This window comes from Lichenostomus cassidix, chromosome 11 (assembly GCF_008360975.1).
Source record: "Lichenostomus cassidix isolate B80296 chromosome 11, HeHo_3.0, whole genome shotgun sequence".
In the NCBI taxonomy this organism is placed as follows: Eukaryota; Metazoa; Chordata; class Aves; order Passeriformes; family Meliphagidae; genus Lichenostomus; species Lichenostomus cassidix.
Genome location: NC_139492.1, coordinates 20,330,217 through 20,474,395, shown reverse-complemented (window position 1 = coordinate 20,474,395; position 144,179 = coordinate 20,330,217). Strand labels below are relative to the sequence as shown.

The following is a 144,179-nucleotide window of genomic DNA, read 5'->3' as shown; positions in this document are numbered from 1 at the left end:
TACATATTTCACAAGAAATGAAATTTGATGGGGTAACCCATAGGGAAAGCTATTTTGCCTAACACAATGGAATTAAACTGTGTTATATTCTCCCCATTACTACAGTATCTAAGCACCTTCAGAAGCAAAGTGGCAGTAGTAGTAGTAGCAGTAGTAGCAGTAGTCCTTTTGGGATCTAATAAAATTTCTTTCCCTAACAAACAGCAACTAAAAGACGGTGGAGTTTGTTTGTTTTTTTAAACCAAATTAGTGTTCTTTTTCCAGAATTCATCAAGACATTCTTAATAACAAGTCGGTTGTTAACTTTTTCAGAGAGTTCTACAGGGAGAGAGTAAACCAGTTAAAGGCTGTTAAACTGTAACTGTTAAGGCTAATAAAGATTCCTTACCATCCATCATATGCCCAGAGTCCATTATAAAATGCCAAACTGATAGAGCTAACAGAAATTTTACTGTCCTTGAAAGAATCTTTGAAGTTTTCAGTTTTTCCTGTAAATAAGAAGAAGGTTACTGATCAGTGTTGAAACTAATCCTTGTAATTCCCACCAGCTGAAAAAACATTTCCATATATGTCTCAGGTTTTGAAACTTTTCACTGATAAAATTAAATAATACCCTTTTGTATTGTAGTGTTGTATTTCCTACCTATCTCCCTTTTCTAAAAGAAAATACTGTAGTTCCTAAGGGATTCAGAACTAAAACCTTGAATGAAGAGATTCAGGGTTGTGCCTTATTATGTGTCACTTCTGTCAGTGGGGGATTTTTAAATAATCATAGCAAAAGCTAAAATAATTTTTTCAAATAACATATATTTTATTACCTTGTGCAAGGAGAACAATTCCACTTACAATAATGATTGTGACAATGATCATTTTAGCAGCTGTGAGAAAATTCTGGAGGTAGCTTCCCAGCTTCACACTCAGTGAATTCACAATTGTAATTACCACTAGAAGAAATCAAATTATAAATGTTTGTATTGTTTGTCAGAATTTAAAAAAAAGTTGCTCCTCCCCTTATTTACTGTACTGCTTTTTCCACACACTTTTTATCTATATTATATACAATTTTTATTTACTATGTTCGGATAACTTTTAAAATACTGAGTAAAAAGAGATTTATGAATTAGATCTTGATAGGACCTTTAACAAAAAATATTTTGAAGTTGAACAGCATTCTGATAAATGAAAAAATAATATTTCCACACTTATTTTTGCTTCCTTTTTTGCTAGAGACAAACATTCATTATACAGATGTGTCTATCATAATGAAGAATAAAAAAACCCTTGGACTAGGAACAAACAATTTTTTAAACCTATCTTTTTAATATTGTTGTATTAGTTATTGTGGGAAGGACTCACTGGACTGTGTCTTAAAGATTTCTGGTGTCTTTGTGGAGATGACCCTAAGGAATATTCAGGGTAGTGAAGTGCACTTATTGATGGGGCCAGATACAAGTCACTATGCAATTTTGGATCTGGTCTGTCTTAATAAGTGTGGATCTTACCAATAGCTGCTGCTGCAAGACACTTGATGACAACTTGGGGCGGATCACAACCTGGATAAAAAGGAGCTGATGCATATTCCGCAAAGCTGAGACAAATGATTGCAAATGAACTGGGTTTTGTAACCAGTAAGCTTGTCCAAGAAAACAAAAATGCTGGAATTGGGCCAAATGCCTCCATAAGGTACGGATATTCTCCCCCAGACTTTGTGATCATTGTACCAAGCTCAGCAAAACAAAGTGCACCTGAATAACAAGAAAAGCAGGTTTAGGTTCATACACTTTTGAACCTGTTTGAACAGGTGATCATTTTTTAATAGGTAGAAAAGTTAAGGGAATTGATATATACACAACATCATTACTCTCTTTGTGTTTCTGTATATTTTACTGCATATGCAAAATAAAATTTTAATTACTTGTGAGCAATTGAAAAACATACCCTGATATTATTAAGATACAGTCTAAAAATTACTACTATTGATGTTTAAGACTTCACCAAAACCACTACAAACAAACATTGTGATTTCATTGGATTTCTGTTTAAGAAATGAACACTATAAGAAGCATTTAAATGAGAAATGCACTGGCTGACACACCTTTTGGAAACTTGAAAAAACAGACTTGCTGCACAATTTTGAAATAAAATGTCTGCTAAGCTCAACATTAAAGTACAGTCATACTTCCAGGTCTACTGCTGTATGAGACATCTTGAATTAAGGTTTTTCTGTATGCTGTCCCCCTTGATAAAATGCTCAAAAATTCCTTTGTTTTACTTCTTGAAATATTTTGAGGTGATCAGTGTTAAATTTTCAGATTATAGACTTAGAATTACAGACGTAGAAAGCTAGCAGAAAGTACCTATCTCACTACCAGTAAATTTCATATATTGCCAGTTACTTACCTAAAAGAGTATTCTCTTTATTACAATCAGTGGATGAAGCAGGCAAAACTAAAGCTTTCTTTCAAAATGAATTGAGAGTGTAATTTACAATTTTAAAAACTTCATTTGTCTCCTATATATGGCCCATTTAAAATTTATGGTTGAATACTGCTATGCATATATACAGTAGGATTGAATTGATTTTGGTCTATGTGCTATTAGGTAATATGTGAAATGAGAGTAGTACGCAGAAACCGTAGATACAAATATTTAAGGCAAAGATTCAGATTCTTTGTTGTCTCCTTTACCTAATGTTGCCAGAACTCCACAGGCTGCCCAGATGGTTAAACAAGGACCCACAGCTTCAACATTGGCAAGCACTGATTTTGGAGAAACGAAGATACCTGAGCCAATAATTGTACCAACAATCATACAGATTCCACTAACAAGGCCCACCTTGAAATAAAATGAGATATTTTTGTAAGCAATTTCTAGTAATTCAGCAATTACTTTTCAGTATCATAGAACTACAGTAATAGTCATTAATTACTTATTTTTATCTGCTTTTGATATAAAGATTCTATAAAGAAATATATTGAACTATTTTGCAAAGTTTCACTCTTCTTTCCAAGATCCATATGTACCCTGTGGCATACTACAGCTGTTTTCAAAAGCACATCTATTTACATTTTGCCTGCCTGTGTATTTACTTTATTAACCTGTCTTTTGGATTATGTGAGCCTCAAATATAACCTTGTGTGGTGAACTTGCCCTTTCCTCTCTGATTAAACAATGACTTTTTTTTCTTATGAGCACTTGATGGTTTCTGAATTTTCTAAGATTCAGAAATTGTCTTTTGTGGATTGAGTCCTCTTTTTTTTGTGTTGAGCAGCTTTTTTCCTCTCCTTGCTTTAAATATTTGTGCATTGGAATTGTGTTGATACTGCTAAATGGTGATAAGATCATGTTCTCCTAACTTTTTAGTGACCTACAATGTTACATGAAACCACTAAAATGGAGGCATGTGTTGCTAAAACAAGTGGCATGGGCTACTTAATATTTTCTGATAGTTATGGCTACTCTAATAGCATCAGTATTTTTCCAGTCTTGACACCAAACTAAAATCACGTAGAGAATGTTTTTTCAGGCTACTTAATTTAAAGAGAAATTACACTCCCTCCTGAGAGGAAGTGACCACAACTGTTTTCTAAAGCATGTTTTCTGTAATTTTCTGGAGGAGACAGAATTTCACTTGTCTTCAAGTGCCAGTGCCTATTTCATGGCTATAAACACTAACAAACTTTCAGAAACAATGAGCTGGACAACCCACTACAACCTCTGAAAACTACGCGTGGAAAAAAAAGTAAAGTTTATGAAATGTGTCCGCTGATAAACTTAGATAGAAGAAGTCTTTGAATTAGTTTTATATCTGATAACTTCAACAACATATCCTTGGGGTTTTATTCTGCTTATATCACAGCTATTTAACTATAGCAATTAGCAGTTTCTGAAAAGGTAAACCAACCACACTCTTGAGATTTTAGCATATTTTTGCTAAATTGGGACACAGTGGTAGTTTTTGTATGCTGATGCATATGCACAAACATCCCCTTCTGCTTCCCTCTGCCAACTCCTCAAACATGGACCAAAGCACGAAAAGAAAAAGTTTTGCCTGCTTTTGTAGGTTTGTCGTTTGGGGTTCATGACTCTGAATAGATTGTCTGTCCTCTCTTCCTTTGTCCTCTCCTTTTCTTTTCTTCAAGCTCTCTTCACCCATTTGTTTCTCTTGTTGAAATCTCTAAGGAAATAAAAGCAAAATCTCACTCTAGCATATTAATGTTGCTTGACTTTTGCTTATACATGTGGGTCCAAAATAGTGTAGATAAATATTACCAAAAAACAAACACAGGCACACACTCACTCAAAGGTAAATTACTTCCATCGAACTACCTAGTCAGAGAAGAAAGTGATGAGAAGTCAACTTCACCTAAATTTTCCTCATACCCACCTGGCAAGTGTATATCTGTGTCTTCTATCGCAGATTACATTCAGTTTTGAGGATGTCCTTAGTGGAACGATCAAGCTTTTATAGCCAGTCCTTCCTTTGAATTCTTCCAAAGGGCCAGACAAATTTTATCTTTCTCCCCAAAGCTAGTCTCTTTTCTTCTTATCTAGAGACCTTCTTTCTGTTCTTCATTAAATCAGGCCTTGTCTCAGTTCACTGGAGATGGAAGCATCTGCTAAACAGAGTATGAGCTACTATAATTATCTAATTAGCTGCTCTTTGCCTCAGAAAGAGTCACCAGTCTTCTCCGTGTTGATTCAGGGTGAATGTCTTCCTCCACTCAATGCTTTGTCCTGTTTAGAACTGGAATGCAAACAGTTTCTTTGCAAAATTTAGACTTACGATTTTTTTTTTCCGTGAGGATTTTGCTTGTTTGTCTTAGTATTGGCCTAAAATCTGAGACAGCGAAGGAAATTGATCCTGTTAGGCCTTGAGTCTCTAAAGTGGATTCAGTCAAGTCTTCTCTCCTAAGACTCTGCAACTATATTTACTTGAATTTGAATGCTGAAGATCACTATGCTTTTATACAGATAGTAACTCTGGAAGGCATCATGTTTGGCAACTTAAGTTGGGTTTTATTGTAAATTAAGTAGTAACTGGCTACTGAAGTATTTTAAAAATTGTAGTATTTTAAATTGACAGAACAACTTTCTCAGTATTGTCTTCAGAAATATTTGAGTTTTAAATACATCAAGTTTATCTTTGGAATTAAGGATTTTTTAAAGAATCATAATGAATCCAACTTTTAATATTAAACGTATAATAGAAAATTGCACACATAAGGAATGCAGGGCTTGGGTCATTGTAGCTTTGTACCCAACTTCTCTCTTTGAAAGTCATGTATTTAGACTGCTTCAATCGTCACCTGTCACAATTCTTGCTTTCACTTACCTTATTTATTTTTATTTTTTGGTGTTAATCAGGTCCAGGAATCTTTGTCAAGTATATTTCTCCTCTTTGTCAAGTAGATTTCCCAGCCAGTTACAAGCAAGGCATGTCCATGTCTGAAACCAGAATATGCAGAAGGAGCAGCAACTTAACAACAGTGGTTATAAAAGGTAATCATTAAACCCATTCTTTGCCAAGAAGTTTTGAGTTAGGAACCACAGGTAAACCGATAGTCCCATTGGTTTATCTTTAAATAAAGAAAACCGTCTTCGTTCCACTAGTGAGAATGTTTGTCCAGTGCCTAAGTAGTGTATTACCTGGTGAGAGTGAACCATAATTTGGAGAGTCTATTTTAATGATCTTTCTAGCAAACAATTGCTAATTTAGAAATGCTTTGAAAAGATAAGCTTGAAGCAATTGTCATATTATGGGTACATTAAAATCATCTGTCCAGATGTTAGTTGAATCCTATAAAAATAGTTGCTGTTTTTATCTTGAGATGGTAGAGTGAAGAGAACTGTTTCCTTTGTTTTTCATTAACCTGAGGCAGCTAAGTGAGCAGCTTGTGCTCCCTTTGCTTGCAGTTACAAATATTTTCCATATTTGAAAATATTTTTAAATCTTGCTTCAGTGAAAAATGCCATTCTCTATTTTGATGCAGTTGTCTATGCAGGAGAAAAAGGTATTACTCTCCGGAATTCTGTAATAAGGTAACTGCTTTCATTTGAGCTAGTCATTCTTAAAACATTTGCAAAAAAACCCTTAATCATGTTAACAACTTAATTGTTTTTAGCAAAGCAGCTATATATTCTCATTTTCTGTATGACATTCAAATCAATAAATCCCCATTAAACCCCTCTAAATGCAGCTGAATTTTTCTATAAATATCTACTGTAAAAAGTTAAAAAATGTTCAAGTAGTGGTTTCTGATGTTAATATTTAACATTTGTTGCCTGCTTGAGATAATGCCTCATAAACAGGCAGCAGAGGGCTGAAAATAAGACCAAATTATTGGTGCTGAGTATCATCAAAACTGTCCTAAACATGATTTGCAGTTGTTTTCCTCACTTTTTTAAAAAACTTTTTAAGCATGCAGGATTGATCAACAGGGATTCTCTCTGCAATGATGATGTAAATCTGTGACTAAAAATGAACTCTAAGAACATGTGAAACACTTGTTAGTTTATATTTGCCATGTTTTGTGATGGTTGAGCCAGACTGTGCTGGTAATGTTTTTCTCCAAGACTGAGGTTGCTAAGTAATATCGGTACAGAAAATAAAATCAAAGCTGTATTTTTTTAGTCACTGGCTTTTCCCTCTCTTTGTTTTTCTTGTTGAATTCTCAGAGAAACAGGGTTAAGATACAAGAGAAGCCCTTCCATCTTAAATAACTTCTTATTGAAAAATTATCACATTAAATATGGCCAGACAAATGTTCTTTTTTTTTTTGGCCTACAGATAAAGAGAATAAAACATGCTAAAACTATAGTTTTACTACAACCATATGAAAAGGCATCTATGAATGATTTGTTCCTTTTTCCGCAAGTGTTACAAGGACTTCTAAAATATTTTTCATGGTAATTGTGATGTATGCCTCATTTGGGATCCGATATTATGTAATGTACTTCTGTCTTCCTTATAGCTGATAATTTTGAAATGAAGATTTATAATCTTATCATTCCTGTGTCATTCCTGAAGTGCCACAGAGACTATTGAAATAGCTAATGTGAAAAGAAAAAAAGAAAGGAGGGATCATATTATGGGGCTCACGTTGTCCCCTGAAATGAATCAGGCACACCTTTCACATCATGTCTACCCTGGAACTTCCAGACCAACAAAGAAAGGGAAAAAACATATAATTTTGATGAAAAGATAATGGTGTATGTAATTTTTAATGCACTGTGAAGTAAAGATTTGCTCAGGAATTCTTCTTAGATTTAGTGCAGGTAATCTCTGATTTTTTGGTGCAGATGTATGTTTCAGTTGTCTTTTCTTTCTTCTTCAGATCTGTACTCCATCTTGTTTCTTCAGATCCAATAAAAGCAACATTGAAAATATGTTGTTTGAGTCTTTGTCTAAGCAACTGTTTTTTTTAGTCAACCTGGAGTGTGCATCTGGAGCGTTCCCACCTGTTCAATAGGTGTCTTAAATCTCTGCAGTGATTTGACCTTTAACTAGGCTGTGTCTCTTTATAAAAATAGAAAAGTATCTTTGTTTATTGTCTAGTTTTGTTTTAGGACTTGCTCTTCATGGCATGCTGTAAACCTCTTAAAGAATTTGCAATTTTACCAGCAATCCTCCTTTTCCTCAGCCACTGTAGGAAAAAATAAACATCGATTTCAAGGATTCTAATGTTATTTTCTTCATGGTCAAGAGAAATGACATTTTACAGCTGTGGGGAAAGACTCCTTCCCTCTCAAATAGGTACACAGATGAAAAGATGAAGGAGTTAAAATTCCAAGGGACTACAGAGGCAAACAGTTTGAGGGCTGGTCCTATTTATACATTGTAGTTTGAACCTTTTCAAATGCTGTTTACCAATTAAATTGTAAAAAGTCAACTTTAATTCAGGAAATAGCAAGGCCACAGTGTATGAATACACCCTTTATTATCATTAGTTGCCAATAACAAAGGTTAATATTTGTTAGGGTTGGTATTTATTGCTTGCAGTAATGCATGTTCTGCTTTGACCAATACTAAAGCAAATGATAAGGATCATCTTAACTTGCAACTTTTATTTGTAGCTTAGCTGTATCTCAGAGTGCATACTTTCCATTCTAACCTTCCTGCCTACAGGTTACTTAATTTTAAGGAGAGGAACAATGTGTTTCCTTGCATTTGGTCTTCTTTGAGTCTGACCATTAATAGATGTGTTCTAAGATACGATCTCACTACTGTCATCCTTTAAAGCATTTTTTTTTTCTGAGTAATTGTAGGTATGCTGCAAGTCAAATATAAGGAAATGGTCTTATTTAATAGCTACAGTGATGCCGGGTTATGCTACTGGATTGCAAGATCTTTGCAGCTTGTGGAAGTCAATAGGGAATATCAGGTGACTGGTTCTTCACAGAACTACTGAATACACTATAGTTCTTAATGGAATATATGGGGTTTAAATACTCATAATTTTTCCCTACTTAGTTCTTGGTTACACTATAATTGGTTTTTCTTCCGTGACAAATAAAGCTTTTGAAAAGATATTCAGGTTTGCTAAAGGTTTTGTACTAGACCTGCTTGAATAGTGCACAGTCTTTAGTCTAAGGAGAAATTTCTTTTCGTATTGTATTTTTTAAACACAGCTGTTCAGACACTCTTAACAAACTCATAAATGCTGGGCATATTGTTCTATCCAAAAAGTCACCAAAAAATATCTCTTCATAAGAATGCTCTGAAGAAATTTTGATGGTCTCTGAAGTAAATTAGCTTGAGTATGTCACACTAGTTTCTTTTTCAAAGATTTCAAAGTTTTTTACAGTGTTTCAAGGCCTGATTGAAATAAATTATTTTTCTGATAAACAACTGGCTCCTCAAGTTTTCCTCTTTTAAAAACAAGGCCTGTCTTTGATCTCCTTTTTGAGTCCAAAACTCAGGTTGCATTCCACTGGCCTTTCACCACGGAGGGATTACAAGATAACATTGGCTTTGGAAGACACATCTTTCTTGTGCCCGTCTCTAGCTGAGGAAGGAAGTGGTGAATACTGAAGCACTCCACTGAAGTTATGATGTTCTGTGCAACTTTTGAAGTCTTGTTTTAATTTTATATTTACCAAAACCAAATATTTGAGGTATAAAACAATTCTAATTGCTACAATATATATCTTTCTATATTTCATACCTGAACATGTGCTTATATAAGTATACAGAAATAAATTTAGTACAGAAAAAAGAAGTTCAAGGCTAAAAACAAATCCAGAGAGCTCAGTCCATGAGCAAACACATTTTTAAACATGAAGCCTTCAAAGCGCATCTGCTTTTCTAGATTCAAGCTGATTGACACCATAAAAACTGTGGAGTTTTTACCATACTTATTTACATTAGATTTGCAGAGGATGAGTGCTTAAAGTTCTCCTAAGTGGAAAAGCCATGCCTGGCCAACAAAGGGTTTGTAGTCCCAGGGGAAAACCTCTTAGAACTCCTGATGCAATAGGCCAGGATAGTGCCATGAATTTATCATGGTGAAAAAGTCTTAGGAGGTTCACTCTCCTGAGCTGTTGAAAGGCGATCTTCTGTCCTGAAAAATAACAGCATGTTTCTAGCTTGAAAATAGAGGTAGAGGAAAGAAAACTGCTGGGTTTAAATGACTTCCTAATTGTCAGGGGAAAATTTTCTAGAAAGTGGGAAAAAAAGATAAATATACTCCAACGCTCTGTCAGTTCACAGGATATTGGCACATACTTACCTTAATGTGACTGCTGAGTGTCAGACACTCCCTGGTTTGTCAGACACACCCTGGTATTTACACAACCAAAACAAAGGTTTTGAAATGCTGTGTTCTGACAATGGAGTCAGAAGCAATGCTACTATTTTAGCAGTAGTTGGCAAATGTACTCTGAACATGTACTCTGAACTCTCCTGTGGTTTTGGTTTTGGAAAAGTGACAGCAATGTTTGTTTTTTGAATATGTAATCACATTATTTTATCCAAATTATGGCAAAATTATGTTCACTTATTATGGACAGAATATGCCTTGTAAATTCATCAATGAAACTTGAATGTGACTACAGTTCCACAAATCCTGAATTGTTTTCTCTGTTTCTTGGTAGGAATGGAAAAATGGTTTTATGATATCTTCTGAAAGGCAGCTGAAACTACTTCATGGATTCAATTTACCAGCTGGAAGATCTGGAAAATACTGTAACTGGAAGGCAGGTGCAATATAATGGAGTCAGGATGCTCTGTCAGTTGTGGTCGAGGGAAAATAGCAAGTTGCCATTGCCAGGTGGGTAACAGAAAAAGGATAAATTGGCATGGGTAGAGTTCTTGTTGTAGAATAAAACAGTCAAAGAATTTCTTTAGTGTTGTATCATCTAAATTTAGCGTGGTATCTATGAAACAAGGCAAAGTTACAATTTAAAACTTCTCATCAAGTTCTGGGGTTTTAAGGTACAGTTCTCTTCAATGCCTGTGTACTAATCAAGCAAAATTCCAACACGTTCACACTTGAATGTCTTTGGAACTTGTTTCTAATTACAAGGTGCTGATTTACTCAGAACAGAGTAGTTAATTCTTCATTGCAGCACTTCAAAGTTTTATCAAAATAGTTACATGGACAAATAGGAAGAGTATCCTGCTGTTTGTTTCTTTGTAATACTGCACTGCCTGGCAGTAATAGCTTTGGCACTGGACTAGAGAGGAATGAGTTGCAGCAAGTAAGAATTTATCAATAATTCTGTCAAAATAAATTTGTCTTATTTCTTTAAGTAATAAGTTCAGAAGGAAGAAACAGTAAAATATATAACAATTTTGGAACAGCTTTTGTTCATGATGTTTTATCTTGTCATCAATGAATTGACGTGGCAAGGACTAAATAAATTTTTTTTTTTAAAACTGCACTAGAGTAGACCTATTGACACTCTTGGTCAGAAAGCAGCATTTGCTCACATCAGGCTGGAAAAAGATTTGTTCTGCAGGAGCATGTCCTGAATCTGTTCTCCTCTGTGATTGTGTTTATGTTGCAGCTGTAAGAGACTGAATATACAAATTTGTGAACAGTACAGAATAGGGAACGTGTTCTAATAGCGTGGGCTAGTGAAGGACTCAGACATATTTCCCAAAGAAGTTAGAAGGATTCTCTGTTACACACCTTTAATGAAACATCATCTGGCAGTAGTGGCCCAGTAAATCCACCTATATAGACATTTTTTAGTCATCCGGGATTTTCTGCAGAGTGCTGAAAACTACACCAATCGTGGAAAAGGTATGAGAGCAAGTGTGCCACCTTCATGAGATACGACAGCTAGAATCATGAAAAGCTTTTTTATCTCTTCAGTTATCATGTATAGAAGACATCCAGAAAGCTTTGAATTCAGGCTTTGAATCCTGCTTGAGAACATCAAGCAGGATTCCAGTATGTGTGCTCTGGTATGTGTGAAGTGATTTCTATGCAAATCATGCCAACTGGAGAGAAGAGTGCCAACCTTTGTTTGGCTGATTGCTACAGCAGGTACAAGCTTTAAAGGTTTACAATATCCAAATAATGTCCACAGACTACACTGGAGTTTAGGTAGCAAGTTCTTCATGAACGTTTGTGACAGAAGCTCTTCAGCCTCTGCTGGTTTCAGCATTTTGAGTTTCTTAGGCAGTTGCACAGGTCAGATTGTGCCTTTGATGTTATTTTCTTCTTTGAACTTGATCCCATTACTTAGTGTGGTTCAAAGGTTACTAAAAGTAATTTCTGTCCATTCTTGATGTTAACAGAAAAATGAAGAATGATTAAAAGTTTTTTCTTCCTTATTTTGCCCACAGTAGTTGGAAGTCTAAAACTTTGTGTTTCCCAGAGGTTCCCTCCAAAGATGACCCTACAGTAAGTGTTATCAGATTATTAGCTTGCTTATCCTTTAGCAGTATGGCAGTTTTATATGTAATAGCAAGGAGTAGAGAAAATTAAACTGGTCAATGGCTAGTACAGGGCAACACTAGAGCTAAGAAATTTAAAGAACAATAGTAGCAGAGGAAGTTCCATCACTAGTCAGAGTTCAACAGGGGCTCTTCAACATCTTCATAAACAATTTGGATGCAGAACTTGAAGGGATATTAAGCAAGTTTGTGATTGATACTAAATTGGGAAGAGCTGTTGACTCCCTTGAAAGCAGACCCTGGACAAATTAGAGGGCTGAGCAATCACCAACTGTATGAAGTTTAACATGGACAAGTCCTGTATTCTCCACTTGGGATGGGGCAAACCTGGATGTACGGACTGGCTGGGGAACGAGAGGCTGGAAAGCAGCATCCCAATAAGGGACCTGGGGGTCCTGGTCAATAGCAAGTTGGATCTGAGTCAGCAGTGCCCTGGCAGCCAGGAGGGACATCCCTGTCCTGGGGGCATCAGGCCCAGCATTGCCAGCTGGGCCAGGGAGGGCACTGTCCTGCTCTGCTCTGCATTGGGGCAGCCTCACCACAATATAACATATAAAGCTATGAAAGAGTGTCCAAAGGAGGCTATGGAGATGGTGAAGGGTCTGGAGGGGAAGTTGTACAAGGAGTGGCTGAGGGCATTTGGTTTGTTTAGCCTGGATAACAGGAGACTGAGGGAAGACCTCATTGAGGTCTCCAACATCTTCATGAAGGGCAGTGGAGGGGCAGGTAGCATTCTCTGCTCTCTGTGACCAGTGATAGGACCCGAGGGAACAGCAAGACACTGTATCAAGGGAGGTTTAGGTTGAGTATTAGGATAAAGTTCTTCCCCTAGAAGGCTCCCCAGGGCAGTGGTCATGGCCCCGAGGCTGACAGAGCTCAAGGTGCATTTGGACAATGCTCTCAGGCACAGGTTGGGATTGTTGGGGTCTACATGCAAGGCCAGGAATTGGACTCAATGATCCTTGTGTGTTTCTTCCAACTCAGGATATTCTGTGATTCTGTAAGTCATCTTTCACTGTGTGGAGAAAAGATAAGTAGTTAAAAGATTCAAGTAGTTAATTCGGGTTCAGCTGCAGCTGTATCTAATACCATACGAGATAATACATTTAGATTTCTTAATTCTAAAAGAATTTGCTATAGTAAAATGCACGATATTGTTTACTCTTTATTATTTCACATTGTTTGCTTTCATTATTTCTTTCTCAACTGAAGCCAGGTGGATGGAGCTGTCTGTCGCATCACTACCGATCATCTGAATAGCTTTTTGCAAGAAATGGCAGAAGGGATTTACTGACCGTCAGTTGGCATTGGATCAATGTAAATGCAAAAGCAGCAGCCAGCAGAGGCAGGATAACATCGTGAGCACTCTTTAATCTAAGTAAAAGCAAAACATCCCTTGCAATCAAAAAAAAGTCAAAGATTTACAAAGGTGTTGAGAACACAGGAGAACAGCTATGATTTTGATATTGTAGCCCTTTGATTTCACGTGCATGTTCCTGCTCTCATTTTTTATAGCAGTACTCAGTTTAGATGATGTTTGTATCTTCTAAGTGTATCCTGCTCTAAACAGCTCAGTGTTCTGCATGCTGATGGCTTTAGTCTTAAGACCATTTAATGGTTTATGACACTGTCATAAATCTTATTGAGTGCCATCATGTGGCACATACAGGACAACCAAGGGATCAGGCCCAGCCACCATGGATTTAGGAAAGACAGGTCCTTCTTGACAAACCTGATCTCCTTTTATGACCAGATGACCTATTAGATGATGGAAAGGCTGTGGATGTGTCTACCAAGACTTCAGCAAGGCCTTTGAATTTTGTCTCTCACAACACTCTCCTGGAGAAGCTGCCAGCTCATGGTTTGGACAGGTGCATCTTCACTTGGTTAAAAACTGGGTTGATGGCTGGGCCAAAGGAGTGGCAGTGAATGGAGTTAAATCCAGTTGGCTGCTGGTCACTAGGGGGGTTCTCCAAGGTTCAGAATTGGGGCCAGTCCTGTTTAATATAGTCATCAGTGGACTGGGAACTTCAGATAAGATTTATTAGAGAAGCTTCCACTGAGTCAGGAGGTGCAGAAAGGACCTCCTGACTCAGTTGCTCCTCAGGTGCTCAGGTGCTCCTCAGAGAGGAGCCTAGGGGCAACTGGATCCAATCTTAGTCCCAAACTGTCAGCAGTTAAAGTCTAAGGAATTATAGAGGCATGGCTGAATCTTTGTACAACTTTGTCCTGCAGAATTAAGGATGGCAAATTGGATATATTTATATAAAAGTAATTATTTATTATGATAAATTATTAAACAAAGATCTTAATCAGAATTAATTACTATGCAGTATACAATCTGTAACTACTAGTTTAGCATAGCTTAGGATAGTGCACTATATCAAAGCAATCATATTAAAGCTATTGTATCAAAGCTACCAAAAAACTGAATTATTAAGTAGGTATTGATATAAATCACCCATACAAGGCTTTAGGCGAATCTTGTTCACTCAGTCTCACGGAGTAATTTTAAGGGGTGTCCCCACCCAATGGAGGAATCTCCAAGAAGGGATATATTAGAAGAACCTGCCATTTGGAAGTGGGACTGGACTTGTATAGTGTAAAGTGATTGAGTGCCAGTCATATTTATGCAGGTAGCTTTGGAGCTTATCTGCCAAATCTTTGCCTCACTGTCAGGATATTAATTTGGGGTTGATATCTAATGCTGGTTTTCACTTAATTCAACACCAAAAGCAGCACATGAGCTCCTCTCAGTCTACTAGTGATAGCCTTGTAAATAGGCATTGTCCGAGTTTCTTGACCACAGTCCAGGGCACAACATCCTGCTACAAGCATCCTTTATGTGGAGGAGAGGATCCATTATACCCTCAGTCAGCTCGAAGGCACCACCAAGTTGGGTGGGAGTGATCTGCTGAAGGATTGCAGATGGATCTGGACAGGTTGGATAAATGGGCTGAGGTTCAACAAAGTGAAGCACCAGGTCCTATGTTGGGGTCACAATCCCATGCAGTGCTGCATGCTGGGGGAAGAGTGGCTGGGATGCTGGTCAACAGCAGCTGAACCTGAACTCAGGAGTGTCCAGATGGCCCAAGTGGCCAATGGCACCTGGTTTCTATCAAAAGCAGTGTAGCTGGACCAGGACAGTGATTGCCCCTCTGTGCTGGGCACTGCTGAGGCCACACCTCAAGTGCTAGGCCCTTCACTGGAAGAGAGCCATTTTGGTTCTGGACTGTGTCCAGAGAAGGGCAGCAAAACTGTGACAGGGTCTAAGAGAAGTCCTATGAGGAGCAGGTGAGGGAGCTGTAGGCACTCATCCTGGAGAAAAGGAAGCTCAGGGAGGACCTTCTGGCTCTCCATTGATAGGAGGGTGGTGCCAGGGGATTTGGACCCTGCTCCCAGGGAACAAGGGAGAGGACAAGAGGAAATGGCCTCAAGCTGTGCCAGGGGATATTCAGGCTGGACATCAGGAGGCATTCCTTCACTGAAAAGACTGTCAGACATTAGATGGGTCTGCCCAGGGACATGGTGGAGTCCCCATCCCTGGAGGTGCAGAAGGAACTGGACATGGCATTCAGTGCTCTGGTCTGGTTGACAAGGTAATGTTTGGTCAAAGGTTGGCTCTTGGAGGTCTTTTCCAGCCTGAATGATTCTGGGATTCTGTACTCTCTGTTCATATGGATCACAGCCTTTGTGAGGTCGACTTCTCTGGAAATTAAAGCTATGCAGTTTGAAAAAGAGCTATTATTTCTGAGAATGTTTGTGGTTATAATTCGTGAATCTTAAAGCAGGGTGATTGCAATCCCTAACAGTAAAGTTCTGTTGTTTATGCACTGTACAGCTACATCAAAGCCATCAAATAGAGTTTTCTCCTCATTTGGTATCTTATCACCCAAGGAGTTCAACATAATAAAAATACCTGTTTCCACATGCAGGTTTAGTTCTAATGGAGTTTGTATGGCTGCTTTTAGTTAACTTTTCTATTAAAAAAGAAGTATTTGCAGTAATGGTAAAAAAGTTGCATCTTTTTCCTAGCAAATGTGTGGAATAAATTTTTTCTTTGCTGAAGCTTTCTCTGGCAAATGTGTTTTTTAAGTTAGTCTTTTGAAATACCTTCTGTAACCTGAACATTTGGATATGCTAACACAGAATTGTTTATTCTGGCTAATTACAAGGAATCTCTGGTTCATGCCTCTGTACTATCCCCTCTACATTGCTAAAATGCAGGGTACAAGAATTAATTTTCAATTACTTTTTGGTGTGTCATGATTCCACATCATTTTGACTTGCATTATATTAGACTGTATAGGTTAAGATTATTTTCATACTGAAATTTGAAAAGTGCTAGGAATTCTGCTTGGAATTGCAAGTTGATTAAAATAATGTGACCAGTGAGGAGGAGAACTAATAGGTATTAAGCAGTCTTCAGAATGTGGTGGTTTTTTGGGGTTTTTTGTGTTTTGTTGTGTTTGGTGTTTTGGGTGTGTTGGGGTGGGTGGTGGTGGGGGGTTTGTGTTGGGTGTTTTGGTTTTGTGTGTTGGTTTTTTTGTGGGATGCATTCATTACTCTGCTAGCTGCTCAACAGCGACATCCAGAACTTGCGCACATGTGTGTAAGCAAAATGCTTATTACCACAGTGAATGGTAAAAGGGAAAAATTCACAGATCCATCCTTGTATTGAAAGTGCTGACTTTTTTTTCACTTTTGATCTTCAGATCATAATTAATCCCTAATTAAATATTCAGTTGACTTAGATTGGATAAGTCCTATCCTAACTTGTTCACTTTGCTTCTAACTCTTGTTGCACCTCTTTCCTGCCTTCCTGCTGAATCCTGCAGCACAGCAAGAGTATGATGGTGGAGAGGAATTGCTGTGCACAAGGAAGCAACATGTTTGATTTGGGATTTTAATAGTTACAAAAGGAGAAGGTAAGGAAGGCTGGTGTCTAACACCTGAAATGTAATACTGTCTTGCCTCATCACTTCTCACAAATCCTTGGTGTCTGTAACCAAGAACCACTGATCACTCTATTCTTTAACTAGTGTTTCATACTGTGATGAGATACATCTTTGTCTTCAGACCTGTCTGCCTGATACCCCTTTATTTAAGCTATTTTTCCTGTTCCTCTGATAAAGTGAGTTTCAGAAACACTGTTCCTTGTGACATTTGGTTATCAAATAATGCTATTAAACTCTCCTTAAGTGCAACTCCTAGAATTATCCTCAGTTTTTGATATTCTGAAGCTGAAAAGATTAACTTTCAACATACACGAAATGTGCATAATTAGATTGGTTTCTTGTGGCTCCTCTTTTTTCTATCAGTGCTAAAAGAGTATTTTCTTCTTATTTTTAACTATTTCTTAAGTGCAGAAGAGATGGAGATACATCAAATTCTTCCTTCTAGCTAGCTTTTGAGACACTGGATTTTGGTTTGATCAAAATACCAGGTAGTGGTATTGCCTGCTAGGCAATTTAGCTCCTAAAATTATCAACTTTGTTAGTTGTTAGGACTTTTCTGTTGTTTTTTTAGCTTTTCCTTTAAGTGTTGCATGTTTTAATACAAACATATTTTCTTTTTATTTTAAAGAATATTTATATGTGTAATGCTAGTCATTTTACGTTTTTTCTAGTCCTAATATCAATGCTCAGCAATAAGCATTATTCTGTGTAATTTCTGTACATAGAAGTATACTAAAACCAAGCGGTTTAATGCAAGATGAAAAACATAGAGCTGTATTGGGTCTGACTGAGGTAAAGCTTGCATCCCTCCCAGTGTTGTTCTTTGCATTAGTAGCTGGAAGGGTGCTGATAGCAGAGCAGTGTTTTGTCTACTGCTGAGCAGCACTGTCCCTCTGACATTCCTTCCCCCATCAAAGGGATGGGAGTGGGCAAGATCCTGGGAGGATACACAGCCAGGCCAGCTGATCCAAATCAACCAAAGGGATATTCCATACCATATGATGACAGCACAGATATATAAGCTAAGAGAGAGAGGAGGAAGCAGGGCCATTCATGAGCTTTCAATATTTGCCTTCCGGACCAACAGTTACGTGTGCTGAGGTCCTGCTTCCCAGGAAGTGCCCGAACATCGCTGCTAATGGGAAGAAGTGATTGACTTTTTTTGCCTTTAGCTTTTGTGCATGCAATCTCTGCTTATTCCTTTTCTTTTACTATAATAAAACTGCTTTATCTCACCCTGCTGGCTGTTCTCCATCTTACTCTCTCCACTGTCCCAAAGGGAAAGGGAGCAATAGAACTACTTAGTGGGCATCCAGCACCCAGCCAGGGTCAACCCACTACAAGAGTGTAAGACTTATGTTTCATCTGAAAGAGATCTACAGGAAAATCAATTGTTTTAGCTGTTAATAAAAGAAAGATCAATTTCTTTCTTGTCGGAACTGGAGGGAAGTACCTGTCTCATCATCAGTTCTATTCAATTCAATCAACACTTGGCACACTTGCAAATGTGTTTACTTTTGCTGATCCAAAACCATTCCAGTATTTTAGTGTCCAAGTATGTCAAATGGGTGATATGTTCATATGTATTTAAAATATCCTATAACAGGATTTTTTGTTATACCAAAAACATGGTCCTAAGCCACAAAAGGACTTGTTCATCCACGGGACATAATTTTTTTCTGTTTTCTTCCTGTGGAAACTGAGTATGGAGAATCGCCCAGGGATTTGATTAAATGTAAGCTCATTTAAAGTTTAACATAATATTTTAATGATATGCAAATGATGAAGCAAGTTTAGCATTTCTGAACATAAAGTCTTAAGAATTTCACTGCCCTTTGAACCATGTATTAAAACCTACTCTAAAACAAGAGCTGTGAAAATGGGCAGCAGGTGTGGCAAAAGTACAATTCAAAGACATTCCCAGATCACTTCAGTGGAAGAACAGTTAAGCCAATATTGAGAGTTTTGAAAATCTTGCTTCCGTTTCTAAGGAAGTACCAATACGTTTTTCCTTGTGAAGCTGCTTATTTTTACATACTCTTTTACAAACTCTTGAAACAATCTTTACAAACTCTTGAAACATATTCCCCAGGGCAATTAAAAGCAGATAAGGATAATATTGTAAATATTAAATCAGTTCTGAGATTGTATTTGCATATTCAGAGATGCTTATATTAAAAAAATATGACATGAGAGGCTTCTTTTTCTAAACTTGCCTCCAAAAATGTGAAAAGCTGTGGGTATAGCTATGTTCGATGCTCTTCAAGGGTCTGCATACCTGCAGATTGGAGCTTGCATGGAAATGAGAGGAGTGTGCATACCTGTCGAACTTACCTGAGAAGGTATTTCAGATGTGACATTTCAAATTAGTTTTTTTTTTCAAATTCAAGGAAGATGGGAGACAGGACTGGTTTTGCAATAAACTACCTCCATGAAAATTTCACATATTAATGAAGTTATTTAAGACTGTGCTTAAAAATAGTTCCTGGTTGTTACTTAGAGGCATGGAGCCCTAAAATAATCAAGTTGAAAAAGCCAGGAGAATTAAAGGATTTGAAGGTGTAGCTCTTGTTAAGTCTCTGGGCAGAGACCAAAAGATAGAGATGCTGTTAGAAAGTAGTTCTGTTAATCAGTGTCTTAATGGCATGATGAAGTTGTATCTTGATGACCTGCTAAGGTTGTTGCACTCATTTTATTCCTCTTAAGGGGAGGTAATTAAAGTCCATCTTAAAATCCTGCTGGCATATATACAATTTAGCTACCTGGGTGGTTCCTCTAATCAGGGTAGTATCTGAGTGCACAGATTCTGCCCGTGCTTTGCAAGTCTCTAGATTCTTTAACTTTGCACTGTACTGCAGAACCTGGCTTTGAAAGCTTTGAAATCTACCTGTCCCATGGTGCGATAGGAGGTGCTCTCCCCACCCTTTCCTGAATAAAGCCATTCTGCTGAGTCATGGCCTTGCCCTGAAGGAAAATGCTGCAGGAACCTTTCTAGACACAAACAGTATCTATTTATTCAGGTATTTTAACTTGGCTTTCTGCTTTTTTTGTTAACTGTGATCAAAGCAAATGAAATTCTTCATTACTTCTAATACTACACAACTGTAATAGACAAAGGTTTTTTCTATCATTATAGTTTTCTGGTACCATTTATATTTTGTTATGAAAATGAAGCAAAACCAAAAAGCAGATCCAGCAAGTTATATGTAAGTCCAAAATAAGGTCACATCATAGTAATACATACTACTACAAAGATAATGTGCAAAATTGTGGAAAAGCAACAATTCTGAAAGCTAAGACAAATACACGTCAATAATCTAAAGGCATAAACAATAAGCACTGCTTGACCGTTAGTGGAGTGAAGAGATGAGTCCTTTCAGAGTGCTAAAAGAACTACTTTATTAAATAATTAACAGATTTATATACACATCAGAAGGCTGTTCAGACTGGGCCAACAGTCATCCTCCCCCTGGGATTGATTGGCTCAGGTGTTTGACCACCTGTATCCAAAAGGCCGTTTCAATAACATGAAACTATTTATAAAACATAGAAGAAGAAGAGAAAAATTCCTGTGGGAAAGGTTTCTGTGCTGCCACACTGCTTCAGAGAATACCTTGGGAAAAAGTGACTTTTGAAGCCACTGAATCTGAAGCAGCATGAACAAAACAATCTAGAGGAGAGCTGCATCCCATGCTGGCAGCTTGTCCCCTTGGCAAAACCATGGTCGGAGCTTTCCAACACCTACAGTTGTGGCATATCAGCACAAAAAGTACGGTCCCCAAACAGTGATAAGATCAAGAACATTTATTAGAAGAGCATAGTTTTTATAATATATTTTTACCACCAGATTAAAACAGCACCCCTCTGAACAGGCAATAATAGAGCATGAGAATAGTTCATTCCAAACAAGCACTTTTGTTACAGCTTTTACAGACTCCAGTGGTTTTATCTGTTACCTTTTAGAAACTTTGTTACATCTTCTTCCTAGCTCAGCAGAATAAGCTTCCTTTGTTTAACCAAGCGGTCTTTGTTCTCCCTTTACTAAACTTCCTTTGTTTTCTTGCCCTACATCTCTCCCTTTTTTAATTATTAACTTCCGCAAAGCCATTACAGTGTGTGTATGCATTAACATTACTTGCTTTATGATTTGATTGATAAGGCATTACATTCCGGAAAAGACACATGGCAAACACAGCATGATCATCAAAAGTGCTATAAACCAATTATTGCTATGGCAGCTACATATTTAACCCAATGTCCAAAATTGAAACTTCCCAGCCAAGAAAACAAGCTGAAAGGATCCCATCCCTGGTTTTGCTGCAGTTCTCCTGACAGCTCCTTCAATTCCTGGATACTTCTGTGAATGGATTCAGAATGGTCACTCAGGTTCGTTACGCACATTGCAGTGAAGTCTTCACATCTGTGTCCCTGGGCTAACAATAAAAAGTCTATCGCTGCTCTGTTTTGCAGTGTTGCATGATGCACAAAACTGAAATCTGTTAACAATCCTGTTAAAGCATTACTAGTAGTGTTACTCTCCTTTGCAAGCCAACAGCCTAGTTTATTAATTGTGTTCAAGGTACACACAGTACCAACAGAGACAACTGAAGAACTAAAAAATCTTTCAGTAGGATTCCAGAATTTGGCCTCAGAGTTACAGTCAAGGCCAAATGACTCAGCATTACATTTGTTTTGCTTGTGTCGTAGTGTCCAATTAGTTAGCGTTTGGAAACTGGGATGAAACATGTTTAAATGACCAAAGGTGCATGGACCTCCCACTGCTTTACCTGGAATGCCTTTCCATGCTCTGTTACCACATATTAGAAATATGTTATCAGACAGATTTATTGCATTGATTTTTGTGGTGAATTGTGAGGGAGTAGTATTACACCAGGCAGAGGCATTATGGTAAATGCCAGTGCCACTTATATTGACTCCTGTGTTGCCTGTGTTTGGACTGTTAGTATAATTGAGATAAAAATATACAGGAGCTTTTATAGAGCCTAGCACATTCAGCTCTTGAGATTGCAGTGAGAGAGCAGGGAAGTCACTTACTTTTCTCATGCCTCCATTAGGACTGCCCACGTACCATCCCACAGATTGTTCAGCATTAATTTGCTGTGATCCCAAATGCCACGATGATCCTTGCTTACCTGAAGTTTTACAATCCCATGTAACTGTTTGATTGTATAACTTGTTCCATTCATCCTTCTTCAAAGGAACGTCAACCAGACATGTTTGAAATGGATCACAAGCACTGGTGTGAGCCGAACATTGGTCTTTGGTTGTGGGACCCATGCGTGACTCACCATCCTCCAGAAACCGCTGAGGATGACAAAAAAGGCTACATATGTTGTGCCTAAACCCATTGTAACTGATTACCAAACTAAAACTGTGATGCCTTGAAATCTTCATTCCCTCTGCAGCAGGTTTGATGTTCTTCACAGGTAGCCAGTGAGCTCCTGTGGACAGAAAAACACAACCATCACCACGCCCCTGTGTTAGCCAAGTCACAGGGCCTAGCCATTGTCCACTCTGCAAATTTTTATAATAAATAAGTAGTTGAGAATCTGTTAAAGCATCATGAGAAAACCTTCTTTCACTTGCTGTTTTGCTATCAAATCTGGAAATATTTAAGAAATTTAATACAAATGTTGCTTAGTCCAATTGTTCCTGAGGTGTTATAACAAGGGGATTCACCTTTTTTTAAGAAGCATATTCTTTAAAAGGGCATGTGTGCATTCCACAATAGCTTGACCTGTTGAGCAATGAGGGATGCCATTTAAGTGATGTATACCCCAAGAGTGAAAAAAGGTTTTCATTGATCGTGAGACATATGCTGGACTGTTACCAGTTTTCACTACTTTAGAAACTCCTAAAGTAGCAATAGCTAGTAACATGTGCTTAATGACATCTCTTGCCTTTTCCCCTTTATGAGTGGAGGCAACAAAAGATTTAGAATATGTGTCAACAGATGCATGCATATATTTTAAGGTACCAAAAGAGGAAATGTGTGTAACATCCATCTGCCAAATTTCATTGACACCCAATCCTCTTGGATTTGGACCTACTGTAGTAGGTAAGGGTGTTAAGCATGCACAATCAGGGCAAGAATGTGACAAAGCGACGAGAGGGAACTCACAGTAGTCTCAATATGAGATATAGAGTAAGCTCCATTTTATTTCACCAAACGAGAAACTTATATACTGTTACAGATGTTACTAATTATAGTTACACACGTATTTGCAGTCTGTTCTCACATAAGCAGGGTTCTCTCCTGCATTCTTTGTTAATCACAAATTCACTCCCGTACATTCCTTACACAGCTGCATCTTCTTGATATTTTCTCACGAAGCGATCTCAGGGAAGCAAGCTATTGCAGCTTGTTAGGATTTTTACTGAGGCCTGAGTATGCTGAGGCTTTGTTCAGGTTTATTTAGTTAACGTAAGTTTTGCTGGAAAACTGTGTTTTCCAACAAGAATGAACAATTTGTCTTGAGAAAAAGATTAAATTGTTTACTTAATGCTTTTGCATTCTGATGATAAAATTCATGTGACAACTTTGCCTGTGTAATCTGATTTGGAATTGTTGCTGTCATGGTTAAAGGCATCCACAACTGCATTGCCTTCCATGAGAGGTCCAGGCAAAGATGAATGAGACCTAGGTTGCATAACATAAAAACAATGAGATCTGCATTGAACACAACCATACAAAGTAGATAACAGTATAAACAAATTTTTGTTGCATACTTCTTTTAGAAAGGAATGTTCAATTCAGTTTTAAATACCAAGTACATACAAGGAATCTGGTATTAAGTTGAAGGGCTCATATTTAAACAATAAAAAGAGGCCTTTACAGTGGGCTGCTAATTCGACTAGTTGTGCTGATCCTGGCTGAAAAATCAGTTTTCCCAATGCCCTGCTGAATTTTGCCATGCAACAAGTGCTTTCCGGGTTTTCCCAGAGCCATCAATGAAAACTGTCTTTGCTCCAGGCAGGAGCTGTGGCTGTAAAGGAAGATCTTTTAAACATTGCAGGAGTTTACTTTTAGGCAAAGAATTAACAATGTTTCCCAAGAAGTCTGTCAGGACAGCCTGTAAAGATAATGATTCTCGGAATATATCCTGAAAAGAGTAGGCAGACAAAGGAAAGTGAATGTGAGAAGGATCTTTCCCACTTAAGATTTGTAATCTTTTTCAACCTGTGGAAACAAGTCTAACAATCATGTTAAGTAATATAGTTACTCTTTTTGAAAATGTGTGAAGTAAAAATATCCTATCTAGCATCCACAATTGTTGCTTATTATCACACCACTGTGCTATTAATGTATATGGTTGAAATTCAGCCAAAATAATGAAAAGTCTCAGTGGCAACTCTGCTTGTCAACTGGATACAAAGGATGTTTGAATTTTATTTGTCACAATTTGCAATGCTTTATGGGCTTCCTGATTAAGTTCACAAGCAGATGTTCAATCTGTGTCCCCCTTAAGCAAATTAAATACGGGTGACAGTTCTTCAGTGGAGATACTAAGGGTAGGTCTGAGCCAATTAATAGTTCCTAACATTTTTTGCAAATCATTTAGTGTTTTGATAGAGGTCCACAGCACAATAGGCTGAGGAACAATTTAATGTTCAAATATTATAAACCCTAGGTATTTCCAAGGTGGCACAGTTTGAACCTTATCTGCTGCAACACAAAGACCAAATTTATCAAGAGAAAAACACAAAAAGGCAAAACAGTTTTGCAATACAACAGAGTCATCTGGTGCTAGCAGAATATCATCCATGTAATGACACAATAATACTGAAAACTGTTGCCGCCCTGGTTGTAAAGCACTTGCTACCACAAATCGGCATACTGTAGGACTGTTTTTCATCCCTTGCGGTAACACAACCCAATGGTATCTTTGCATAGGTTCACTATTGTTCAAGGATGGTAACGAAAAAGTAAAACATGGTGCATCATCAGGGTGTAATGTGATTGTGAAAAAACAATCTTTCAAGTCAATAATTAACAATTCCCATTTTTCAGGGATCATTGCTGGATTAGGAATTCCAGGTTGCTGGGCTCCCATTTGCGCCATTACGGCATTGATAGCTCTCAGATTTTGTAAGAGTCTCCATTTGCCAGCCTTTTTGGAATCACAAATATTGGGGTGTTCCATGGGCTAGTAGAAGCAACTATATTTCCCAGATTGAATTGTTCTTTGACCAATTTTTGTGCTTGCTGTAGCCTGTCTTTTTTAAGGGACCACCGAGGGACCCACACAGGAGTATGTGTGTTCCATGTGAGTTTATGTCTAGGCTGTATATCAGTGACCCCTTTTAAAAATTTGTGGTCAAAATCAGTCCCCACTGTGACAACAGATCTTTTCCCCACAGTGTACATGGAATAGGAAGTACATATGGTTTGAGCTGTGCTTGTTTCCCTTCTGGCCCATGTACTGTGAGTTCTTTATCTGACTGCTGTGGCATTTGCTGACCTCCAATGCCTGTGACAATCGCTGTTGGAGTTGTCATGGGCCATGTGGGTGGCCATTCACATTTGATGATGATGGTTATGTCTGTTCCAGTATCTATTAGTCCTGTAAGACTTGCCATCTGCAACACAGGTTAGAAAATGTTGCACTGACATAAGTTTAGACCAATAAATGTTAGGAGTACCTGTACTCCCAAAACCTCCAGTGCCCATGTTAGCATTGATAGATGGTATTGATTGTGTATCTGGCAATATAGGAAGTGGTATCAGTTGAGCAATGCATGATCCTGCTGGAATAGTACAAGGTGGGTTAGGAATCCATGCCATGATTTTTATTTCACCCTTAGAATCTGAGTCGATGATTCCTGGTAAAATAACCTACAGATGATGATCTCTCAAGTGGCATTGCATGACATTTAAAAGGAAGAGGTCCATTTAAACCTGTAGGTATAAGGTGAATGTAATATTGCTTCTGAATCACAAAAAGATCGTAGTGCAGAATAAACAATTCGCCATGTAATAAATTCATCAGGATTAACCTCATGGCTCTCTGATTGATGAATCTTTAAAGAATCACCCACTCACTTCCAGTTTTCAAGGTTACACAATTCCGTTACTTCATACCATGGACAATTAGTCTTTACCCACATAAGGAGTTGTATAAACCTTCTTTCTTGTATTTTATAACCTTGTTCCTTTGTGATATGTAATAAACAGTTTTTAAGAAGTTTCTAACTTACTTATATTGTTCCCCACCCTACATATATATTTTTGTTGTTGTTGTTCGTATATATATTTTGGGGGGGGGGGGCAGGGTCATCTTTTGTTTATCTATAAAAATATAATTTTTTTCCCCAAGGCTGACCTATAATCATGACTTAGCCCCCGACAAGAAGGATATCCTTGATGATTCTTGAAATCCACCGCTTCGGTTCAGCTGGGAATACACCGCTGGTCCAGAATCATCTTAAGAGATTTCACACCCCACATATGTGTGCCATTTGTGGCGTATCGGCACAAAAGGTACAGTCCCCAGACAGCGATAAGGCCAAGAACATTTATTAGAAGAGCGTACAGTTTTTTATAATATTTTTACGATCAGATTAAAACAAGACCCCTCTAAAAACTAGTAATAGAGCATGAGAGTATTTTTCAGAACAAGAGATTTTGTTACAGCTTTCGCAAACTCTGGAGGTTCTATCTGTTACATTTTAGAAACTTTGTTACATCTTCTTCCAGCTCAGCAGAATCAGCTTTTTTTATTTAACCAAGCGGTTTTTGTTCTCCTTTTACTAAACCCCCTTTGTTTTCTTGCCCTACATACAGTGCTCCTGTAAATCTATGCAGTGAACACTTGTGCATTCAGGCACCAGCAGTTGTCATGAGGATGCTTCAGTCTTATCTACTTCACAGTCAAATTTTTCTCTGTCCTTGAGATGACAAGATTTTAGGCACACAATCTAGTATAAGGACATCCTTGCATCTTAGGAAGTCAAGATGATTCATCATGAGAAAAAGTGCAAGCTACACTTTTTTTTTTCAGCTTGGATCATACTCCATGTGGCATTTTAGGGAGAATTTACTGAAACTTGTCCTTTTAATTATAATAAGCAGTGTCTTGCTGCTCACTTGTTTTGTGGCAAGGTCTGTGTCCAGGCTAAACACCAAGCTTACCAGCTGCTTATCTGTTAACTAGTTACTTGTCTTTACATGTTAATTTGAAGCTGTATCACATTTTGTCTTAAGAAGGAATAGGCTTTTCTTAAAATACCAAAATAATATTTTAGGCTAGACTTACCCTGTATTCACGGTACAAGTAGAGAATATGCTGTTGATGACCTTAAAAATGCAGTAATATTGAAGAGAGTAAACATTCAACTACATCTTGTGTTGCTGAAAAAGTCAAATTCAGGCACCAAGTTCTCCTTCCCAGGTGAGATGCAGATTCTTACCACGGAGATTCTTGCTGAATTTCATTTTTAGTAGGGGATGAAGTTTTCACATCACAATAGCTAAAATCATGTCTGTAAACTAGGTCCTTCTGAGAGCTTTCATCTAAGTGTAGTTCATGAACTGTGACAGCACTCCATATGTTGTTCTTCCTCAGGGATTTATGTAAGAGTTCTCTCATTCTCCTGTTTTCTCTGGCTGTGGATTCCCACATGATTTCAAGTTCCCCTTCCGTTTTCCTAGGAAAAAAAAATGAAGAGAAATCCTAATTTTAACAATGTTTCAGCAGTACAGAATTACAGTATGTGGATTAGCAAATTAGAAATGGCCCGTATTTAGTGCTTGAAATTGTCTGATTGAAATTCATTCCCATTTTGCTTCTGAAAAAGCTCATTAAAGGCTAATAATGAGTAATGCAAAATAGAATATGACCAGAAAATTACCTATGTAAAATGACTCATTATTGGACCCATATAACAAGTTGGATTAAGTCTGCAGAAAGAGTGGTGCATGTGACACCCAAATACTGTGACTACTGCGGTCCATTGACTCAGGCTCCCTCATGACCGCAGCTCTGCCTCCCAGATAACACTGCCCCTTCTGCGCAGAGCACTGCACTCTCCACTCCAAGGCCCAAAGGCTCTGTTGAGTGTCAGACTCTGTGCTCAGCTAATGCATCTTTGTGGCAGACAAACAAAAGGGGTATAGACTTAGAAGGCAGACAAAGCCTAAGAGCTTGGGTTTCCTTTAACTCCTGGTGTATGTCAAAATACAAAATAATAAGGAAATTAAGATCAATTGATGTAGAAAGTGTAGCTGTTGCATGGAAAATGAGTACACGTAATTTAATACTATAGACTTATAGAGCCCCCTTGAGGGCACTGCCTGAAGCACTGTATAGAGCTAGCCTTCAATACAAATTGTCCCCAATACAAGGCTCTAAAAATGAGAAACAAATCAATGCAGAACATAAATGTGTTGAGATTAAATGCTGTCAGTCTACATTGCAGGTAAAAGGTGTACACTAGAAAATATAGAATCAGTACATCTTACAGAATCCTTTGTGATTGGTAACACTGACAATGATGTGATGCAAAGTGGCCCAGTCATAGTACCAGCCCATTTTGTGTTTCACGTTATGACTGGATATATAGATGGAAGATTAAAAAAAGCTTATGGAGAAAGGCTTAAGATTATTCTTGTACATACTCCTTGGAATGAACTTTTAGTGGTGGAGAAGGTCAGTAACCATTGAGAACGGAATTAAGCAAAAGGTGGCAGGTGAAAACAGTACAGCTGGCTAATAGTCCAAGACTCTGCTGAAGAATGTGACAACCCACAGTTAATGAGCTAGACCTTTCCATTTCTGCCAAGTCACTACAAAGCCATTAAGAGGCACTCTCTCATTTTTGAAACACCAAAACTGTAAATGACTTCGTTGTCACAAAGTATATTTTCCTTGAGATGGCATAAGATTGTCTAATACTACCAGTGCTCAGAATATTCTTCAAAATGCTTTACGCAACAGCATTTATCATTATCCTCAGCCTACATTTGGGGGAGATGTGACGCATATGCATCACATGACTGAAGTCCCGCAAGTGGCAGTCCTCAGTTTCACTCATTGGTTGACCTTGGTCCTCTGTATTGTGATCTTGGAACGTTTTCAGCATCTGGTTTTTAAGTTATCTTTTATACCTTGATAGCGACATGCTCCTGTTTTCTGTTGTCCTTTGTCTCCAACTAGAGTCTTGAGGCACCATGCACAGCACTCTGTTTGACAATTAATACACAAGTGCCTAATCTGGTTTATTATTGTTATTGTAAATTACCTTTATTCCTGTGTAGTACGTAGTTTTGTCCTAAGTCTTATGTCTGTTATTTTCTATGTCTAATAAATGATAATCTATATCACACTAGACCTAATTGGCCATTACTAAAGAGCTTGCAAACGAAACCGGGTCTTGGGGTGCTGGCCACCCCAATAAGAGCTACTGCCTGCTGCCAAAGGCCTAGGCAAAAGCCAGAGATTTTTCTAAGCTCCTGTCTCCATTCGTAACAGAGGGTGTCTTCACTGTTGCTAGTCACAACCTCCCTTCCCTTAAGGAATTTGGATTACAGAGCAGCGTGGTTACTACAGCTGCTGATGGTCTGTACGTTTTTCTCAACACCAAAATTGCCTTGCCTCTACAGCTGCTTCACCTCTTAAAACACAAGTCTTTGCCACTTCGCATTTAAAACTAGATACATGCTCAATTTTTAGATAAATGTGCTGTTTCCAGATGTCTTTAGACAAAAGACATTTCAATTACTTCTTATTAATGTAGGCTGTTATTACTTAAATAAGTAAAAATAGAAATTCCATTCAACCCCTAACCTAGCCAAAATGTAAGATTTTATGTCTTGTTGAGAGTACGCAAAATGCCAGTGCCCCACTGATGTTTGAGGATGAAAAAATGAACAGAAGTAGGTTCTGAAAGCAGATTCTTCTTTACAAAAGACAGCTTAATTAATTCAGCCTTAATCTCAGAATCTTATTTGGGCTATCTCAAGAATTAGTTTTCATCTATCCTCTAACAGTTTATTTAAACATTCCTTATCACAGAGACCAACAGTTTTTATCATGGTTACATTTTCATATGTCATCTCACAGGTAAGACAGCTCCTCTCCCTTGCCTATGCATGTCTGCGAAGCTTCTCTGCTGTTGACCCTCTTCCAAGGACAGTTTAAGACACTTTCAAACCTGTGTTCTGCATGCAAAGCACAGCAGCTGTAAGTACCTTGCATGTAGCGTTTCTCTGCAGAAGTCTTACAGAAGTATTAAACTCTGACCTAGAAAACTCATAAAAGTAAGATTCCTGTCAAATAAGACTGGAAACATTTAGGAATCTGTTTTTTCACCCTAGCATCACATCATGAACTTTATTTATATCTCAAACATCTAATTTAAGGAAAGGTATGTGATATCGATACCTCTTAAGATTACTCAGTGACTAATAAAGATGTTACTATCAGCTGCCCAAATAACAAAATGCTACTGCCTTCTCATCAGTTGTTTAGGTGAAAGCTTGCTGTGAATTTGCAATATTGTCTAGCAAAGGCTGTAATTACTGAGAAGGCTCTATAGAGCAGCTTCCAGGAAGGTAAATCTGCATATCTTTAGAAACTTTAAAAGCTTTTATTTATCAGAAGTACAACTTGGATGCAATGGGTAAGAAGTGCAACTCCTGATTTTTGTCATGAGGTGAAAGAATGCAGGAGGGGAGAAAATTTCAAAGGCATGTAATCTCTCTTATGTTTGATGAAAGCCCCTGTCAGTTTGGATGTAGACTTGTGTATTGGTTTGAAAACAAACCAGTGGGAGATCACAAGTCAAGACTGAAAGTAAAAACAAGTGAAATAATACAAGGAAAAAAAAAAAAAAACCACTGACAAAGTCAGATACAACCTAACACCCTGTTAGGGTGGTGGTGGCAGTCCAACTGAAGTAGTCCAGTTGAAGCGGTGATCCTGTGAAGGTCTAGTCTCCAGCTGAAGATCCAGTGGTAGCTCTTGTCCTCTGGGAACCCAGTAGACAGGGCTAGCTCAGGCAGTTCCAAGGCCAGGTTATATCCAGGTGGGAACACCTGGCTCCTCCCTCCTCGGCAGAGCATCCCACAATGGGATGAGATAAGTCCATGAGTCACACGGTGGGTCCCTGATGGCCCATTGCCTGTCATGCGGGGTGGGTCATTAGCAGGTGATAACAGCTAACGGCCCACAGCTGGTGGTAATAGAATACTTAAATACATCTATATTGCAACCTAGGACAACTTGTTAAAAACAAAATGATGAGAGAAGCAGCACGTGAATATTGCCACTTTGTCTACACATATATTACTTTTGACCATGCTGTGACTGCAGCAACTCTGCCTCTGGGCACACAGGTGACCCACCACCACTCAGGTGTGCTGTACTCCTATTCAGATTAATAAGGAGGGGCTGCTTAATTCTGTGCAGAGTCTCACTGAAAGAACAGTGCTGTTTCCAGATCTGAAGTCAGATCTTCCTTTGCTTTACAAGAAAACTTACCAGCAACAATAGGTACAGTAGGCTTTTATGATAAAGAATTTCAGGGTGGGAGGTAAGTGAGACTTGCCCCAATTTCCTAACTCCATATTATCAAACTAAATGCAAGAGCAAAATAAATTACATTAAAAAGTTTTCTCTCTTCACCTGGTTACTCTCTTCACCTGCTTACAATGATTCATCATACCTTCAGCTAGATTTTAAAGTAAACTGGCTTTTCTGCTTAACATGTGGCATTGCTACTCTGATTTTCATTACCTATCAGTGAAATTAGAGAATAAAATATACAATATATTTATTGTATGCACTTATCTTAATGTCTATGTAGGCCTTTTGCATATAAACATTATCAGCTAGACTGTATTCCAGTCTAAAAATTTACTCTGTAAACACAGCTAGTAACAATAAATCTAAATGTTTGGTACTTTCCTAGCACTAGTGACTTTGGTTGCCAAGCTACAGATGGTCAGCAACATCTGAACTACAAATAAATGTCACATCCTTACTCCTGTGACTGTGTGGAGGGAAGGGAAAGAGAAAATAATAAGCCTTCTAAAATCAAAAATACACAAAGCTGACCAAAATACATGTTTAATTTCTGGCAGACAGGCATAAAAGAGTAGATATTGGGATTACCTTGGAAAACTATTTTAATAATTTCAAGTAGTACTTGAGAAGAATAATGGAATATGAAGAAATTATTTCATATGAACATTATCAGCCTTGGTGTTAGTTTGTTTTATTGATTTTGTTTTACAAGCATAAAAATTTATTATTTCTTATACAGGTGAAGAATTCAGTTCACTTCTCAGTGACATTTTTTTACTGGTTTTTTATATAGTTATCAAAGGAAAATAGTGAATCATAACGTTAACCAAAATACTACTTGAAAGATGACCATAAAAATTATTTTTAGAGTTGTATTCATTACGTGATATTCTGACAATCACTGTTAAGATTTAACTACCACCAGAAAAAAGCCCTCAGCAGTTACTCCATTCATTAATGTTGGAGACTACAGAAATGGGGTTCATCTTGGGCTTGTTTCCATAAGCTGCTTTTCTTCATCATCATACAGTTAAGTGGACCACAATGGTGTTGTTCCAGGTGCAGATGTTGTTTCTTAAAAGTTAGCTGCAAGTATTAATTGTGTGTGCTTACCGAAGAAAAAATGAATTAATTTAGACTGAAAAGGAAAAAGTGATTTAGTATACTGTATGGAAAGTGTAATTAATTATTTTACATATCTGTGTTACATCATCTAATTTACCTACTTTGGGGCTAGAAGGGTAAATTTTGAATGATCCATATTATGGGACTTCAAACTATGCTCTATCCTATGTTGAAAAAAATCCCCTCCTTATTTAATTGCTGTAAAACTTACGACTACAGTAAAAAATTGTAACATGAGCCCAGCAGTATGAAAGGCACTTAATTAGTTACAAATCCTAAATAACTATTTCCAGAGAAATGTTGATCAGTTCAATCTGGTTTTTAATGCAAATTTCAGAGATTAATGGAATGTTCATTGTACAACTCTGCTACTTACACCTGTTAAATTGCACTGTATAAAGTAACTGAGAGGAACTATGCTGATATAAGGTAGATGATACCAAGCCCTGTTTTTCTATTGTCTGTTAAAATTGATTTAAATCTATTATTTCACAATGGCAGTGATGACTTGAGAAATGACTGCTTACTACTTTTTTTCAGTTGTAAACAGTTTTTCCTTTATGCAGATAATGCGAATGTGCTATGAAGCTTTCCACTACCGGAGAGAAAAAATACACTTAAAGGACCCTATATTTCAAGAATATTTCAACACTGCAGTCATAATCTTATGTAAATCTGTTAAATTATATTTTCTTCTCTTTATTTTGCATGCAGCCAATCTAAGTCACTTATTAATAGATCTGTAAAATAGATCTTTTGTGTACTTATTAAATTCCTCTCATTTTCTACTATTCTGAAAACTGTCAAGGGGTGTGAATGGGAAAGTGTTCAGCCTTTAGCAGAAGGTGCTATTAAATAAATTGACATATATCTTGATTTATAGAATTTTCTCAAATTATCAAAGATTAGCTCAGATTGATATCCTTCTTAAAAAGCCTTAAGAACAGCAGTAGCCACCTACAATAAATTCTTCCTTCACAAGATCTTTCCTGGAGCTGTGAATTATGAGCAGGGTTCCAGCATTTTCAGTATAGCTAAAATGAGTGAGAAAAGCAACCTGGAACATATCACATGAGACTGCTGGAAAGCAAGCGCTGGTGGTGTGGGCAGGTGCTTTCCTTCATCCCTTTATCTGCCGGACCTACTTGGATTGCTCCTGACTGTGGCCCACTCACCTGTTCTGCTCCAGCACTTCATTGAGGGTTTCCTGTTTGTCCTGCAGCAGACGCTGCAGGTTCTTATTTTCTTGCTCATACTGAGCAGTCTTCCTGGCAAACACTTTCTCCTGCTCAGTCATCTTGAGACTGATATCTCCAAACTTCCCAGCTGCTTTCTTTTTATATACCTGCAAGGGTTAAAGATAATACAAAAAATGGGATTACAGGAGAAATAAGGACAAGTCACTACCAACAAAAGAAACTGCTAGAGATACTGATTTTTAGTTTAATCTTTACATCAATGCTGCCTTGCTTAAGTATGTCAGGTAGGTTGCATTATGGGATTTTTTAACCTCTTTGTTAATTTGAAGGTATTACACTTGATTTTTTTCTGCCTATAAAACTAGTATGTACAATGAATACCATACCATATGTCTGTTTTATAGCGAACAGAATTAGCTGCTAAGAATGGTTTGTTTTCCAAGATGCAATGCTACACTTTACAGTGTTACTTACATGTTACTTACAGTTAACTTACATGTTGCTTAACACTTGTCAAACAATCATACTTATCAGTACATACCAAGAAAAAGTGTTTCTGTCTTGTTAGTTGTTTAATCTTAGTAGTAAGAGGAAGAAAATAATAGCTTTGCTTGCTGCTTCACATAATAGTCCTTCTGTTCAGTGAAGTACAAGTGATTTTTTGTTTAATGGCTATAGTAACTAAATGATAACTAATGATTGGTCTCATGTCAAAAATAAGAAATAATTTTTGTACAAAGTAACTTCGCTTTCTGAAATAACATCCCCATTAAATTGCATAAGCGCACGAGAAACTAAGAACTATGGCTTGTGCATTGTCACACATTTCTAGATGCTGCTGCTCTTAACAATACCAAAATCCACTATTAACTTTTTTTCTCATGCTTACAAACAGAATGCTAAAACCATTATTTTCTCTGCAGACTGTGATGCTTCCTACAGGCTATAGGACAGAGTTTTGGGATGGAAATACCTCCTTTAATAAAACTGTAAACTAATTTAGTGAAGCTTTGAAAATACTGCCATTGCCATTGCTAATACAAAGCTTTATCTCAGGTGCTAATCACTAAGGTTTTATCTTCATCTGAATCAGGGGAGAAAGATTTAAGCTTGCCTTTTAGACGAATTTAAAAAAAAGGCATTTTTAGGCATGTACAATATATAAAGCCATATAATCCTTTCCACAAACTGTTTCCTTTTTAGCTCTTGTAAAATGTGCAATTGTGGAGTTTAATTTTCTAGAGGTAATAGGATAATAGATAATAATATTTACCTAGAATATTAATAATTCAATATTTAAGGGTGACTTATGGCAAGGAGCCAATTTAGTTTTCTCAACACTGATTATCAAAGGGATGTTGGGGGAGGGGTTGCACATGTAACACTTGCAGGAGTCAAGATGGGAGAAGGCCCTGTCTCTGGGGAGACTTTGCCTGGCAACCATTTCATGCCTCACATGGGACAGGCAGTCAACAGGAGAATACCAGTGGCACTGTACCCCTCAGAGATGTTCTCCAATCGGATGGCAGAAGGTTTGACTGAGCCAAGGGACTCCTGTCAGCAGGCAGACCTTGGGAGAGGCCAGGGGGTATAAAAAAAAAACTGCTCAGGAGCTTGGGGAGCTTTTTAAAACTGTGCTTTTTGCTTTTGAGGCTTTTTGAGTGGGGGGCTCGCTCACTGGCTCAGCTGGGACTCGCTCATGGGAGGCTTGCTCACTGAATCTCGTTCACTCACTGGCTCGCTCACAGGCTCACTTGGGGTTCGCTGATTCACTCTCTTCTTGCCCTGGCCCTGGCCTGTTTTGCCCTGGCTCCAGCCTGCCTTTTGGCCCTTCTGCCCTCGCTGGCTCTCGCTTGCCCTCGCAGTCTCTCGCTTGCCCTCGCGTACTCGTTCGCCCGACTCGGCCGCCACCTGTCTGAATCCCTGCCGTCCAACCCTGCTTGCCTCCGATCCAGCCCGCCACTGCGATCCCCACCGCGACGCTGCCCAGGGTCCCACAACCTGCCCGATCACCTCCCACTGCGTGTCCGGCTGCCCGTCGCCGCAGGAGCAGTGCCGGTGGAGCCTCGCCTCTCCAAGAAGGCTCCCCAGGCAGGCAGCGTGCACACCACACCCTCTGCTGGCCGACGGGACGTCGAGGGTACTCCCTGACTAACGGGTGGTAACGCCAACTTTTCCTCTCTGTCTCCTCTCTGTCTCTCCCCCCCATTCCTTTTTCATTTTCCTTCACTCTTTTCTGTCTTTCCTAGCTCTCTTAACCAGGGCAATTAGGTCTTTCTCTTTTGGTTTGTTACCAATAATCAGTTCTCAGATGCAAAGTTTGTCTCAGTTGACTTAATTTCGTTCCTGGCCATCTAATTCTAAAAGAACTCCTCCCAGTTCCCCTCAGTGGAACGTGACATTTACAGAGGGTTTTTATTCTAGCTTTTCCTCGACAGTTCTAATAGAAGAATAAGAAGTCTGCAACTTAACCATCACATCAGTCAAACTTTTAGATTCCCAGAGAAGTCTTTAAAATGCAGAAGGTTGCTCAGAGCCAGCCTAGAGAAAGTGCAGAGCATAGGGAAACAGCTGAATTTTCCCCTCTGTCGGTGAAAGCTCCAGCATTAGTCAGGTCCAGCTTGGGTGTGGGACCTGAAATGCCCTCTCTAGGTCAGATGCCCATAACAATTTCAAAGAACTAGAGAAAACTTCCTATCACAGAAAAGGCTGGTGAAGGGTAACATTGGTGAAACCCTGATTTTCATCAGGTGGTCACTGACCATCTACAGGGAGGTCTGTGTTTTAAGCCGAGGTTTGTGTTTTAATCTGCACTCTGCCTGAGATGCTTCAGGCCTCTGGCTCCTCCAATATCCCACAGCTGCCTCTGTTGCTCTGCACTCCTGCTCCACCTTTGCCAACTGAAGCTGAGTCCCATGTGCAAAATGGCTGTAAAATCAGTGGGGCACAAAGGGCAAAAGTGCACCTTTTTCTTACGGCCATATGATTATAGTCTGAAACTAGATATGAGTGACACATAGTTCTGATCTTGCCTTTATGGACAAATTATAATTAAGTCTGTGTAAAATGCAGCCTGGGCAGGTCAGGATGGTTCTGGGCACGTTGACAAAAGCAGCCGCTGGCACTTACAGATCCTTCAGAGGCTGCTACCTTTGAATTGTTCAAACTCAGATAACCAGTATGGCATCAAACTGGGGAGAACATTCTAGACTACAGACCATATACAGAACAAGGGCATGGGGACAGTGTGGGGCCAATGAAAGCTTACAGACGTGCATACTTAATTCCTCAACTGCAGGGGCTCATGGGCTGTCGCTCCGACATCACCATAACTGAAACAGTCCAGACACCCAACTGGTCTCTTCCTTGTCCACTGCCCCCTGCAGCTGGTCTCTCCACTCCAAATCCTGCAAAGCCACCGCAACATGTATGGGAATAGAATTTTTAAATATATGTTTTGAACTTATTGGTTGTCACCCCGTTTCTCCTCCCTATCTCCACCTACCAAATCTTCCCCGGTTGGCTCTTTGGAGCTAACCACTCCCCTTTTCCCTTCCCTTTTAAACCTCCACACGCCTTAGTTCGGTGCTCGCAGCCTTGGACTCACTGCCCCTTCGCTGCCCCTTGCTTCTCTGTCCCTCTTCAATGCCCTGGAACCGTTCCCTCTTAACCTCAATAAACTCCCTCGGAATCCCAGACTGTAAACCCCCATTTCTTTATTCCACGTGCCTCCTCGTCAGCTCTCATCCCCCGAGCCCCACTGCCTGCTGCAGTGCTTCATCTGCTCCAGAGCACCCGTGTGCCTTGGCTTGGCCGTCCACCCCTCTGTGTTGTGTGGGGTTGTCGGCCGTGAAAAGGGAGCAACGTGACACATACAGTACAGAACTTGCATAAATACAGGAGAAGCCCTGAGTTTCCTTTAATCTTTCCCATTTTCTGAAGCTGTAGGTTGAACTTGCAAAATTTTAAAAACATCCATAACCACGAAGGCTAGAAACTTCTGAGGAAAGTGGGATTTTCCCTGGTGATAGCAAGCTTTTGAGAGTTGATGAAGTATTGGGCAAAGCAAATCCATTTTTTGAGCAACGCAGCAAGTAACTTAGTTTTATGAATTTTATGAAACAGAGCATTGCTACAATAGGACAGATGATTAACTCATATACTGGCCTTACAGCATCATGGCAACTTTTAGAAAATATTTGCTTTTGTTACATTTCAGGTTTATCGTAAGAAGTTCCAAAGACTTAAACTTTTAAAAGGTACTTAAATGTGCTAATGCTAAATGTTTACTCATAATTCCACTGCTTCTGGCAGAGATCTTCTAGTCTGCTCTTCTTCCTCAAACTCTAATAATAAAGAAACTTATTAAACTTGATAAATGCAGTTTCTTCTGCCTCAAGGAGATACAAGTAGATCTCAGATGTGGTTTGGAAAAAAAATCCACTAAAAATACATACATTTAGTAATCTGCCATCATGTAGAGTCTCTTATTTTAGAGATAACACATTGATGGCAGCAACCAAATCCAATTTCTCTAGTTTTTATTACACAACTGAAGGGTTGTTTAAAAAACAAAACAAAACAAAACAAAAAACCCCCACCAATAATCCAAACACACACACAAACACAGTTACATTCCTGTTAGGAACTGTAATTATACAAAATTTTGCTGTAGGAAATGTGACTTTTTAGTTTGTTGTCGTGATAAATTTGAGGCTTTAACCTAACTTATCACTTGGGTATCTAATAACTAATTTGAAATTTTCTACATATTAAGGTGATTCTAGTTTCTCTGCAAACTCCCTGTTTTGGCTTCCATGGCTGGAACTCTCATGGGAAGTGGTCCAACCCCTCCTTGGCAAAGGCAGGCAGTTGCGGCAAAGCTACTGTGAAAACAGGGCCCAAGTATCTTCGGACTGCGACATGCAGCTCCATGGGCTTCAACTCAAGAGACCTGCCTGCGGCAAACCCCCTTGAGAGCCTGGAGAGAACGAGAGAGCTCCACATGTTTGTTCCCTATTTTTAAAGGCACCCAGCCACCCTCTCCTTTACCTGAACTGGGGTAAAACACACCCATTCTGCTTCCTGCCCTGGGTGGTAAAGAGACAGTAAAACAGACTGCAGACAACGCAGAGGAAATATGCATAGACCATTTTTTTGGGTCACCTACGACAACAGGGTAGACACTAAGCTGTCATTCTGGCTAGTCTCCTAAGAGGAACTTGGCTCCTGGGTCTGTTACAGAGATCATGGAAACAGATGACTTTGTTGCAATCATGGAAAGATAGGTTCCACTCAGCAGGTGGTTCAGAATGCCTCAGACAGCCAACCCTCCTGGCGTAATTAATCTCTTCTCTGATCTATGGCAGCCCTTTTGTGCGAGAGGCAGAGAGTGCAAGTCATCTTCTGAGTTCACAGTTGAGTGGAGAAGTGTGAGAGAACTGAAACAGTTTCAGACAAAAGTCAGCATAAATTTGGGTAAATTTCTCTCTTCTGGGCATGCAGATCAACTTATGAGTGTGAAACAGAATCTAACGTTTCCTTACCAGTAATATGAATGCATTTCCTTTCAATTTTGGTTACACTTTCTGTTTTCTGTGCAAACATGGTTAATTCTGGGAAATAAGCCTAGTGTAGCTACATAGTTATTTGTATCACAAAATAGTGATATACACCAGAATCATTTAGAGATTCTTTAGTATACATCAGCTAACATCAAAAAGTGTGAAAGATTTTGAACATATCCTGGAATGAAGGGAAAACAGGTGTTGCAACATTATATGCTGTACTACCTGGGCCCTTGTATTTCCTCACAGGTAACTTGGGATGAAAATAGGGGTGAATTCCTGCCCTGATAATTAAAAGATTTGGAAAAAAAGTAGTCCATCTTTAGGACTGACAAAACAATGGAAGTAGTTTCTTAAGTGGCTGCCTTTAAAAAACCAGCAATACTCCCATCAATTTTCAAGGGCCCCATACTGGAAAAATCTATAGTCTAATAAAGCAGAGTGAATACTCTTAACAAAAAAGCCCCGTATGTGGCAAGACTTAAATCAATCCATGTTCTCCTGATTTCAGACACAAAGAACATTTCAGTCATTATGTTAATGTCATATGTTAACATTTAACATATGTCTTATGTTAACATTAATCAGTCCAGATTAATGTTGACAGTAACATGGTAAAGGAACACTGGTGATAGGAACATTGTCTCCTTTAAATGTGCTGGCATGAGCAACTGGTTATACAGACAGGAAGCTGCGCAATGAGTAGCTGATGAACACGTAGTTCTGAAATACACAGCTCCTCAGTGATGAGGAAGTGTTGTGTTAGGAACAAATCTTTATTGCTTTCTCTTCACCAACGGTGATTTTGTACTCTAAATGCAATAGGTAGCAAGATGGCAGGAAAAAAATTAAGGCCAAATTACCAAAGTTGCATGAAAATGAGGCCAGTTACAGTAGGAGCTGCTACTAGGAGCTGAGATACCTTCAGCACAAAGGTTGTTTCTGTTTTTCCTAAAACCTTATGACTAACAAAATTATTATCAAACATTCAAAATGAATGAACTTGTTGCAATCTAAATTTTTTTAAACAGTGTGTGCATAATTTAAAGATGAATTACACGTGCAGTGAAGGAAAGGGAAAGGTGTCTAATGATGAACTGGAGTGCAAATTCTGTTATCAGAGATTTACTGTTCACGGTTCTAAGTCCAAAATCCTGGATTGTTTTCACAGAATTTGTACTAGATGCTTGACTAAAATACTCCATTAAAAAGATGGATTTTCCTAGCTCTGTTAGCTGTTCCTTTTGCATAAAGTTGAAGGACTCCCTGATGAGACAAACATTATATTTGTCTCATCAGCTCATATTAAAAGAGAAAAAGCTCATATTAAAAACCAGTGAAATTCTGACTGTAAAGAAGTACTTTTAATAGCAGAAAAATTGGCTTCCTCAAATTCTTGCCATGGATCATAAAACTGCTTGGTAATCGTAACTGGTAACTGCAAAGAGATTCCCCAGGGAACCCACCCAAAGCACTACCTTAGGTTACAAAGCTGACCATGGCACTGAGCCAGTATTTCTCGATTCACAGAATCACAGAATTAACTAAGTTGGGAAAGACCTCTGAGATCGTGAGGTCCAACCTAAGACCTAACACCCCTTTATCAACTAAACCATGGCACAAATTACCACATCCAGTCTTCTCTTAAATACCTCCAAAGACAGTTACTTCCACCACTTCCCTGGGAAGCCCATTCCAATCCCCAATCACTATTCCTGTGAAGAATTTTTTCCTAATGTCTAGCCTAAATCTCCCCATGTGCAGCTTAAGGCTGTGTCCTCTTGTCATGTCACTGATTGCCTGGGAGAAGAGACCAATGCCAACCTGACTACAACTTCCTGTCAACAAGGTGTAGAATGTGATACGGTCTCCCCTGAACCTCCTTTTTTCCAGGCTAAACCCCAGCTTCCTCAGGTGCTCTTCATAGGGCCTGTGTTCCAGACCCTTCACCAGCCTTGCTGCCCTTCTCTGGACACATTCAAGCATCTCCAATGTCCTTCCTAAATTGAGGGGCCTAGAACTGGACACAGCACTCAAGGTGTGGCCCAACCAGTGCCAAGTACTGGGGAAGAATGACTTCCCTAGTCCTGCTGGCCACACTACTCCTGATACAGACCAGGATGCTGTTGGTCTTCTTGGCCACGTGGGTACACTGCTGGCTCATGTTTGATTGGCTGTCAGCCAGTATCTCCAGGTCCCCTTCTGCTTGGCCACTGTCTGGCCACTCTACCCCCAGTCTCTAGCACTGCACGGAGTTGTTATAGCCAAAGTGCAGGACCTGGCACTTGACTTGTTAAACCTCCTATTGTTGGACACGGCCCATCTATCCAGCCCATCCAGGTCCCTCTGCAGAGCCCTCCTACCTTTCAATAGATGGACACTTGCACCCAGCTTGGTGTCATCTGTAAATCTGCTTATAGTGGACTCAATCCCCTCATCCAGATCATCCACAAAGATATTAAACAGGACTGGGCCAAACCGATCCCTGGGGGACACCGCTAGGGACTGGCTGCCAAGTGGATGCAGCACCATTCACAACCACACTCTGGGCTATGCCATCAGCCAGTTCTTAACCCAGCACCTGTCCAAGCCGTGGGCTGCCAGCTTTTCCAGGAGTATGCTGTGGGAGACAGTGTCAAAGGCTTTGCTGAAGTCCACATCAACAGCCTTCCTCACATCCACCAGGCAGGCCACCTGGTCATAAACGGAGATCAGGTTGGTCAGCCAGGACCCGCCCCTTCTAAAACTGTGCTGGTTGAGCCTGACCTGGGGTCTCCTGAAGGTGCTGTGTGATGGCACTGAAGATCATCTGTTCCATAACCTTGCCAGGCACTGAAGTCAGGCTGACAGGCCTGGAGTTTGCCAGATCCTTCTTATAGCCCTTCTTATGGATGCGGTCACATCGGCATCTCCAGTCCTCTGGGACCTCCTTAGTGAGCCAGGACTGATGGTAAATTATGGAGAGCGGCTTTATGAGCTCATCTGCTAGTTACCTCATCACTCTAGGATGGATATATCAGACCCCATAGACTTGTGAGCATCTAAATGGCTCAGCAGGTCTCTCACTGCTTCCTCCTGGACTACAGGGGGACTATTCTGCTCCCTGTCCCCATCTACCAGCTCAGGAGGCCAACTGTCCTAAGAAAGACCTGTCTTACTGTTGAAAATTGAGGCAAAGAAAGTGTTAAGTACCTCTGCCTTTTCCTCATCTTAAGTTACTATACCTCCCCATACATCCAATAAAGTATGATGGTTGTCCTTGCCGCTCCTTTTGCCAGTAATGCATTTACAAAACTATTTTTTATTATCCTTCACAGAAGTGGCCAGATTAAGTTCTAACTGAGACTTTGTCTCTCTAATTTTTTCCTACATGACCAAGCAACATACTTAAACATTTCCTGAGTTAACTGCCTCTCTTTCCAAACGGGATACACCCTCTTTTTTTCCTTTAGTTCCTTCAAAAGCTCCTTGCCCATCCAGGCTGACTGTCTTCCCCAATGGCTCCTCTTTTGGCACATAGGGACAGTCTGCTCCTGTGCCTTCACAATTTCTTTCTTGGAGCATGTCCATCCTTCCTGGACCCCTTTGTTTTTAAGGGCTGCTTCCTAAGGTACTCTCCAAATCAGTCTCTTGAATAGGCTGAAATCTGCCCTCTGAAAGTCCAGTAATGGGAGTTAGGTTGATGTTGTTTCACTGTATACTGAAAACTACTATTTCGTGGTCACTACCCCAGATGGCCCCCAATCATCACCTCTCCCACCAGCCCTTCTCTGTTTGTAAACAGCAGGTCTAGAAGGACCCCACCCCTGCTCAGCTTGCTCATTAGCTGTGACAAGAAGCCATCCTCCATACTCGTTAAGAACCTCCAAGACTGCCTCTTCTCCACTGTGTTGAGCTCCCAGCAGATACTTGGCAGGCTAAACTCTCCTACAAGAAAAAGGCCTGGCAGTCTTGAAACATTCTCCAGCTGCTTACATAATAACACATCCACCTCTTCATCCTGGTTAGGTGGTCCATAACAGACTCCGACCAGGATGTCAGCCTTGTTGGCCTTCTCCCTGTTTCTTACCCATAGGCACTCGACCATATAAACATTAATCTCAATTTCCACGGCATTGAGAGCCTCCCGAATATACAGAGCCTCTCCTCCACCTCTTTTCCCATGCCCATCTCTTCTGAAGCACTTGCAGCACTATAGTCATGCAAGTCATCCCACTACATTTCCATGACGGCGACTATGTCAGAGCTTTCTTGCTGTACCATGGCTTCCAGCTCCTGTTTGTTACTCATGCTGCATGCATTAGTGTACATGCACTCCAACTGGGCTGCTGACTTCATCCTGTACTCTGGCTTAGCACCCTTAGGCTTGTATCTGGAGAGCCTGATTTCATCCTCTCTCCTCTTTAAATCTAATTTAAAGCCCTCTGAATGAGCCCTACTAACTCATGGGCTGAAATCCTTTTGCCATTGTTCAACAGAATGGAGCCCATCTGACTCGAGCAGGTCTGGTGCCATAGAAGTTGCCCCATGATCAAAAATCGCAAAATTCTGCTGAATGCACCAGCCCCAAGGCATTCATTGATAATGTAGGTTTTCTGTTCCTTTCACCAATCATCCCTGCTTACTGAAGGAACTGGGCAGAACACTGCTGTGCTTCTGCCCCACCAACCAATCGAAAAATTGGTAAATGTAAGTACACTTGGTTATTTCTAGAAAATAGAAAAGATAAGTGCCTACAGTGTGAGTCTGTCAGTAACTCAAAGCTGTAGGATAGAAACTTTTCTCTCCTCAAAACCTGAGGACTCCATGCTCTACTTCATATGATATAATTTGTATTTCTTATCTTGTATCTTGTGGAAATAGCTGAAAATGGCTAAACGAAAAGGCAAAATAATATTTTCTAAGATAAGAAATAGCCTAACACATTATCAATAACTGTGTCAACCTTTCAGAAAACTGGAGACAGATTACACCTAAATACCTCATAAGAAGTTTATCCGGAAACTCAGTATATAGGGCAGTTACCCAAATTGTAATTTCCTGAAGCAGCAAAGAAATAAATTATACTAGCTTTTAGCCAAGCTCCATTAATACAATAACCAAAGAGCATATGGTATTTGTAGCTGTTGTGTGACTGTTTAAACCCTCTGCTTAACCGACAAAAATAAAGAATGAAAAAGCTTTGCAAGTAAATTAGTCTTACCTTTGCTAATTAGTACCAACTAGATTTAAGAACCTTATTTACAGACTTTTTCTAGTTTTCATTAAGAGTTGATGGCTTAAAGATTTTATTTGCTTTTGCACTTAAAATTCACTACATGTAAATGTTCTTAATTTTATGCCAAACTCTTCTCTATCTCTTACAATAGTCACACATCTGTTACATTGCAGAAAATCCGTATTTAACAAGAATACAATCCACATTCTTAGTAGGGGAGCTAGACATGAATGACAGTGAAAAAAGCTAAAAATGTTTTATGGCTGTATTAGTATAATTAGGTAAATCTTTGACAGTAGTGTTTCATGTATTCAGGTATTTTATGATGTGCTCCTTACAAATTCAAGCTATTCTTCCGCTTACTGCTCTCTCTTTACACTTACAATTTAATTGATTTTCTTTGCTGCTAATTCTATGCTGTGCTGATCCTTACAAGGAAAGTACAGAAGGAGCTGGTCTCCATTAACATAGCAGTGGGGCACATTTGTGTCATTTGCTGCAGGAATAGTAGTGGAGGTCTTGACTGGAAAGATGTAACATGGAGACTCTCTGCTTTAGGATAAACTGAACAAACTTGACTTAATACATAACAGCTTTTGAAAGTAATACATATATTACTTTCTAGATATAGAAACCAATATACCAGGTATCTTTCTCCTTTGTTTTTTTTAAGATTACAGTAAAAACAATCATGGTGGCACCAAAAATGTTGAAACGTTTTAAATTTATTTCACTGTTATATTGCAATTACATACTGTGCTTTTTATTAATTTTTGTAAAGATAACTTTAATGTATCTTCTAGCTAGGCTGGATTTTTTAACATCTGCTGAGTTTCTACACCTTCTACCTTATGATCACATTAAAGTACTTTATGGTAACAGAACACTTGAGACGTGCTTTTCATCCTTCCAAAGCTAATTTAATAGACTTCAAGTTGAAGAAGTGGTATGGCCTCAAAAAAGTAGAAGACAGAATACTTGGGTTACACTACAGAGCAAAAAATGAAATCCAAATAATCTTTAATTATTATTACAACTAGTCATAATTCTCCAGGTATTGATGTAAATACGATGGTCTGGCAGACATGCAATGCACAAATACAATGGAAGAAGACACTAGTGAAAATTATAATGATTATCTGTTTTGCTTTTAAAAAACTTTTTAAGATAATCTGTAAGTCTTTCATAAAAACATTGACACAGATTAACTACTTTTCCTCATTAGAAAAACCCAAACATTTCACAATGAATACTTAGCTTAGAAACACTGCTTACCTTAACTTTTTCTTCCAATCTTCCTAAGTGTAGACTGCCTTCTATAATTTTCTTGAGAACACCATGATTCTCATTTTCCAAACATCTGGCCTGCAACCACACAGTATACAAAGCCACATGTAATCCTTATGTTAGGGCAGACAAATTGCATTCACTAAGGGAGACACAGCAATTCCATTTTTGAACTCCAACATTCTGAAGAACCAACGTGGATAAAGAGTCTTGGGAAGTACTCTCATAATGGCTCATTAACAATTTGTCAACTGACTGTGAATACTATGAAACAGTATTATTCTGAAATGAAATTGATACTGTACACCCAACCAATTCTGTGTATTTCTCTAAAGATATATGTATGTATATGTAGGGATCCCATTTTTATGCATGAGACTCAGCCTTTGGGTCACATTTAGCAATCTCCTCTCAAACAAGCAGAGAAATTGGCAGGGGTTCAGGCAAGGATATTTCTAATATGGTACACCTATTATTTAAAAGTAGATATCCCAGAGAATGAGATCTAAGAATCAGCTCCCCCAGTTTGTAAGAGACATTTATTGTGCCCAATTTCACAATCCTGAAGTCCAGTTTGTAATGGACAATGATTTGAGTTGTGTCACCATAGGCCCTCTTTTAGAATTAGGAATTAACTGCTATATCTTTTTACCCAATGCTGATGACAACCTTTGTCTACTACCTGAACAACAGAAGTAAAAGAAGTTTTATTTTAACAAAGTTTTATGAAACTATTTCAGATTAATTTTGAAAACAAGAGTATGAATATGTAAAACTGAAATTGTGCCCAATGTCTTGTAAAAGAAAAAAAAAGGGCTTACAAAAGCCCAGAAATCTCCATGCCAGGCACTTCCACTAAACAGAAGTTGCTCCAAACCTCTCAATTAGCCTGTCAAAATGACTGCCAACCAATAAGGTGCAATAACATGCATATGCATCCACAGCAGAAAGTCCATACAGATCACTTCAAGGATAATAGCTTACCCTTAGACTCAGAAACAAGTATTAAAATTTTACGATTGTGTGCGATTTTTAAATACATGTAACTCAACATCAACCTCTAAAACTAGGCTAAAAAAGATCTTTTAAACTTGATACGTACCATTGCAGACCCTAATGCTCATGTGAATTAAAGCTTAATTATGTTACCTCCAGAAATAAGGGTAGTTGCTTTTAACCACTTTTCTAGAAAATAATCTATTGCTGCTTCCATTCTAATTGCTAAAGTCTACCTAAATAGAGCTAAATCCTTACACTGAAATTATAGCTTTATTTTTTTTATAATTCAGATTAACAGTAACTTGTGCTTGCAGCGTGATAATTGTGTGAAATACCAATTAAATAATACTAATTATTTAAAGGTAATTACCAAAAATACGAGATGATCACGTTCCTTAGCTATCTTCTCCACCAGCCCGATAAGGTTTGTTAGATAGTGATGGGCTACAACTTCCTTTTCCATTGCTTCCTCCAGCTGCAGTTGCAAAAGACCTATTTTCTTCTTTAATCGTCTATAAAAGAAAAAGGGAAATCTTCGGCTTGGGAATTAATAATGGCCTAAAAAAACTTGCATCACATGTGCAAATCAACACATACAAGACTCAAACAGTCAAACATATTGTTAAAGAGGCACTGTCTTAGAATATTTGCAGTGCCAAAAATATCATGTCCCACTTTTTGGCGTTGTTTTTTCTTTACAATGCAATACAATTCTTTATAATACAATACAATGCAATCTAAATAATAACAGCAACAATGATTCAAAAAAACAGTTTGTGCAATGGCTACAAGCCTGTATTTCTTAAGATATATAACAATAACATTGTTTTGACTTTTTAAAATATTGTGACCTCATCTCTAAGCAACCGGGTGCATGAGAAGGTCTGCAAATAGTGAAAGTCTTATTCTTATCTACCTGCAAATAATGTAAGTCTGCTCATTTTCCAATGAGTACATTTAATGATTAATTGCTATAGCTAACTACTAACTAATACATTAAAAATATATTCTTAATTTGCACATAGACACAGAAATGTGAGCATGAAAACATACAAAGGTTAGCGAAACTTGACAACCAGGCCTTTGATGTGATGATGACATGTTTAGGAAACATGTTTTCTCTGCAGTAGGTAAAAAATACGCATTATGGGAAGTTAAGCAATATTTTTACAGGCATTTCTGTTGTTTTTAGAAATAAAAGTATTTCTATACAAGAAAACGGGACTGTGATAAGACCTGTTTGTCTTTTGTGTCATTTCCATCTCAGTTTCCAGGATCTTCTTGTCAGCCATGAAGTTATTTTTCTCCGAAAGTAGTTTCTTGTTTTCAGTTTGCAGTGATGCTATCTTTCCCATTACATCTTCCACCTCACAGCGCTTTTTCTCCTGCTCCTGTTGTAAACAGCTGCAAAAACCAACATCATAGAACAGGTGTCATGTATAGATCTACTTCACTAAAATGGTAAGTTACAGGAACACACCCATGTTGAAATTATGAAAAAGATCCACTGAAAATTCTCAATCTTCAGTGGTGACATCAGAGAGGTATTACAATCTCATATCAAAATCATTACTAAATTATTCAAGTAATTCCTTCTGACTGCATTTTATTTAAATTATAAAAATATGTAATCTAGATGTAATCCCTTTTGTGGGTTTTTTTTCCAAGAAATTACTAGCAATGCCAAAATAAAATATCTGAGGACTTCTCAGGATGGCAGTGTGCCACGAAACAGTAACCTGCACTACCCCAAGTAAACAAATTTACATAATGTCTTCACAGAAACATTACTCTGCAGACTGTGCTGCATGACAGCACTTTTGAGTTGTGCTGTTTCATGTAATTTCCATATTGTAACAACTGAAGAAACTTATAACTTCTAGTTTACAATTTCAGGATCCTTTAGACATGTTCCAAAGATGAGAACAGAAAAATTAGAATGTTTAATATATACTATTGACAGAAGTAAATAAATTTGACAAAAATGGTATTTTTAATGCCTCCTCTTCTGCTGTTTAAAATGGTACAATTAGCAGTACATACTCTATGGTAAAAACACCTCTACCAATGTTTCTAAATCTGGGATTTCCTTTTTTGTAATCTTAAATGTCTCTAAAAACCAAGACAGTATTTTTGAAATACCTCTTTCCCTTTATTTGTGCTTTGGTATTTACCTTCCCGGATCACCAGCAGAAGTTTCCACTGGCCTCCTACCTACAGAGTGCTATGTATGCAGCTCTGTTCATGTGCATGCTTTGCACCCATGTTTCTCTGTGCACCACATGTAAACTCATACCTTTTTAAATCATTCACCAAAGCCATGTGCTCCTCTGCTGTTACTCTGCTATCCATCTTGGCTTTCAGCTCTTCACATGTAGAATACAAAGCTTCTAGCTGCTTCTGGTACTCTGCTATTTCTTCATCTTGACTCTGTTTCTTACCTTCTAAGATTACTATTTGTTTGGTCAACTTTGAAGCTTTCAGAAGGGGAAAAAAAAAGCCAACTGGGTACAGCACAACTAATTCAATCACTTAGTGAAACTCTAACAAAACCATTAATATGTTAATTCCTAGTTGTTCACAACATTATGTAACAGTGGATTTGTCAGCTTGTATTTTAACAGCTTGGACTTGATTTTTTGCTGTCTCAAGCAACTTATTTTGGAAAAATGCAGAAACTTCAAGAGTACTTCTTTTCAGGGCTATAAACTCATTAAAATGTCATTTTACTCTGAAAAATTCCGATTCAGTTTAAAGTGCTCTTAAATTATGAAAATGACTGTATTGCTGTTTAACAGTTCTTCTCACTTTTTCAGAAGAAGTCAAAATGGAGTGTTTAGTGTCAATAGGTGACAACCTTTTTTTTAGTATCAGTTGACATCCAGAGCTTGATCTCCAATTAACATTACCTACATTCAAGAACACTTTACATAAAATTGCAAAAAAAACCCCCCAGCCAACCAAGAATGGCTCCCCCCAAGCTTGCCAAACTAAAAAATTACAATAGAAAACAAACAAAAAATGCTAAAAAAAATGAAACCTGCAGTACCATCTTTAGTGTAGTTCAGATGACTAGCACCTTACCTTCTTGAACATGTTGTCTGTGACTATCTTTTGCTTTAGCCTGTTGAATTTCAAGTTGCTCCATCAACAATCCATTTTCTTCCAAGACCAGCTTGGCCTGAGTTTGCAGCTGCTGCCTGCAATGATAACCGGCTTGTAAATACAATATAACTCAAATGTTAACTTATGCCCAAAGAACAAACCCAACTGACTTTCAACAGTGTAAACTTATAAAATCATATTTTAACCTCTTTAAAAAACAGATTAAAATCCTTATTGAAAGCAGTATCAGTACCTGAGGTAAGCTTATTGGAGACTTGAACTCACAACAATCAAAATGTGATTAACTTAAATAATGTTTAAAACCTTTCACTAACAGATGCAAAAATTCCCTATAAAAAGAAGGAAAAATAAGTATGTGTGAATCATAGCATTGCAGAACGGTCAAGGTTTGAAGCAACCCCCAACCTTGGGGGGCCATCTGGTCCAACCCCCTGCTCAAGCAGGGGCACCTACAGCCACCAGCCCAGGACCACATCTAGATGGCTTGAATATCTCTAGGCATGGAGAGTCCACAGCCTCTGGACAGCTTGTTAGAACACTCACAGTGAAAAACTATTTCCTTGTGTCCAAAAGGAGCCTCTTGTATTTCAGTTTGGGGCAGTTGCCTCTTCTCAGGTCACACAGACATTACCGAAAAGAGCCTGGCTCTATACCTATACTCTCTCTTCAAGCATTGATATCCAGCGATGAGACCTCCCCGGAAACTAGTCTTCTCTAAGTGAAACAGTCCCAGCTCTCTCAGACTTAAGAAAGAGAGAATTAAAGCCACATAACAGTGCATGATTTGCAGACAGCTTTGTACTAGTAACTGAAGCAAACTTGTTTTCAAAACATGTTGATAAGATTTGGATTTACTTGGCTTTGATCTGTAGAAAAATACTGCCAGTGAGTTTTATGGGCCTGTAAGGAAGATGGGCACTTAAAATGAACTATCCTGAACAGAGAACCTAACTCTCTGCCTTTTATTAATTCAGCTTTTAAGAAAACCAATACCAGTCTTTCTGATGTTAAAAAAACTTTAAAAACTATTTGCTGTTCTAGTAAAAGCTAAAAAGTTAAGCAGTATTAGCCAAAAGGCAAGCAGAAATATAGTACAAATGTCAGATGATATCTCATTAATTTAGACTGAAGAGTTGTCACCAGTCAGTAAGAGCAGCCCAAACCCAAACAAAATGCAGCAAAATAGACTGTTACCAAGGATTTCTGATGATAAGAACTAACACAGTGTGTATTCGCTTTGTTCACATGTGGCCTGACCTACATAAAAATGCTTTTTATTGTGTACTAATCTAGATAGGGACAATTTCCCCTGCTATCAAATTATGTTCTGACTAAAACTGAAGCTGAAGCATACAGCTAACAATTGTCTCCTGAAAACTATAAATGTTCTACCCTGAAGATTTTTGCAAACACAGAAACTGCAGTCAACTTACACTTCTATTCAAGAAAACCTCTGCGTACAGAAGCTTGCAAGTTTAGCTGACTTCTTTAATTTGCTGTGAAATTTACTGCACTGGGCATAAGAGAAGGAAAGAACTGTGTATCAGCCACTTGCAAATCAGTTAATAGGTAAGAGCTGCCAAGCTACATCCTCACCCTGAGCTATGCTTGGCACCATAAGGCTATTTTGTAAAAAAAAAAAAAGAAAAAAAAAAATAAAAGGAGCACTGCACCGCAATGCTGAGTGTAAAGAAGTCACTGAAGGTACAGAGCAAAAGGATGCTAAAGTGATATTGCTGCTGGCTTCCCTGCCTTGCTGAACCCCACCTTAAAAAACAGCTCCCAGACGACTATAGACAGCCTGAAACAGCTCAGAGTTATGACTTTCTCTCATTCTTTTGCAGAGGGGCAAAATTAAAAGCAAATGAGTTAACTGAAAAAATTTAAGAAGCTGAAACACCTTTATGAAGAGTGTTTTGAAATTTGTGGACAGTATATAAGCAGCTAAGGATACCTAGAATATCCACAGTATTTTATCAAAGCACCCACACAACACTTAGATACCTTTGTAATAACCTAGAATATCCACAGTATTTTATCAAAGCACCCACACAACACTTAGATACCTTTGTAATAACCTAGAATATCCACAGTATTTTATCAAAGCACCCACACAACACTTAGATACCTTTGTAATAACCTAGAATATCCACAGTATTTTATCAAAGCACCCACACAACACTTACATACCTTTGTAATAACCTACTTAACCAAATCTAAACAGACACTAACAGCTGACTTCTGCCTCACTGATAGCAGGTCTACACTACAGGATGAATCTGCAGAAAGACTTAAGATTACGATGCAAGCTGTCTCTTCCAAAGTCCTCCTCATGTAGACACGATGTCATCTGAGCCCTTGATTGCAGCTACTACCTGTATCATGGGTGCAGGAATAATTTTTATGTTCACTCACAGTGGATGTTGCTCCAAAACCTGTTACACTGGTTAGGAATTATCTTCCAATTTCCACTTTACATTTGTTTACAGTGAATGAATACCCAGTTGTTGTTCTAATAACACTACTGTGAGTACCCTAACTGCAGCATAAGAATTTTTTGTATGCTCCATATCTCCTCTTCCTGCTGCACATACAGAGAGCAACACTGTACTTTTCCAGCCTTTGTTCTGTAAGTGACAAAGGCCAGTCTGACTAAGCTCCAAATAAAAGAGGCTGTTTCCTTGGCTACACCACAAACCCTTTCAGCTTTGATTCTCTGCATTTAAATACGCATACCCTCCAGCGATTTCCATACAATTTTGTTGTTATTGCCCAAACTATACTGGATGGACCTATTCTAACCCCACAACCTTTCTTCCTCTTTACAGCTGTTGCCCTAAAAAGCCCATAGTCATCTTGCAATGAGCCAGCACAAACAGACTCTTCTCCATCTCAGCTACCAACTGATGAATGTCTCACTTAGACAAATTGTTAGTAAGTCTCACTTAGGTAAATTGTTAGTAAGTCTCAATTGTTTTTTACTACTTAACTTCATTATGTATGCATTGTTTCACTTCTCAAGAACATTGAATTATTCTAATGCCACATTCCAGTGACATTTTATATTAGTGGAAAACTGATGTCATTGGCACACTGTTAAAGTATGTAACCTGCAATATCTGGGAGAGAATTACATGGGCTTCAGGTGCAAAACTCCACATTCATATTTAATCTTTACTCCAAAATTATTCCAGGCATTGCAGATCAGCATTGTTCCACACACTGCATATCAAACTTGTTCCAACATGACAATCGTGACACTATTAATGCTTCAGAAAAACAATCTGAGGGAGAAAAATGTTGGAAAACACAGTTTTCCAGCAAAACTTGTGTTAACTAAAATAAACCTGAACAAAGCCTCAGCATACTCAGGCCTCAGTAAAAATCCTAACAAGCTGTCATGAGAAACTAACACCTGGGAATCACAGCTGTCCTTCTGATCTGTGAGATGAATGTAATGGGAAAGAATAGGGAGTCAAAAGTGTTATGAGAAAGAATAAGGGAGTCACCAGGAGGATCCCTGAATGTGTGAGAACAAACTGCAGATACGTGTGTAACTATAATTAGTAACATCTGTAACAGTATATAAGTTTCTCGTTTGGTGAAATAAAATGGAGCTTACTCTTTATCTCACATTGAGACTGCCATGAGTTCCCTCTCGTTGCTTTGTCAGAAAAAAATTTCCTTGAGATCTGTAATCTTAAAAGTTTGCATGCAATAAGCAAAATAATTAGTAACTTTTGAATTAATTTCTAGTAATACAACTTGCCATTCTGTAGGAGTAATAAAGTTATTTTTATTTAATTGCTCATGCAGATCTTCATTCTCCTTCACCAACTCCTCAACTCGTGCTTTAAAATTCTTCATATCCTCCTGGAAGACAAAGGATTTTATATTAAATTCTTTCCAAGTATTTTGCTTTAATTTTTACATCAACAAAAATTTTTATAAATATACAGGCTTGGGTGTCTTCTAGTTCTTGTCTTAATAGACACTCACTCATCTCTAATTTAGGTGTTCATATTTGATTTCTAAATTGTTTCATCCATCTAGTAATATTTGATTAAAAAGAGTACTGATATTTGACTTGTGCCATAGTTTTGCAAGTTGTAGATCCTTAAAAGATAGGTTTAAAAAGCTGAATTCTGGAAATTACGGGATACTACCCACTTTCATTAGGAGTGACATGGATTTGAATATGGTAAGACAACACATTGAATTTACAGTGATATAAAGAAGCCTTGCTCTTTTCTGCTAAGTTTATGGCTGAATTTTTGGAAGGAAATACATTTCTTTTTAAAACCTAGGGAAGTTCTGCTCTGAAGCAAATCACTATTTTTCCAAGGCTTAGTGACAGAAAATACTTCCAAAAAGCAAAAAGAGTATCCATTCTTTTTAATAACTATAAATAAGTATTCTTACACCACAAAATCCACAAGCAGCTGGAAGAGCAGCTATACAGAGCACAGAGTTCCCATTATGAATGACAGCAGTAAATTCTTTTTACCACTGACTAGTTTATGGTTTGCTCTATTTTTAGAGTACATCTTACATATCTCTGTGTAGTGTGTGCTCCTAAATGTGAAGGGCTGACAAGAACAAGTAAGTCAAGTAGGATAAGACAGCACAGTAACTATGCATGGAAAAGTCACTTCAAATTTTAGGCAGACTAAAGCTTTGGCAAATCCCTTAAAAAAAAAAATCAGTAATTCATTTCCACTTTAGCGTATATTTTTTTCCAAATGGCAACTTGCCTCATGTTCAAGAATAAAATCTTCCCTTTCTCTTATTCTGTCTTCATATGCCAACAAAAGAGGTGACAAAGACTTCATATCCAACTTAAAATTAAAAAATAAATACATGTGAATTAATTACAAGATATAATTTCATCAGTATTTTTCACTTCTGCTTTAGATTACCAGTTTCGAAAGCTGTTAAGGCATTTCATATATGACTTGCAGACTGAAGTGCCGAACTTACACAAGCATGCAGACCACCATATGCAGAATGATGCTGCAGAAGCACTTCATGGCGCTGTGTTAGGAGCAAGCTTTGGAAAAGACTAGATGCTTTAGTTGCATCTTTACTTCACTAAAAAGCAGATCTAACTTATCACTATATATAACACAGCACAATGTGGATGCAAATGAACACAAAACAAAATTTAAAAACTACTGTGAATACTACTGAAAAAAAAATCCCAAATTCATTAGTAAGTGCAGAAAGGAAGTTTTACACTCTCAAACCTGCATCTTTAAGACTAAATACATAAGTATGTGATTATTGGCTACTATGGCTAGAAAGACAGAGCAGGAGACTTTCCTATTCTGTACAGTTCTTAGTAGCAGTGAGGAAGGAAAATATAAGATTTGATTAGCATTTCAAGGAAAATTTGTTTTACATACTACAAATGCATTTCCTTTCACAGACTATTTGCCTGCGCCTTGTCAGAAATTCATAGGCTACTACCAGACCCATGACCATTCCCACAATCAGAAATATTCTATTTTCTTTTAGTATAATCTTAAAGATAGTAACAGCAAAAGATTAACAATTAGGGAACAGACCCTAAAAGACCTTGAAGCAAACCATATTGCTGGACAATTCTAAGTGAAGATGGCATTTATGATTCTCGGTGTATATAAAACAATACTTTTCAAAGGTTCAAAGTTGGTTACTAAATGCAGTTTGTAGCTTACTGTACATTCAACTGGAATAGCACACATTCATTACAAAATTCTGCCCTACATATTTTTCTGCAACAAAAGAAATGTTTGTACTATTCTATTAGTATTTGATAGTTCAGCAGAGTACCATCTGAATATTCTGATTCCAGTAAAGAAATTCTACTACTTTACTTAGAGAGGAATGAACAGTTAAGTGAAAATATCATTTGACTTACCAGCCATGGTGGTGGTGGTCCTTTCATGGGTAAGCTTTTCAGCTTTAGATTCTAGAGTAGATGTTTTAAATGATACTGGCATTACTTCCTGCTTTTTGAAACACCAGCAACTGTCCACTGCAGTCACAATTATCACCCCAAACAAGCTTGTTTCTAATTACATGTGTTGCATATGTAACACAATCTCAATAAAATTGAAAGCTCAGTATCTTATTGAGGCAAAATAATATTGAATTCTTAATATTAGACTTAATGATAAATGCTTATTTTAAATTATTTTGAATTTCAGAAAAAGCCTAAGCAATTTGTAGAGTTTGTGACAAATTTGGAGAAAACAGTCATAAAAACTCAAAGGTTAAGTAACAGACAATGGGACACTTCAGTAGAAACTGCCTTTATAACCAAGATTCTCACCTCTTCTTCGGACAATGACCTGAATTTAGTTTGATAGCGACTTAATTCTACATTTAAACGATGGACTGTCATTTTCAAAGCATCATTTTCATCTACCAGTTCTTGTGCTTGTTGTCTGAGAGAAAGTAGTTCTGTTGCCTCCTCTATTAAAACAAATATCCAGCAAGAAAGTTCCATTAAAATTTAAGAAATGTTCACAAAAATTTGTTAATTGTAATGAAAAAAAATTAAATAAGCTAGAATAATAATCAACAACTTCTCTCAAAATAAAAAATGAAAAATCCCATGAAAAATTACCATTATATTTCAAACAACCAACTCATTTATTTTTATTATCACGTACGTATTCCTTGACAAAATTTCTACAAATGTAGAAAATACTGCTTGGAAACTACTTCTGAAACTACTACTTGCCTAAAACAATGACTTGAAACCTACTACTAGAGGAAAAGGTTGAAAGAAATTAGAAAAATCAAAACAAGATAACTACCGAATAGCTTATACGTTTCTCCCACCTTCTCTATGCGTGTTCTCTGCAGCTTCTCTAAGTCTTCTGTTTTCTTTTTCCAGTTTCTTAAGCTTTAACTGCTGTTCTTCCATGTGCTGTTTTGTTCCTTCAAATTGTTGGACCACAACTTGGTATGCCTTGTTCAGAGACCAGTTTGCTTGTTTCAGTTCTCTGAATTTTTCTTTGGTTATATTTTCCCATGCTTGCATTGCCCGAAAAGACACATCTGTAATGCCACAGTTCAAGGTATTTAAATGGCATCCAGACTAGAATAGGAGTTTCAGCAAATTATAATTAATTTTTTCTAATATTAGCATTACATATGAGTGATACTTTGTATGATCTAAATCAGCTCATGACTCCCAAAAGACCAGAAAGAATAAAAAAAGTGGATTAGGAAATAGAGCTGTGGAGCGCCTGCAAGTTCCCATCTTTTCTGTGACACTAGAAACATTCCTTCTTTAAAGGGAGTGTCAGCAGATCTCTGTCCCAAACATCAGTAACTGGAGAGGTAAAAAAAAAATGTCCACTGAAATAAGCAAAATGTTTGGGCCCTGCATGGACTAGTCAGTATTTTTCATCCCTACAAATTTTAATCACCTGTATGATGAAAACTTTTACATTCCTTCCCACAGAACAGCTTCAGTGATCTGTTACTGAATAGAAGTTAGTTACTCAGAAGTTACTTGCAATTCTTACAAAAGGAAACTTAGATTAACTGCAAAAAAATATTGTTGCATCAGTAATAATGGATGTCACTTCCAAGTTTTCCTTTCCAACTGTATAGATAGCTGAAATGAAGGCAGAGATTTCAGCCTTACCAGCACAATCTAATAGCATACAGACATCAATATTAACTCAGTACAGGACAGTTTCTTGAAACATAATATATATGAAACCCAATACAGAGATATCTCGGACTGATTATGTGTAAGAACTTCATGTATTTAGCAGTATCTCAGGCACTACTAGCCACTGTTAAATTCCTGTGAAAATGCATAAGATACTTGGACAGCACAGACATACACAAAACCCCATGAACTTGTAAATAAGCACACATCCCATCATGAGACACACAGAGCTCAGAAGTACTGTGCTTGAAGTTGTCAGGTGGATGCAGAAACACATAAGCTGAACGTAGACAACGTGTCTTATTCCTATGTGTACAATTTCAGTTGCTACAGGATACTTAATAATGATGACATCTTTCTAGTGTAGATTGAACTCAATGTATTGGAGAGGTCAAATATGACTTTAATTTCATTACATCATTTCACAATCATTTAGTTATGTTAGACCTCAAAAGTTATTCAGATTGGAAAACAAAAACAAGCCTAAACCACGTAACATAAAAAGCCTGAAACTACTGTTATTATACATATCACAGAGCACTTTCTCATCTCCTACACAGGAAAAATACTTTCACGCATATAAAAATTAGGCTTAGCAAATACAAGCAGGAAAATGTGTTTTCATACACACATGCATATTGATTAAATGAAAATGTGTAGTGAAGTAAAAGAAAAATCTAAAGTACCTGGGGAGGGTGGAGGTTTGTCATATATCAGATTTTCAGCAATTAATTTTTCCTCCTAGCAGAGAAATAAAAATTGAGACAATTTGCTTTAACAGCATTGCTGTTGGAGAACTTGTAGAAAAAAGTTGTGATAACATTGGAAGAACTGACAATTTTCACAAATAATATTCTACTAAGTTGATAGGAGAGACTAAATTTTTGGGTATTCCTTTTCAAGCTTATGACAGCAGTCAATTTCTGTTTTCATTTCAGAAATAGAAAACTAGAAAAATGAGGTAAAGTCAGGCTCAGAATTTGAAAATTATCAGTATGAGCTATCTCTTGCTATAGTATGTTGTCTCTCATTCTCAGTTTGTTTCACGTGAGGAATAACAGAAGACATACTATGAAAAAAACCGCAACAACTTTTGTATGGCCCATTTACCTATATAGTTGCATTTTTTCAAAAGGAATGATTAGCCATTCTTGTACTCCAAAAGAAGATTCTGTAGTGGCAATATATTAGTTTTCTTTTAAGTGACTGCAAACTTATCAGCTTTTTATGACAGCCTATTTTCCAAAATGCATCATAAAACCAACCTTTATATAAGTCTTACCTTTAAATTCAAGCCCAGATGTTGGTTTTCTGTTAAAGAAAAACAGGTCTTTCAGTCAATTAAAACAAAAATTATTTTAAGTCCATAAACTATAAGGGTTCATAAGTATGCGCATATTATACACGCAAATAAATGTACAAAAGTCCTCCCAAAACTACAGATTAGATGACTACCTTTCCATTATCTCTTTCATGGTCATCTCTTTCTTCACATCAGGACAGTGATGTGAAACCTCACTTTACCTCATACTGGATAGATGTAAGTGTGGAAGAAATAAAGCTGTATTGGTGGCTTCTGTTTTAAGTTTAGAATTTGACTGGAGAACAAATGAAATATTTTCATTGATTTTACTGGACTTGAATCCAATTGCATCTCTTGCATCTTCCATTGCTTGCAACGAAGGAAGCACAACTCTGACAGCTTCCAAGACCTGCAGCACTGACTATGTAGAAGAGGGATTAGAAACAGTGTATATATCCTATTTTTTTTCAGTTTAATGCCTTCACAAATGGTTTTATCAAAGCAACCCATTCTTTCTGAATATTGTTCCCTTTAAAACTTTTCAAATTATTCCACTGAAATAATACTGAAAAAATACTGGAATCCAACATGAATAAAATTTAGAAAGACACCATTTTGTTCCAAACGGACTCAGTTGTGCTTCCTCTTTCCTATCCAACAGCTACAGAGTGCTACCTTCTCCTGTAAAAACTGCATTTTCCAGCTCTGAAACTAATTCTTATTTCCCTTTCATTGATTTTAAAATAACAGACAAGATAATTATTCAAGAAAACTGCTATACAAGTAGATTGGTCTTGCTCTATTGTTATTTTTTCCCCCCAATATTATATGGTTACAAGAACACAGCTTAATGATAGGTGCAGTAACAACCCATATGTCCCTAATCTCATATTACTTACTGAAAAGAAATTATTTGTGAAGCTTAACAATTCAGAGCTTAAGGTGATAGCCTAAGACTGATCACCATGTTAATTCCTCTGTTCTGAAGAAACATCCTCTATGACTTGGCATATAATTTTAAAGCCCAGACCTTAAAAGACAGCAATGATACAACTTCTGTAGAAAGGATAAACAGCACTACTATCATGCCATTTGATTATTAAAAATCTCAAAAGTTGTTACTACTATTTTTCAGATATAGCATTTTTTCCTACTAGAAAAATGACTGATTAAAAATGCTTTCCTCTATCTCTAGCTTTTTTTTTTAAACATTGCTAGTTTCTATAGTTTCTACTTTTTTTCCATGTTTTTTGAGCACAGATTCCAGAGTATAAACAGGACTGCTTCTGGCACATATATCAAAAAAAACATAGTAGAGAATGACTGTACTGGACAAGACAGAGTTCACAAAACCTTCCCCCCACCCCCTCATTTTACACTGGCTGGCAGTTCGTTCCACAGCGAATATAGACCAATCTTTCATCTTCATTCAGGTTTTTAATTTTCTGTACCTATCATAAATTGAGAACTATTTAGTAGCATTTAATTAACTGCCCTTTTAAAAAGGGAATGTAACATTACCATATAGTATGATATTTATTTTATTAAACAATTATTTTTCCCGATGGTGTTAAAAGGTGTCGCATTTTGACTTCGTTTACTTACTTTCTATTTGCACACTTGACTTATCCACCATCACCTGACACTCAGTTTCACGGCAAGGAACCTCTTTCTTGTCAGCACTAGGAACAGGAGATGGTGGAAACTCTCCCTATGTTTATATAAGACAAACATAAGACAAACCTCTCTAAATCATGAGATCGCTGTTAAAATAGCCCATGTACCTTGATATCTGTATGAAAGATGTAGTGTATTAACGCTCCAGTCACATTCAGAATTGTTCACTAATATTTTAATATAATGAATTATCAGGTACACTTCTTTTCCTGTTGTTGTTTTCTCGGGGTTTTTTGTGGTTTTGTTGTCGTTTAGGGCTCTATGTAAATAAAATCTAAATCTTACAATGATTGACAGGAGGTTAGAAAATATGACAGTGATTTAGTTCCCAGGGCAAGTACTCTCTTGTAACCTTATTTGGTTACAAGAGTCCATTAAATTATTCTGTTTGCTTGTTTGCTGTAGCGTATGTAAACCTGATCTTAATAAAATATCAACCATTTATTTACTATATAAAAGCAGTGAGGGATTAATGAACCATTTCTAACATTATCCTTTCTGGTTTTCCCATTGATCACATACCAATGATCCACATATTCTGTTCACTGCCTTTTTTCTTTTCTTTTCCCCTTCCCTCCTTTTACCAGCTATGGTCTCTTCACCTTGGGGTGTTTTTATAATTCGTCCACATTTTGGGATTTGTGTATATTATAAAATTGATGATTCTACTTTACTAGTTCTGGGTTTTTTGGAAGAGAGATTTTTTTAAAGGGATCTTTCATTGCCTTTTTCCTACTCAGATACTTCTTCCTGTTTCTCAAATTTTTGTATAATTTTTGATTTAACTTTAAATGTGCCTTAGGAATATTAAGTTAATTGCTGGTTACGACAATCCAAAATTACAGCACACAAAAATTCCCTGGTCTTCAAGACAAGGTTAATTTATTTTGTTTGATTCCGAATCTCCCCATTTCTATATAGGTCTGTGCTCTTTAGTACAATACCTTTAATACCATTAACTAAGATTTCACCATTTAACATTAAAGTTACTAGTGCTTTTAACAAATCATCTACTATTTAATACTATGCTCAGTATAAATCACTGGACATTTTACAAGACTACATTATGCATGATAATTACATATAACATCAGTGTACTCCTAATAACCAGAGACAAACACTCTGTGATAACCAACAAACCTACCTAACTCATCTAAGAGCAAATGAATCACAAAAATTAGCATGCGAAACAAATATTGAATTTATGTCTGAAGAAGAGAATACAAAGCATCCAAAATATTTAATGTGCATCAATATATTAAAACATGGTAAAGGAACTACTGCATTTTAAAATCCTACCTTTTCATTTTTGCAGGGAATAGCATAAATAGCATTGGTGCTAAAGCTTCCTTCCCTTTTCTCGTTACTCTGAAAACTGGACTCTGTCTCTTTGTCAGCATCTGAAAGATACGTATCCATGTTCTCATCTTCACCATAACTGCCTGATATTTCCAGGGACTGCAGAGGAGATCTGTCACAACCATCAAGTTTCCAGTTAGATCTGCAAAAAGCAATTTAATGCTTTTTTCAGCGCTGCTTACTCTTCAAAAAAACCCAACGCTAGTAAAGAAGAACCAACCATCTTACAATATACACAAGTCCAAAGAGCTGACACAGGCAGACATCTAAGCTTCTGTTAGCTGCAAACAAGGAATGCAGTCTACATGTATGCTCTAAAATTGACAATTAGCACTGGTACTACCTTTTCCTCTCCATTCTAAAGAAAATGCCAGATTAGAGAAAGAAGGCTTCTAATTGTACCAAAAGACAGTTTGAAACAATTATTTTAGCACAAAGGAAATATCTTACATGTAATTCAGGTGATTCCTCGGTCAATCACATTTTGTATAACTGATCATCTTTTGACAGAAATAGTATATGATTCTACTTATGACTGTTGTACAACCCAAATCTGGCTCTCTGAAGATTGTATGTGTGACACCACTTTACAAGAAATTGAATACGCATTGTTAGACACTTCAGACTGAATTTATGATGTGGTAAGTAAAAAGTAAGTAGTTGTAACAGCAGGAGTTGGCTGTCACTCTTTGGTAAAATTGTATAATCGACCAATTCAATTTCTAACTTTAAGATATCAAACCAGAAAGCATACACTACCCTATTCTGAGCTCTGTGACTGTTGCATGTGGTTCAAAACATTCTTGTTCCAAGTAGGTCGAGTCACTTTCAGAAAGTGATCGCTGCCGAGGCTGAGGAATAGCAACAGTGCGCCCTGTTAATGTTGTTGCAAGGATAGCTGCTGCTAGAGCAGACCTGAAAGAAAATAGAATAAAGCAATACTGATGTTTTCTCTGTGCTCCACATTTAATATCTTTTTCTTTGCAAAATGTCTTTACTACTTAAGCAAAGCAAAATGTTCACAGTTAACAAGCATAACCATGGGACTGGTTATAAACTACTACCTCTCAAAGAAAAGCACAAAATGGGACAAGCTATTCTAATGTAGCTATCCAAAAGTACCTATTGGTTTTCCCAAATCACATGCATGAAAATCATGGAATACACTGAGTCACTTTCCTGAAATTCACATCAATCATTTACAGTATTTAGCATTTACTTTAGCCATAACAACACTACCTGGTATTGCGCTGAAAATGTGTTCCATGTCCTACTATTTTGTCTCCTAATTTCCATTATTCCCTACTCTGAACCTCTTACTGATGACTCTGAGGTTGTTAATAAATGTTGGCACGCTGCAAATCAGGACAAGCCTAAGTAAACAAAAGTGCCTATTTGTGGGATGCTCTGGATTATAGAGAAGGGTATGATGAAAAGGAAAAACAAGTAGCAATCAAGATTAAAACAGTGAAATGGTGAGAACTGTAAAATTAATGACAAAAACTGGAGGTCAAAAAGAAAGAAGAAATTAACCAGAATTAAGTAGGAATGTTACAGACACTAGAAAGACCGTGGAAAACAACCAGAATTGAACTAAATGGTGAGAAAACGCAGAATAAAAACTATAAGAAATTACAACTTAAAAGAAAAATAATTTGCATTTTTCCAGTCCAGCATGGTTTTAAATGCCAGCTTTTTAAGTCCCTGGTATGGAAGCAAGGGTTAATTTATGTTTTTCTAATGAGCTAATATTTTCTGACTCACAGCACTAGTGCTGCTGCAGTCCTACACTGTACTGTAGCAGCCAAATTAAAAATGGGAAAAAAATTCAGAGTGGGGAACTGTCCCCCTTAAAAAGATATTATTTTAATGAAAAGTTTAATGTAAATATTGCAAGGACATGCAATTCTTCTAACCAGGCTTTTCTAGTATACTATAATACTTGATAAAGCGGGGGTGGGGGTGGGAGGTGGAGAGGGAACGGAAATTTAAAAAAAAAAAATCAAAACGTACCTGGGCCTTTCTGGAGAAGGGTTTGGACTACGAGGGGGAGGGGTGCGGGGAACTGCAGGTTTAGGAGCTATGGTAGCAGCAGGGACCAGGCCATGAGCTATATGTTTCTAAATGATTTAAAATAAAATTAGTTGACAATGACTTTAAGGATCACAATAAAAAAAAATCACAGAACTGAATGTGCCCAAAAACTAACAATGCAAAATAATACAAAAAGGAAGAACATCTACATGCAATCAATGTAAACAGAAGACTTGAAATGGTTCTAAATTTAACATTTATGAACAGCTGCTCATGAAGGTTAGAAATGTAATTTACATGAGACCCATGAATATAGGTTTTCTAGCCACCATATCACAATTTGCAAAACCGGAATTTTAACTTACTAATTTTTTTCCTATAAATATATATACAAGAAAAACAGGACTAGAATATAACTTTTTTCAAAATATCTGAATGTTGCTTCAGAGTAACAATATTAGTCCCTTCTACAGTTTGTCAATCCTCAGTCATAACAGTGTGAGATGGGAAAAAACCCTACCATTAAGAGTCTTGTAGTCAAAGGTTCAATCTGAATTAAAAAAAAAAAACCAAACTAATACATTTTTATCAGCAAACACAGTATTTTTTTTTTTAATGGGATGACATTAAATACTAGCTCAGAAAAACTGGGAGCAGAGTTCCCTACAAAAAGTACTCTGAATGGAACCATATACTGGTTGATTTTGTAAGTGTGCTCTGGAGATTGTCAAGTCCAAGTTCCTGCTCAAAGCTGGATCAACTATAAGAGGGTTGCTGGGGATCCTGCCCAGTCATGCCTTGTGTATCTCCAACCTGGTCCAGTGCTGAACCACCTCACAGTACTTTATTATTATGTTTAAGCTGAACTGTCCGTGTTTGAGTTTGTGCTCATTACCTCTTGTCCTCTCTCTAGGCATCAGAAAATACTATGCCATAATAAAGTCCATCACCTTTGGGCAGATTTTACCTTTTCATGGAGTGAAACAGGCTAAGTTCCTGCTATTTCTGCTACAGATCTTTTCCCCCCAATTATTCTTTAATTCACTTTTCCAACAGGAGAATGAAGATGTGAACTGGGATATATTTATGTTTTTACATGAAGGCACATCAAATAATTAAACGGTGCATTAAAAGACTGTCTTTTTACTCAGTCTTGCAGATGCACTGCTGCCTAATTCTGCATCTCTGTCTGGCATGCACCATTTCATTTACTAAAGGCTGTTGACTGTCGATATGACTATGACTGACCCTCCTATGACTACCAGGGAGCACAGCTGAAATAAAAGTGATTCCACAGAAAAATATGACAACAACAGAAGATCAATACCTTAATTCTAGTAATTAAAAAAACAATCTCAGTTAGTTCAAGTAAGTTGGAGGAGAACACCCGCACAACTACTGACAACCCTACAGCCTCTGGCTGCTCCGAGCCTTCAATCAGTTCTTTTTACAGCACGGAAGGTGTGCTTCGAGCAGCGCCTCGGCAAACGCTGGGAGCGAGCGAGCTGCACTGCCAGCCCTCGCCAGCGCCCAGATCTCCCGAAGGCGAGGGCGCGGGGCACACCCTCCCCGGCCGAAGCTCGGCGTTTCTGAAGAAGCCGGGCAGCCCCGGGACTGAGGGAAAGGAACACACCGGCCCTCGGACATCATTTTGTCTTTGCTTGGGCTTCATTTTTTTTCCCTGATTTTCACTTCAGACTGCTCAGCGACAACCTCTCGTCCCACTCACGCACCGAACCCCGCTATCCTGCTGTCCCCACTCACGGGAACGAAGCACCACGATATGCAGAGTGATACTCACGAAGGAGCCCCTCCGGCCTCTCCCGAACAAGAACGCCATCAGGACGCGACAGATCCAACCACCGCCTCACGGCCGCTTTCCGCCGCAGCGGGCGCTTCTCCCTCCGCGACCCGCCTGGAAACAAAGCCACAGCGGATTTGCTGAGAGCTCTCACTCCTCCAATCAGCACGCGCCTTACTCACCCACTCACTTGGTCTTAGCAGCCTACCCAAAAAAGACCAGGGGCCCGCCCCCTCTCTCTCCTCATTCGCTCGCGGGCGGAGGAGCTCTCACTTCCGATTGGCGGTCAGCACTGTCAGTCAGTCGCGCCCCGCCCCCGGCTGTTGTCTCCTCCCGCCGCCCCTCGGGGGAGGTCTCGCGGCGCTGGCGGCGGGCCGTGGGTGTGTCTGTGGTGCCCAGAGCGGCGCTCTGCTGCGGGGTGGTGTTCGTGTGCGTCTGTGTGTTTGCGGCGGTACAGGCTCGTCTGTGGTGCTTGTCCTTAAATCATGGCTTAGCCTTCAAGACTCTCAATTCGCCTTAAAGTCGGAACACCGCGTAAAGCTGGCAAACCTGAAAATAATCTTTCCCAGCAACTACATTCTAATAATCTGTCTGGAGACTTCTGCTCGCTGAGGGCTGGAGGTGCGTCTGCAGTTGGCTTTGCAATTCAAGAAGATTTTGTCCCAGCAAGGATGGATGAAGGCATTGAAAAGGCAATGAGGGTTTTTTCACCCTCTGTGTTTTAATTCAGGCGTTTTTCCGGTTGAGCGGTAAAGCTGGAAGTGGAATTTGCAAACCAGCAGCCTATATTAAAGTGAACAGCGTTGCTGGCCGATTTTTATGTGCTCACCTTAACTGTAAGGAAGCTTGAGAAAGGAGATAGGATGCAATGTTCTGGAAGAGACACTAAGTTTATTATTAAAATTTATAAGCTTTGAACAGGTTTGTAATATGTGTTGCTATTTTTTTCACATTTCTTTCTAGGGTGTAACTGCTACTGAAGGAGGATCTAAAGGTCTGATGACAACAAAAACGAATTTTCCTGTGACAGCAGGATCTATAGTTGTCCCTTACGGGCATGTGATTGGCAATGAGAAGTGGAGAGGGTCAGAGGTAGCCCAAAGGCTACAAGGTAAGCACAGACAAATTGGAAGATGAAAAGCAAGTCAGGCAAAGCCTTCCCCTCTATTGCACAGTACTGTTAAGAATGGCTGGAATATGCTTTACTCTGTACCTGACTGTTCCCATATTCATCGTACATACTACATTAGCAGGCTGAAAAATCACTTTTGTCACGTATCTACATGATCAGCTCAGTTTTCATAGTTGCAGAGCACTGTGGGGAAGTAGCAGGATCTGCTACTGTGGGGCTTTGCAGGTATGCATCTACACTGAACTCCCTTGAATTTGCATGTACACTCTGCTACTGCCTTGCTGGCACAACAAACTAAATTATGATGAACCTTCCAGAAAAGCATGTGATATTTTTGTTCAAGTCCAGAGTTTACTGAGCAGCTCTAGCACTTTTAAATTTGTAGACTTGAATTGCTATTAATTGGCACTACTAAAGATACCACACAGTAGTTTGGACTGCTTGTAATAGACTTACATAAAGGGAAAAAAGTCTTTTTATAAAGTTCATTATGATGACACCAGAATTACTAACACTTTAGGAAGGTTGCGCTGTGAAGTAATTGTTAGTATATTTTTAACTACTGTATTTTTTTCTTCTAACAATTTCACCCTAAGGGAGAGTTAGACTCATCTTCGAAGATGACTTGGGACTGGTGGACTTTCATCTTTCAAATAGAGCTTGCATTTTACTTATTTCTGAAGCAGATTTGGTTGCAGGGAATGAATTCAAACGAAGACTGGTTAAATTTAGAAATGTAAGTGCTACATAAATATCAAGTGAAAGCTTTTCTCTTTGTTTATTCCATGCTTCTGAAAACATTCTTCTTGTGTGTGGGTTTTTTTTTTTTTTAAATTCTAGTGGAGCTGAACTTTTGGGATGATTTTTGCCTGAAAACTGAAAAATTCTGCAGCTGTGTGATAATGCTGTATTAAACCTCAGTCCTGTCATTCCAACTTATGTTCTTCCTCTGATTTGCTATTAGAAAGAAAATACTTGAAAGCTCATACTTTCTTATCCTTGAAAGAATTTCAAGAATACTTGAAAGACTTTCTCTGTTACCTTGCATCAGCTTGTTATTAACAAGGTTTTTTCCTTTTTTTTTTTCCTTTCTATACAGGCCAGCAATCTTAGGGGAATTGTAATTGTAGAGAAAACCCAAATCAGTAATCAGTACTTCGTAGGAGTACAAAAACTTGTTGTACTTGAACTTGGAATGGTGTTGCTTCCTGTGGCAAATCAAGGAGAAGCTTCTCAGCTTATTATTCAACTAGTAAGTTTCTGTGTTATATTTATTAAAATATGGGACGGATAGGAAAGCAGGTAGATCTCATCAATGATTACCCATTTCAGAGAGAATACATAGCATCTTAAAGGAGCACATCATTTAAATGTAAGGAATAAATCTTCTGCAACAGTAATATGGTAGTGTAGTTCAGTGGAAAGGAGGATCATTTGGGAACAAAGAAAACAAAGAAAAAAGGTCAAAGGATATGATCCTGGAATTTTTAACTGTAATCTTGTACTGAGGTACCATTAGGTAGAATTAGGCAGACATCACTGTCAAAACCAGCTTGAGATTTTGCTTTCTCTAAGGCTAGGGAAACAGTTTTAAAATTGTTTCTTTCTACCCTTTCTCTGACTGCATCAAAAAGATGACAAAAACAATTGTTTTCATTTGTTGTTGCTATGAAGAAATTGTTTGTTTCCTGGTAAGACTTTGTGGAACTGCATCCAGTAAGGGACCACATCTAAGGAGGGAGCTTGTTTTTAAAACTCTGTAGTGATTGCATTGAACTGTTTTGAGATGAAAGAAACTATTTAAAACCCTGGAAGTAGAGCTCTCGCAGATGTGCTGGGTGTTGCTGACAGCTCTGTTTGGCTCCAGGTGCGAGAGCAGAGTAGGGATCGCGGCGCCAACCCCTTCCTTCGCAAGCAGCATTCTCAGCTGGCAGAACCGGCAGTGCTTCAGACAGTGCAACATATACCCGGCGTTGGGAAAACAAAAGCTCTGCTTTTACTGCAACAGTTTGGAAGCATCCATCAGCTTTGTAAAGCATCCATCAAAGAGCTTGAGCAAGTAGTAGGACAAACAGTAGCACAACAAATTTATACTTTTTTAAGTTCCTGACATGCATGTGCAGTGGTATTTTGCAAAACAAAGACTTGTTTTTTTTCTTCTGAATTATAAAATTTTGGTTTTAATAATCACATATTATGCTAATTTCTATAATCACGGCCAGCAGCAACTGGTGGATGTTGATTGACTGTTTAGACTCTGATGCTTCTTTCTTACATCTGCTCTGTTCATATAGATTAAGCGGTGAAAATTGCCTTGGAAAGAAGGCTGTAAAGTATTTTGCATCTATCTGGGCCAAAAACCCCAAGAAAGCTGTCTTTTTCAGCACCTATGGAAAAAAAAATGGAAGAGTAATATGCTTGCTTATTTTGGTCTTCTAGAAAGAAAATACCTTATGGATATGTGCATAGTGTTTCCTTCTCAGTAACTGGAAATATGTTACATGTTTTTAAAAAGTCAGCATATGTTGCTTTATAGTACCATCTTTGCTTTATAACTTTTTTGAGTTCCTTTGGGAAGTTCTACTGGAATACATATTTAACTTTACACTAACTTATTTCTCTGGTTCCCCCTCCAGTTCACAGGGTGTTATCCAATTTATTCCCATGTGTCTGATATCCAACATCTTGGTTAATTCATGATGTCATTTTAAATATAGGTTGGGATACTAATAATAAATTCCAAAATATTTTTACATAAATTTTAACTTTTAATATGTTAATTATACTATCAATTATACTGTCATATACACTACAAAGAAAATTACACGGGAAGCTTTGAACAAAAATCATAATGCATACTACTCTTCCAGTATTAATATTTTGAAAATTTATTTGTAAAAAGGATTGGTTTTCCTGACATCTTGCATTTTATCTTAAGTTATATTCTTATCCTATTTTTTAAGGGTAAAATTGCCTTTTTCCTTGAGGAGGTGTGTGAAAAGCATGTTTTGTACCACTTGGGAGTTTGGATCACAGCTGGAAGGCAGCTGAGTAGGATTTTCAGCTGCCCTTTGTGGCAACCTTGGCACCTCCATAAGTGATCTCTTATACTGGTTAGCATGGACAGCAGATAGACCTATTATTTATATTGATTCTGTACTTGGGATGAAAATTTTTCTCAACTTAGACATAATTATTTAATGTGGTGAATAATAAACATCAGAATTTCCAAAAGTACAGAAGAAGTTACTACTTTTATTTCTGGCAACTAGGGAATACTTAAGCTTTTTTATACATGGGTTTGCTTAGATTCTGTTCCCTCTTTCAGATTTTGTCCCTTTACTATGAAGACTGGATTTCACATCTAAAAGCATGTGGCTATTATGTTGCAAGACAAACACCTTTTTCCTAAGACAGATGGCCATCTGCTCAGTGCATTAAATAGAGTTCAGTTGAAGTAGTAACAATTACTGTTAATGGAGTTACAGGCGGAACTACTAATCTATAGCTAACCTTTATTTTTAGGGCTTTATAGCAACCTTAAACATCCTGGTGGGTAGACACTTGTTACAAATATTCCCGTGGTCTGAGCAAGAACATAAGGCACGCACTCATTTCACAGCAAGTTAAGTTAGCTATTGGCTACCACTCAGTGTAAAATGAGCCTTTAGTTAGCTGACAGAAAACTAAAAGTATTTGTATGGCACCTGAGAGGTCCAAATTTTTACTTTGAGGGGTGTTTTAAATTTGAAGAGCCCAGCTCTCCTCAAAGATGAGTGTGATGATGGGAAGGGAAAGACAGTTAATCAGGATCTAAGAGGGACAGTATTTCTAGGAAGACTATCATAGTGGGTTAAGAGAAATGAAGAGCTAGAAGGGTGATTAGTGTGACTTTACTAGTAGTAGTTTTACTACTTGGATAGCAATTTCAGCACACATGCAAAGTAAATCTCTTCTGTACGAAATACTGTATGACGGGTGTGCAGATCAGTATCTGACTGCAGCTGCTTGTGTGTGTAAAAGAAGCGCTACTACCAATACCCATAAAAAGTAACTGCTAAAGATATGCAAGTCACAAGTGATGTATCACGGTCCGGGAGGGCTGCACAGGCCAGCTCCCCCCTGGACCAGGGTCCCTGGTTCTTGTAAATCCCACCGGGTCTGGGGCGAGCGGCCCCCAAGGTTCTGCGGCATGGCGGCAGTCTTCACGTCAATTCAAGCAGGAATATCGTGAGACGAAGGAAGAACTGGACTCCATCTCTTTTCTGGCAGGGAGGTTTATTTGGGGTAGCGGGGAAAAGGGGGTTACAGGGGAGGAGAAAGCGGGGAGGACAGGCAGGGACAGGACAAAGGCTGCCAGCCCAAAGATGCAAAAGACCTCGAGCTGATCCAGGCTCTGCCTTTTAAGGGGAAGGAGAGGGGGCAGGGGCTGGCTCTCTCTGAGCCAGTCCCAGGAGGACGAAGGGAAGATTGGCAGGAGGGTACACACCAATAGGTTTTGAGGTACAGCAGAGCATATTTTAAAATGAACCAATGGTACACCGAGTGTGAAAACAAAGGGAGCACATGGAGATCTGAATATTGCATTACTACACACAAGTAATTTACAACTTATTTTTTAATGTAACCTTTACAGGGAAACTAGAAATATGTTTACACTCTGTAAGGAAGTTGGGTTTAAACTCTTAGTTTATATTGCACAATACAGGAACTTTTCTTGAAAGTTTCTTATTTCTCTGTAAGCAACATTACAGAAACACAAGAGGTATAGCAACAGTAAATAGCAAAAACCTGTAAATTATGCTTTATCATCCATGCTGTAGCAGAATCAAAAAGCTACTACTAAATGGCAGCTGATTTTTATTCTTAAATAAGGGTCATCAAGATATTTACACCTACTACATAAACTAAAAATAAATGACAACTTTAAAAGTTTACACCAAGATACACATTTTCCTCTTCGTTTAAATTTTAAGCAAACAGCATCTATGTACTCTGTAGATGGCAATGTTAACTAACACTACAGTATTAGCAATTTTTTATTAATTTCAGAAAATAGAAGAATCTCAAAGAAATGCTCACCAGTTATTTTTTGTCTCCCTCCTTACCTCTTTACTATATATATAGCTTGCAAATGAATTTTTTCAAATGCAGAAGGATTTTTGCTTGATATGAGAGTAAATAAATATTCTGCCACTTAGCCACTTAGCACAAGCACTTCTTTTTTCATATTTTAAAGTATCACTGCAATTTATGTGCTGTTAAATCAATACACTATAATATGTCTGTTTTGAGATTTGTTTCACTGCTATCCATTTTATCAAGACTAGCGAGATACAAGTCTTAAGGTAAGTAGGTTAAATAATGTTTGGAATAAAGTCTGTTTTTAATGATTGAATCAGCAGGCATTTAAAATATAACCTAAATCAGAAAAAGAAAAGCCTTTTGGAGTTCAAATGATCTTTTAAATTTTAAGCCTTCTAATTCTCTTCAAGAATTAAATTACCTATTCAGAGGAGTACACCTAGTAGTCTGAGGAAACTGCATAAAACCACAACTCTGTGACACCACTCCTTGGCACAAGGCTAGTTTCTCTGAATAACAATATTCCCTCTCACCTGTGGTTTGCTAAGATAATTCTTTAAAGTAGTGCTAAATGATTTATTATTGACTCTAAACTTTAAGAGCACAGTCATTCTTTAATGTGTCCCCGATTGTTTTGCATGCAGCATCAAGTTTGTAATACATAACTCGCATCTAGCACAGTCATTAAAAATTAGTCATAAATGTATTTTGAAATTCCAAAGGAATCCAGTCCTCATGTAAGCAATGCTATAATCTACATCTTGTTATTGCATACCTCCCAAACCACTCCACTGTAACCTTGAAATACTTAAGTTTTACAGTTTCTGCCAGCTTCTGACCTTCTAAAGTGGCTCAATGCACAGCAAAGGATGGCAACAGTATATGTCTGAATTTATACATATGCATATGAAGATAAAATTAATCAGTATTTTATATACATTTTAAACAAAAGTGTCGTGTTAACAGATCCTTCTGAAAGGTTCAGTACAATGAACTTTCTGTATTCAGAAGTGTGAAAGGAGAGATCTTCTTCTTAATCTGAGAACTTCCAGCCACAACTGAAGGAAGGCAGAGTGTACTTGCAGCTTTCTGTCTGTTTTTAGTTCCCCAGCTTAGAAAAGGGAGTTTTAGTGGGGCTTTCTTGGTCTGATCAATTTTATCCTCCTTCATGGCTAAACAGATTAAGGAGTATGTCTTCTGCATTCCCATAGAGTAAGTCGCACTCTTGCTATGCTGTAGGAAAAAGAGAAGCATTGTAAGAATCAGTCACCCAAAATGGGTCAAAATTTTGACAATAACAAAAGGTTACTGTGCAAATAGTTTTCCAGGGCAGACTGCAGCAAACTTTCTGTGCTAATGACATTACTAACTGAAGTACAAGGCCCTTCAGAGTGCTGTGATCCTGGTATTTTGCACATGTAGGCTCAAGGGTATACTCGGCAACGCAAAAAGGAACTTGTGAATCTTTTCATGAGTTATTAAACATTTACTGGTTTCTAGCATAACTAATTCATATATGCACTAACCGCTCCACAAAGCTCATGTGTGTAGTTCTTACACAAATCTGAAAGGGAGTCTTTTTGCTGTCTTTGGACAGGTTCCATGTTGATCACAACTGTAAGAGCTCCTGTGTGACATTCTCTTGAAATACCTGAAAGTCAAATCCTTCTCTGTCTTAGCTTTCCTTTGCCCTGAAGCAATTTGAATATATTCTAGCCTTTTCTTTCCAGTTGCAACTTGGAATGGCAGATGTGTAATTCCTTATTTTCAATAAGGAAAATCAATTTAAACAAAACAAGAAAACCTAACAGCAGTAGGGGCAGCTTAATAGCTTCTAAGGCTACTTGAGTGTCTAAGCTTGCTAGGGAATGTTAAAAGCATGAAGGAATGGATTTAGCTGAGCTACAGGTTCTTTCACACAACTAATAGGTTATTTAGAGCTTAACATTTTTTAATCTTATGATGACTTTCCCTTAGTCCACAGCTTCTACAGTAGCTTAGTAACTGACCAGACAGTTAGAAGTCCACAAAAACACCATACATTAATCCATGATCTAATACAAAAACACAGATCATTTAGGATAACAGTGCACAGAAAATAAACAAGTGGTCTTGGATGTTCTGTTTCATTCCATAATTGTTTCATTGTGATTTTTCCAATGTTGAACAGAGTAATGCTTTCATCCTCTGGGACAAGTTAGGGGAAATAAACTATGTCTTGAAATTTATCACGCAATTGATATAAGTAGCTCCACTACAAAAAAGCCCCCCACCCAACCATTCCTATGCAGACAGACTACTTTAGATTGCTGGGTCATAATGGTTTAAACAGATTGTTTAAAACTGAACACATGTCTGAAGGCTTTATATATTCAGAGGCTGAGTGAGATATCTGACTACATGAAAGTAAACATTAGTCAGGAACTGAAGGCAGGCAAGTGAAAAAACTCTCGCATATCAAATCTGCAAAACATATTTGCCTCATTACATACCAAAGATGCCGCTGTATCCTGGCAACTGATAACCTCAAGCTCCATGGGCTGCTTTCCCACACTTTTCAATTTTTCCAGCACCTCATTAACACCAAGCCACTTGCAATCCATGCCACCAACTGAAACAATGTAGTCACCTTCTTTTAGGCCTGCTGACTGTCAAAAAATTTGGAACAGGTTATTATCTGGAATTATAAAGATACATAAAATGTTTTTATCATCATACAGTATCTGCCCCAAAGGCATTTCCCTCTTAGATGCTACAAACATATGCGCACATGTGCAACTTTCTCAAATACACAAATTAGCTCTTGAGTTACCATTGATGTGATTCTGGTATACTAAATGTTGGCTGTTTTTATGTTCTTTTCACTTCTCCTTTAGCAAATTGTCCTAGGTTGCAATATAGATGTAGTTAAGTATTCTATTACCACCAGCTGTGGGCCGTTAGCTGCTATCACCTGCTAATGACCCACTCCGGATGACAGGCAATGGGCCATCAGGGACCCACCGTGTGACTCATGGACTTATCTCATCCCATTGTGGGATGCTCTGCCCAGGAGGGAGGAGCCAGGTATTCCCACCTGGATATAACCTGGCCTTGGAACTGCCTGAGCTAGCCCTGTCTACTGGGTTCCCAGAGGACAAGAGCTACCACTGGATCTTCAGCTGGAGACTAGACCTTCACAGGATCACCGCTTCAGCTGGACTACTTCAGTTGGACTGCTACTACCACCCTAACAGGGTGTTAGGTTGTATCTGACTTTGTCAGTGCTTTTCCTTGTATTATTTCACTTATTTTTAATTTCAATCTTGACTTGTGATCTCCCACTGGTTTGTTTTCAAACCAATACACAAATGAAACCTGGGTTTTGCTATGCTATTGCCCCCCAGAAGGTATTTTCTGCAGTGTTTACTTCTTTTTCTTCATTATTTTTGTTTGTACTTCTGTGGTTATTTCTGCCTTTTCTATAGCTAAACTGCTCATCACTGCATGCTGCTTTATCCCTTTGGATTTTCCCAGAAAGAACAACAGATTACAAGCCAATAAAATGTTCTTGCACCTCTTTCCTTAGGCACACACTACACCTTGCATTCCCTTCCTGATCTTTATTCTTGCTGCTACTTTTAAAAGTATTTATCCATTCTAACTTCCTGAGTAAGACAGGAAGTAACATTTACATTTATTATTTGTGACTTTTTAAACTATTAAGAATGAACTGAGAAAGAAATCAACTCCAGTTTCATGTGATATCAGGGATATGGGTGCTTTAACAATCTATGGTGTACACAGCACTGAAAATGGGTTCAGATTATATGAATTGACTATACTAACATATAGAACTCAATAAATACTCCATACACCAGTATAAACAAGCTAAAGGTACATTTTAATACCAGAGTCTGCAGAGATATTGTTAATACTACACCAATAAACTTACTGCTGCAGAACAAACTGGATCAAGACAATAAATCTGTACTGGTGAACCTCCTTTTAAACTGAATCCAAGCTCTCCTGCTTCATGGTGAAGGCAAATGGTACGTGGAGCCGTCCATCTCTGCTTGGCTGAGAACACTGTCAGTGGGCCCTGGAGGTAACACAACAGCAGGCATATTATGGTTTACTGTCATTTGCAAGTAAGCATTTCTGTTTTTTTAAGTTACAATGCTTTAAGCTCATCTAGTGTAGATTTTACACAGGTTAACTTCCAGCTAATTCCCCTAAAGTGCTAAGTCCTATTTTGTGACTGTCCAGTTGATACTTCAAACAGAGTGGGATAAAGGCAACAGCCAAGTTGTTCCAGGACCTCTGTTAAGGTGTGCAGAATCTTTTGGCTGCATAGGCTTTAAGGTCCTATATTATTCTGTTTCAGAGGAGATAAACTGATTCATGAAACATTGCATATTCTGATCCTAACCATTACTCCCAATTCTTTTTGCTCACTGACACATACAGAGCCACCTGAAAGACTGGCTGTGTCACATGCAAGTCTTATGTTCTGTATGCCTGTCTCCAAGTACTGCATATTTCTCCCCTCCTATAAGTTGTGTGCAATTATCTATTGAGACTTCATGGGACCTTTATGAAGGTTTTCAAGACTGATTGCTGTCCAAGCCATATTGAAATGGCACTTTTATTCTTTGCTACTCTCAAGTTGACTTATACCTCTAAAGCTAGGAGTGATTTCTCCAATAACTTCTGAAAAATTCCCAGTTACTACAGGACCATTTTTTCAGGCTAAAATACTTGTGTCCCTTCCCTCACATTAGAGTGAATTTATAGCTGTTATCACAATGACAGAGGTCAGCATTAGTATGTTACATACCAGCTTGTGAAAGAAGTCTTTAACTTTCACCTTGGAAAACTGAGGAGCAATTGTTTCTATTTTATGTTCTGTTTTGGCTAAAACAAAAAGAAAACAAAATTAATTTTAAGTATTAGTTAAAAGACATAATTTTTTTTCTTGCATTCTACACTAGATAGGAATTTGTCCTAAATTCTTACTAGGCTGTGGAAAAATTCATTTTTGTGGAAATTTGTCAGACAGGTATCAAAACTGCCTTAAAAATATCTTCAGAACTCACAGTATCAATACAGAAAACTTTAAAAAAATCCATCGAACTAAACTATGCTATTCCCATCTTTAATTTATTTTTCTTTGAGAAATGTTTAAAACCAGCACTTATCATTTCCTACTGCTTCTAAAGAGGAAAAAGTTGTATGAGCTGGACTATGGTAGAAAAAAAATAGTCAAATTAAGTAAAAAACCTAGGCTAGTACAAGAGTTGGGCTCAAGAAACAGTTACTATACTTTTCCCCCATATAATTTTAACTTTTAAAGTTTCCCCATTTTTTTCTAGCTTATAAGATAGTCACCAAAAAAAGCTGGCTTCTGACTAACCACCATTGTTAGCTATCCCAAAAACCAGTGTTGGTACAGACAGAAACACTGCAAAACAGTTGTAACAAAATATATTCATCTGTGATTGAGGAAACATGTAAGGAATCTGAATTCTACAAATTTACAGTATATACTTATGCATTATTTATGTTATGTATGGAAGCATATTATATATGTATTCATATATGTAAGTTAAAGGCATATCCTCATGAAAGCATATTTGCCTATGGTTCAATATGCTTTATTTCTGGCTGTGTACACTTACGGAGTATATCTGGAGCCTGGATTAGACTTAGAAAGTCATCTTCTGTCTCTTGCTGAGCATATTTGAGAAGTGAACGTTTATGTGCAGCTGTCAAAACCTCCTGAAGAACATCAATGTTCCGAAGCTTTTTGCATAGCCCGCAGACTCTTAGAGCTTCTTCATGGTAACCAATGGCTTTGCGTAAGTGTGCTTTCCCTGAAAACATTAGAAACCATTGGTTGTCATCCACAGACAATGAATACAAGGTAATTTTCAAATTGTAGCTAATAGCTGTATGAAACAGGCAGTTACCTAATTGTTTTCTCTGAACTTTGTCCTTTAAAACAGCAAGAACCATCAGCCCTTCAGGGACGTAGTCATACAACTGGGACAGGGCTTTCTCCTGCTGATCTTTGTCATCACCAGGCTGCACTGTAATAACGGATAAAATAATTAAGCATACACATCTCTTGGTCCCCTGTTCCTTTAGGTGTATTGTTCTGTAGGTATTACTATATTTTCTCCCAATGCAGCAGTAAAGTACTTATATATGTGTATATGTGTGTATATATATATATATATATTAAAAAAAAAAGAATTTCAAGTTTTTGGTTTTATCATCTATAATATGCAAGTAATACTTACATGCCAGAACACATTGATAAAATCTGAACTATTTAGTAGCATATAATGGATATAATTTTTTTTTGTTTCTGTACAAGTTAGTTTGTTGAACTTTCACATTTTTCTCAAAAGACAAAAAGAGCATGGCCCCATATTTGAGTGGGGAAAATGACCACAATTTAACATATATTGAAGTACCAAAGTTCTTGGCTCCAAGACTTATTCTCAGACCAAACTATAACTGTTGGTGTGTTTATTATTTTTATTTATATGAACATATATGATTCTTACATTCATGGTCACACAGAATGGTGGCAATGAAGTAATGCGCCAGAGCTTTGTAATGGTCTGACTTTATTTGTGCCAGCTTAGACCAGGAATAGGGAATATTCTCTTTCACTGGCTCCTGATTCATTGCAGTGTTAACCAGCTTGTAAACCTCTGCCACCTAAAATAAAGCACATAATTGAAGTATGAGAACTTAATATTGGGTACTAGTATCTCAGGTCAGGGATATAATTTTCAGGCTTGAGATTATTTCATGTGCAATTATATCAAAGAAGGAAATAACTATGGTTAGAATGGGTTGGAAATAAGTTTGGAAAGTAATTTGAAATGCCATCTTTGATTCTTCCCTCACATGAAAGATAAATCAATTTTGTACAAGAACAGATGGCCAAAGTCTGCCAACCTATATGGCCTCATAGTTAAATAAAACCACCATATAATAAACAGGTTTGAACTTACAAATGTATCTCATTAATTCAGTTGAAAAAACAGGGGTGAAGCATATTCAAAGAGTAGGTTTCTACTTCACTTTAAAACTGTGGATTCATACATAGCCTTAAGTTTGTGTGGTCTAGTTAAAACTCAGATGTTATCCTTTATACAGAGGAAATAAAATAGCTTTTCAAGCAGTGAATGCTGCTTTAATGGATCAAACTACTCCAACTGACAGAATCAAAAAATCTTGCCCCTGCAGCTGATCAATCCTACAGATAGGTCAGGGTGGCTTTACAGGGTTGGTATGAAAGACTTTGCCTGTTTTTCTAGTATGGAACCACCTATGTATCTGCTACTCTGAAATAACTGAGAAAGCATATGAGTATCTTTGTGGCATACCTATTTTTTGGTACATACCTCAATCAAGTATTAACACTACCTTCTGGGGCAAGCCTATCTCCTCATTTTCTAGCAAGTCCCAAGACAGCTCTGCAAGTACCGATTTGATACTGTTCATCAAGGTCCTTTTCTCAGTTACAATACAGTTAATCTTTTGGATTAAACTTTTTAGGTTTGCATACCCTTCAGCGTTGGGGAAGCAAGACAGGTTGTGTTCAACACTTAACAGGGAACCACACAAACAACCCTGGCCTTTTACATGTAGTTCCGTGAATGAAATCTGTACTGTTTGAAAGACCAACATAAAGAGCTTGTAAAAAACCTTTATCAAGTTCACCGCCTGAGTGTTTCAGCATATTTCTGTTAAACTCCATGAATTATGAATTAAATAAATTGTAACAACTCTAAAATAATATTTTAATTTTATCTGTTCATGTTTTAATCTTCTGAAAGGTTCTGCTTTTCACTGTAGTTTGTGAGCTGTCCCATGTTATTTTTGGTTTTCAGTAACAGTTGTTAACATTTAAATTTAATAAATCTGTTAATATTACTAAAAGCTGTAGGTAGTAACACAGCACTGTAAAGGGTTATTTTAAAGACTAGATTTAAAGCCCCATATTTTACCTTGGCAACTTCCTGTGTCATTTTTACTAAAGTGAAAAACTCATTGCGTATTCCAGAAAGACCAATCTGCTCAAAAACACACTCCCGAGCTTGTGCAAGCATCATTTTTACTAGAACATTCAGCATAGCTGGGCTCATATCATAACTTGGTGTGTGAGTAAAGGTCTCCTTTAAGTAGCTTAGAATTCCTGCAATTACAAAATGGTTTTGTCAGTATTAAAAAGGGAAACAAGTGAACTTAATTCTAGCATGTACCATAATAATTATAATTGAAAGCGTATTTTCTAGTATTGCACTACAGCAATCGGAAGGGGTTCTTGGTACAGGAGAAGTTAGACTGACCTACAGGTTTTGCTTTGCATTGCCATCAACCATCCCCAAGTACAGTTCTCAAAATTACATTTCAGAGGAGCTACAGAAACTGCAAGTTTTGAGGGCACTGCCTTTAGATTTGCTTGTAGAAGTTCTTGTGATTGATTGTAAGACTGTGCTGAACTGCATGTGACTTATATGTGGGAGTGGTAGGCTATGGCTTATACAGGCAAGAAAAAAGAGAAAAATCGGCATAAGGATGACAGTAGTAGAACCTCTGGATAGAAGGAAAAGACACAAACATAATAAACTTAATCAAATATTAATCTCCTTTTCAGGTGATGCTACGTGTATTGTGTGTCCCAGTGAAAGCTCCGTTCCATGCCTGTAAACTAGAATTTTTATTTTTATATATAAATATATTTAATAGGGTAAAAATGAGATTCTTTTCCAGACATTTGGTTCCACCAAAATATTAATAATTTCTATCATATATAAAATTTAAAACAAACACCAACTCTAGTGCAATACTAAGTAACAGTTTCATGGATGGAAGTGTAACCTTCAGTATGCATGTCATCCAACTGGTTAAGTGAGTTCAACTAGCTTTCTAATGCTGACAATTTTGCAAAAGTGTAACAGTAAGACCTCTGCCTTTTAAGTGTTCCAGCTTCTGTAATCTTACTTCTTTCCACTATGCTCAGTTCTGGCCATGTTGTGCAGTATTTTCCTACTAATGGTGTTTGATTTTTGATTTTCCATGTTACACTTGTATCTGAATTTTTAATATGCCACTACACAAATTGGAAATATGGCCATCCCTTCCTTTTTGTACTAAAAAAAAAATAATCCTAAACTTACCAGGCATATCCCAAGTACTGATGAAGTGCCCTACTAAAAGGAACTGAAAGTATAAGAGGAAAAAAATACGTCTTTTTTTGTTCTCAACATGTTTCTGCTTATGCAAAGAGATCTGCTGCGGATAAACTCTGTGCAACAGCTTCCATTCAGCATTGAGAAACAGTTAATACAGACTCTATATCACGCCTCAGCCAACATAATGACGTGTTACGGAGCCATGCACAGGTACAATGAAATGCCCCCTGAGCATATTGCTTTGGGACCCTGCAAAGGTATTTGTGGTAGCAAATAACATCTTTCCAGTTTTGAATTAATTCTGTTCTGCAAACACATTGAAGTGAAAAGCAGTAATTTTTTTATTTGTAAAATGGAAGGAGCAGCAGTAAAATGGAGAAATTTCCCAACTACTGAAATTTCTTAGATTAAATACAAAGGTTGAAAAGAATTTATTCTAAATATGCATGAAGAAATACTATAATTTTTTTTTTGATAGCTGTGTATTCAAAGGAGGAGGTTTATGAAAATTCAACTCTGTGCTCCACAGTTTTTAGCTGATAAAGCTACCCATACAGTGCAAACCAACAGCCACAGATTGTTGGTGCAGAAATAAATCTTACAGTACATATTAATTAAAAAGGACATGTCTTTAAGTATTATACGTAGCACAGATGATACAAAACAAATTAGCAAATCTATTTAAAAGCCCCCAACAAAACCAAAAGATTTTATAACATGTTAGTTCGAGGGATAGTATTCCCTTTATTAGAATTTCTATTTCTCCTTGCTTGGGACAGAGATGGATTATTTCGAACCTGCTTGCCTTTGGAATCTATGGAAACCAGGTAGTCAACTTCCAATGAATTGCAACTTTCACCACAGAAAAAAGTGAGATTAATTTTTAAGACCCCCATATAGAAAACTAGGCTTAAAGGGTTTTATCAAACCTGTAAATTGTCTCTTGTACAGATTTGACACTGATGTGCTACACTGAGGTAAAAGCTGTTATGCTGGTGAAATGAAGAATGAAGCAGTTAATGCTACTGCTATACCTTGGACCTTTGAACTGCAGTTCCATTATCATTAACCATAGTACTCACTATCTTATCTGCATGTTCAGGCTACAGTTCCAGGTTTTGAATTAAAGCTTCATCTGAGCTCTTCACTAGACTTCTTGAATGTCCCTATTCCTTCTTTTTTGTGTAATGAGCTCAGTAGGAAATACAGAAATCTGTACGACATCAGAATGAGATTCGGAATATTTGTGTGAAGAGCTTTCCAGTATTTTAAGATGTGTACCTGCAGCTTTCTGAAAAGCTTCAACAGCATTTTCAAGTCCAGCCTGGGTCTGACGATTGCATCTTGTTCCAATCTGGGTGTAGAGAGCTCCAATGTTGAATAAAACACTAGCTTTTTCAAGCAACAGATTTTGCTGACACACCGGGACACCTGTGAAGGAATCATACCTTGGGAAACAAATATTAGAAGAAATGTTAAGATTAGCAGAGTCCATTGAAAAAACAAGTATTTTCATTCTCCTTTTCTGAATGAGTAGTGGAATTCTTAACTTTTCTGCTACAGTGAAAATGAAGGTGAATAGAAACACCATTACGTTCTGCAAGGACAATCCACGTAATTAATGCAAGCCAGAGAACAGCTTTATCTGAGACAGTTTTCAGCAGGTTTTACAGTAGTGCCTCCATAAGGTCATTATATTTAACTCAGAAGTGCCTATAAATACCAGATGTGAAGAGCATAGTGGGGAAGTATCCACACGTGCTGCTATGTTACTTAGATATTGACAAAGATGAACCATTGGCATGGTCAGATCCTCTATTGCTTGTGTTTGAAGTTTCTATTTGCAGTTATGACTAGAAATTTAACAGTTCCTCTTGGCTACATGGTAGTCATCTTTTTTCACCACAAAAAATTTGAATTCAGTGTTAAATTTTGCTCACAGATGTAGTAAATACTCCCTTATAAAAAATTAAGTCACTCCTTTCTCTCTTCTGGCCCAAGTGGTCTTCTTAACAAATTGAAGGAGGGGAATTAAAGTCTGTAGTGGTTTTGATTAGCCCAAAACATCAGTAAAGTATTTTTTAACATCTAAGAAAAATTTAGACCACTCAGAAGCTGTTGTACTAGGCCTGGGGAAGTGTCTGAGGGGTGGGGAGTGGCAAAAAGATGGCTCCTGTGTGACCTGAGTGAAAGTTCTGGAAGTTTTTACATCAAGTCCAGCAGAGCCAATCTCTGATGGCTCTGAGAGTGATTGACATGCTGCCGGCCAAGTTTAAGCCAATTAGAAGTGCTAGTTATGCCTCTGTGAAAACATATTTAAGAAGAAATCAAAACAAGGTAGGCATGCACTTCTTTGTAGTTAGAGGAGAAGGAGGTGGAAGTAAAAATACGTGAAGAAAGAACAGCATGGAGACGCCAAAGTCAGCGAAAAAAGTGGGGGAGGAGGTGCTCCAAGCGCTGGAGCTGAAAACCCTCTACTAGCCGTGATAAAAACCGTGGGAGAGCAAAAAGTCCTGCTGCAGCCCATGGAGTCCACAAGGATACAGAAATGCGCCCACAGCCCATGCCAGAGGAGCAGGTAGATGCCTAGAGAAAGCTGTGATCCAGTTGGAGTCTCATCGAAAAAGTTAAAGCTACAAAGGCCTTGCAAGAGAGAGAAAGGCCTTGCTCCTGGGATAGAAGCAGCCTGGCCTTGGCTTGGGAGAGTCTGCACCTTATGGACAAAAGAACTCATGTTGCAGCAAAACTCGAGCAGGATGCTGCTCGTGAGATCAGACCCACGCCAAGGGAGCTCCCAGAGGACTGTCTCTTGTGGGAGGGACTCCATGGCTAAGTAAAGAACCCCTCTCCCTGATTGGACTGACCAGAAAACAAACCCCTTACCCTGCCCCTTGCCCCTGTTGTTGGTTTAGAAAGAGGGAAGGGGGGTGAGCGGAGAAACTGCTTCTTAAAAAGAGGGGATAAGAGCAGAGAAACTGTCTAGAGAGAAACAAAAATAAGTGGAGATAAAGAGCATTTCTAGTAGAAGAATTGTGGTGATGAATAGATTTATGGACCTGCTCTGTAGACTGAGAAAATACCCCACACCCTGCCCCCCTACCCGAGCTTGTTAGTTAAAAAGAAGAAAGGGGGTGAATAAAAATGAGTTCGTAAGGAGGGAGTGAGTGAACAAAATAATGTATGAAAAGTTTATTTTTGCCTTGCATTTATCCTCCAACTCTGTTAAGTAATCAAATCACTTTGCAACTTTAGGTTTGAAGCCTGTCTGCCCTTTCTTCCGTGCGTTCTCCTACCAATGTCCTATCTCACTTAACTCATTAAATTGGTGTGTGTTTTTACAGTTTTTTTTCCTTTCCCCTCTCCTGCATATCTGCAGCAAAGAGAGCCAGAGTGTCAGCGTTTAGTCAAGGTCAAACCCCGACAAGGTCTGACCCTGTTCCTTGTCCTCATTTTGTACACCAAGGTTCAGAATTTGGAAACATCTGTAGCTGTCCAAAATGAAGATTATTTTCTCTCCTTCTCCCTTGTAGCCCAAATCATCATCTAAGCATGAAAAGGATGCATCACTCTAAGCATGAAAAGGATGCATCATATTCAGGTTTACTTGTAAATAAAAATAAATTAAAAAAAAAAAAAAAGACAACACACACTGCAGGGATTCAGAGCAAGACACACACTGACATGCTTCAGATTAAACAAAACACAGTTAATGATTAACCCATGTTCTGGAGGGGAAAAAAGCAACAACTAAATGGAAACATGAACTACACACTTACCATGTAAATAAAACTCCGATGTGCCTGGTGGGTGAGAAAAATCTGTTTTCTACATAACCAAGCTGCAGGAAATAACTTATCAGCATCTCAATGCCAGCTTCATCTCGGCTAGGAGTGCGGCACGCCTTGAAATACAACAGATTAAAATCAAGTGCATTCTGTTGAGTTACAGGATGAATACTGAAACCCCAAAAATAAAGCTTGCTTCCTTTGCACTTCTGCATATCATAGAAATGTGTGGAATCTGAGAACAGTGAGCTTAAAGCCATATGGGTTCAAGCCAAAAGAGCTTTTCAGCTGCACACAGGTAGCACATAACCTTTAAAAAGGCAAACAGAACTGGTTTGGCAAGTCTCAAAGTTAATTAAATAAAGATTGTAGGTATTTTATGAAAGCTACAGAGAAGGCTTATGTTTCTAGCATTATACTGGAAACAAACAATAGAAATACCCATCATTCCACTACAATATTCTGCCAGATTAATCCACTTCAACACTCTTCCTGCTAAATTTAAAATACTTTAAAATAAAAAAAGAGTAGGTAAGACAAGTCTTGGATTAACAAGATTTACGAAGTTGTGTCAATAGCTCAATCGTTTTGCATAACCTCATAATTTTCTTCACTTTTGCTTTACTCAGATCGTAAAGCTCTTGGACAATGAAGATCCATGTTCCATGCCTCAGAAATGAAGCCAATAAGAGTATGGTAAGCCCTAAGTGACAATGTCATAATCTGATTCCATACAAGTGTTATTTACAACTATATATTATTAATATGGTATTATAGTATACCATACTTGCACTTACTTGTCTCAGATCCATGAGATCTGCTATTTCATCGTCATACTCAGAACTGTCTTCACTATAATGTTCCAGAATAAAGTCCTAAAAAAGAAAAAAAAGATTTTTTTTTCTATTATTTCTGCAGTTGCAAACAGTGTGAAATTGATTCAGTTGTGATTTGAACAGTGTCTACTCCCTTCTAATCAATAGTAACATTTAGCAATGAGACTACAAAAAGACAATAGAACTAATAATTTGACTTATTATCTTAGACAAGAAATTTCACTATGATATAAAAGAACCAAACATCTGCTGTATCAGTTCAAGCAGGTTTTAACACAACACTTAGTGGTTTTGAAAGGGACAAATGAACCCTGTTACCTAAAATGATAAGAGGATCACATGACCATAAAAACTTGCTAACAGAAAGAGACTGCCAAATTCTTGTAAGCTATGCTAGGGCAATTCCACTTCAGATAACAAAGCTGCAATTACATGAAGTGAAACCATAATCTGACCATGGAATTTAACCCACAGAAGTAAAAATAAAGAAAAATGCTACAGTGATACAAGATGTTTTACCATGAGATAAAAATCTATATTGCACAATACACAGTATTTCAACAAATACAGAAGATGGCTCAAATAGCCAGCAAAATATATCAGTCAACAAACAAGGAATGCTAATGCTGCAATGCTGCTTCCCAACTGAGTAAGCTTGGTTAATGGAACTTGGTGTATCATTCCATTATGCTGAATAAAACCTTCATTACTACTTCCTTTCACACTTATACCAGTAAAAAATACTTTCACTAGAAACAAAACCATGGAAGGAATTTTTACTCTCTTGGGTTTAACTCTGTCTCCAAAGTGGAATTTCTTATAATATTTTTGGACTCCTTGTCCTAATTAGGTAGGAGCAATGACCCAAATAATTGGTAGTTAATTTTTAACATGTCATGATCTTGATTTTAGAGCAAAACAAAAAATTATTTGTACCTAAGTTACTTCTGTTTCTTTAAACAAATCTGAAATGGAAGTTATTTCTGTTAACTATTAATTCTGAAATGTGTATGTAAAATTTACCTTAAGGGGGACTGTAAAGTCTACATCTTTGGTTTCCTTCAGGCCAAGAGGTACCAAGGGAATACTGAAAGTCTCTCTATGGAAAAAAACCAAAAAGATTCAGAAATATTAGTTTTCTGCTTGTCTGTTATTACTTTTGTTTTATTTGATGACAGCAAGTTTGTACACTGATGGGGTAAAAAGAAAAGTATATAGCTTCTAACAGTTCCCTCCTGCACAAAAAAATCTGCCTAATTGTGGCTAGCACAGGTTTTTCCCATGAGAATTCTTCTTGTGTTTTATAAATAAAGATAAAGTTTGGATGTTATTGGAACCGTGTCCCAGAACTTGGACGGTGCAAGCCTGGCCAATCAGGCCTGAGGGAAGGCTTCTGACCGACCAATCTGGGTGACTTTTGAAAACTCTATATATATGATGAAATCAAAACAATAAAGGTCATTCCTTCTTGCCACTGAGAACTGGTGCCTTCATTACTCTGCTAGCTGCTCAACAGCGACACCTAATGGCCTGTGACTTCTCAAGAAGAGAGTGAAGAAAAGCTACTTGCCTGCACTTTTGTTTCACTTAAGTCTATTTTTCCTTCAGGTGACAAAAAGTAGACTCTCAAAGGCTGGCTTACTGCACTTTACCTCTACAGCTGCTAGGAGATCTGCCACAGTAAAAGCCGTGGTAAGTATCAGTAGTTATAATCAATATTTTACATGCTACCAATGTTTTAATATGTAGTAGTTATGTGTGTAATACAGGGAGAATCAGGGCCAAAGTATAACAGCTTTTACAGTGAAAGGTCTAGGAGTAGGAAGTCCACTTAGTTTCAAGGCAATGCTAGGTATTAACCTCTAGACAAGTCAACCTCCAGAATATCAATGGGCAATAAGGTTGAGAACTGACTTAAAAAAAGATCAGAATTGCTTCCAGATACATAGTTTGTTATGTAGATTTAACAGATCAGTATCAAGCACTTTTAAAGGTTTATCTAATATTTTCATTTTTCCTGAAAACAACTTTTTGACTGTCTAATAATTGTTTAGAGAATTCCACTACCAACTACAAAATCCCACATTAATTTATGGTCTTATCAGCAAAACCAGCTTTCTTATTGGTGAAAATTCCATCTTGAGAGGGTGGCAGTAGGAATGCAGTTTGCTAAGCTGAGGAAGAGTCCTTCACGATCCAGAAAGTGGCTCTGCTAACTTGGAAAGAACTTATGAGATACAGAGCCAAACCATCATTTCAAGTAGTGCAAATGATCTGATTTTTGATGAGGTTTTTAGAAGAAACCTCAACACTTTTACTACAGATTATATCAAGACATTTTCCTCAAAAGGAAGTAAGACACATGGGGAAAAAAATCCTAACTTACTGATTTAATGAATTCTAGTACCACCCACAGTCCCTGTAGATATCAGCATTGGTCATTCAAAGAAAGTGAATTTAATTTTTTAATAGTTAAGGTGTCACACCCATGCAGCCAACATGATGGGAGTATTAAACAGTTAGGGAGGTGACCCTAGATTTCCAGAACTGAGTAAAAATAGCATTACGCTTCACAGTCCAGCTGAGATATGTGCAAGTACTGGGAAAGCCAACCCTTCAGATTGTTTTAACACAATACAGGCGAATCCAGTAAACCCTGAGTGTGACCTCATGTTGACAACTGTATGCACAATAGTCAGAGAGCAATTATTAACAGCTACTTGCTGGTAAAGGCTGGAGAGCAGTTACAGGTAAATGAGTTATTTGAGGAAACATAGAACGTATTTAGAGCTCAAAATGAAAAGCATAAAGAAGGCAAAACACTATTCAAAACAGATTGGGAAAGTAGAATCAGGAGAGAATAACAAGCATACTGCTGTCCAGCCTTAAGGTTTCTGCCTGCCTTGGGGTCTTACCTACCACTCATCCTTCAATGAGAATCTAAGTATTTTTAATATTCTTTGGCTAGAAGATGAAATAGTACTTGTGAAGCCCTGCTCTTATTTCCATAGCTGTAACTGCTCTCTGTGCTCACATGCATCTATTAAGACCAGTAAAATTTGGAACAAAAAACTCCAATCTCAAAAAACCTCACAAAAAACCAAAAAACAAACAAACAAAAAACACCCAAAAAATCACCAAACCCAACCCCCCTCCAAAACATTTTTGCAACAAATAGTTGTTAACGTTTGCCATGGGGGTGGGAGGGTAGGAAGTTTAGCACAAGTTTCTGTTTGACAAAAATACAACATAGATATTTTGCATCGAGTCAGCATTCAGTTGAAGTTACCTCTCTGGAAACGTGCCTCATATTCTTCTACCTTAAGAATTCCTTGTAATCCACCTGGAAGTTTAACACCTAACTGAGAACATTGCTAAGAGGGACCCAAAATTATACCCCCATCACATGAAGCATTTCAATTTGTACCTTGATCTGCTAATGTTAATTAAATAGAGAATATTTAGTTTTAGGAGCAACAAGATGTGTAACTGATACAGAAATAATTTCAGTATGTAGGCAACAAATACTCCTTAACTTTGAGGTTTTATCTTTGATAAAATACTCCTTAACTTTGAGGTTTTATCTTTTCTTCTTTGAAGAATCCATTGCAATTTAAAAATCAGTGTGTTCTTTAAAGTGGAGAAAAATATCTTGGAAAAAATCCAACTTAATCTACTAAAAATTCCTCTGCTTTAGCCAAGGAATTCGTGTTTTTCTGTCACCGCAGGTTATGTATTCAAGCTTACCTAGTCTGCTCTGAACATCTATCAGTATTGTGTTTCTGCTCTCCAGCTAAAGAAAGGACTGCTGTACACAACACGTTTGAGAAGAGATATTACTATATCACTAGGTTTGGTTCAGTGCATTCTGGAGTGAACATTCCAGTACTGAAAATTCTGCTAAGTGCCAAGTGTTTGCAGTATAGCCCCGAGAGCTTGCAATTCTTGTGATACTCTTCTCTTCAAAGGAACTTCATATCCAAGGATTAGTGGTATGTACATTTCCCAAGAGAAGGACAAATATGCAGACTAACCCTTAGTCAACAAATCCACCATCAAGTATGTTCTTTTCCTATCAAGCTCTTTGTTCTTTCACATGATTAGTGTCCAACATTCACACTCACCTAGAAACAATTTTGTTTTCAAGGGTAAACAGAAGATCTGTTAATAACTGAACTTAGCTTTATACTTACCCTGCATTTTGATAAACTTCTACTGAGATATTAAGTCCTTCCAATTCTTCCTTTAAGATCTGCAGGTCTGAGTTTACAAAACTCAGTTCCAGTAGTACCTGCTCTCGTACTTTGTTGTTGGTGGTTACTCTGCAAAGACATATCAATTTTTTAGTGCAGAGAAGGTTTTCTAGAAGCTTGGTTGACCCCCTTCAACCTTCAATGCAAGCATTCTCACTATATTTATGATTCTTTATATCTCCTTAACAGATGATACAAGATCTCAGGTTTCAGAATTTATTAGGTTATTCTGTCAAGAGAGTGCCTGGGATAGTTTCCGGATAATAGCATGCAGCCACAGAATATTTCCTATATGCCAAATTTTCCGTGTACGATTAAGGGTCAAGCTTTATTTTCACACACATAAATCAACAAAACTAAAGCATCTTAAACAGAATCACTATCCTATTTTCAGATGTGATTTTTTTTTTCCCTCAAAGAAGATTCATGGGTAGAAGTGGGAGGAATCAGAAGACACTTTTGAAAAGAGATTTCCCCACCTTATAAAAATCTGTTGAGACTTCTGATCTTAAAAGAAAATAACTCTCCCACAAAAGAGTTATTGAAGAAGGAAATAATCTTTCAACCAGATCTTTTTAATACAAGACAATTTTCCCTTATAATTTGATTTTGTTGAATGTAAATATGATTTTGTTTGCTTGTTTCCTTTGCCATTTATGTATTTAAATGGCAACATTTTGAACTGCTAGCACAATGGATGTTAGTATTTAACATGCCCTGAGCATTTCTGTGTGTTACTTACTTGCATATTTAGATCACAATTTCTAACCTGATTCTCCATAGTGACAATTTTATTAGAATATTACTCTTTCCAAGCTACTTAAACAATCTGTATTTATAAATCCACAGGTATGAGTTTAAGATAAAAGGTATCCATGCTTAAAATATTGTACCCTTATATCAAAGCGCAAATCTTAGACAAGATTAAACTTAAATTTGCAGCATTTTGTATTCACCTTTATTTTAAGACAAAATTTACCTTCATAAACATTTATTAACAACCGTCTCATAAATCTAGGCTCCACTTGGAGTAGTTATCCAGTTTTATGGAGCGCCTCGGTGAAGAACTAATTATTCCGAGACTAAAATTATGCTTGTTTTTCATATTATAAATAAGTTATCTGCAGTTTTCTATGCTGTACTTTATTGAATACCTTGGCTTGCCCAAATTAAGCAATGTTAATATCTGCTGCCTTCATTAGCCATAACTAATACTAACATATGAAGGAGTGGATCTTCCTTGATAAAGGCAGCACCACACATAAATGGGCAAGCTTTGATGCTACAAGCACTTTAATTATGATATACTAAGACTCCATGTTAGGTGTAGCTTATGATCCTCCACAGGATGCATTCTAATATCTTTTTCAGAAACCCCGAAGTTCCATCCATATTGACTTCTCTATTGGCTCTATTGCTGTGAACATCCATGTCAATTTAATTTGATTATCTTTTCATGTTTTTTTGCACTGTAGACATACTTTTTAGCGTCAAACAGCAAAAGACAACTACAGGGGCAATGTGATACTGTTGAGATTCACATAACTCTACTCTGAGTTAAAATTAAACTCAGAACTTCCAGAATAAAGACAATTAAAAGGAGACGGTGACTTTTAGAAATTCAAAGAACAGAAGTCTTTCATTATATGGATCACGTGCTTCAAGCCTAGTGCTTACTTTCAGCCAAAAGTAAAGAAACCTGCATTTCCAGTTTTTTCTCAAGTCCTACTGCAGGAGGCTCCTTGTGGACAGCAATTAGTTTGTTTCTTTTAGAACTTGATGAAATTCAAATAGAATCTGAAAACATAAAGCTTGTTTATGTTTTTCTTTAGGAGACTGTAAATACAACTAGTTGTGAACTGTCTAGTGGTCAGGTTACTTTTTAAACTGTTTCTTTCAAAGAACTAGCAAGTTTTAATAGTTCAACAAGTGTAAATTCATTTTAGATTTCTAAAATCTTAAAAATAAGTCTGTTCCTTTACTCTTAAGTAGATTTAGTTCCCACTCCTTTAAATAGCAACTTCAGTATTTGTCTTGGTTTGAAAGACAGGTGTCTGCCAAGAGAGGCTGAACCCTCCCTTAGGACGGAGAATGTGATTTTTTCCCCTCCCTCCGAATTATTTAATTTTGTAAATCAAGGGCTTTCAGGCAAAGGTATGGGAAAAACGGAATATCAGTTCTTTACTAGTATCTATAAACAAGCAATAACAATAATAGCAACCACAACTAGAACCAGAAAACCAGTAGCAGATGACTTGTGAGCTGCTGAGCCTTTTCCCGTGTGGTGTAATCACTGTCACAAGCAGCAGGGGCGCTGTTGAGCTCCCAGCTGGGCAGGGCAGCTGCGATGACTCCCGAGCGGCTGCAGGTGGCGCTGTGGCGCAGGGTCGGGTCAGCCTCAGGCAGCTGGTAATGGCGGGCAGGCTGAGAAGAGTGCAGGAAGGCAAAGCAGCTCGGAGCAGCGAGAAAGCAGGGCAGCAGGGGTAGGAGCTGGCTCTCTCCCGGCTAGCTAGCGAGGTACCAAGGATTTCTGCAGTCACAGCAGATGCCGCAGTCTCGTGCGGCAGAGGGCGGGGGCAGGCAGCAGAGGCAGCCGGACTCTCCCAGCAGCAGCTGCAGGAAAACGCAGCCTGGGGAAACGTGCCCTTCCCAGTGGGAAAAAAGGTTGAATCAGAGCTCACCCAGCCAGGAGAAGAGAAAAACAGGACACAGTTGGATTTCCTCTGGTCACAGCCGAAAAAAAGCAAAGAGCAGCCCTTCCTCCCAGCGTCTGAACCAAGAGAGCATCCCAAGGGCCGGCTCTTCCCTTACCCTGCCCTGCCCAAGCACACCTTTTGTCTTTTACAAAAGACTTGATGGCTCTAAAACATTCAACTATTTGTTGCTTAGTAACAGTGATGGAGAAAAATTCTATGCCCTTCCCCAAACTCCGACAGTATTTCAGCAGTTAATATTGGCATCAGAAACTGAACTTTAGGATACTTAGGTTAAACATTACCAGTTTTCACATTAGATATTACTCGTGTCTTTAGCCGTTCCAAAATACTCTTGAATAGACAAGCTGAAACATTAACTGAATAAAGCATTCCATTTCAAAAGCAGATATAGTAATTTTGCTAACCATACAAAAGGTAGTAAAAGTTTAAGTCTCACTCCTTAAGTCAATTACCAGAAAACAAAAAAAACAAACTTAAGTCAGCCACAGAGGCTAAAATTACCTAAGTTTTCAACCTGTTACTTCTCTTGCAAGTGTGGAATAAAGAAGGCAACTGACAGTCCTTTCCACTATGCAGCACAGATCTAAAGGATCTTGGAAAAAGCCGACAGCACAGTGACAATACTTTTATTTAATTTGAGGAGTAAAATGGACTCATTACAATATTCAGCAAGGTTCACTTGCCATTATCACTAGCAATAAAGCTGAACAAAAAGAGCAACCTAAGAAAGTCTAACACTCAGCTCATTTACTACAATATAGCAGCACTGAAAGGGCACTTGAGAGCAAGTAATGACTCTAATAGAGCTATAGCCTGAAAAAACTTCAAGGAGATTCACAAACCATTCTACAGTAATAGATGCAGTATGTTTGGGGCAAAAAAGGAGAAAATAGAACAGCTAAAAGACTCTTACAAAATTAAAAGAAAATTAAAAAACTGTTGCTTGGGCAAGAGAACTAGGAAACCATGACATATACCTTAGAAGATTTTCAGCACCAGCTCTCATTCTCACTGCTCTTAAGATCTGTTGGTTTAGAACAGCTCTCTGATTTTGCAGTTTGCTTCGTCCAGTCTCAGCAAGAGGATTACATCCCTAGAATTAAAAAACCAAATTTTTTGTTGCTGTTGGAAGAAACTTAAGTGGGACTAACACTGAATTTAAATGAACTTTAATGACATAGGTTCTGTATGAATACAAATTAACTACACTGACATCAATGATGATCTGACATCAATGACAGTATTTCTTGTCCCAAACTTGGTCATTAAAACCAAAAGAGACCATGACTACAGTACATTTTACCATTAATATCCAGACAGGAAGTATTTGTTTTAAAGCTTAAGTACACATGTGAGCCAATCTCTTCTCCCCTAAAAATATTTTCAAGATATTTTGCAAATGCAACCAAATTTGACAGAGTGATATTAGGGTTCTATGATTTTATGAAAACAGTATCTGGCAAGGTAGCAACTCCTATCAAAACTTCTACCTAACCCTTGCAAAAATCAGAGTTCCATACTGGGATATATGCAGCCTTGAAATAAAACTCTGTCCAAAATAGGCTTTGGTGCTCAAAGTTTGGGGCTCAAGAACCTGCTTACAATTTTAAGAACCTTTCAAAGGATCCCTGATCTTTCCTTCTGGTGGCTCAGACCTTCAGAACAATTCTTACTCTTCCTTCCCTAGGTTCCTCTCTTCACATCTCAAGTTTACCAAAATAGAGCCTACCAGGGTAAGATGCTTATACCTTCAGACTCTTATAAAATTCTTAAAAAGTAGGTTCTTAAAAAGTAAAATGTGAAATCCAGAGCTCACAAGAATGCTCCCATATATGTGCATACCTTACACAAGTACAAGACTGGAACTACTGAAACCTGTATTTGAGCAGGACTGAGCCATTGTATTCTGGTGAGCACTGATAAGCTAAAACTACAGATGAATAGGACTGCAATGTCTGTCTTTTTGTTTGAGGGAAACACAATTTTAACACCTTTTAAAAATATGTTAGGAATTTCCCTTCTACACTTATTCTTTGCCCTGCAACTCCTTTTTTAAAAAGTATCAAATGCCTTTGAATCTTAATACTCAGAGTCAGCCAGCACATCCCTGCAGCCTTAACTACTAATTCTGAAGCAAATAAAACCACTGTTTTAAGGCTTACCCCCAAATGAAGAATGTCCTTTTGAGTGGCCTCACTGGGTATCATTACAAAGCTTATCAGAGTCCTACTGGATTGTACACTACACAAGAAGGAGACTCAGATCTTTTTAAGCCTTCTTTCAACTACTCCAGCCACTAAATTATGCACTGTTTTGGACCTCTCCCTCTTAGTTTTGACTAGAAAAATTTGATTTTGCTATAAGATCATTTAAAAACCTTCAACAAGCTCTAATTATGACTGATCAAGAAATGACATACCAGCAAAACAAAAGCAAGTTCTTAAATAGAACATGACATTCTAATCATTGAAGTTCAGCTCGTATTTCTGTTGTCAAGTGAAAGCAAATGGACTTGACAACAGAGAAATGAGCTGATCAAACCAGATTACAGTAGTTCAACTGAGAAGGCACATAGCCCAATACATATCTAGTTTGAAAATTTTGTAATAAATAGGTAAAATGACAGGAAGCTTGTGCATACATCTTCAGAAGCACCATTTGCCATGTAACTTGAAAAAACACACCACATGGAATTACTGCATTGAAACGTTTCTGCATTGAAATACCACTCACAGCACAAGCACACAGCTCTCTTAATTGAGAAAGCTCTTGCAAAAAGCTTGACACACAGAAGATGAGCTTTTTATTGGAGGGAACACACATGCAGCAAACTCATTCATTCATCTTAGATTAGAAGTAGTCCTTTAACTACCAAATACTTTGCTCCTTTACATACAATTATACACAAAGACATAAGCAAAGCACACTTTAGGGTATAACATGGTCTTGTAGCACAAGTTGCTTTCTGCTCTTACTCTGGGTCTTTTTCTCAGATGCAGCTGTTCTTCCCCACTTTGCTTTTCCTTCATTTTGTGTTGTATAGTCTTTTCAACTGCTGCTACTCAAAGCCTTATCTCCTTTCATTCTATCCAAGCCATTTTTCATTTGAACCTCACCAATTATTTCCTTTTGCTCTTGCATTCATTTTGCGTATTTAATTCTCATCTCAGACCTGTCATCTCCATATTCGTGCACAGATATTTCCTTCCAAGTTCTTTCTTGACCACTTAGTTCAAGCATCCTTCTAAAATGTATCCTTGTCTTGCCCTTCATTTTTTTCTGTAAATCTGCAGCTTCCTCCTAGAACTCCCTGCCCATTCTGTGTGCCAAACGTGTTTGATGGCATCATTCATTCTGGGAAATTTTTCAGGAAGAGTAACTGCCTGATTGCCAAGCCCATGAAGCTCATAGAAGTGATCCATTAATTTCAATGAACCTTTGATCCAGCTCTCATTGAACAATGAGTACAAAACTGCAGCGAACTTAAACACTCTGGAAAGAGAAAAAGCATAAGAGATGTTTCCCTGCATTTCAGGTCCCCAGGCACTAATCTCCAGAGGAAGGAAGACCAGCCTGGGGCCCTAAGAGGACAAGACAATGACAGACTGAGGTTATCTGTATAACCTCCAGTGTGCCTTTAAGTGTTGCAATTTTGATGAAAGGCTTCTTAGGGATAGAGGAGTCTGTTTTGAGGATACATTCACCTGTTGCAAGCATATGTCTCCTATTAACTTCACACTACATGAAAGGAATTAGTATTTTACTTTTTGGAAAATATTGCTTTTTACATTGCCTGCACATGTGATGAGGACACTCAGCTACTTTGTGTTCATCTGCAGGCTTAAACTCTTTATTGTAATCAAGCTGCCTTAAAACTGATGGGTAGAAGTCTGCGGAGAGGACTGCAAAAATAACTAATATCTGAAAAAAAACCCACAAGAAATACACAATCTGGGAAAGATACCCTCTTGCATAAAGCACAAATTCTACATACTAGAAAGTTATTTAGCAACCAGGTCCAAGTAACTGTTTAGTTTTGTTTTCCTCTATGTAGAAGATCCCTTTCCCAAACAGCATTTCTATATGGCTCACACTTAGACAACCCCAAGAATGTTAACATTCAGTTCATTACAGTATCCAGAAGACAAACTTCTCAGTAGTTTCCACACCTACTGTTTTATTTCTTGTCAACAGAATGCTAGATGCTTTAATTTAATTACTGTTTATTTCTTTGCCAAGCAAGCAATCTGAATTTTACCCTGGCTTATACACCATCAGTAAAATTACTAATTAAATAGTAACAAAAGAATGGTTATTACTAAGGCAATTCTAAAAATTACCAGGAATGGAGTATGGTTTAACCTCTCATTGCATGCATTTTTTGGGGGGAAAAAAAAGGTAAGTAAGTTGAGTAATGGTATCTTGCCTCTGCACAAGGCACCAGTGCCTGCCATCCATCTGAAGGAGCCTTAAAATCTCACAGTCTATTGGTTTTAGCCAGTACCTTTGTGGCCTTCCAAGTTTAGGATCTATGCCTTGAAAAAAAACATACCACAGCTGTGAAAAGCACGGGTCCTGAATAAAGAAGCAATTGTATTTAATTTGAAAGTCAGGACGCTCTTCAAGAAAATATCAGAAATCCAGTCATGATGTACACAAAAATCATGGCTGTTTGCCAAACAATGAGTAATAGCAGTAAGTATTCAAAATTAACATATATGTGATTTACAAAGTAGTAGTTTGAACTTTTAAGATGAGCCACACTGTCTTGAAGGTGACACAGAGTTGAAACTGGGTGTGCCTCCTTACTTAAAAGAAAACATTCCTTTCCAGCCAGTGCAACCTGTCCTGCTTGTCCAGCCCAACAGTGTACACAAATTGCCATATCCTCCAGGTATTTAAACATGTATGTATGGAACTTATGCACGCAACTTTTTTGGTTCTAACAGCAATCACAGCAAACACCGTATTTTTATGCTGTTTTTTGCCTTCACAGCAAACACGGATATTTCTAGAACTGATCCCAAGTCCTGCTAAACTGTCATTTCCTTACCTTCTTCCAGTACTATAATTAAAGTTTCTTATTACATGTTACTACCAGTTCAATTTTCAAAATTTAGCTACATTCTCCAGACCTTCCAGAGGTACACGTATTATTTGAGGGTTTTATTGTTGCCGGTTTTTGTTTTAAAAAAAGAGGTGGGGAAGATCTGGTCTTCCAGAGCCTGGTCTACTTGTGCCATGAACAAGTAATTTATAGCTCTAGATGCCTGGCCCAAAGATTAATATAAAGTTAAAGAACAAGTTGTTGTATTAAACTCCAGAGATGTTTCTCCTACATGAACTCCATCTTGTCACAGCATTCACTAAGCAAAATTAACATTTATATTTAATCAGATATCTGTCTCTTGACAAACCAAGTTTCACATGAACGCCTACTTTCTGCGTTAGGTTTCATGAATTTGTACATAATGAGTGGATATGGGACGACAAGAGTTATGAATCATTGCTATGTTGCTTCTGTCCTGCCAGACAAGTGGAAAGAGAACAAATAGCCAAATAAATATTCCTGTGTCAACGCTAATGTTCATGGTTGCCTGGCTACTAATGACTTTAAAAGAACCCCATGAGCTAAACCCCAGTGGAAGGACAGGTGTGGCAGGTTGATAAACTGATACATTAACAATAGGTGGGGGAAGCCTGGCAGAAGAAAGCCCCAAAAAGAGGGGAAGGACACAGCATTTATTAGGGAAGTGCTGATTCATGAGCTGGTTATCATACCTATCATCATTTTCAGTATGGTACTTCATTTATGGAACTGCCGTCTTCTTCTTTTAGCGTTCTTCCTGACACAGGGGACTAATACACAGTCGTGCCTTCTGAATAAGCTTCGTCTAAATGGTAAGTATCTAGCCTCACAGATGGAAGCAAAGCTTTATGAAACTGAAAAGAAATTTGCATCTTGGTTCAACTGATCAGAATCTAAAGGTTCATTAAGCTAACTCTTCTACTACTGTTCCCCTGTGTAGCACCATGGACTGCTATCCAGAACAACCAAACTGAAGCCAGGATGCTTCATGTTGAGCCAGCCAGTACTTGGAGGGCTGCAGAAATGGTAACCTTGAGAATTAACTATGGCTTTTTCTTACCATTTATTGCAACTTTCTGACTCATGAGAGGAATTTGGAAAGTTATGGTCAGTGTAAGGTGTTACAAAGCAGTAAAACAGGGTGGGGAAAATAAGAGTAGAAAGAACTTGTTAGCTATCTCTTCCTTGCTCTGTTCCTACCCACCAAAACAAACAAAAAACAAAAAATCAAACAAAAAAATCAAACCAAAAAAACCCACCAAAACAAAAAAACAAACCAAGACCAACCAAAAAAACCCCAAATAAAACCGAAACACAAAAAAATCAAAAGAAAACCACACCAAAAAAACACCCCCAAACAAAGAAAAATAAGGCAGGCATAGCTCTACTAATAGGTCATCATACAAGCATTGGATTCTGTGACCAGATGAGTACTTATAAATATCCTGAGTTCTGTATGTTGATGTGTCTCAGGGATATTTACTTTGCAAAAGCTTACGGGTTAAGTGGGTTGGTGTGCTGTAAAGAAAAAAAAAGATAAAGAAGAAAAAAGAAGGGAAGAACAGCTTGAAAAAGCAAGCTGTTTCTCTTGCAAGAATTCAAAGGTAACTAAACAAACTCAAGGAGACATCTGAGAGGCCAAGAAATCTCCATGGCAGGAGTAAAAAATAACCATAGGTGGGAGAAGCATCTCATGTAAGCAAAGCAGCACATGACAACAGACCTGCTTTAATTACTATTGGTCTGTTGAAAAATCTTTCCTGTCTAAATGCTTTGCTCTACTTTTAAAACAAATTGTTCTTTGCTCTCATCATTAATTTTGTCATTATTTTCATAGGGAAGAAGGACTGGGGGTAGAATTTGGATGGATGTATGGGATATGCATGGTTGATTCACAGATTGCTGCCAGTAACAGTGAAAGAATGTGAAACTCTATACAGAGTAGGTCAAGATATGAGGCTGCTAGTCCAAAAGCGCTCGCACCATCCAGGAGAACAGGTACAGTTTGCCCTGGCAATGTACACTGAACTAAGCCAAGATAAACAGAACAGTAGAAGATCCAGTTCCTGGTACATTATCTTCCCAGAAATTAAAACATTCCAGGCAGAAGCTCCATCCTCTTTTTGATGAAAAGTAAGGTGCTTCTTCCACTTTGCCATATCCTCTTCAGGACACCACCAAGGGTATTTTTTGTTGTTGTCTGTTTTGGTTTTAAGAGTAAAATTCTTCTCACAAGTTTGGTTGCAGCTCATCAAACAGCTAGAGAGGGTTGTTTTTGAGGGGAGATATAAGAGGAAGTGAAAAGGGGCAACAGTGATCAACTTATATATATACCCTGTGTGGCTGCACAGGTAATTTCCTTAAAATCAGATTGTTTAAAAAAAAAAAAACCAACGAAAAACCAAAAAAAACCCAACAAAACCCACACAAGCATATCTGAGCCAGCCCTAAGCACCTTATAGATTTAAGGAAAAATTTAATTTTGCACATATAAATGCAGACCTTTGTCAGGGGGAAGAAGGAGATAATGGAAAAAGATGGGTTAAGGGAAAGAGGAAAAGGTCCCTCCAGAGTAGCTGACATCACTAGAAAGAAATGGGGAAGGTAAATCTGAGAAAGGCTGCAAGTGGACTTCAGTTGCTGGCACCCATCGCATCTCAGACTCACCTGGCAGAGTCACTTTCTAGTGTGTCAACAGAACTCAAAGCAGGGAACATGACTGTGCATTTGTTTCCCTGTTTCTGGCCAGCATAGTTTTATGGGGCCCTCTCCCTACACAAAAAAAAAAAAGGCACTAAACAAAAATTAAGTAAATAAGTTATTTTATGTACTGCATCTTGGGGATACTGAGGACTGGTTTCTGGTATGTTGTATTTAAAACTTCAAAAAGCGTAATACACAAAATAGCAATAGAGACTTTGAGCACACTTCCTGTAGTAATCTGCTCATCAAAAGAAAATAGCAAGTGTCTAAAACAATTGGATACTGTATGAACTGCTCAATTTTTCTCAATTATAAAATTTCATTGTGCACAATATTCTGAGAAAGTATGGGAGATGACCTCATTGTGTAAATAGTGCTTGGAAGCCATGCTTGAGCAGGACTCATGCAAAGCAAGTGTTTTCACCTTGCTCCACAGCTTATGGAATAAAAAAAAAAAAAAAAATCAATTCAATGTATTTTGACCGAAAACCACAAGGACTATCCTTGGAAATTTATGTGATATTGCGCCAACAAAAGTGGTAAACTAACCCTCAAATTCTTTCAGGAAAACAAATAGTATGATTTAAAAATGAAGGGGAAAGCAATGCCAAGGTAACTCAGAGGGGATGGAGAGAAAACCATTGGACACCCATCAACAGCTCCATCATTAATTTCAGTCACATGAAATCACCAAGTATGCCATTCACAGGGACATGTAGATACTGCATTTAAACAGTCTCCTTGGGTTCACAGCTTGTACCTGTTAAAAATTCCAGGAATGGGATTGTTTTGGTGCCGGTTTTTTTGTGTTTTTTGAGTTTTTCCTCCCCCTTTCACCTACAACTTCTAAGTCAGAATTAAAGCTCTGACCTTTGAGACCATTCAACTAATGTATAACAAGGTATACTGACTTCCTGCTTACTTTTAGTGACTGAAGGTTTCGAGCATCTAGCCTAATCTGAAGTTTCTAACTATTAAAACTACTTATGAGCTGGTTGAACCTTTCTAAGATCTAAGGGAACAGAGGGAAGACTGTTGCACTGCAGCACTTGGCTCAGAGATTTTATCAGATTCCCACTTTTTCATTACCTGTGTCTTCAAGCAGTAAGTGATAGGGCAGACACTCATGATTAGGTATTAAATTGATCTTATAGTATTTTCATATATGAGAAAACCTTCATTACTGTCCAATAGGCTTTACACTGATCTAATACTCTTTCAGTGACATCAACTGTAACATACAACAACTTAATTTAAAATAAACTCAGTCTTTTAACAAGTCTGAGTGTAGACTATATACTACTCTTATGACCCTAAGCACAACTTGGCTGCTAAACTTGAGTTAGTCCTTGTCAGTAAAAACAAACAGGTGGAAGAGTTAATTTATTTAACTTATGTTCATGAAAAGTCAACTTTTTTACTAACATTCCTCAAGGCAGCCTGTGAGCTTCCTGCAATGTTTAAAACATAGCAATGAAAACGAAGTAATTACAGCTTGGCCACATTATATGATTACCTGCTAAAGACTACTAAGAAAGAAGTGATTTACTCACCAAATATTATAGTAGGATTACTCAAATGAAGAAGCCAGACAAGATTTGGTCACAATTTTATTTCAGTCTGTCTAGTTATTTATAAGGCAGTAGTGATTCCTTGCAGCATGGCTGGCACAGGTAAAGCTTGGCTCTTTTCAGCTAGAAACACTTCCTCTGCTAAAGGGCAATGTTGTTGTTAAGCTCCTGCACGCTTATGAATTTGGTAAATACTGTGGCGAAAAAATCAAACAGCCTGTAAAGAGGGCAACAAAGCAAAGCATATGTGCCTCCCTACCATGAAATCCAGGTGGTTTCTGAAGTACATAATGCAGCAACAAGCATAAATAACCTGATGTATGCAGGTTCCCCCCCTCTCCCCCGACTAGACTGCTCATGGTCTTGGATCCAGAATCTACACCAAAACCCTCGTGTACCTGTCCCCCGACTTGAAACCTATGGATGAAAGCTACAGGCGCTGAGAACTTAAAAACAGCAAGGGAAGACCGAATTCAAGCTCTCTAAAAACGGCTCACTGTCTTTTACCTCTAGTGAAGTTCACAAGACCCCACAGGGCTGCATTACAGGCAATACTTAATTACTGCTGTGCAGAAAGAACTCAAGTGCAGGTTATGGCATAAGCCGCCCACTCAGTCTGAAAAGTAATTAGGGGCAGATGTTCATTAGGAACTTCCTATCGAGTCTGTTAACTTCGTTACCCTACTCCAGTAAACTTTCTTACAGGCACACAAGGCAATTTACTAGAGCGCGCGGGGAGACGTAGTAAGGAGTAAACAGAGATGGGAGTGACGGGGGGGGGATTGGGGTGGGAATTAATAAAGAAGGCGAAAAGAAGGCCGACAAGTGCAACTGGACCCATTTTGTGAACTTACTAGTGGTCCTGTCCGTCAGGGTGACGCTCAGCTCAGAAGCCGGGGAGGGCCGCCCCGGTCCCCGCGCAGCGCCCCGCCACCTCAAGGCACATCCCCGCACCGGAGTCCGGGCCGGGCAGCCCGTGCAGCCGCGCTCAGTCAGGGCGAGGTCTCCATCTCGCCTCCCTAGCCCGTCGCTCCCCAAGGCGGCTCCCCTCTCCCGTGGGGTGCTAAGCGACGGGGCCCACGACGCTCCGCCGGGAGAGAGCAGACCATGAGCGACAGAGAGGGGACCCCCCGCCCTGAGCCGTCGTCGGGGAGCGCTGCCCCGGGCGCACAGCCCCCTGGGCACGCAGTCCACCCACTCCGGGCCGGCCACCGAGCCTCCCACCTTCCGAAAATAGCCGTCCCCCGCCGGCTCCGCCGCCTGGCAGCCGCGGGACAGCAGGGCGTCTGTCATCTCCGGGCGGGCCGGCCAGTCGTCCTTCCTCCACAGCTGCGCGACGAGCTCTTCCCAGTGAAGTCTCGACCCTGCGGAAATGCCGCTACTGTCCCACAGCACCGCCCGGCTCCACCTCCGGTGGTGGCGGGGAGGAGCTCCCGCACCCCACGGCGCTGTTTGTCCGCCTCCCAGTGGTCATGTCGAGGTTCTTGCAGCGACCCTCAGGCCTCTTCCAGTAGAAGGCCCGGCAGGGCGGTTGAGGCCTTCCTCGAGCGGAGACCGGCGGTGGCTGTGGCTGACTGAGAGTGGAGCCCAGTGGTCCGCTGCGCCGTGGCGGCTCAGCTCGCTCCTCCTCGGCCCTCCGGCCGTCCTCCGCTGCAGTGTGCCGGCGTCCTAGCTGGCCGCCCCGGAGGCACCGCTCGCCTCCTGGCGCTTTCCCGCGGTCTCCCGCGCCGCCTAGCCTGGCGACAGCTCCTGGGGGTGGCCACCCGGGACGGCCATTCCTGGCACCTTGGGGCCGCCACCAGCTTTCCGCGGCGTCCACATCGGGGAGACGAGGTTCCCCACGGGTGGCTGCCCCTCAGAGCAGGCTCGTTCCTCCGAGAGCGGTGCTCCGTAACCCGGGGGTGCCCCTCGCAGCAAGGGGGATCCCTGGGGTGGTGCCCAGGGCCTACAACGGCCACATCGCACTGCAGCGACCGGCTTTGCGTATCTACCTGCCGGCACGGTTCCTAGGACTGGTCTCTCCCTGAGCCCTCTGGGGGGACCCCAGCCGCCCGCACCCAGATATGTGTAAGGGCAGGAGCCTGGGAGAGGCCCCGGCACCCGGGGACCTGCAGCTGCTGCAACCCGGGTCCCTAAAAACGGCAGCGGTGTCTCGGTGACAGGTAGGGCTGGCACTACTCCAGGAAACTGCTGCGGAACCAGCCTCAACGTTGCGAAGGTCTACAGTTGTTCGTGCCGCAGAGAGACCACCTGTCTGAAACACTCCCTTGTATAACTGGTTTCACAAATGTTATTGGGCGTTTGTGTGAGGAATTTGCCAATATTGGTTCCTATTCCTAGCCATGCCTAACCTACAGTGTGAGGTGTGCATTTAAGTTTGAAAGATGCAATACCTAAATAGGTATTACCAAACTTACCTTCCTCCCCATCTTCCCCGGCCTTTTTTCTTTTCTGTTTTTTAATCTTTCTTAGAATTACTGTGTAGTTGTGTCAGGCAAAAAAAAATCTGAAGAGAGAACATTCCTTTATCAAAGGAAAAAAAATATCCTTGGAATTATATCTTTAATGGAAACGGCTATTTGAAAATACTGCGGTCTCCAAAGGGTTCTACAGGGCAGGCTGGTTAAATTGTGTCTGCTGCATATTTTTAAGGAAGAATACTAGAGTCGGCAACTCAGAAATTGGGATCCAAAGATCTGTTGTCTTGAAATGAGCTGAATTTTGTTCATATTGATTTTGCTCACTCTCACTTCACTACTTTTTCCCCCCCCCCAATAATTCTAAAGATACTGGATGAATGTATCAAAATATGTATGAAATATAAATGGGTGAAAGTAGGAAACTTGCTCCAATTTTTGATTTGAGTGATTAAAAATTTTTTAAATTTTATGCTATTAGAAAAAGTACTTATCTGACAAAAAGGATTTTCAAATTTAAATCTTGCAAACCAGGATAAAACTCCAATGCAATACATAGAAATTAGTTTAAGATAAATGAGTCATTTGCCAGCACAGGCTGTGCTGATACAATCTGGCAATTAAAACAACATTAATGTGACCATCTTGTGAGTTTGCACTGCTATCACTGGCTTTATTGAAAAGTGATCTCATTGAAAAGCTACAGCTATTACTCCAAATAAACTTCTAAGAGTCTGTAGTCAGGTCAAAGGCTCAGTTAACAACAACGATGATTATCGTAGTTATGTGTAAAACACAAATTTGCAGAAGTTTCTGCATGATACAACACCAAAGAAAATTTCTAACATGCTGGTGACAAAATGCAGCCTTTCTTCATTGCTAGTGGATTCTTTGAATAAAGCAAAGTCAACACATTTACTAAGTTTCTACAGTAAAATCAGGAGTCCAAGATGGCATTTTTAGTGTCTGGGGTATATCACCCAGATTAGACTATGCCTTCCCCTCACTCAGATAAAGGGTATTTCATCATGACTACATTAGGACTGATAGAGTATTTCTTAAGTAAGTCACTGTAGGTTTTGTCTGCGTATGGTGAGCATGCTTTTTTTTGCAAAAGGCACATATTGATTCAATCGAAGATCTCAGTAGTGCTCAGCTGTGTAATGACTGGGTAGGAGTGCTCTCTGACTGTGGAATGTAAATTGCAACTTAGAAGATTCCAAAAGCTGATTCACCCTTGAAAAACTCATGTCCCTGCTCTTCTCACTATCTTGTCTTCAGTAGCTTTTTGGTTGCTACTAGAATTCCTAAATAGAGTTGGGTTCATACCACAAACTTTCTCATGATTACTACATGAAACATAAGGCTAGGTTGCAGCATTGTAAAGATTGAGAAATACAGGCTAGAAATATAGATTAATGCATTCAGAAAAGGGCTTGTATAGATACAGCTGTTTGCTTGACATTTATCTTTAATTAGAAGAGAGTAAATTCTGCGATCTGGTACACACACTATATGAAAGAAAGCATCAAGCGCTTTAGAATTTGCATCTAAAGAATATCAGTATGTTCTTGATGTGCTAAAGCCTGTACAGCAGCCCTAAGGCAGAGTTGACTTAGAAGATGAATCCTGGGCACTATGTGACTAACACCAGCAGTGTTATTTAGCTAAAAATAGATGACTGAGACGTTTATGCCAGACGCTGTTTAGCACCAAACGGGCTGCTTTAGAAACTTTCACATAACCTTGTGTAGTTATCTGCAAAAAATGTATCATTTTAGGAAGCTTTCCCAACTGACATTGATAGAGTCTTGTTTGTATGATATTTTAGGGAAAACCCTCCCAGCCGAGGCCTAGGCTCTGGCCAACCCTTGCCCTGGCTGGTCAGGAAGTGTGCCATCAGACCCAGGTGTTTCTGCGCTAAAAGTATAAACAAATCATTTTGACTTGCTGATTTGGGCCTATAAAAACTGAGCTCCCTTTCAGGGGGAATTTGGAGACCTCATCTATGGGTGGATGAACCGCATAGGATTTTCACAATTGCCAGAAAGGGTTCTCCAGGTCCTGTCTGTGAAATGGGACTCCCCAGTGATTGAGGACTCTGGATGATGGTAAAGTATTTAGGCAATTAGTGATGTATCTTTCTCAATCACTATTCTCTTTCTTGTACAGTAATGCTTAGGTGCATTACTTGCTTATTTTTGCTTTTTGTTAAAGCCGGTTGTGTTGCAAAAGCCTATTTTATTAAATGTATCATTTTACTTTTGCATTGCCTCACAATTCATAGTAAAATAGTAAAGGTAAAAGGGATGAGAACTGGGACCAGAATCAGAAAAGCCTTATTGCAGACACATATATATGATATATATATGTACACATACATATTTCTCATATGTTTCACTTGTTCTGTCAATCCTCTCCTTCTTCTCCTCTTCTATCATATTAAATCATATGTGAATATATGAAATCCCATCAATAGTCTTCTCTTTGGCTGCTAGGAAATAGTCCCAGTTTGGGAAATTAATTTCTCGCTTGGGCACCTGTAATGCACTGTTCCATACCCAAGATAGGAATCTGGCTGCCCTCTGGAAAGACAATGTTTCTGATATGTGATTTTACAGACCTTTTGGCTACAGGGCAGAAACAGGAGCCTACAAGACATCTTTTGTTCCAGAGAGACCCAGAGGCTTAGCAGCAAAAGCAAGTTAAATTATACTGTATGAAGGGAGAAGTATGCATCAACTCCTGCTGTTTCTCAAGGTAGGTGTTTGAATTCTGAACACAATCTGTTCCTATTGTTAGTGGCTTTGAATATTAAACTTAGATTCTGATCAGAAAGACAAAAAGATTTTGTCAGTAACCCTGACAGGCTGTAGCTCTATGTCAGTAAATTCCACTGGAGTGATTTTGTTGAGTTAGTATCATCCTTTATTTTTGAAGATTGCAGTTCTTAATGAGCAAATGTCTGCCTACTGTAGGCAAGTACTAGGTGAGGAGTGAGGAAAGGTTATCATAGGTAATTTTTTTTTTCCACTCTCTTTCCAAATAGTATTTGTGGGGAGAAAAAAAATTGCAAATTGCAAAAATAGGGCATGAGGCAGAGTAGCAGCAGTGATGTGAATCTGCTTTGAGACTGTTACAAATTTACAAGATGGAGTAGAATATTTCCTTACTATTATAAATCAAGTCATGGAGTTGGCTTTCATAAAGGGTTATGAGGTTTTTGTTATGGTTATTTGTTAATATGTCTAATTGTTAAGTGTTATGGTTAAGACAAAGGAGACCTGGGCAAGCAGCTCACTCCCATCAGAAGAAGACAAAGAGCCAATCGGAGCACCTGAAGGAGGAGGGGTTAGGGGGTTATAAAAACTGTGTCCCCTAGCCAGAAGGTGTGCCTCTGGCTACCCTCCCATCGGTGGCTAAGCACCCAGCGCTGCACTTCGCTTTGTGTAACGGCAGACAGCCATTCTAAGCCTCTCATCGTTGTTTGTACTATGAAAATGAGTGAATAAACTCTTTCAAAATGTAAGTAGTGAGAGAACGTTTCTCACACTTACCAAGAAACTTACTGAGCAACAATAAAATTATATTAAAATGGCACACAAACTCAGTAGCAGGGCTTTGGATCACCACAATATGATTTGCTGTAGGTGCAGTGCTCCACTGCTGCTTCTTCACCTTAGCAGTATTAACTGTATGTATAAACTGAAGCATTATCTTCACTGAAAAAAAATCCCATTTACTATTAAAGAACTAGCATGTTTTGCCTATTCTACTGTGAAATCACATTGGAAACAACACATTGCAGTTTATGTGGAAACTAAGACCAAACATGGGCAAAATCACAATATGTGTTATCTCTTTTTCCCCCAATCCTTTAAAAAATAGAAAGTTGCACTTTGGAGAAGCTAAAGCAATGCCTCGGGCTGACCTTCAGGTGACTGTTTTGTCAACTGATACAACAGCCCTGAGTTGGCAGGATGAATATTCAGGGAAACATTCCCGTTGAATGCAAGATAAGGCAGAGATGAGTTTGTCTCTTTTTGCTGTTTGTTTGTAAAAATATGGGGGTTTTATACTTCCTGTACTTGTTTTTGGTTTTTTCTTTAATGTTATTAAAAACCTTTACAGTAATCAAGTTTTTGCTTTTTTCTTTTATATATCAATTTTATCAATTTTACCAATTTTAGTCTGAAGTTCCAGTGACTTGAATGGCTTAAAACTAATCAACAAGAAGTTATCTATTTGAAGAAGTGGTTTTAAATAATACAAGAAAAGACAGCAAGACACTTCTATGGCTGATCTTGATGGACCAATACAGAACCACATGTTGAAAACTATGCATTGAAAAACAAAAGCCTGAAGTCCACCTAGGGCTTAAGGGCTCAACGTTCATTCAAAAATGCCAATTTTTTTTCACCAGACAAATTTCTGTTAAAAAAAATATTTGAAAAATAAGCATTTTAGTTTCGTTGCAATTTTAAAAAAAGACATTGGAGTTTTTGTCTCATATAACAGCTATAAATAGCAATTGTCACCTGGTTTAATAATTGTAAACAAGAGAGTTTACCATGGAGAAGGAAATACCACTGAGATGCAAAAGTAACTCTGTGATAAATATATATCATAATGTTGGCTTTTCGCAAACATTACAAGGGATACTATGTGTATTATTTTAATTCTTTTCTTATAGAGGTACCCTGGTTGTGAAAAAATTGCTGTGTAATGATGACTAAGGTCTTTCTAGTACTAGCTGAGTTTAATAGTAGTAAAATAGCTGTTATAGTTTTATTAGAATGCTTGAACTGTCTGCTTGAACTGGATAACATCCCACGAACGGACCCTGCCTCTGACACTCCAGCTATCAGCACCTGTCCCCTGCAGAATCACAATCTGGGAGTGATAACAGAATCAATGAAAGACGACTGCGCATGCTCCGAGGAGGCGGATTAGTTCCCAGAACATGCAAAATAGTGTGGAGAAAAATATGAATATGTATAACTCTTTATGAATATGCATTAGGCTGAAGAGTATGTAAAGCGTGTCTCTGTCCATACCAGGTGTGCTTTTTTGGCTGAATGCCAAAGCATCCAGCGCTGACCTTTTGCTTTTCTCTGTCCCCTATTGTCTTTTATTAAACCTTTTAATTCCTAACAGGAGAGTGGACCTCGTTTTTCACAACTCCAATCTGAGAAAAGTTTAAAAGGAAAAAAAGTTTCAGTATTTGATTACTCCAACACTTTGAACTCCTCAGACAAAACACTCAAAAGATTTTCTATTACCATAGTGCAAAAAAGGTTTATTTAAGCCGGTGTGTTGTCAAAGTCACGTAGTATCGACTATTCAGGAACAATTATTTCTTAAACAAAGAGAAACAGCAAATATGCTAACAACTCATTTTGCCACTGAATGTTCTAGCTAAGTGCTTAGTAATGATGAGAAAAGATAATGCACGTAGATATGTTTCTGTGGCTTCTATTATATTGTTTCTAAGTGAATTAGAGACCTAAATAGAACAGAGTACTCCCTGTTTGCATGGAACCCTGTAAATATTTCCTATGAAACCTGAAATCACGTGAAACTCTGGTAGTTTCACTTTGAAAGAAACCAGTTCCATGTATTTAAATGGACAGAAATACTGGGTTAGAGAATACACAGAAGCCTTACCTGTTAAGGGCAGGAATCTCTGAAGACTGTGTTTTTATTTATTTTCAAGGATTTCAAAGAAACTGGTGATACTTACAAAAGTTGCGGATTGATAGCATCTTCATCGCAAATTGAAGTATTTCGTTTTGGTTTGGTTTTTTTGGGGGGGGTTAACAATGGAAATTAAAATCCAAATTTTGAACACCTGGGTCCTACCGGTGAATACTAGTCTTTGTACATAATACATTCATTAAACGTTTCTCTGTCCCGTCCCGCCGGCGGTGTCCCGGGAGTGAAGGGTGCCGGTCCTTGGGAGACACCGCTCTCGGGGGGGGGGGGGTGCCGTGGGCTGGGCGGGGCCGGCGGCTCCTCCTCCCCCTTGTGACGCCGCCGTGTCCCGCGCAGCCACCGCTGGGTAACATGGCGGCGCCGGAGAGCAGCGACAGCGAGGAGGACTTGGTGAGCTATGGAAGCGCACTGCAGCCCCTGCAGGAGGGTAAGGGACCCCCGGGAGTTCGTTTGCTCCTCCTCCGTCTCTCCGTTAATGCGTTGTGGCGAGCACTGGGAAGCGGCCCGGCGTGAGGCGCTGGGGCGGGGTGTCCCGAAGGGCCTGCGCGGTCCGGTCCAGTTCGCGGCTGAAGGTTCTCCCGCCCTTACCTTGGGAAACTCCGGCGTGTGGACCCAGCGTAGACCCGCTTTCCCTTCCTCCTGCTGCCGCGGAGCGTGGGGCCTGTCTCGGCAACCGTGCTGTCCTGCGAGAGGATCTGGCCCGGCCCAGGGGGAGCAGTCTGGGAACGGAGTGGAGAACGGCTTTTTTGGCACTATACCGGTTTGCGGATGTGGCTGGGGTACCCCGCGGATTGTGGAGGCGCTGCTCTGGGTGAAGCTGGGTGCCAGTCTTTGCTTCTGTTCTCTCCCCAAGCCTCAAAAAAAAAAAAAAAAAAAAACCAAAAAACCAACAAAAGTGCAGTTCAAGTATAGCAGTTCAAGTGTACTCAATTATGCTAATCTGACCGCACGATGCTTAGATAGATGAGATGGACAGGGCATTGTTGGAGGATTAATGTACAGTTGTGACTCCAAGTCTGTGCCACTTTATTCAAGAAATATTGTTAAAAAGGGGTAAATGTTTATGTCGAAGTCTATAGCTTTTGTATTATATATCGGTTTTGGACACTTTTGATATGTAATTTCTGAAACAATTACTGAAGTGAAGAAATCCTGCCAGAGGTCTTGTATACTTAAAAACTAAAAGTGTCCTTTCACATGGGAAAAACCCAATGTTCTCAGAAGTCAATAGAATTAAGGGTTTTGGTGCGAATGTTTCGTGCTTTTCCTTTAGCAATGTGCACCAACGGTGTATACAAATAGTTACAGTGGGGTGGAAATAAATGTAAACTGCTGAAGCTTTCCACTTCAGGGTGGCTAGTGTTTGATCCTGTTCTTACTTGTAAGGAAGAAACGGCTTCTGGAGGAAGTGGGAAGTCCCTCTTCATGTAAAGCGGTGTCTTGCTTTCTGATTTATCTGATTCTAGGTGAACGAATTAAAAAGCCAGTTCCTCTTCAAGAGCAGACTGTTAAAGATGCAAAGGGACGATACCAGCGTTTCCATGGAGCATTTACTGGTGGCTTTTCTGCTGGTTACTTTAACACTGTTGGCACAAAGGAAGGTTAGATATTTTGCTGTCTTCTGGGAGTGGTTAAATTGAGAACTATATTTTCATATTAGTGAAAACAAGTTAACTGTCATGAAGCATTTTTGTTCCTGCTGTTCCTTGTACTGTAAATAGTTGGAATGCTATTGCTGAAGTTATTTTTCCTTGAGATTTTGGACATTTGCAATTTTACAAATGTTCCTTTGATGTATCCTTAAGATGTAAAGGTGAAATGTTTGAATTGTTTTCAAATACTATGTTGCCTTAAGTACCTTACTTAAATATTTACCCTCTTTAAAGGATGGACACCTTCAGCTTTTGTATCATCACGGCAGAAGAGAGCAGACAGAACCATTCTTGGACCAGAAGACTTCATGGATGAAGAGGTAAATTTAGAAAGGAATTGAAAACTTACGTAAATAGTTGCTATGACAGCAAAAATTGAAGTAACTTTAAAATTACTTCTTGTATACACTGTTATACTACTAGGTAATATAGACTGTTTCATAGGTTCACTTTTGAAGCTCCTGTAGTGTCAGTATTAAAAAATAAAACCAGAACTCAACCCTTTCACTGTATCAGAAAATGTAAACACTTTTGAAACTGTTTAAGCTATTTCCACTGACGTTATTGAAAAAACAACTGTATAAGTGGCTTGAGAAAATTAGCCAATATGAAGGTCATATGTCATTTTCATTACTATTACACTAAGAATTTGAGGGTTGCTCAATCTAAATGTTTTCATTTTGTGTATATTTCCAGGATCTTAGTGAATTTGGGATAGCACCGAAAGATATTACAACTACAGTAGATTTTGCATCAAAAGCTAAAGACAGAATAAAGGAGAAAGCCAGACAGATTGCAGGGGTAGTTGCTCCCATTCCAGGAACCACTGCATTTGATGATTTAATAGGACCATCTAAGTAAGTAAATTCACATAAATTTTCCTAAATGGTTCTTTCACTTAGAATGTTGTATTGCTTAGAAAAGTAATGTTTGACAACAGTAATTTTGAGAGAATGGAAGATCCTACAGTGTTACATTTTCTAAGTGACCTCCACCAGGATTTTTGTTTTGAATGTGCAGACTTACACTAGATAAACATTTATAAACTGGAAGGTAGTGTGTATGCAAATAATAATACATTCAGATTTGATTTTAAGCTGGGCTATAAAAACAGAAGTTCAAATGTTACATATGTACGTTATTTACCAATAAATAATAAAGGTCTGGTTTGAAGTAATTTTGGGGTTTGTTTCCTTTTGGCTTTTTTGGGTTTTTTTTAGAACAACGGTTGGGTTTGAACTGTTACGAAAAATGGGCTGGAGAGAAGGACAAGGAATTGGACCACGAGTCAAAAGAAAGCCATGCAGGCAGAAACCTGGTAAGTTCAGGGAAGTTTCTGAGCTAGTTAACTTTCTTGTTAGTAGAAAGTTAACATTCATAGACTGATTAGAAAGTTGATTTCAAACTCTCCTTTTATTAATGTAATATGATGTTATGATGCTTCTTACAGATCCTGCAGTGAAAATATATGGTTGTGCATTACCATCTGGACTGTCTCAGGGTTCTGAGGTATTGAACAGGCAAAAGTTATTTGTTGACTTATGTAAAAATATGTGATAACAGATTAAAAAAACAAACCCACTTATTTAATGTCCTTGAACAGTATTTTAAAATGCAGTTTCAAATCTTCTTAAAAGTGTTTATAAATACTTTCTATGCTTAATGTGGAGGAAGACTTTAATATCTAAATTTCTTCTTTTGCTACATAGGTGTAGTTCATATACAATCTTGGAAATTTAAACGTTCCTAGGCTCATGTTAACTGAATGTTGTAAAAGCTCAACATACAGAACTATTAGTTATATTTGCTCCTATGAACTTTTATTTTTTATAAGGATGAAGAGGATGAATACCAGCCAGAGAATGTGACATTTGCACCAAAAGATGTAATGCCTGTAGATTTGACTCCAAAAGAGAATGTCCATGGACTTGGCTATAAGGGTTTGGACCCCTCACAAGCTTTGTTTGGCGTATCTGGAAGAGAACACCTGAATCTTTTCACAGGTGGTTCTGAAGAAACAAGCAATTTACTTGGTGATCTGAGACACAGTAAAGGAAGAAAACTAGGTATTACAGGTCAGGTAAGGACATTTAAAAATGCATTTTATTATTAGTGCAGTAAAATCCAAATAAATTTTGTTTTTTCTTAAGTGAAAAGCTCCTAGTCATTGTAGTATTATTGTAAGAAATGTTAAGTGGGGCTTGAGAATAGGATTTTTTTAAAACTAATTTTGAAGATGTGGAAAAATCCTTAGAGCTCTCAAATGCTTTCACTTACTTAAACTGTAAAAGGCAACTATAAAAATAGTCTGACTCTGAGTAGTTGGAGGGAAAAACGTCTTCTGTTACTTTGATTAGAGAAACCTAATATTCAGTATGTTTTTAGTTTACGGTTTTTTATCTATTGTACTTTCGGTAATGCTGTATCTGTCAGCTAGAGAGGTTTAGTGTTACTACATGGTATTTGTAGTTCTTGTCTAAAAGCACTGTCAGTTCATGTTTTCTGAGAATTCTGCTTGTTTAATTTCCATGTTAACTGACATGTTTTTTCCTTTTGAGAACTTAACCTGCTTTTAGTCAGATTGCACATGTTATTTTGGTGAAGCTAGTCTGCTGTGCTTGTCCCATACCAAGTAAACTTGCTGTCTCTCCCTGCTGAGGGAGTGGACTGTGTTTGTTTGTGTTCACTGAGGTGTGGAGTTTTTTTTCCATCTCAATTTTTGTGGTAAAACTACATTTTTCCCAGTGTATATATATTTGTACAATAGATTTAATATAGCTGAATAGATACACATGTAGATGTGTTCTGGTATGTGACAAAAATACTTTTACTCTTTTGAGTTCTCATTTTAAATACGTATTTTAGGCTTTTGGTGTAGGAGCTTTAGAGGAGGAAGATGATGATATTTATGCAACTGACACACCGTCAAAATATGATACAGTTCTAAAGGATGAAGAGCCTGGAGATGGCTTGTATGGCTGGACAGCACCGAAACAGTATAAGTCCAAAAAAAGTAAGAACTGTGGTTCTATCTAAAGAGCTATTGTAATTTTGGGGGAAAAGAAACCCTAATGTAGTCTCTATTTGCCATATATTTTAATTTTCAGCCTTGATACCTGAAAATTGAACTAGTCCTCCTTCTATATTGAAGTGTTTTATTACAGAAATAATTTCCAGAGTCCTCCACTTACCCCAGTGTAGATTAAACCCTCAAAACATATTTTCAAAAGGATAATATGTGCTGCTTTGTGAGATAAAGGCATTCAGTTTCACTGATGAAAACAAATGATCGTGAATCATGGTTACAAAATACAACACAGCACTTGAAAAGAGAGCTATTTTTCAAATAAAATTTGTATTTTCAGTAAATTTTTGTAAATATTATCTTGGTACCACTTTATTTTTACTGTACTATTTAAGTGCATGAAATACTGAAGTAAATTCTGGAGTACCTATTCATGTTAGTTGAACACATTAATGGTACTGATAGTGTTAGCTGCACCCAGTATGGATACTGTTGCTTCACTATAAGCCATGTCCAACCTACAGCAACCACTCTGGTAGCAGTTTTTGGTTGTATAATACTAATCCATGATGAGAAACCTTAATTTTAAATGGCAGGTGGTGAAGACAATGCACTACAATTATGATTCATAATAGATAGTGACAAATGGAAAATATTCAGAAAAAAAAAATTGCCTAACAGGCACGTTATAAATATTGACCACTTCTCTGGTCGTTTTGTAGGGCCTGAAAGAGAATTTAAATATGTAGGCAAAATCCTGGATGGTTTTTCCTTGGCATCAAAATCACCAGCTCCAATCAAGGTAAGCAGGTAGCAATATTTTATGTTCATAACATAATTCATCATGTGAACTGTGTGGACTCTACTGCTTCTTAGTGTTTTTCTGTTCTTAGAAATAAATGTTCAGGTCACCAGTAAAAAGTGCTGAATGAACAAAATTGTAGCATTGGAGGCTGTTCCATAGAAACCTAAAATTTATCAGACTTCGAAGGTATTTAAACTTTGCCTGGATACTGGCTTTGAACAAATGCCTTCCACACTATTTACTGCTACTTGCCATAAAGTTGGAGGAATGGTTTCATTTAACTTCAAAACAAAAAAATACTCCATATTTTGGTTCTAGATCTTTCATATATACCATTCAGTTTTCTGTAAAAATCAGACCTCATGCTTTGTCCATCTTGCTATTTGGGTGACAATTTCTTAGTCACATTTTCAGGTTTACATAACTCATGTCATATATATTTACATAAATTAGAATGACAAACATAATTGTATGACAGGGTACTCTTGTAATGAGGGAATGTTTGTGTGATACATATAATGCATCATAAAGGGAGCACAGGGATAACCTTTGAAGTAACAGTGTGAGTGAAGAATGTGGGAAAAAACACTTTGAAAGTCGTTAAAACATAAGCACGGAAGTGCTCGGTAGTCCAATTAATTGATTAAATCATTTGACTTCAGTTTAAAAAAAATAGTTATTAAGCAATATTAAGAGGTATTTTCTCAAATAAAAGCAGTGCATTCCTATGACTCTTGTTAATTTTTCTGTCACCTAATATGCATGTTTTCCTGTTTGTTCACAGTTGTTACATATTGTCAATATATTTGTTCCCAGAGCTTGTATACCATTTACTGACTGGGTCTAAAGGAATTGGTAGCTTGTACTGTCTGTTTCTACTGCTAAGATGTAAATTGAGAAATGTTTGGGTTGAGCTGACTTTATCTGAAACACATTTATAGATGGTGCATACAAAGTTGTCTCTCTTTCTCAGTTGATTTTTTTGTTTTGTTGCCCCTTCCCCCCAGATTTATCCACCACCTAGCCTGCCACGAAATTACAGACCAGTCCATTACTTTCGACCTGTGATAATAGCTGGGAATGAAAACTGCCATTTACAGAAGGCATTGGAGGAATCAGCTGGGAAAATTGAGAGTGATCCAACACAGCAAAGCAGGCATGCTTTGAATGCAGCTCAGAGAAGGGAACAGCTAGGAGAGACTGAGCTAAAAGGTATTGAGATACATGACCATACCTTTTGTTGTGCTTCGCACCCCCTGTTTGTTTATGGAACAATAAGAATTTGGTCTGGCCTTGAATGCTTGTTTTCTAACATAAATATATCAAATCTAGTTACCATAGCTAGAATACCATTTCATTGTTCAGTTTAATCTCAGCAGTTGAATTGTTGACATAGCTGTCTGTATTTTTGCTTACTTAAATATTTTAAAGACAAAATGTGTGTGTTGGATTGTGTTTTGTTGTGTTTGGTTGGGGTTTTTTTTGTGGCCTTTTATGAATATAGTAGGCTGCGAGGATTTTTTCTGTGAAATGAGGTTTCACTGAAATACATTCAAATACACTAAAAAGATAATTTGTAACTGTGGCTCACATTTGTATCTACAATAGTAAACTTTATCAAGTTACCTGTAAATGTGTGGTAAATAGCATAAAAGATGTAATAATGGCCAAATTTTTATCTGCTGTGCATGCCATTTTCTTGTTAATTGGTGCTTAAGGGCATTTTATCTGAACGTATGTGCATGTGGTAGGGATTTTTCCTCTACTGAAGTGGAAGAAATAGTTGTAGTAATTTTTCATTTTATTTATCTTTTACTGCTTGTTTTTTTGCTTTAGGTCCTGCTCCTTCTGTTTTGGAATATCTGTCTGAGAAAGATAGAGAAAGACTCAAAGAAATGAAACAAGCATCTGAACAACACATGAAAGCAAAAACAGTGTCTCAGCAGTCACGAAATAGCAGATTCCAGCCAGCCTCCCCAGAAAATGCTGCTCACAAATGGCAAATGCTGCTGGGGGGGCAATTAGCAAATGCTGGTTCTAGTGACTTCAAACCATTCGCAAAAAATCCAGAAAAACAAAAAAGATATGAAAATTTTGTGAAAAGTCTTAAACAAGGGGAAAAAGGTAGAAATTTCTTCATTAATTTTTTTTTCTCTCCCCTCTGCCGCCCCCCCTCCCCTTTTTTATTGTCCCAATGCATTTTATATTCGCTGTGAGTTCTTTTCCTTAATTCCACAGCATTTCTCCCTTTCTTTTAAGACCAATGTTAGCAGAAATTTTTACTGATATTAAGTCATGTTGATTTCAGGAAAACTGCTTGGTTATTGAATTGTCAGCAAGTCTTGATTTTAGGCATTCCATTTCATACTGCTATGATGTAGCAGAAGTTAAGTTCTACTTAATTTCCTAGATTTCCTTTATTTCATTTGCCAAGATATACTTCCGCTTTGGTCAGTGGAACAAGTCTTTTCATTTAGTTTGTTTCTCCTTTAGGAGTTAAACTGACAGATCATATAGAGGCAGAAAGATGATTGGGTGACAGTAGAATCAAAAGAAATCCCACACGCTGTGTACCAGGGAGAGATAAGGACGCTAAAGTGAATGAAGTCAAAGTACAAGTACAAGCTTGTCAAAGCTTGTATTACATGTCCTTTGGATACTCAAACTTCTGTTGTTGCTTATATTCTTTTCAGAAAAGTTTATGACTGTAAAAGCATAGCATACCTGCAGAGCTCTTACTCAACGCCAAAAAAAATCCAACCTCCTTCATTATGTCTTTTCATGCTATTTCATCTCCTTCCATTTTGTTTGGGTTTTCACTATTAAATGATCCCGTGGTGTATCTTAGCTTAAACGAGGTACTTATAATGCCTTGTGGTGAGTTCTCCAGTACTGTGATTTTTCTGTAAGACATAAAAGGTTGGATTTTATCTAGGAGGTTTATCATCAACCCATGACTCTAGATTGCCTTAAAATAAACTTCCAAAAAATGGTTGGGTTTTTTTTTCAAATTTTGAAGTACACAGGGGCTATTGGGGAAGAAGAAAATGGACACCAGGAAAATTTAAGACAGGAAAGCATATAGTGACAGGTAGAAAACCTGGTTTTGTTGTTTTGTTGTGGTTTGGGGTTTTTTTTAGAGGTCCTTTTCATTATGTAAAATAAAATAAATATTTTCTGGTCAGTAGCCTCTTCACATTGGGACAGACTACTTGAGCTTTGAACCCATAGTTTCTCTGTTCAGGACTGGGATTTTCCCTGGGTAAAATTGAGTATCCTCAATTATGACTGTATTATGACTGTAAGTGCCTCCTTCATCATAATGATGGAAATGTGGAAAGGTATAAATAACTGGAATGATTAAAGGTCTGTTTTACTGTATTTGCTTGGCTGGTGTTATTTCCTCTTCCTGTTGGGAGAAAAAGTAAATCTGTTCCTGTAAACCTGTGTCCAGACTCTGTATTTATCAGTGGGCACATTATATATCAGAAAGCCCCATAAAAGTTACCAAAGTCTAGCCAGGCTTAAACTCTTTCATTCTATGTTTTAGTTATTTGATAAAAGCTTTGGATTATACTTTTTGTTTTAACAATGTGCTAAATCCATTAAGTGTTGAACATTCTTTAGAGGGCAGTGAGTAAGGAATCAGTTTTACAAGTAAAATTACTTAAAATACCAATTTTGCATTTGGCAAATGCTGTCATTCTTGCTATTTTGAAAAACTACCACCATATAACAGGGATTAACCAGTTGAGGTTAATACTACCCTTACACTGAATATTCATTAAATACTTGTGTGCTTATTTGCTTATTACCTCTTTTTTTGTCGAAAAGTGTGGAACCGAAGTAAGCTGTAATCTCTGCTAAGCGTTTCTCTCCTTATCTTACAGTAGATACATTGGAGCACTTTTTAGACCCAAATATGACAGAATGGGAGCGAGGAAGAGAACAGGAAGAGTTCTTTCGTGCAGCAATGTTCTACAGATCCTCAAATTCAACGCTGTCATCCAGATTTACCCGGGCCAAATATGAAGATGATGTTGACAAAGTTGAAGTTCCTCGAGACCAAGAGGTATATTCTGTTTACAGTCTTTTAATACGTTGGAGCTTCAGTTGTTGCCTTAGCCCTGACTTTTTCTTTTAAACTCTTACATACATATGTCACTATTTTGTTGCCCTTTTGTTTAGCAGCTTTTGAAAAGACTTGGTGCATACAGAACAGTGATTTGTTAAACAGCATTTAAATATTTATGGTTTCTCCTGTTCTTAAGTCTTACAACAGTTCAATCAGTTGTTACATATTTAGCAGCTATAAATGTTTGACTTTTTCAGAATGATACTGATGATAAGGAAATGGCTGTGAAGATGAAGATGTTTGGCAAACTCACAAGAGACAAATTTGAATGGCATCCTGATAAGCTGCTGTGTAAAAGATTTAATGTTCGTGATCCATATCCTGAGTAAGATAATTGATACTTGTATTTTTAACACTTTAAAAAAATACTGAGTTTTTAATTTGCTTGTGGAAAATGTGCTTGATGTTTTCTTGTGTGATAATGTAAGACAGAACTGCCCGATGTTTTTATTTGCATCATAAAACATGAAACTCTGATAAAATAGCACGCATTTGAAGGACTACTGTAGGTGCTTCAGCTTGTAGATGATTTGAGGACTTCTGCATGTTGCAAACAATAATCAGCAAACAATTTTCTTTCCCTCTAGTTCTTCTGTAGTGGGTTTGCCAAAAGTGAAACGAGACAAGTATTCTGTTTTTAATTTCTTAACTATGCCTGAGCCCACCACATCTGTAACTCAAGGAACAAATGAAAAAATCCAAGAGAGTAACAGTCTCAACCGTAAGTTTGTTGTTACTTTACATATTTAGCTATACATGAGATAATAGTACAGAAAAAGCATTTTTTCATTGAGAACCTAGCCCCATGATTTTTTTATTAAAAAAACCCAAACAAATTGGAAATAAAAATTCAGTGGCGTAGAAACTGAAGTTAGTGAAATAATGCTAATTTCTTCTATCTAGAAGACATTTATATGTCAAGCATTCATGAGAAAGATTTAAAAAATGTCCTGTGAAGAAGCAGGGTAATTTAAAATCAAGTAGGCCATGAAATGCAGAACAATTTGGCATGCAGGTGATTTTAATATTTTGGATGTTTTAGAACCAAAGAAACCTTCAAGGTGGGATGTGTCAGATAAAGAGAAGGAGAAGAAAGATTCTATTAGTGAATTCATTAGTCTCGCTGGGTCGAAAACTGATGTTCAGCAGCAGCCACCAGTGCCAGCAACAGAAGAATGTGGAACTGGGACAAATGAAATTCGTCCCACTCTGGTGAGTTTACAACATGGTTTGAACTTAACGGGAATAGCTGTAAACCTTGACAATCCAGAAATAAGATTGGTTAATACATGAATTTATTTAATATAGATCAGTTTGCGCAAGTGCCAACTCAGGATGAGCAAAGGCATGAGATGGCACTTTAAAGAATTTTGAGGTTATGACTCAGGGATGCAAGATGTTTGTAGCTTACAAGGACCGCAGATCTGATTATACTTGAAGCAGAGCTTAAGAGAAGAAAAAATGTAGCTCAGTAGTCTGGGAACTAAATTCAGTCCCTTTTCCACCACTCTGCTTAGAGGCACAGAATATATTTGTTTCTCCTTTCCATAGAGGAGAGTGCGTAGTCTGGGGAGAAAAGTGGTTTTCCTTTTGCTTAAATTTAGTATTATATAGTTGAAGTTTGAATTAATAAATTAGAATTTATAATATGTGGGCATCTATCTTCACAAACTGCATTATTTACAGAACACAGAAACCGTGGTGTTTCAGAGCTTTACTATTTGGGACTAAGATTGTTTATTTTACAGCTATTGTGCCTTCCAAACATTTTGTAAATGCTGTCAGCATGCTTGAAGTTATTCCTTACCAGAGAGAGATTAATAGTTTCTTTAATGTTTAAATACAGTTTGTTATGATGGTATTTAGCAGGTTGCTAATGAAGATAAGAATCTGGAAGAAGAAAGTGGACGACCACCCATGGACTTGTTTAAGGCCATCTTTGTGAACTCCTCAGATGAAAAATCATCTTCCTCAGAAGAAGAGAGTATTGAAGAACAGCAACCAAGTACTTCAGAAAGAGAGTCAGAAACCACCAAGCAAGTTGATGTGCCAGACAGTTTTTCCTCTAATGTACAAGGTAGTACTTAATGGATGTTCATTTTTATGCAACATGAAATAAATAGCTTGTAAAAGTTTCATTTTTTGAATCACACATTCTTGGACTGTTAGGGCAATGCTGTGCTCCTGTGCAGATCATCTGAGATTGGCGGAGCTATCCATGTAGAAAATGTGAATAATACAGCACTGAATAAGGCCTTAAATGTTACAGTGTTCTTTGTGTTTCTGTGTACCTTTTGTGTAGATTTTTACAAGCAAATTGCCCTATGGAATATGCCTGTTATACAGTCAGGGGGATCAAAGCATCTAGTGTTAGAATATACTTAAAATGAAAATACTTTGTCCACTTACTGTTAGAGTTCGTCCTATTAACATTTAACTTTTAATGTTTATTAACTTTCTACATCTCGTGGAGTTTTTTATTTGTTCTGAATAATGGAAAAATAGTACTGAGTTACAAAATGGAAGCAAACAAATGCTCTGATATTTAATTAATAATTGTATAGTTTAAGAGGTAAATTTTGATTTAAAAGAAAAAAAACCCATAGTATATTGACATGTTTCAGAATGTCAGCTACCCAGTTGGCCAAAGCAGTCCATAGAGATAGAGGATGCTGATCAGTTTGCTTTTTTAATGGTTTTTAGAAAGCCTCCTTGAACTTTCTTCAGCACTTCTTGGAAAAAGTATTTCCTTAGTTTCCTTTCAATTATAGCTGGTTTTGGTTTTTTTTCATAGAGAGTGCAACTGCTACAACTGATTCTGGCATTTCTTTGTTGCCTACTTCAAAGGAGGAGCTGGATGCAACAGAAGAATTTGGACCAAAGCTGCCACCAGCTTTTTCTGCTGGTAGGTTCTGTAAGCATCTAGAGTGTCAATTCTGCACATTGAAATTGTCTATAAGATACATTATACCTCTCTTAAAAAAAAACCCAAACATTTGTGAATAGGCACTACTCTCTCTTAAATGTGTGTTTTGTCAAACCGGCATCAGCAAACATTTTATTGCCATGCTATTACCCTCCAACAGGAACCTCTTTGCCTGTGTACCATTTTTAAGTCTATAGAGGCAATGATAAAAAATTGATGTAAAAATATAGGACAGCCTTGCAATTTCATTTTATAACAGATTGCAAAGGCATTTAATTACAATAGGGATGTTGCAGTTAGGAGTTTTATACGTGTAATTTCCATTTTAAAGCTTAGGGATTTTATTTGTTTAACTATCATATTAGGTTAAAAGTAATACAGAATGTAATAACCAAATAACCCTTTCTTTGTCTTGTTTAAAAATTCTTTACGAATTTGCTTTGTACTTTAGGCACTACTTGGCAACAACAAACGGTGGTGCCAGTAAGTTTTCCTGGGCCTAGTAGGAGAGCAAAACATAGGAAAATCAGAGAGAGGCACAAGACTAAGAAAGAACACAAACACAAAAAGGAAAAGGTATTACATTTAAATACTGATTTTTGATTTATTGATTCTTTGATTTGCCTTTCAAAATTTTCTATTATTTATGATTGGTTGTAGGGAAAAGATATATATATATATATATATATATACACTGGGACTAGAATTTAAGCAACAGAATTTATCTGATGTTTTGAAACCAGAAGATTATACTGCTATGATGCTGCTTTTTCCATGTGTACATATGTGACTACAGGTACAGTATTGTGGGTAGTTTCATGTTCTATGGCAAAGATGTCAGGCACATTCTAGGAATTGCATTCATGGCTTATATACAAATAGTGGTAATGAAACTTCTGTTCTAGGGGGAGTTGAGTGCTTGGGTTAAAAGAATTTTGGTTTATAATTGGTTTTTTAGCTCAGTTTGAGTAGTGGTAAATAATCATTGATAAGTGTTCTGTTTCAGTTAAGTTTTGAGTCCATACTGAAATCAACTTTTTTATTTTGTTGACATTCAGAAAAATCCAAGTCTTTCACAAGGAAGTAAAGGATTATTTCTCTTCTTTTTACAGAAAAAGAAGCATAAGAAACAGAAAAACAAAGGAAAACATAAGAATAAAAAATCAGAAAAAGACAGCAGCTCAAACACTACAGATAGCAGTGACAGCCTGAGTGATACAGATACCACAGGCGTGTCGCCTAAAGAACTTCTAAGAAGGTAAGCAGAAAGGTTACTTAAACACTTGCAAATTCTGCAGTGAATAACTAAAACATCAGTTTATGAGCTGTCATTCTAGTGAACCTAATTGCAGCAAATGTGAATCAGCCAGTTTCTTTATGAAGATAAAATACTGCTCACTTTGGTGAGGAAAGATTACCAATATTAGATGTTTTAATCTAGAGGGTAATTAATTTTAGGATAGAAACCTCTTAAAGTAAAGGCTACCAAATACACAGCCCTGGCTGGGCTAATGGACATTATAATTAAAGATGACTGATATTTTTGGAAGGTATTTTGAATTGGAATTTAAAATTGAACAAGTGCAGGTGGACATTCATATTTTCATTACTTCATCTACTTCTCTTTATTTGGGAGCATGTCTTGGTTTGAAAGACTAGTGTCTGCTAAGAGAGGTAAACCCTTTTGAAATCAAGAACTTTCAGACAAAGGTATGGGAAAAGGAATAACAGTTCTTTACTAGTATCTATAGCAGAGTAAGCAAGCAATAACAAGAATAACAACAACAAATAGAACCAGAAAACCAGTAGCAGATGTCTTTTGCGCTGCTGAGCACTTTCCCGTTTGGTGTAATCACGGTGTAAGCAGCAGGGGCGCTGTTGAGCTCCCAGCTGGGCAGGGCAGGTGCGATAACTGCCGAGCAGCTGCAGGTGGCGCTGTGGCGCAGGGTCACGTTTGTCTCACGCAGCTGGTAATGGCGGACGGGCTGAGAGGCAGGCAGGCAGCTTGGAGCGGTGAGCGGAGCGGCAGGGGCAGGGGCTGGCTCTCTCTCCCAGGCTAGCCAGCGAGGTAGCAGGGACTCTGCAGTCATGGCAGATGCCGCGGTCTCGTGCGGCGATAGCCGGGTGGGTGGCAGGGACAGCCAGGCTCCCCCACAGGTGCCGCAAAACACAGCCGGGAAAACGTGCACTTCCGGTGGGGAAAGGAGATTGGATTCCACACCTTTCCCCAGCCAAAAGCTCACCCAGCCAGAAGGAGAAAGCAGAGCATGGTTGGATCTCCCGCGGTCACAGCCAGAAGTCAAAAACAGTTGCTTTCCTCCCAGTGTCTGACGAACCAGTGTCCATCTGGCCGGGAGGGCTTCCTCTCCACACCACACCCAGCCCAGAGTCTTTGTCTCTTACAAAAGACTTAATAGCTCTGAGCACCCAGCCATTTGTCTCCTAGTAACCGGATGGAGGAAAATTCCAACTCCCCCAACCTCCAACAGAGCATTGGAAGAAACATTGTCTGCTAAGATGCCATTCAGATAGATTTGTTGTGTGGCACCAATGCTTAACCTAGTCTGTGCTTCAGCAAGGGACAGTGAAGCAAGCACAACAACGCTTGAGTCATGTACATGTCTTCTAAATTTAGAGTGTGCTGTTACATTTTTATAAACTGGAGACTTGAAGACAGTGCTAACATAAATGTGAAAATTGGAAAAGTGTGGTTCTCAATATTTTGCTCACATACTTGAAGTAAAGCAGTAACAAATGTAACTGTCTCTAGTGCAGATTATAGTCAGCTTCAAACACATCCCATGTGGAACAGTCACTGTATTGGCTTCTGTTTAGTGTCTCATTAGCTGAAGAAGAGGTCTCAAGGTATTTGTTGAATACCACATCCATCTGTTCTAGTGGCAAAGTAATTGGGTTCGAGGTGTGAAGTGGAATGGGTATGTACCAATTGGCATTTGAAAAGGCTCTGCCTTCCATTTCTTTGGAACTGAGTGTCAGTTATGTATTGGTGTTTTGTTACTAAGAAACAAACTACTATTTAGATTTCTAAATAGCTAAAATAGGTTTTTATGCATTTTGCACAAAACAGACTTCTTTGTGCAAGCAGTTGCTTTGGAACCTTTGCATTTGCATGGCTCTCATCACTGAGAAAATGCTTTTGTCTAATAAAACTCAGATCTCTCTCTGAAACTAAGGTTTAAGAGACTGCTCAAGTAATGAAGTGTTCTTAATGTGTGTGACTGTTTAGTGTGACCTTTTTCTTTTTTTTCTCTCTTTTAGATTAAAACAACTTCAGTATTGAAGATCTCTCTTGCTTTCTTCAGTATTGTGTGACTTCATCTCAAATTTTTGATCTCCTCCATGATGGTAGATCAGTGGTATATAATGTGAAGCACTCTAGATACAGTATTCATATTGAATTTCTTTGAAAGTAAATGTGCATAGGTTTATTTTATGATGTTTCGTGAGTTAAAAATGTATGGATTATAGAACATTGAAAAGACCCTTTTCTGGGCATAATAATCTGAACCAACTGCAGGCTCTGTTTTAATTAAATAAAGCATTTTAATAAACTTTATTGTTACAAATAAGTTTTGTACAGTGATAATTTTTTATGCCTAGTACCTCTAAATTGCTGGAGAGTAAGTTTCAGTCTGATTTAAGTTAGGAAGCTGAAACTTTAGGCAACGTAAAGTTTTTATTGGCTGCAAGTATTTTTAATGAGTCTAATGCAGAATTTGACATTGCCGTTTTGGAGTATCCGGCTATTATTTTTGCCTCTCCAAATTGTATAACATTTACTATAGTTTCTCTAAACCAATGATCTTTGATAGAATCACAGAATATGCTGAGCTGGAAGGGACCCATCAGGATCATCAAGTCCAAGTCCTGGCCCTGCGCAGTTCATTTCACACAAATTGTTACGACTAATGTATTAAAAGATTAGTGCTATGATTATAATCTGCCTTCTTTTATGTAGTTATAAAGCAAACTGTTTCTGCTACTTTTTGACCACAATTGTCATATTGTAGAATAAATTAAATACGCACAATGAAATAATACTGAGCTGCCCGTGAGTGGTGGGGAGCAGCTCTGGGGCTAGCTTGGAGCCCTGGCAGGAGCTGCAGGTTCAGGTGGTCTGAGAAATGCAAGTGGGGCTGGGGTGGGCTGAGCCCTACACCCACAGGGAGTTGGGAAGCTGGTGTCGGGGGGCTGCTGGCAGCCCAGGGATGAAAAGCTCTGTTGCCTTCTGTGTGGTTAATGCATATGGCAGCTGGTGTTTGTTAGTTCTGTCACACAAACACATGCTTGATAGTCATGAGCAAACTCCCATATGAGTGAAGACTTTTCAAAATATCTTTGCCAAAAGTTGTAATGGTCTTGGCTAAAATATGTGGCCTAGGAACTCGATGTTCTGCGTTTTGATGGGCCAGAATCAAGGAAATGAGTGTTTGAAACATTTGAGAGACTTAATGGGATTTCAAGTTGATTTTTTTGAGAAGAAGAGTTGGAAAACAAACCAAAACAAACCTCCAGAAAAATAAATACACTATCCCCATCCATCAACAATTTTTAATGAACCAGATTCGCTAACTCTGCTCCAAGGTAGTATCAAGGATGTGAGCTTTGCTCGGGCAAGTGAAACTTTGGATACATTCTCCTATGGTTCCTGCTTTCATACTCCCCCTTGTGGACTAAACTGTCAAAAATAATCTCTTCGAAAACTGTTCCTAAATGTTGCTTTGTTTCTTTACGGATTCCATTTAAAATTCTGGTAGGACACAGTGATACTGTGATCTCCTGCCATTTTTGCTTTGAGGACACAAAAATACTTTCATGTTCTTATGCATTGAAGCTTTGTGTATATTATGAATGCAGCAACAACACATTAAAAAAAAAAAAACCATTAAGTTTAGAGCTGAAATTAAGCAAGGAATCCCCAAGCTGGAGTTAAGCAAGGAGTGTTATACAGGCATGAAGACTGAATCATCATGGAGCCTTCTGAAGATATTTTACTGAAGTTTAAAAATAGCAGCTGTAAATGGTTTTGCAATCACAGTTAACAGGAGAACACCTATTTCATGCGTGGAACATGTTTTAGGATATTAAAGGGTGACTATTGTAAGTACATGTTGCATACACTGAATAAGATTTCTAGTTTATTAATATTTTAAAATGTGAAAGTTGATACACAAAATTTACTTGTTATCTTGAAAGTTCCTTTTCTGACTTGTTTATGTACAGGATTGATTGTGGAGAAGGGTAAATTAGGGGTGGGGCAGTTGTTACCAGCATGGCCATGATGTTTTCATGCTTGTCACTGTGTTTTTCCTTTTATTTCAATCTCAATTGATGCCCACTCTTTTCTCGCTCATCTTGAGCTTTGTGTAGTTGTCTGGGTTTCCCTAAAACTCCATTCACCCTGGGGAGAGGAATGGTGAGATCTGAATGGGGAAAGTGTACAGATGCCAGGTAATGAAATCTAAATTAAATCTGTTAAGATAGCTGTTAAGATATGTGAACCCATGAGTACTGTGCAAGCAAATGACAATTGTATCTGTGCTAAGCAGATTGCAGGGGTTTGAGAAAAGGCAAGAGAGAACTCACACACGACTTAATATAAGTCTAAAGCAAGCTCCCTTTATTTTAACGCGTGTGCTCTTGATATACTGTTACAGTGCTTATATTTATTAATCACTAATCTACTCGTTAATTGCAGCAGTTACAGCTTACATTTCTTCTACATTCCATTCTCACATCCACAGGGTTTTCCCCCTCATTCCTTGTTAATCACAAGTTCCCTCCCATATATTCTTTACATAGCTGCATCTTTTGATACTTTCTCACGAGGCGTACTCAGGGAAGCTAACTACTGCAGCCTGTATATGGCCTGCTTGCTACTTAGCTTAACAATGGTCTTGCTCGCACAGACCTTCTAATAATTCATGCCCGTGATCTTGAAGCCATTGTGTAACAGGGGTTGAGATCTGGCATATATTAAGCAGTTATGACTTAATCTAAGACTTGGCAATGAGTAGTAGTGCATTAATGTTGCAATGAATTCAGATGAAATCATTTAATAAACTGTCTAAAATTTTGATTTCCTGTTGTGCAGTGCTAGTTTTCTACCATAACCAAAAGCTTTCTCCAGGCATACCGAAAAAGCCCAAGAAGCCCAAACGCATGAGAAGTCCAGACAAAGTTCATCTTAGCAGCATTATGTTATCCAAGAGCTGTGGATGGCTAGCTCAAAGAAACCAGGAAATCTAGAAGGAAAAAAATCACATCTTTTAATGACGAGGTCTAAAGTAAACAAACGTGGCAACTGTAAGCAAATATTGTAGATTGGAGACACAAAAATAAGTGTCTCAGTGTATTAGTCATGACATTTACAGTTTAATAACTGTCAGATTGACAGTTCCAAACTTTCATGCTTTGCCTGAACTTGGAACTGGAACTTCTATCTTTCTGTCTTTAGCAAAATGCTATTCAGCTTGCTTACTGGAATCAAGACCCAAAAAATAAGATAATCCATTAAATTTTTAAGTATTGCAGGTCCATGAATGTTCTTTTTGCTGGAAAGGCTATAATGTGCCATTTGCCTGAAGTGTCTAATTTCTGTTTAAGAAATTTTATCTTGGTGATTTTTATCTAAGGAAGTTTTTTTTAACACTTGTTGAGCAATACTTACTTTTCAGAATCTATCTAAAAGTTTTTGCCTGAGTATTGGGAACTTTTTGATAGCAATGTATAGGCAAGATTATGTAAGATATCTTAAGACAAGCCTAATTTCCTCCCCTACAGAAACAGCTGAAACAATTAGAATTCAGGAGAGTATGATGGACTTGGATCATGAGGACCTAGGCCAGCCCTTACAATTTTCACTCTGGCATTCCCTTTTTTTCCCCTTTGAAAGAGTAGATACCAAATGGCTGGCTGTACTGAGAAAGCATTTGAAGTTCCTCTTGACAACAAACAGTATCTCTGTGAACTGATAGTCTGCATATCTTTTGGAAAACAAAGATTGTTAGTGTGTGCAGCAGACAAAGACTGCCTAAGTCTAGAAGGGCAGTTTTGACTGCAAGACTTTTTTACTCAAGAGACCAAGAACACACAGTAGCTTTGATGTATTTTTTTTCTTTGATCATAGGGACATTTCTAATCATTCTGGTGTCTGTTAGTACATTGACACACACGAAGAAAATAAGTGCAAAAATGAAAAATAAATTTACTTTCAAGTTTTATCTGTTATCAAGAGTTGCCAAGTTAGCAGGATAGCTCCTTCCAGTGAAAGTCCTTGTGAGGGAGCAGCTCTGGATCTGAGACTTGGTGTCAAAAAGGGCAATTGTAGTCAGAGGTACAAGATTTTATTCTCATATTGAAGGCAAATGAAAGAACGCATAATGAAAGGAGTTTATGTTGCCTACTTTCTGACTGATTCTAAAATCTCTTGGTACTTAAACAAAAATCTGATTGAAATTATTTGAATAATCATGGAAATAGAAGATGGTTTACCTAGGTGAAGGTATGATGACCGATCTTGTGATACCCTGAAACATTAATTACTCTGCATGTCAGCAGTCCTCATGGGTTTTTGTGTTAGATGCTTACAGCTGGGTGGGCATCATGATCCGTTTGTGAATCTTGATTCATATTTTTATTTGTTTTACTAAAGAACTTCACAGGAAAAACAGAATTGTTTGGGTTTGAAGGCCCCTTAAAGATCATCCAGTTCCAACCCCCCTGCCATGGGCAGGGACACACCTTCCACTATCCCAGGTTGCTCCAAGCGCTGTCTAACCTGGCCTTGGACACTTCCAGGGATCCAGGGGCAGCCACAGCTTCTCTGGGCAACCTATGCCAGGGCCTCACCACCCTCATAGCAGAGAACTTCCTCCCAATATCCAATCTAAATTTATGCTCCTGTAGTTTGAAGCCATTTCCCCTTTTCCTGTCACTTCAGGCCCTTGTGAATAGTCTCTCTCCATCTTTCTTGCAAACTCCCTTCAGGTACTGGAAATGAACCACTAGGTCACCCTAAAGCTTCTCCAGGCTGAACAATCCCAATTATCTCAGCCTTTCCACATAACGGAGCTGCTCCAGACCTCTCATCATCTTGATGGCCTCCTCTGGACCTGATCAACAGCTCCATGCCCTTCCTGTGCTGAGGGCTCCAGAGCTGGAGGCAACACTCCAGGTGGGATCTCACCAGAGCAGAGTAGAGGGGCAGGATCACCTTCCTTGACCTGCTGGCCAAGCTTCTTTTGATGCTTTGCTTCAAGGCTTTATTTATGGGTTATTACTGCATTATGTTTTGAACATCATACAGATACAAGAAGATAGTCCGTTTCCTGAAATCACTTAAAACTGTGTGTAACAGGGTAAGTAGTGAGAGAAGTGGTCAATAGGTAACTAAAGTTAACTATTGAGAGACGGAATATGTGAATTCTAAAACCTAGAAGAACAGGGTTCCCTTAATCTTATCAAGATAAGAGGGACAAGAATTCATTTGAAGCCAGCACAGACACTGCTGAATCATTTCATGAAGGACAAGCCATGCTCCAGAGAGAAAAGTGAAAAGTGCATTGTAATGAAGACTTTTGGGACCTTCATCCTGCAGGGGTCTTTGGGCGTGTCCAAAGACTACTAGGACATACAAAGCATGTGTGGTGCACATGCTAATGATATTAATGACTTCTGAAAAATTATTTGTATAACCACTCCTATTCTGGGGAATGTAATGAATATTCATGAATTTTACCTGTTACACTGTGTCTGTGGAGGTACCGAGTTGTGTGTTTGGAGGAGTGAACTCCCCCACACCCAGTGCACTGAATAAAGCAAATACCCACTTCTCTGACTTTGTCTCTGAAGTGTCTCTGGGCCTGTTTGGGGAGAATCAGTAGAGGCCTTATGAGGAGCAGCTGAGGGCACTTTGTGTGTTCAGCCTGGAGGAGACTGAAGAGGGAGTTGGGGGTTGACCCAAATATAACACACTCCTCACAGAGGTATTGGTGTCATCTCCTCTCTATTTTCAGGAAGCAAGCATTATTATAGAGAAAAGCACTGTTCACGCGACACACTGGTACATATAATTGGATAAAAGCTCGAGTTCATGCACCTAATCTACCTTGCTGATTGGCTGAGGCTTTTGATCACGCTCTCTAAGCATTAGCTAAGCCCTGTCTGTGTGATTCCTTTATTTTGTTTAGAATTCTTTTATGATGCTCACATTCTTGGCTCTTTACGTTTCGTTATCTCCTGGGAAAGACACCTCAGTCAAATAAACTGGCTTGTGCATAAAACTCCATTTATGCTGTTTCTCAGGCTTCCATGGCCTTGCTTTGCAATTATTCTTCAAGAGAGTCCTCACTGAGCTCTTCAACATCCTCCCTAGGGGAAGTGCAAGGCCAAGTACCAATATCTGCTCAATGTGACCAGGCACAGGACCCAAGGAAACAGCACGAAGCTGAATCAGGAGAGGTTTAGGTTGGCTATCAGGAAAAGACTTTCCCTCCCAGTGAGTGGTCATGCGCTCAAACAGGATGCCCAGGGTAGAGGTCACAGCACCAAGCCTTGCTCCCGTTTCGTCTTACAACTCCCTCCATGCTCCTGCTTCTCTCCATCATTGCACATTAATTTATGCTTATCCATACTCTACTACCAGACTGTTTACTGGCATCTTCCTTCATCCACATGAACTACCAAAAATCTTACCTTGTTCTTATCTAAAATTCATAGAGGATATCTTAAATATTTTCTATTTTGCATATTATGTTTGCTGAATGTCAGGAAAATTAATCCACAAACACCAGAGGTTTATGTCCAAAAAGGAGACAGAGGAGTCCTGTAACTTTATTCATGAATAAAGGGAGAGATCATGGGCATTTCCCATGGGATCTCTCAAATTGCTAGAGGACGCAGCCTGTTTTATCTAACTTTCCCAGCTGCATTTCCGTCTCTCTTTCCCCACTGGCTGAGGTACTCGAGAGGTACAGCCTTCCCGGAACACCTAATTAATATACATCCCGCCCAATACAGACAGGCTCAACACACATTCCCCTTTTCTTCTTCGTATGTCTCTGCTCTTGTAGTTTATTAACACAGTCTTGGATAAGTCAAATTAGGGGGACTCCTTTGGAAATCCTACCCATTGTTTCTTCTATCTTTCAGTATCATTCTTATCTTACCAGCAGACTCAGGTCTTATCTTTACCAGTCATTTGTTTATAAAGACACTCCCTTATTCCTTTCACTGAATTAAACATGAATCTTTTTGTTATTTATTTGTGTTGAAGAATGGCTAATAGAAAAGGGACATATAGACTTAGACAAGCTGTCTCGTAGCAACAGTCATACTCAGCTAGTGTAACTGATTCAGCAGTTAACTGTTATCCGAATGGCAACCCTATGCCCAATCAGCGGCAAGGACACGATGCCCTTGCTGCAACATTAGGATAGCTGTAGTCAAAAGGAATGTAGAATAGCCAGCAAGAATGCAGAAAACCAGGCATAAAAGTTACTATGTATCTATATATAAGGCAAACAGCCAAACTTAGGGTGTTGAAACAAATCGCCAATAATGATATGCAGTTACAGAATATGCATTATCTAATTAACCACACTATAAGTATGTATGCTGAAACTCCAATAAACGAAGCTTGTTGCACATTCATATTGGGTGGTCAAGTCTTCCTTATCTCGGCATATATGCATGTTGGAATAGTTTGAGAGGTTATGTCCTCTTTCAGGGCAAAGGACTTGTCTAAACCTGCTTCTGAGTTACACAGGGCTGGAAGTCTCATTGCTATGTGTTCTGAAAGATATATATAAATATGTATCACTTATATTGAGAAAGAAGTGGTCAAATAGAAAACCCAAATCTATATGCACTTCAACCATCCTTATTTCTTTGATCTTTTGCCCCTTCCACCAGCACGGTGCCCGTTCAGGGCTGAAAGCTGATAACAGTTCTGGCCTTGTGGATTCCCTTAATCTTATCAAGATAAAAGTGGACAAAAGGAATCCTTTTGCCCTTGAGCACAAGAAATCGCTAATAATATTAATGACTTAGGAGAAGTAATTTGTATAACCAATCCTATCCTGAGGAATGTAATGAATCTTCATGAATTTTACCTTTATAACACTATGCCTTTGGAGGTACTGAGGTGTGTGTTTGGTGGAAAGAATTCCCCCACACATCAGGTGCACCAAATAAAGCAAATACCCACTTCTCTGACTTGGTCTCTGAAGTGTCTCTGGGCTCGATTGGGGCAAATGAATATAAAAGAACAACATTAAATTAGCCAAAGTTCAGGGATTTGTTTGTCAGTGAGCTTTTCAGAAAAGTTATCTTTCTCTATTCTGTAGCATTTCTGTTATGCCTGTCTTGTCAATTAAAGAATAAATGCAACTTGATCTAGTGTCAACCTGTGGATATAATAATTAAAATAACTGCAGCATATATTAACATTTGGTTAAGTAGGTCATGTGGTGCCGCCAGTGGTATTATTTCTGGCATATTTTATCCATAAATCATAGTTTAAATAAATTTTAATCCAATTGTAATATTAACTGATTTCTTTTTTGATCACTGAATAGTACACATGCTATGCTGCGTATTGCAATTATGTTTTTTTTTAATTGCTTAGCAAAAATTAAAATACCGTGGTTTACACCTCTGTGAAACAATTTTCCAGTCCAAAATGCTGCCAGTTCATAAATTTCATGTGGTCTTGTGGTTCATGTATTTCTGTTTAGGAGCAAGATTGTGTTGATTACAGGAATTATACACACATGGAGAAAATAAAAAAATTTTAGTACTATAGTTGTATTTTTGGTTGTTAGAAGGTTAATGAACCAAATTTCTCAGATGAAATATATAAAAGTGACAGTTTATGCACTTCATAAAAACTAAAAATAAAAACATTACTGTTTCTTACATCTAGTGACTATCAATATAAATATTACTTTAGGTATCTGGAAATATTTTAAGAAAACTGTGTGAGGGGAAAAGTTTTGTCAGCTCCTTTAAGGGAAACCTGACACTTTTAGTAAACTTTATTGAATAGCTTTGATGTCTAATGCAACTTTGTGCAGAACAGTGTGTGGAAGAGGGTTACGCAGCAACCAAACCACTGAAAATCAAAAAAACCTACTGATGTGAAGAGTTTGCATTCATTAAAGAAAAGATTCATAATGGCTTTATATTTATTCTAATGTTAGAAGTAATTAAATATATTATAATGATGAAATGAAATTGAACTGACTGCTAATACTGAAAGTTACATACATGACATTTTTATTCTTAGCAGTCTATCTGAAATATAAATAATCCCTGCTGGAATTTAGCTCGCAGAACGAAGCCATATGAATATGTTTCTTAAGCTTAATTCAACTGTGTGACTAACTCTAAAGTGCCTTTCCCAAGAGATAACAAGAGAATGTAAAGAGCCAAAGAACGTGAGCATCGTAAAAGAATGCAAACAAGATAAAACAGTTACCTAGACAGAATCTTAGCTAATACTTAGTGTGATGAAAAGCCTCAGCCAATTAAGAGAGTAAATTAGACACGTGAACAGTACTTTTTGTATATAAAAATGCTTGCTTCCTGAAAATAAAAGGACATGGCACCGATACTTCTATGAAGATGTGTGTGATAGTACGAGTGACCCCCAACTTTTGGTGCCCGAACAGGGACTCTGGACATTGTGTTTCGAACACGTCTGTACTCAGAGTACGTATATTTGCGACGCCGCTAGAAGATCGTATCGATTGAGTGGTGAGAGCGGGGGGGTTGCAGCGGAGAACGCCGGCTGTAGATGGGAAGTCACAGCCAAGGTGAGGAGGGTCGCGCCCTCGCTCCGCGCCACCAGCATAGTCATAGGGCTTGCAGAGGCACAGAAAAATTTGCTCCTTAATATTCTTGCCAAGCAAGAAGAGAGAGTAAAAGAAAAAAGAACTAGGTAAGGTTATTTCCTATATTAGGAAGCACAGTTTCCCTGACCGAATGGCGGGGGGTCGGCAGGTGCCACAGAGTCACCAGCGCCGCGCGCCCACTCTGCCCCACTGCACCGCAAGGACAAACCGCGGAAAAAGAGCAGCATCTTCTGCCGAATCAGAGCCGCCCGCCGCGCCAAGACGCGCTGCAAGCTGAGGAAGCTCATGGCGGCTGCTCCGCCCGTGCCGCTCCGCTCTGCTCAGATCTGCTCCCCTAGCCCCTTAAAGCCACAGCAAATACCGCAACTAATTCAGCAGCTGCAACAACAGTCCCAGCAAGAAACAGCAGCGCAGCGCTGGAACGAATCATCTCCGGGGAGCGGCGAAAGCCCAGAGCTCCCCCATGAGCATACCATGCCAGCGCTCACAGCCCTCAGACAAAGGGAGCCCCGGTCCAGCCCAGCTCCCCTGCACCAGCCTGTAACAATTGCTCCCCAAGAAAGCAGAAGAAGCTAACCAGAAGAAGCAGCGCCGGGAGCCGAAGCACCTCTCCCCCCCCACCACCCCCAGCCCCTGCGTGAGCCTGGCAAGGTGGGGAGAAGTCAGTAGCAAGAGCACAGCCAGACGAAACGTGAGAAAAGAGAAAAATGCCCGTTTCTCTAAGAAAACTGCAGCAAATGGCTGTTTTTATAGCACTGTTCAGTGGCAGAGAACGCTTTGTGATGTATAATCTTATGCAAAAAGGTTTTGCCAAGACCCAGTATTACCCGAAAACTTTAGAGCCGAGCCTGCGCCGTGCAGCCGGGCGGCGCTGGGACCCAGAAAACAAGAAGTTCCGCGCGGAGCCAAGCAGAGGCTCGGGGTAGCTCCGCTGCCTTTTTCCTCCTTGCTTTCTCCTGTTCCGTTCCCTCCGCCACCCCGTGTGACGCAAGCAGGCGCTGGCTGCACCCCGAGAAGTCTTTTTCAAAACTCCAAAAATCAATTAATGAAATGTATTTTCAAAGTTCCCCTGTTAATTAGTGCAACTAAGTTATATTTTATACTTAATTTTAGCTTTTTAGAATGAAAAAGCGTTGTAGCAAAATAATTGTCCTAATGAGTAATAATGCCTTAATTGATGAAACCTTGAACAAAAGCTAAATTCCTTGCTAAGCGGTTTTAAAAGCGTTTATCTTAAGTATGCCTCAGCAAAGTTAATTTTTTAAGCTATCTCCTCAAAGCATCATTTATCACTATGTGCATAATATTTTAGTTTATGAACCAGCTCAGTGTTTTAAACAAATTTAGTAGAACCCTTTTTAGAGTATTTAAAGTGAATATTAACTGAACAAAATCTAGAACTATAGCAATTAACCTTAAATCCTTATGTCAAAACATCGAATAATTTACAAAAAGTTATTAAGTGCAATTAACTGTGTGAAACTCACACTAAGCTTAACTCCGTGTATGTTATTTGCAGAAACATCCAAAATAACTACCTCACTAAATTTAAAGAAATGTTTTTGTTTACAAGTATTACTTAAAACAATGTCTGTGTGTATGTGAGTATAACTACTACAGCAAACATGCTGAAAATGCTATTTTAACTTCTTAAGTATTTTAAATTTGTAAATTAAACCTATAAGTGAAGCTATACTATATTATAGTAAATGTTACATAAATCAACTGCTAAATGGTTTAAACTACCTGTTAAGTGCCATTGAAGTTAAGTTCAAATAATAACTTAATGAACTTACCTGAAACAAAAGCGAAACAAAGTTAAGAAAATAAAAAGCAGTTAAATTTATTAAAAAGCCTTCAAAGTGCATTTAAAGCAAACAAGCCTAAGTGAAAAGCTACACCCGAAATAGATGATAGCTCCCGAGTTTTTCATATTTTATAAGTTCAGTTAAATATTGAGTTTTAATCCTCCAATTACATTTAATCCTCCAATCCTCTCTTCAAGGAATGATGTCAATTACTGCAAGTTTGCTCCCTACAATTAACTGTTATTTACATATCTTGTAGCCTGAGTCAGTAAGCTGTCCTTGAAGTTCAAGTTTAAAAGAATTATTTTATCTAAAAATGCTAAGAACAAGAGCTCTAACATCCTATATGGTGTCCAAAAGTGTACACAAAAATCACAAGTACACGAAAAACATAAAAGTCCCAAAGCATCACGAATGATGTTAATTTTAAATTCTGTTAAGTTTAAATTCTGTTGGAGTTAAGTTCTGTTAAAGTTGGATGAGTTTGGGTTTTATTACAAGTACATTATGTTAAGTTTGAGTCAAGTTAAGTTTAGGCAATTGTTATTTTAAATTCCATTGAGTTTTGGTTCAATTAAGACTAAGTCTGTTCAATTTGAGTGTTGCCCGGTTTGATGTTTGCTGTTTTTAAAGTTCTGTTAGTTTTATCTTCTGCTAAATTCTGTTGGGATTGGGTTCTATTCATTTGTGGTGATGTTGACTTTGAGTTTTGTCCAGTTTACATTTTGTTGAGTTGTGCTCATTTGTTTTGGAGGGCACAGTTCTGCAGCTGTAGAGATGGGGTGAAAATTTACGACAGAAACTTTCCTAATGAAAATTTAACTGTGTGAAAACACAGTCTGTAAAATACTTGCTATAGCCAAAAATACTGTATATCCAATTGTTCTAAATTTGTTAGTTAATGTTACTATTCACAGAAACCTTTGCAGTTTTATCTTCCACAAGTGAAACAGAAGAATGAGTGAAAGCTTCAAACAATGCTGCATGTGAAAAATTCAATTATTTAAAAATTTATATTTGTAGTACCAGTGATTGCTTAGTTAAAGTTAAATGATAATTCCCACTGCTTTCAAATGTTTCACATTACTTCGTGTAGTTATCTGCAAAAACTGTATCATTTTAAGACACTTTCCTAATTAATATTAATAAAAGCTTGTTTGTAAAATGTTCTATAGAAACCCTCCCAGTTAAGGCCTGGGCACTGGCCAAGCCCTAGTCCTAACTGGTTGGGAAATATGTCATCAGTCCCAGGTGTTTCTACACAAAACATATAATCGAGTCACTTTGACTTACTAAATTAAGCTTAAAAAAGCTGGACTCTCTTCCAGGTAAACTTGGAATCTTTGCCCGGGAAAGGTTCTCCAAACCCTACCTGTGAAATGAAGTTCCCCAGCAATTGCAGTCCCTAAGTGATAGCAAAGTAGTTAACCAATTAATGATGTATTTTCTTAAGTAAGCTTGTTGTTTCATTCCATGTATTGCTATACCTTTGTGTCATTCTCACCTTCTTATAATAAGAATCACATCTTGCCAAAAACAAGAAGAGGGGAGGTGTAACCTTTCGCAATTAGACAATGCAATATTTGCGCAAAAAAAATTTTTTGTGAGTGTACAAATGTAATTTCACTTTTTAGAACAGCTATTGTTACTGTATTGACAATTCTAAATATGTTGTTAATAGAGCTGCAATAGATTTTCTGTTATTAGCCCAAAGACATAACTACGAAGAATTTGAAGAGATGTGCTATATGAACCTTTCTGACCACTCAAAGTCCATTTCACTGACAACTTATTACAACACCTGTGAAGACAGCTACGAGTAGCCAATGGCCTTGGACTTGCCAAGTAATTAAAGAGTTTAAGAATTACTGAATAGTTCAAAAACCTAATCCAAGCAGCTGTATTCATTTTAATTGTAGTTTTGCTATTTTTAACAATTTTGCCATGCATAATGCAATGCTTACAGTGTATACTAGTAAATGTTATAAATTGGGTCTCAATAAGTCAATCAGAGACAATCCCAATTCAGTAATTTGTAATTTATTCAAGCAAGCGGATACAGGTCAAAGCAGCGCTGGGCGGGCTAGGCAGGCTCCTTCGCTCTGCCTAAGACACACCGCGCAGAGGTTTGTGTGTGCCGAGGTTTTATGCAGTCCCTTTTTCCGGGTTACGTGTCATTTGCTGGAGATAAGGCTGTGTCTGCGTAGTGTGTTGCTGTTGCTAGAGGGTCCGCCGCTGCCTTCCGAAAGGTCGTAGTCACGTTCGCAGCCTTCCCTTCTTCCTAATCCTTGCAAGTTTTGTATAAGCCTTGTGTAAACAGGATGCTTAAGTTCTGCTTATGCCAGCAGGAGGTCTTTGGCCCGTGGGGGCCCTGTTTTCCTGTTGCATTTAGAGAATCAATCCTTATCTATCACAGTAAAGACAGTCAACCAAACCTAAGTTATGCAAAAAAGAAAAACGGGGGAATTGTCAGAATTTAGGTCGCAGAATGAAGCCATATGAATATGTTTCTTAAGCTTAATTCAACTGTGTGACTAACTCTAAAGTGCCTTTCCCAAGAGATAATGTAAAGAGCCAAAGAACGTGAGCATCATAAAAGAATGTAAACAAGATAAAACAGTTACCTAGACAGAATCTTAGCTAATACTTAGTGTGATGAAAAGCCTCAGCCAATTAAGAGAGTAAATTAGACACGTGAACAGTACTTTTTGTATATAAAAATACTTGCTTCCTGAAAATAAAAGGACATGGCACCGATACTTCTACGAAGATGTGTGTTATAGTACGAGTGACCCTCAACTAATCCCTTTTTCAACTAAGCTGTGCAATAATTTTTGCTGTAGCCCTTAAAAATCTATTATCATGTTAATGTTTTAATGTTATTAATTAAATATTTGTCAGTTAAATGTTCGTCAGCGATTGATTTTGGGGTCCTCAGCCTGGTTCATGCAAAGTCCCGTTTATTGTACAGAGCGCATCATGTTTTATACTGCTACAAACTTAACTTAGCCGTTACAAGAACTTTGGTTTCCAGGGTTACATGTTTTATTTTCCTTGATCACTGTCATTTCTCTTAACCTCTCCTGCCAATCACTTATGCATAAGGTAAACACAGTCTTGCCTTACTATCAGTCTCAGCCCCTGCCAGGGGCGATTCAGCTTATCTCTCTTAATGTCTCACATTAACTGGTAACAAAAGACCTCTATAGCTGCTGGACCTCGCAGCTAACACCCTGAATTCCCTCAAACGTTGTCATTAATTTTTTAAATATCTTCTTTTAAATGAGAACATTGATTGCCATTTTCATTAACTTAATTTTTAGACTGATGACATCAGCATATGATAACACTGTCAATGCTTGGGATATGGGAACGGGAAAAATACTTGAATATATCCTTTTAAATACGTCTTGCAGAAGGTACAACTGCAAAATTTGTATTTATTGCTTTCTAATTGAAAATAAGAAAACACAACATTCCTTGTTAGCATAATAAAATGTAATTAGGGTAGGCAGGCTTGATTTTAATCCTAGCTTTGATGCTGCTAATTGCTTGATCTCAGGTAAGTCTGAACATAAGTATGTCTTACTTTTTTCATATACAAATGAGTACGATAATGTGATAAATACTAATATAGTGTTGGCTTTTCGTAGATATTCATTGTGTGTATGGTTTTATTCTTTTTACAGAAGTAGTCTTGTCATAAAGATAGAGGTATATAACCAATGTTTTAATTTCTGTTATGAGCTAGATTTCGATATAGTAGTAAAAAAAACTAACTAATAAAAGTAGTTTAAAAAACTTTCCTTTACTAACCACACCACCTGCTTGACTGGATAACACCCAAAAAGAAGACCTGCCACTGATACCTGACTATCAGCGTATAATCAGATGCAAGGACCATGAACCCAAGCCCAAACTGGGAGACGATAACCAAGACTGGAAGAAACCACAGCCGAAAAAGCACATGCTCTAAAAAGGCGGGACCAAGGAGGAGCCATGCAAAACAGTTCTTGGAACATGCAAAATAGTTTTGAGAAAAGTTTGAGTATGCATGAAGGCTTATGAATAGGCATGAGGCTGATGCAATACAAAGAGTATTTAAGATGACTTCCTCAATGGCAGGTGTGCTTCTTGGCCCAGGGCCAAGCACCCAGCGCTGTTTATTTGCTTTATTGTTTGGTGTCCCCTATTGTCTTTTATTAAACTTTTTAAATTTCAACAGGAGTGTGAAACGTGTTTTTCACAATAATAATAACCCATCTCAGAAGATAAACTTAAGATTGATTAAATGAACATTGTAAGATTTGAATAGGATGTTCTTGTCTAATTCTAAGTTTATTACTGATGAAAAAATAGAAAAATTTCATTAAAAGACATCAATTAGCTCTTATCAAAACAAAATACTAAGGATTTCTTTTGGAATCTGCTTATAGGTTATAGAAAGTCTATAAAACTCTCAAACCCTAAAGCATTTTTGTTTTCTCTTCATTGGACAGTAGAATATGAAGGCATTGTAATTTCATGTAGTATTTCTTGTGACAGGAGGTATAGGGTATCTGGATGTTTTTGATGCGAAAGGTCCAACAGTAATAGCACATATCCAAGGTAAGGCAAGACTTACGACTTTTAAAACTTGTTAATGCAGCTCTTGGTTTTCTAAAAATTTCTTATAAAAATTTTGAGAAAATTAATTAATTCAGTTCAGTTTGATGAACCTTACTTGAGAAAGGCAAAGAGACTCATCTGTAAGATATTAAACCTAGCATTTTTCAGTATACCCTTATAAAAAGGAGATAATGGGCCAAAATTAGATTAATAGTGATTGTTTTTTTAACAATAATTTTCATTTTAAGGTAATTTTGCTACTGAGACCTCAGTCCTGTGAGGCTTCCACTCAGGTCAGTGAATCTGACATTCCTTAAGAACTGGCTTCAGAGTATATGAACAACCATACAAATGTAAAATTAGCTCCAGTGAATCAGAGCCTGATGGTAATTAATTTTGATTTAAAAATAAAAAGTGCAACAAATGGATTGTAACAATTAGAACTCTGTTAGGTGACACAATCAGGAGATCTTTTTTTCCATATAATTTTTCCTCATATGCTTTTGAAGACAGTCATTCCCAGTGCCAGAAGCCATGCTTAGTATGACCTCCTGAGCCTTCACCCAACAAGCTCACTCTGAAGTCAGCATCACAGGAAAACCATTATGTCAGTTTAGGGCATTGTAACCATTTTAAGAAGGAAGGATGCAACAACAGAGATGTCAAATCAACTGCTAAAAATATTGATGCCATTGAATAAACTCAACCAATTTAGCTTGGCATTCTTAAAGCAATAATCACAGAGAGTCTGCCTCTAGACACTGTAATAAAATTGTCTTGGAGGAATTAGGAATTACTTTGGATGGGAAATTCAATCTGAAACACAGTAAGGTTTCTTTCAAATTGAAGTGACTACAGCATTGATTCCTGTAAGAGATGCTCATAATCTTTTTCCCCTCTGTAGATTTCAGGAAGCACTAGCATTCTGGAACACCCAGATTTTATTTTCTGACTGCTTCAAGAGTTAGACTTTGATCTAGAATTTGTTAATCTTTTACCTCTGAATATTTGAGTTGAAATTTATGCATAGAGACAGATGGATGATTTTTATTTCATTTAAAATGGTCAGGCTTTTGTGGTTTTTATTTGTTTTGTTTGTTTTGGCTTGGTTTATTTGGTTGGGTTTTTTTTCTTTTTTTTTCTGTTTGGTTGTTTGTTTTGTAATTTGTTAAAATGCAGATGTGTTGTAGCTGCTGAACAATTTCTCACTAAGCTGCTTTTAACAGAGAAACCACCGTAATAGCTTGGATTCAGTCCTGCAAAAAGACCTTTGAATAAGGCTTTAAGCTTATGCTGGCTTTGAGACTGTAAGTAGCTTCAGAGAGTTCACAGAACTATTCATGGGATGAAGATTTAGAGTATGCTTCTGATGTTTTGCTGGATGGAGACAGAGATCTCAAAGTTGCAGGACGCTCTTTGAGAGATTTATAATGGTTACAAAAGCTCACTCTTCCTGTGTTCTTCATCTGTGTGTTAGGTGGCAGCAATGCTATCTCAGATTGCTGCTTTGCTGCTGATAGTCATTACTTGTGCACAGAATCCTGGGACAAAACCTTAAAAATATGGGGTATGAAGACAGGAGGATTCTAATGTCATAAACCCTGTTTCCTTGAACCAGGGACTTGAGGATTCTGTAAGTTCCTCTCTATTTAGCCAAGACAGAGAGGTATCTTAATACTCATGGGTGATGTATCTCAACACCTATCTGTAGGACATCTCAGATAAACCATGAGTGGCCACTCTAATCGTGTCGGTAATAAATTCATCATTTGCAGGATAACGTTTAATGATGAGAAACTGATGTCCCTCTAAATAAGTAAATTGAAGTTAATGGTTTGTATTCTGTCTTAATGAGGCAACTTGAACACTTGCTTAGTTGATATATCCATCAAGAAGTATGTATTAATAAGAAGTATTTTTCTTATTAGAAGAACATAATGGACTAGAAGCACAGCACCATGTTAGAAGATTAACTTAGCACTTACAGATATTCTCCTAACATTAACTGGTTAAAAAACCCCTCCTTCCGTAAATACGGTACTGATCAGTAGTAACTGGGA

At 38.2% G+C, this 144,179-nt stretch overlaps 5 protein-coding genes across 20 annotated transcripts in view; 2 read left to right on the top strand and 3 right to left on the bottom strand.

Annotated features, from left to right (window-relative positions):
* The window catches only part of SLC7A9 (solute carrier family 7 member 9), an 18,211-nt gene extending 12,737 nt beyond the window's left edge, over positions 1–5,474 (bottom strand). For all 3 annotated transcript variants that reach the window (XM_085072134.1, XM_085072133.1, XM_085072135.1), the window contains exons 1-7: positions 5,336–5,474; positions 4,388–4,737; positions 4,052–4,177; positions 2,688–2,835; positions 1,503–1,745; positions 819–944; positions 389–488 (exon numbers count right to left, since the gene is read on the bottom strand). In XM_085072134.1, coding sequence (XP_084928260.1) covers positions 389–488; positions 819–944; positions 1,503–1,745; positions 2,688–2,835; positions 4,052–4,156 — 722 coding nt within the window. In that variant the 5' untranslated portion in view covers positions 4,157–4,177; positions 4,388–4,737; positions 5,336–5,474. The remainder of the gene's footprint in view (positions 1–388; positions 489–818; positions 945–1,502; positions 1,746–2,687; positions 2,836–4,051; positions 4,178–4,387; positions 4,738–5,335) is intronic.
* Positions 5,475–26,388: 20,914 nt separating this feature from the next.
* CEP89 (centrosomal protein 89) lies at positions 26,389–65,925 on the bottom strand. Of its 4 annotated transcripts, XM_085072128.1 has the most exons (19): positions 65,783–65,925; positions 63,961–64,067; positions 62,707–62,862; positions 61,888–62,089; positions 60,517–60,622; positions 58,891–58,919; positions 58,295–58,349; positions 56,765–56,983; positions 56,250–56,392; positions 55,836–55,886; positions 54,688–54,771; positions 53,699–53,806; positions 49,892–50,003; positions 49,104–49,284; positions 48,044–48,211; positions 47,178–47,319; positions 45,797–45,886; positions 33,713–33,882; positions 26,389–27,534 (listed from the first exon to the last, which is right to left on the bottom strand). In XM_085072128.1, exons 1-19 carry the CDS (start codon positions 65,819–65,821, stop codon positions 27,294–27,296), a joined length of 2,403 nt encoding a protein of 800 aa, XP_084928254.1. In that variant the 5' UTR covers positions 65,822–65,925; the 3' UTR covers positions 26,389–27,293. The 4 variants fall into 4 exon arrangements, with proteins under 4 accessions (XP_084928254.1, XP_084928255.1, XP_084928256.1 ...); XM_085072129.1 differs by lacking the exon at positions 55,836–55,886; XM_085072130.1 differs by lacking the exon at positions 63,961–64,067 and having other exon boundaries at positions 65,783–65,923.
* A 290-nt stretch (positions 65,926–66,215) lies between these two features.
* FAAP24 (FA core complex associated protein 24) lies at positions 66,216–70,159 on the top strand. 2 transcript variants are annotated; one of them, XM_085072127.1, is made up of 5 exons: positions 66,216–66,403; positions 66,746–66,893; positions 67,511–67,650; positions 68,014–68,166; positions 68,782–70,159. In XM_085072127.1, the coding sequence occupies exons 2-5, from the start codon at positions 66,782–66,784 to the stop codon at positions 69,022–69,024; spliced, it is 648 nt and encodes a 215-aa protein (XP_084928253.1). In that variant the 5' UTR covers positions 66,216–66,403; positions 66,746–66,781; the 3' UTR covers positions 69,025–70,159. The 2 variants fall into 2 exon arrangements, with proteins under 2 accessions (XP_084928253.1, XP_084928252.1); XM_085072126.1 differs by having other exon boundaries at positions 66,216–66,474.
* A 1,598-nt stretch (positions 70,160–71,757) lies between these two features.
* RHPN2 (rhophilin Rho GTPase binding protein 2) lies at positions 71,758–104,290 on the bottom strand. Of its 5 annotated transcripts, none has more exons than XM_085072120.1 (16): positions 104,142–104,288; positions 103,375–103,514; positions 93,765–93,880; positions 90,011–90,139; positions 86,841–86,916; positions 85,779–85,856; positions 84,973–85,097; positions 82,478–82,644; positions 80,009–80,196; positions 78,554–78,710; positions 77,951–78,070; positions 77,660–77,854; positions 76,819–76,895; positions 75,934–76,080; positions 74,492–74,647; positions 71,758–73,232 (listed from the first exon to the last, which is right to left on the bottom strand). In XM_085072120.1, the coding sequence occupies exons 2-16, from the start codon at positions 103,441–103,443 to the stop codon at positions 72,981–72,983; spliced, it is 2,052 nt and encodes a 683-aa protein (XP_084928246.1). In that variant the 5' UTR covers positions 103,444–103,514; positions 104,142–104,288; the 3' UTR covers positions 71,758–72,980. The 5 variants fall into 5 exon arrangements, with proteins under 5 accessions (XP_084928246.1, XP_084928248.1, XP_084928250.1 ...); XM_085072122.1 differs by lacking the exon at positions 104,142–104,288 and adding an exon at positions 102,133–102,291 and having other exon boundaries at positions 103,375–103,554; XM_085072124.1 differs by lacking the exon at positions 103,375–103,514 and having other exon boundaries at positions 104,142–104,290.
* A 6,251-nt stretch (positions 104,291–110,541) lies between these two features.
* Positions 110,542–126,415, top strand: GPATCH1 (G-patch domain containing 1). 6 transcript variants are annotated; one of them, XM_085072119.1, is made up of 20 exons: positions 110,542–110,672; positions 111,749–111,883; positions 112,169–112,254; positions 112,631–112,791; positions 113,155–113,252; positions 113,385–113,443; positions 113,769–114,014; positions 114,800–114,947; positions 115,682–115,761; positions 116,772–116,976; positions 117,601–117,888; positions 119,655–119,836; positions 120,097–120,224; positions 120,487–120,620; positions 120,942–121,111; positions 121,766–121,976; positions 122,694–122,804; positions 123,277–123,401; positions 123,938–124,083; positions 126,105–126,415. In XM_085072119.1, exons 3-20 carry the CDS (start codon positions 112,243–112,245, stop codon positions 126,124–126,126), a joined length of 2,526 nt encoding a protein of 841 aa, XP_084928245.1. In that variant the 5' UTR covers positions 110,542–110,672; positions 111,749–111,883; positions 112,169–112,242; the 3' UTR covers positions 126,127–126,415. The 6 variants fall into 6 exon arrangements, with proteins under 6 accessions (XP_084928245.1, XP_084928243.1, XP_084928242.1 ...); XM_085072117.1 differs by having other exon boundaries at positions 110,568–110,709; positions 121,769–121,976; XM_085072116.1 differs by having other exon boundaries at positions 110,568–110,709.
* Positions 126,416–144,179: the final 17,764 nt, after the last annotated feature.

Coding starts and splice junctions, on each gene's coding strand:
- CEP89 (XM_085072128.1), bottom strand. CDS start 65,821: ATGGCGTTCTTGTTCGGGAGAGGCCGGAGGGGCTCCTTC. Junction 62,090..62,706: donor GTCACAGAGCTCAGAATAGG/GTAGTGTATGCT, acceptor TGCTTTTTGCAG/ATCTAACTGGAAACTTGATG. Junction 53,807..54,687: donor ATTTTATTCTTGAACATGAG/GCAAGTTGCCAT, acceptor TTTGTCTTCCAG/GAGGATATGAAGAATTTTAA.
- FAAP24 (XM_085072126.1), top strand. CDS start 66,454: ATGGATGAAGGCATTGAAAAG. Junction 66,894..67,510: donor GGTAGCCCAAAGGCTACAAG/GTAAGCACAGAC, acceptor TTTCACCCTAAG/GGAGAGTTAGACTCATCTTC. Junction 68,167..68,781: donor CTCAGCTTATTATTCAACTA/GTAAGTTTCTGT, acceptor GTTTGGCTCCAG/GTGCGAGAGCAGAGTAGGGA.
- RHPN2 (XM_085072120.1), bottom strand. CDS start 103,443: ATGACAGACGCCCTGCTGTCCCGCGGCTGCCAGGCGGCGGAGCCGGCG. Junction 82,645..84,972: donor ATCGGAGTTTTATTTACATG/GTAAGTGTGTAG, acceptor TTGTTTCCCAAG/GTATGATTCCTTCACAGGTG. Junction 77,855..77,950: donor AGTTCAGAGAAAACAATTAG/GTAACTGCCTGT, acceptor TAATGTTTTCAG/GGAAAGCACACTTACGCAAA.
- GPATCH1 (XM_085072114.1), top strand. CDS start 110,758: ATGCGTTGTGGCGAGCACTGGGAAGCGGCCCGGCGTGAGGCGCTGGGG. Junction 111,104..111,748: donor GCTGCTCTGGGTGAAGCTGG/GTGCCAGTCTTT, acceptor ATCTGATTCTAG/GTGAACGAATTAAAAAGCCA. Junction 120,621..120,941: donor AGAGAGTAACAGTCTCAACC/GTAAGTTTGTTG, acceptor TGGATGTTTTAG/AACCAAAGAAACCTTCAAGG.